General features: G+C 42.5%; 1 protein-coding gene across 2 annotated transcripts; it reads left to right on the forward strand.

Annotated features, from left to right (window-relative positions):
* Positions 1–3,596: 3,596 nt before the first annotated feature.
* Positions 3,597–101,145, forward strand: LOC134347831 (calcipressin-1-like). 2 transcript variants are annotated; one of them, XM_063050298.1, is made up of 4 exons: positions 3,597–3,904; positions 95,474–95,647; positions 97,887–98,058; positions 99,471–101,145. In XM_063050298.1, exons 1-4 carry the CDS (start codon positions 3,677–3,679, stop codon positions 99,644–99,646), a joined length of 750 nt encoding a protein of 249 aa, XP_062906368.1. In that variant the 5' UTR covers positions 3,597–3,676; the 3' UTR covers positions 99,647–101,145. The 2 variants fall into 2 exon arrangements, with proteins under 2 accessions (XP_062906368.1, XP_062906369.1); XM_063050299.1 differs by lacking the exon at positions 3,597–3,904 and adding an exon at positions 78,512–78,751.
* The last annotated feature ends 19,574 nt before the right edge of the window (positions 101,146–120,719 follow it).

A 120,719-nucleotide genomic window follows, 5' to 3' on the forward strand; every position in this document is an offset into this window, starting at 1 on the left:
GCATGCCTTTTTCTCACTGTTACCATCAGGTAGGAGTTACAGAAGCCTGAAGACACACACTCAACGATTCAGGAACAGCTTCTTCCCCTCTGTCATCCAATTCCTAAATGGACATTGAACCTGTGAACACTACCTCACTTTTTTAATATATATTATCTCTGTTTTTTGTATGATTTTTAACCTATTTGACATACATATAATGTAATTGATTTATTTATTATTATTATTTTATTTTTTTTCTTCTATATTATGTATTGCATTGAACTGCTGCTGCTAAGTTAACAAACTTCAGGACACGTGCTGGTGATAATAAACCTGATTCTGATTATTCTCTTGTGTGGATGCAGTCTTGCTCATTAGACTGGAATGTTGGCAATTATTGCAAGGATAATGAAGTTCAGGAATAAGGAAGTCCTGCTACAAGTGCATGGGGTTCTTGTGAGGCTGCACATTAAGTACTCCAGTGTATGCTGCCGTGTTCTTTTGATTGAATATAAATGAACAAAATCAGTGCAAACACCTAAACTGCCCTTCTAAAATGCTTTCAACGATTGCATCCTCTAAATCTTCATTTTCGTTGTAATGTTCAAGATGATTGTCGATACCTGCAAATTCTTCATAGTTTCTAACTTGTTGAAGTAGTGAAATCATTTCATCTTCTCTCCCAGCCATTTTTGGCAGCCAAGCCTGAGTGCTTGAAATCAATATACAGTTTTGGTGGGTGCCCCACATAGGTTTCCTTTAGTTGCTTCAGTTTCTTCCCGCATTCCAAAGACATACTGTTTAGTAAGTTAATTGGTCAATGTAAATTGACCTGTGATTAGGCTGATGTTAAATAGGTGGGTTGCTAGGTGGCACATCTCAAAGGACCAGAAGGATCTGTTCTGTGCTATATCGCCAAATAAGTATAAATAAATAAAGTATCCATCAAGTCCTAACCTACAGTAAATCCATCCTACCCCAAGCATTATTTTGGTATGGTTTACTCTTTAAAGATTCCTGCCCTAGTCACGCCCTATGTATTCTGATGGGTGTTCAAATCCTGGGGAAAAAAAAACTAGGACTCGGGGAAGCCAGGAGTATAAATACATGGTTCCCTAAAAGTAGTGTCTCAAGTAGATAGGCTGATGAATAAGTCTTTGGAATGCTGGCCTTCATTGGTCTGAGCTCTGAATATAGATATTGGTATGTTATGCTGCAGTTGTACAAGATGTTGGCGGGGATTGTGCTTCATTTTGATCACCCTGCTTTTGGAACAATGGCATTAAGATGGAAAGAGTGCAGAGGAGATTTATGAGGATGTTGCTGGGAGATGAGGGACTGAGTAATGTACAGGTTGCTTTTTCACTGGAGCACAGGAGAATGAGGGGTGATCTTAACAAACATGTAAAAATTATAAAGGTGTCATAGATAGGGACAAAGGATATATTTTTTCCTGGATTTGGAAATCAAGAGCTAGAAGTCATGAGTTTGAGATGAGAGAAGAGGTTTAATAGGAACCTGAGGGGCAACTTTTCCACTCAGAGAGTGGTCAGTGTATGGAATGAGCTGCCAGAGAAAGTGAGTGAAGAAGATATATTAACAACATTTAAAAGGGGCTGGAACAGGAATATGGATAGGAAAGTTTTAAATGGAATATGGGTCTGATGCGAGCAAATGGGAGTAGTTTCCCAGCCAAATCAGCATGGTGGTTGTTGTCAGATCTGGGCCTGGACGAAAGGAGCAAAAAACAAGCAGCTCGTAGGATGGGGGAAGAGGCAGAACGAGCCTCTTGTTGGATTTGGAGTAGGCGAGAGGAGGGAAGCTGGAAGCCAGGAGCAGATGGGCAGTGATTTGGCCATGACTGCCGGCCCACCAACTGGAGAGTGTTGTGATTAAGAGTTGAAACACTCAGTGAAGGTTGGGAGTCACCTGACGACATCTGCTCCTGGTTGAAGGCTACGGTTACCTTATAAGGTAACTGGAGAATGCACCCTAACAGGAATCATGACTGGCATGGGCCGATTGGGACAAATCCAGTTTTCGTAAGAATGTATGCACCATCACAAAGAAGGCACTGCAGGGCCTCTACTTTCTTAGAAACCTGTGTAGATATGGCATATCATCAAAAACTTTGACAAACTTCTATAGATGCACAGTGGAGAGTATCCTAACTTTACATCACAGCCTGGTGTGGAAGCACCAATGCCCAGGAATGGAAAAGTCTACTGAAGTTGGTGGATACAGCCCAGTCCGTCACAGGCAAAACCCTCCGCACCATCGAGTTCATTTATGTGGAAAGCAACATCTATCGTCAAGGACCCCCACCATCCAGGGCATGGTCTTTTGTCTGTATTATCATCTGGCGGAAGGTACAGAAGCATTAGGTCCCATTCCGCCAGAAACAGTTATTACCCTTCAACCAGCAGGCTTCTGAACTGTTATGGATAACTTCAATCACCATTACTCTGAACTAATTCCACTACCTACAAACTCACTTCCAAGGACTCTGCAACTCTTATTCTGATTTTTTTTTTGTATTTTCAAAATTTATCTTCTTTTGCACATGGTTATTTGTCAGACTTTGTTTATGTACATTTTTTCATAAATTTTATTTCATAACTTTATTTTCCTGTAAATATCTGCAAGTAAATGAATCTCAAGGTAGTATATGGTAACATAGTCAAAGATTAAAAGGACATTTATTGTCAAAGTGTGTATACAGATCACAGCTCTGAGATGTGTCCTCCCACAAGCCCCCATGAAACAAAGAAAACCATGGAACCTGTTAAGGAAAACATTAAACATCCAAAGCGCAAAAAAAAACAAACTGCACAAACAGCAAAGAGCGAATGAACAACACGTAGAATATCAAAGATCAAACAAGGAGTCCAGAAGTGTTCAGGTTAGTTTAATTTAGCATTGCGCTATACTGATATACAGTATGTACTTTGATAATCCTTTCCACTTTGACTTTGGACTCTCAGAAAGAACGGTGGTGGTGAGATCTAGAATGATTTGCAGGGTAAGGGGTCAGCAAGTCTGAGTCCTGGACAAGTGGGAATTTTGTTTTCCCTTTGGGCTTGTCCCAGAGAGCTGCAGATGCTGAATCATTAGGTCTGTGAGCTTCTTAAACACAAAAGATGCTGGAGACTAGAGGAACACACACAAAATACTGGAGGAACTCAGCAGGTCAGGCAGCAGCTATGGAGGGGAATAAACAGTCAACGTTCTAGGCCAAGGCCCTGGTGTCCTGATGAAGTGTCTCGGCCGGAAGCTTCGACTGTTTACTCCCCTCCATAGATGCTGCCTGACCTCCAGTACTTTGTGTGTTCTATTATAGGATCTTCTGGTACTGCAGTGGAATCAGAGGCTGTAAGCAGCAGGATAAGGGTGAGGGAGTTGAGACTCTACGCAGAGGAGCTTTGATCTTAATGAATGGTGGAAGAACTGAATTGCCAGCACCTCCGCCTGACGAATGATTGGCTTACGGCGGGTTAAAAATGGCAACATGTTTGTATCGTGTTGCCAGCGCTGACGTCAGAGGTGGTAGCGAGGTGCGTCGTGCCCTGGCAACAAAGTATCGGGCGGGCGGCGAGCGAGTGGCTGCGAGCACTGGGGGAAGTGTGGCAAAAAACCGTCCGCAGAGCCCGTCCTTCTGCTCGGGGAGGGTGGGGTGTAGCGGGGAGGAAAAATAATGACGGTGGCGAACAACGGCGAGAGCGAGAAGAGAAGCCCGGTGAATGCGGACGACATGGAGAGGGAGAGCGATGTGTATCCGGCGGCGGACGGTGAATGCAGCGGCGGGCTGCAGGCGGACGGGCAGCGCCGGCAGGGGCAGCTGGGCTCGCAGCTCGACGACTTGCCCACCTCCACCATCGCTTGCAACGTGGACGAGCGGGTGTTTGTGGACGCCCTGTACCGGGTAAAGCTCCTTCTCGTTAGGGGCGGGTGTTTGGAGGGTGTCTCGGTGCGGCTGTGGTACCAGGCCCCTGGAGGGTGCGGGAGGCCCGGCCCCATCTCCACACTCGATGCTGTCACCGTTTTGTGTCCAACCTCTACCGAAAATTAAGCCGTTTAATATTTTAGAAATAAATTAAGTTGGACTGGTGCATTGAGAGCTTGGAATGCATCGTTTGTCTTTGAGGAGTGACGTTTGGATTGGTCTTATTTGACAAACAGTAATAATGTGTTTTGTGCCCCTTTCATTATTGTTTGAGTGCAAATGCCCAACTGTCCAGGGATAATGTATCTTAGATTATTTGTTGCATTGTACTGTAAAAAAGCAAACGGCTATCTGGTACTGTTTTTTGAATAAATGTGGTCAATATTGTCATGTAGTCTAAAGCCTGTGCAATCAAAATGATATGCAGAAGAAGGTACACATTGATTGGTAATAAGATATTTACTTTCCCTGTCTGGATTCCTTTGGTGTAGATTACAGTTTTCTGTTTAGGAGTTCTTTCAGAATCTGCGTTTTTGTATGGCATTTCGAATGTTACTGTTGTAGGTGTTTTTGGGAGTTTTCCATCCAAGTAGTTTAAGTCCGGGAACTGCGGAACTGAAGTGTGTTTAAGCGTTCAGTGGTTTCTTATTGCACAGGTCACTTTGCCCAAAATATTTCATTAGTGACCATGTTAGCTAAAAATAACTGAGTTCCTAATTATTAAGTTCCAAGTAAATTTATTACCAAAGTACCTATATGTCCCAATAAACTCCTGAGATTAATTTTCTTGCAGGCATTCATGGTAGAATAAAGAAGTACGATAGACTTAATGAAAAGCTATACACAGGCTGACAACCAATGTGCAAAAGAAGACACTGCAAATACAAAAAAACTTATAATAAATAATATTGAGAGCATGAGTTGAGGAGTCATTGATATATGGGTTATTGAGGCAGTCACAGTAGAATAAAGAAATGAAACATTACGTGCAAGGACTGACAAGCAACCAATATGTGAAAGAAGATGAACTGTGCAAAAACAAAGAATGATGAAAATCCCTTACTCTTCCTTCAGTTCGTTCTGACGAAGGGTCTCAGCCTGAAACGTCGACTGCACCTCTTCCTAGAGATGCTGCCTGGCCTGCTGCGTTCACTAGCAACTTTTATGTGTAATGCTGAGTATTATGGGTACCTAATCGTTTTCATGCTAGGGACCAAATACCATTAGGCAAGGGGTCCGTAGACCCCAGGTTTGAAACTCCTGACTGAGAACGTGAATTGTTGAGTTCTTGACAGTGAGTCTATAGGTTGTGGAGTCAGTTCAGTGTTGAGGTGAATGAAGTTGGTTCAGGAGCCAGACGATGGAAGGGTAAATTTAGTGCATATACCTACATCCGTGACCTGAACATCTACTTTAGCAGTTTGCCTATCCACGGAATCAGATACTGTACATTTTCTATAAACTGTATCTGTTCGAGCATGTTTTACAGTTAAATGCCTAAAGCTTAATTATGATCCCATCATAAAAGCCACCGATGGCTTATATCTATCGGCGCTAAATCTGGAAATGCAGAATCTGCAATTGTTCCTTGGGTTGAATTTTACAACTTGATTAACATACCTTTACATTTTATTGGAAATTCTTTGATAAACATCATTGAAGCATATTTAAATGCAGTTGCAAGATAGGGTGAGTTTCAGCTCTTCTGTTCATTCACTGATATAACAACCACAATGCTGTTACCACAGTTGACTTCCTTTGAAAAACCTTGACAATTTTGCTCCATCATGGGCACCAGCCTCCCCACCATTGCAGCAATCTTCAAAAAAGTGCTGCCTCTAAAAGGTGACATCCATCATTAAGGATCCCCACCACCCAAGGCATGACCTCCTCTCGTTACTACCATCAGGGAGGAAGTGCAAGAGCCTGAGGAGGCATTGCTTCTTCGCCTCCACCACCAGATTTCTGAACAGAAAATGAACCCACAAACATTACCTATTTTTGTTCTTTTTTTAAAAAGAAGACTTTGTATCTTTTCTTCCAATCCTGAAGAAGGATATCGACCTGAAATGTCAACTGTCGTCTGGCCTGCTGAGTTCCTCCAGCAGTTTGTGTTGCTCACCATTTTTGCTTTTTTTATTATTTATTTTAGTTTATTTTTAATTTTTTCTTATAGTGTATTTTATATAATGCATTTTACTGCTACTGCAAAACAACACATTTCACAACAGATGCCAGTGATAATCCTAATTCTGAAGTTGCTCAACCGATTTATTTAAATTCTACAAGTTTCAGACTTGCATTTACTTGAAGGGGGGGGGGGGAAGCGTGGATGCCAGGCGTACTTTGTCAGTAAGGCCCCTTCAATCTGTCTTTCGAGACCAAATCTATAAACCAGAAATAAAACCAGGAATTTGTAAAGCTCAGCTCACCAAAGTCTGAGTGCTAGTTAAATTTTAATGATGGAAAGTTTATAGGCAATATGCTGTTTGTCATCTTAAAAAAGGTTATTGATGAGCCTATTAAAGTTTATTTGTAATGCTTACATTGGCTATGTGTAGTTGCAAAGCAAGTTTCCCCCTTAGATCTTGCTTCACTCTTAGAGAAAAATTGGACGCTGCTAGGTTCTCCCTACCTCGCCTTTTTTTAAAATTTATTGACTGCTTCACATTTTCCGTTTTTGCAATCTTGCATTGCTGGCCTAAGAAAGGTCAAGACTAAAGGCAGAACGTGATGAAAACAGTCAGCAAGTGTGGAGGAAACAGCTTATTGTTTCAGGTTCAACATCCTATGGGAAATGTTAGCTGTTCTGCGACTATTTTGCCCATTTCCTTCTGTTTTGCATGAGTTAAAATTCGGTGTATGTGTGAAATTTCCTTTGCTGTATTAAAGTTCAGTACATTTGTAGATAGTCATAGAGCACTACAGAACAGAAACAAGCCCTTCGGTCGATCCAGTATGTGGTGAACTGTTATTCCGCTCAACTCATACCGGGACCTTAGCCCTCTCTATGCCTCGCATCATCCATGTGAAAGGAAAGGTATGTCGCATCCGGAGTTTCTCTGGTGAGCAGATGATTTCACTCCACTCCTCTCTGACGTAGTGGGAGGCGAGTTACAGCAGTGGTTTGCCATTGCCTTCTGCCGGGTGAGTTTCCAAAGAGGTCACCTACTCATAGCCCAGCATGGGTGGAAAGCATGCTGGGGAGCTGGCTGGATTCGAACTTGGGACCTTTCATCCCGAAGTCCGGCACTGATGCCACAATTTTTCTCTTAAATGGTGAAATTGAAACTACAGCCACCACTTCTGGCTCCTCATTCCACACTCTCACCCACCCATTGAGTGAAGAAATTCCCCCTCATGCTCTCCTTGTGTATTTCACCTTCCACCCTTAACCTACGACCTCTAGTTCCCAAACTCGGGGAAGGTCTAATTTAAGTGGACACTGAGTGTATGTTTGCGTTCTTCTGCTTTGACATGAGTGTTCAGAGATGTCCTGTGCACCACTGTTTTAATATGTGATTATCTGAGTTACTGTCACCTTCCTTTCAGCTGTAACTAGTCTGGCCATTCTCCTCTGACCTCCCCCGCACCCCAAGGCATTGTCGCCCACAGAACTGCCGTGCTCACTGGATGTTTTTCCTTCTTGCACCATTCTCTGTAAACTTTAGAGACTATTGTTTGTGAAAATCCTAGGGGATCAGCAGTTTCTGAGATACTCAAAAACCACAGTCTGGTACCAACCATCATTCCATGCTCAAAGTCACTTAGATCACATTTCTTCATCATTCTGATGTTTGATCTGAAGAACCACTAAACATCTTGACCGTGTCTGCATGCTTCTATGCATTGAGTTGCTGCCACATGATTGGTTGAATAGATATTTGCATTAATGAGCAGTGTACTCAATAAAGTGGCCACTGAGTATATATTAATGAACTGAAGTAAGAAAGTCAATTCCCATTTGATAAAGATTAGATTAGCTTTATTTGTCACGCGTACATTAAAACTTACATGTTAATGTAGGATTGTACTGAGGACAAACCCCAAGTGTCACCATGCTTCTAGTGCCAATAAAGGATTAGTGAGCTGTGGGAATGCTCGCTACATCAGTAGATTGTGGTAGGAAACCCAGACGGTCATGGGGTAATCTTAAAGTTGGCACAGTAAAGCTTTGTGCTAGCCGCTATGCTACGGTACTGCCCACGGGCAGTATGAGGAAAGCTAAATTAATTCTGCTTGGGAACAAAACTACGTAAAGATGAAAGCCAATTACCTTTTTAATCTGGAAATGTACTGCACACACAATTATTTACACTTGGCTCACTGATCTTTCAAAGTTTAATGGCTGCAAAACTGAACATAAGTTTGTTTATTTTACCATCCTTGCTCCATATGCTCGATAGATGGTTGTATTTGTGAAAGGGCAACCATCCCAATCTTGAGGTATTACAGCAGAAGTTCCTCAGGTTAGTGTCCCAGGCTCAATCATCATTTACTTGTTTTCAACACAGAAGCAATGCTGGAGGAACTCTTAATAAGTTGGGCAGCATGTATGGAATCAGTGTTTTGGGCCGAGACCCTTCAGCACTGATTTCCATCCTGACTGAGTTCCTCCAGCATTTTGCTGGCTTTCCATCAATGGCCTTCCCTGTGTCCTAAGGAGGCAAGTTCACTGATTACTGCTCAAGTGTCCAATTCTATTGCAATGCCATAACAAATGAAGCTCCCTAAAATCAAGATGACATTCAGGCGTGGACTGATGACTGGCAAGTGACACTCTTGCTGTAAGAGTGACCGGAGGTGACCGTGTTCAACAAAGCAGAGTTTAATCGCATGCCATTAATGTTCATTGACAGGCTCATCGCTGTTGACAGGTTCCTCTCCGTTAATATCCTGATGGTCACCTTTGACCAGAAACACAAACTGGGCCAGTCATGTTAATCCCATGACTCCAAGAACAGGTCAAAGGCTGGGTGTTCAATGGACTCACCTGATCTCCAGGTCCTTTGCACAAGTAAGGAGCACGATGGAATGTTGTCTAATTGCCTAGACGAGTGCAATGCCATCAGTGCTTCCAAACCAGGTTGTCTATCACCAAGAAGGACATCAAACACAGATGCATGGGAGCACCACAGTTTGCATGTTCCTGTATAATGTGTATACTTCCCTGCCTTGGAAATGGACCACTGGCCCTTGACCACTGAAACTACCTCCAACAACACTGTGGGAGCATCTTCACAAGAAGCAATGTAACGGTTCAAGAAGGCAGTTCACCTCTACCTTCGCAAAGGCAATTAGAGTTGTGAAATACATGTTAGTTTTGCAGGATGCCCAGAATCCAAGAATGAATTTTCTGAAACCTGTTCATGATCTAACAATCCTTTTGTCCTCAAGCCTCAGTCAGATTAATTGAATGACCTTTAATAGACTTTTGGAGAAGTGACGTGCAGATTTTTCAGTGCCCAAGGTGTGTAAGCATGCTTACTGGTTCAACTCTTAAGCAGCCTTGCTCTGATTTTAAGAGCGGAAAGCGAGTTTGTAAATCTGGAGACAAGCAAAGGATGTTGTGGCAAGAGTGTAGTGCCATGTGTGGGGTGTGGCATAGTTGGCAAAGGAGTGTCAAGGATGGGGAGCGGTGTGGGTGCAGACCCACCCAGCCCTGGGACATCAGGCAAGGTCATTTGATTCCAAACTATTAGTTTATTGATCACCACAGAATGTCTCTGGTGCTTCCCACTCCCTCCCCCTCCCTTCCCCTTTTCCCAACCATGATTCCCCTCTCCCTGCCCCCTTCCCACACTTAGCTCACAATAGAGGCCCAGATCAGAATTGGGTTTATCATCACTCACATGTCATAATTTTTTTTGTGGCAGCAGTACAATGCAATACATAAAGTTACTATCAGAAGTCTTAGGCACCCTAGCTACATTTACGTCTTAAGATTTTTGCACAGTACTGTACCTTAAAATCTTAACTCGATTGTATTATTCCTCCACTATTTAAGCTTAAAGAATGTATGCCAGTATGATGCAGCCTGACCTTGGTTTTTAACCCTATTAAGCTCATGACTCTGATTAAAATCATGATTGGCTGAAGAATTTGTCCCTCATCCGTATTGAAATCAAGACTTGCATTTATCCATTTTATGTTGTAATGCATTTTGAAGACCATTAATATTTTACTTTATTCCAGCCCATTTCAGTAACATTCATGAAGTTGGGAAGAGAATTGGGGAGCTTTGATAGACTTGGTGGTCAGTAGGTTAAATCATTGTGGTTTAACAGTCACTAAATCAAGCGTTGACCTTGCAAGCCCAACTCGTAAAGAAGTGTTGAGCTGATGGCAGAATCTGAGCGACATGTTCCCAAGTTCCTTAAAAGAAATTCTTGGTTGTCATTTAAAGATAATGGTAGTTTGATAATTACTTCAAAGTAACTTTATTTCAAATATCTAAAGTATTCACTTTCTTGCTGATAATAAAATAATTATAACTAGTTAATCCCACCAAAATGTCTTTACTTTGAGGCCAAATTCAGTTTGGAGAAGTATCTCGCAGTCTGCCTGGGGAGCCTCCATCCTGATGCTATGAATATCAATTCTCTCCTCCTCCCTCCCCCGTCCCCCTCCACAGCACACCTCCCACTTCTCCCTTTTTCCATTCTTTGTCCTGGTTATCCTCTCACCCCATCTCTTCTCTCCTGCCCATCACCTCCATAGGTTCCCCCCTCTTTCCCTTTCTTCCGTGGCCCACTGTTCTCTTCTATTAGATTCCTTCAGCCCTTTACTTCTTTTACCTATCCCCTCCAACTTTTTACTTCATTCTTCCCCTGCCCCATTTACTCATACTCCTCCTTGCCTGCCAGCTTGTTCTCCTTCCCCTGCCCCCACCACCTTCTGTCCCCTTTTCCAGTCCTGATGAAGGGTCTCAGCCCGAACTGTTGACGATTTATTCCCCTCTGTAGACACTGTCTGAGCTGCTGAGATCCTCCAGTGTTTTGTAGGTGTTGTCTTAAATAGTCTGTAATAGATTGTAGCGTGTTCTCTAGATTCCCAAAACTCTTGCTGTACCTCGATGCCAGTTCATCCAAACTGTGTGGCAAGTGTGTATAGATTCTGTAATGTGTTCCAAAGTGGTTTGCACATGAAGTTCAAAATTGGTGAGTTCTTCAGGAAATTTTAATTGTCCCAGCAAACATTTGCCCATGTTTGATGAGCAGAAGCAGTACCAGGAGAACCAACATCCAGCTTGTGTCTGGAGAACAGCGGAGTATTAGCAATTCCAATACAGGCTAATAAATGTTTGTTTTTAGAACAGTGCTCCAAGCTAAGTGGAGTCACAGAGACTGGTTTAGAAAAGAAGAATTTAGGATTGAAGCCAAGAGGTTCTGCTGGCACCTGGAATGGAATTGTACAGGAATGGAGAGCATCCCTGGAATCACTAAAGCTGTGCTGTGCAATGTAGAGTGACATCTTGCACTCGCTGTCCCCACATCCCCCAAAGGACCCGTGTGTCATCCACATTGCTGCAACCTCTACTGCAGTGCAGACCTGTGTTGTGACCCTTTGATTAAAGCACCAAGCTAGATCCAGGAGGGCACGGCTGCCAGATTAGGTTTTCGAATTTCAGAATTTCTTCATCCAGAGAGGGTGGTGAATCTGGAGCAACCAGAAAAGGAGCAACCGGAAACACGTCGTTATGTGAACCATAGAGTCCACTCCACAAACCGTACTGATGAAACCTTGCCCAAGACCCAGTACTCTGGTACCATCCGACAGAATCGAGAGAGAGAGAGAGATCATTGAATATTGGAATCTTCCATCGGGAGCAGTGAGTGAGTGGGGGGGTGCGGTGTGAGGGTGGAGAGAGAGATCATCTGTATGCAGGGACCTTGGAAACACAGAAAGCCTACAGCACAATACAGGCTCTTAGGCCCACAATGCTGTGTTGAACATTACTTATTTTAGAAATTACCTCAGGTTACCTATAGCCCTCTATTTTTCTAAGCTCCTTGTACCTATCCAGTAGTCTCTTAAAAGACGCTGTTGTATCCGAGCACCACTGTTCCTGGCAGCCCATTCCACGCACTCACCATTCTGCATTTATACAAAAAAACTTACCCCTGACATCTCTGTACCTACTTCCAAGCACCTTAAAACTGTACCCGCTCGTGTTAGTCATTTCAGCCTGGGGGGGGGGGGGGGGAGCCTCTGACTGTTCACACAATCAGTGCCTCTCATCTTGTACACCTCTATCAGGTCACCTCTCATCCTCCATTGCTCCAAGGAGAAAAGGCTGAGTTTACTCAGCCTATTCTCATAAGGCATGCTCCCCAATCCAGGCACCATCCTTGTAAATCTCCTCTGCACCCTTTCTATAGTTTCCACATCCTTCCTGTAGTGAGGCGACCAGAACTGATCATAGTACTCCAAGTGGGGTCTGACCAGCATCCTATATAGCTGCAACATTACCTCCCTGCTCCTAAACTCAGTCCAACGATTGATGAAGGCCAATGCACCATATGCCTTCTAAACCAGAGTCAACCTGCACAGCAGCTTTGAGTGTCCTATGGACTTGGACTCCAAGATCCCTCTGATCCTCCACACTGCCAAGAGTCTTACCATTAACACTATATTCTGCCATCATATTTGACTTGCCAAAATGAACCACCTCACACTTATCTGGGTTGAACTCCATCTGCCACTTTTCAGCCCAGTGATAGGATGAAAAAATGTCCCGCTGTAACCTCTGACAGCCCTCCACACTATCCACAACACCCCCGACCTTTGTGTCATCCGCAGATTTACTAACCCATCCCTCCACTTCTTCATCCAGGTCATTTATAAAAGTCATAAAGAGAAGGGGTCCCACAACAGATCACCGAGGCACACCACTGTTCAGCGACCTCCAAGCAGAATATGACCCATCTACAACCACTCTTTGCCTTCTGTGGGCAAGCCAGTTCTGGATCCACAAAGCAATGTCCCCTTGGATCCCATGCCTCCTTTCTCAATAAGCCTTGCATGGGGTACCTTATCAAATGCCTTGCTGAAATCCATATATACTACATCTATTGCTGTTCCCTCATCAATGAGTTTAGCCACATCCTCAAAAAATTCAATCAGGCTAATAAGGCATGACGTGCTTCTGACAAAGCCATGCTGACTATTCCTAATCATATTATGCCTCTCCAAATGTTCATAAATCCTGCCTCTCAGGATCTTTTCCATCAACTTATCAACCACTGAAGTAAGACTCACTGGTCTATTATTTCCTGGACTACCTCTACTCCCTTTCTTGAATAAGGGAACAACATCTGCAACCCTCCAATCCTCCGGAACCTCTCCCGTCCCCATTGATGATGCAAAGATCATTGCCAGAGGCTCAGCAATCTCCTCCCTCGCCTCTCACAATAGCCTGGGGTACATCTCGTCCGGTCCCAGAGACTTATCCAACTTGATGCTTTTCAAAAGCTCCAGCATATCCTCTTTCTTAATGTCTGTTTGTTCAGGCTTTTCAATCTGGTGTAAATCATCCCTACAATTGCCAAGATCCTTTTCCTTAGTGAATACAGAAGCAAAGTATTCATTAAGTACCTCTGCTATCTCTTCCGGTTCCATACACACTTTTCCGCTGTCACACTTGATTGGTCCTATTCTCTCATGTCTTATCCTCTTGCTCTTCATATACTTGTAGAATGCCTTGAGGTTTTCTTTAATCCTGCTTGCCAAGGCCTTCTCATGGCCCCTTCTGGCTCTCCTAATTTCATTCTTAAACTCCTTCCTGCTAGCCTTGTAATCTCCTAGATCTCTAATTATGACCTAGTTTTATGAACCTTTTGTAAGCTTTTCTTTTCTTGACTGGATTTTCAGCAGCCTTTGTATACCACAGTTCCTGTACCCTTCCGTCCTTTCCCTGTCTTATTGGAACATCACACAAATATCCCCTCAACATTTGCCCCATTTCTGCCATACATTTCCCTGAGAACATCTGTTCCCAATTTATGCTTCCAAGTTCCTGCCCGATAGCTTCATATTTCCCTTACTCCAATTAAACGCTTTCCTAACTTGTCTGTTCCTAACCCTCTATGGTAAAGGAAATAGAATTGTGATCACAATCTCCAAAATGCTCTCCCACTGAGAGACCTGACACCTGACCAGGTTCATTTCCCGGTATGAGATAAAAGTACAGCCTCTCCTCTTGTAGGCTTATTTACATATTGTCAGGAAACCTTCCTGAACACACCTAACAAACTCCGCCCCATCTAAACCCCTTGCTCTAGGGAGATGCCAATCGATATTTTGGAAATTGTTACACCTTTCCAGAATCTGTCTGCCTATCTGCTTCTTGATGTCCCTGATGCTAGTGGGTTGTCTATAAAAACACCCAGTAGAGTTATTGACCCCTTCCTGTTTCTAACTTCCACCCACAGAGACTCTGTAGACCAGCGGTCCCCAACCACCGGGCCGCAAAGCATGTGCTACCAGGCCGCGAGAAAACAATATGATTTGGCGATATGAAACGATACGAGTCAGCTGCAGCTTTCCTCATTCCCTGTCACACACTGTTGAATTTGAACATAGGGTTGCCAACTGTCCCGTATTTGCCAGGACATCTCGTATATTGGGCTAAATTAGTTTGTCCCTTGTCCAGTATTTCCCCCGCTAAGGTAGAGCATTCCAATGAAATCTTTTGTGCCGAAATGGCAAAGCAAAGAAGCAATTACCATTAATTTATATGGGAAAAATTTTTGAGTGTTCCCAGACCCAAAAAATAACCTACTAAATCATAACAAATAACACATAAAGCCTAAAATAACACTAACATATAGTAAAAGGAGGAATGATAGTAAAATCAGGAATGATATGATAAGTACACAGCCTATATAAAGTAGAAATAATGTATGTACAGTATACAATAGTCAGGAAGATTAAAGGCTGAGTTATACTGGTGCGTCAACTCAATGCAGTAACCTACGCAAGTGGCCTACGCGCGTTGTGAGCATTTATACTTGTGCGTTAGTGTGTCTGCGTCACTCTGCAATACAGGCACATCGTGCATGCGCACACACCTGCCTGCGCAAGACTTCATGGTCATGATAGTCTTTCTCGGGGTAAACAAGTTTAAAGCGAGCGTCTTTTTTCGTAAAAGCGAAATGTGTCCTCCATAATTTCGGAGGTCTGTAAAGCTTTATGGAAAGCACTGCAGCCAGAGTTCCTTCCCTGCCCTTCAGTCGCCCAATGAGAAGCTATTGCAGCGTAGGAGGAAATGCGATGCTACCAGGCGGACCAATCACAGTTGTTGCGGTCTGCGTTGCTGCGATGTGTAGTTACATTTTGAGAGAGGTGCGCGTCAGGCTACGGCGTAGGGATCTGCGTAGGCTCAGCGTAGGGTTCGCGGTTACGCCGTACCTATGGCGTCGAGTTGACATAAATCAGCCTTAAGTCAAAACCGATTTGTGGGGGGGAAAGATCGGCACGTACGCACATGCGCACGTCACGCATTCGCGTACAGGTGCCCGTGCAAGGCTTCATGGTAATGGTAGTCTTTCCTGGGGTAAACACAAGTGTCCCGGAATTTGACTGCTAATTTTGTCCCTTATTTGGAAGTGAGAAAGTTGGCAACTCGAACTGTAAAAGACATGTTGAGGTGAGTTTAACCCTACTTGAACACCCCTCTCTCCTCCCCCCCCCCCCCCCCACAGTCGGCCGTTCTGCAAGAATATTATCAATATTAAACCGGTCCGTGGGGTAAAAAAGGTTGGGGACCCCTGCCGTAGGCAATCCCTCCATGACTTCATCCTTTTCTGCAGCTGTGACACTATCTCTGATCAGCAGTGCCACGCCCCCACCTCTTTTGCCTCCCTCCCTGTCCTTTCTGAAATATCTAAAGCCTGACACTCGAAGTAACCATTCCTGCTTCTGAACCATCCAAGTCTCTGTAATGGCTACAACACCATGCCTCCAAGTACTGATCCATGCTCTAAGCTCATCCGCTTTGTTCATGATGCTTCTTGCATTAAAATAGACACATCTCAAACCATCGGTCTGAACACATCCCTTCTCTATCACCGGCCTGTCCTCTCTCACAAGCTTATTTATTTGTGAACCAACCACCCCTTCCTCTGTCTCTTCAGTTCAGTTCCCATCCCCCAGCAATTCTAGTTTAAAATCTCCCCAATAGCCTTGGCAAAACTCCCCGCCAGGATATTGGTTCCTCTTGGATTCAAATGCAACTTGTCTTTTTTTGTACAGGTCACACCTGCCCCAAAAGAGGTCCCGGTGATACAGAAATATGAATCCCTGCCCCCTGCTCCAATCCCTCAGCCACGCATTTATCCTCCACCTCATTCTATTCCTATACTCACTGTCACGTGGCACAGGCAGCAATCCCGAGATTACTACCTTTGCGGTCCTGCTTCTCAACTTCCTTCCTAACTCCCTGTACTCTTTTTTCAGGACCTCTTCCCTTTTCCTACCTATGTCATTGGTACCAATATGTACCACGACCTCTGGCTGTTCTCCCTCCCACTGCAGGATATCTTGGAAGCAATCAGAAACATCCCGGACCCTGGCACCAAGGAGGCAAATTGCCATCCGTGTTTCTTTCCTGCGTGTGCTAAATCACCTGTCTGATCCACTAACTATAGTGTCCCCTATCACTACTGCTTTCCCCTTCCTTTCCCTACCCTTCTGAGCCACAGGGCCAGACTCTGTGCCAGAGGCACGGCCACTGTTATTTCCCCCAGGTAGGTCCCCCCCCCCCCCGCCAACAGTACTCAAACAGGAGTATTTATTGTAACGGGGGCAGGGGGGGGGACAGCCACATTAGTACTCTCTAGTATCTGACTCTTGCCCTTCCCTCTCCTGACTGTTACCCACTTATGTCTCCCTAGTCCCCGGTGTGACTACCTGCCTATAGCTCCTCTCTATCACCTCCTCACTCTCCCTGACCAGATGAAGGTCATCGAGCTGCGTCTCCAGTTCCCTAACCACCTTCGGGAGCAGCGAGTAATGGTGGGGGGGGAAGAGAGAGAGATCATTTGAAAGCAGGAATCTTCCATTGGGAGTAGTGAGTGACGGGGGTTGGGGGGGGGGAAGCGGAGGGACAATCCGAACACAGGGATCTTCCTTCGGGATCAGCAAGCGAGAGAGAGACCATCACAGGCAGCAGGCCATCCTTCCTCCGGCAGCAACAAGCGAGAGGCTGGTAGATGGCACTAAACACCCCTTGCCTTCCACTCTCACCTCGATGATTTCACTCTTCCTCGGCACACTAATCAGCACGAAATGGAGTCTATCACGGCTCCAGACTTCTTGGCCTTAAGGCTGCATGGTGTGCTTGAAGCTTCCTTTGAGACAGCAATGCGCCAGTTCACTCATTTGGCCAGAAAACAGACTCCTCCAAAATGTCGATCACAGGCTGCAACATTTGGGAAAAAAAAGTGGAAGTAGCTTTGTGAACCATCTATAGGATGCCAGTCATAATCATTGTTTGCTGATGTCATCTTCAGCTGCTTAATTCCTTTTCCATAGAATGTGGATGAGCTGTTCTGGGAATTGCTGCAGAATTCCAAGGGTCATCCACGTGCTTTGTAGTCTATTGACTTCTGAGAGGAGAGTGCATAGCCCTGGCTGGTACCTCACTGAAGTACTGCAAGTTGAGGTGCATTTGGGGGTTGCATTGAAGGTCCTGTACAGGCACGGGATCCTTAACAGAAGAGTTGGGATGTTGTCCAAAGGCTCTAGTTAGCAAATAGCTGTCAAACATGATCAAAACTATTTTTTTAGATTATGAGAACACTCAGTCCTCTTTTATTATCATTTAGAAATGCATACATGCATTAAGAAATGACACAATGTTCCTCCAGAGTGATATCACAGAAAATGGGACAAATCAAAGACTACCACTGACAGAACCACATAATTATAACATATAATTTCAGCAGTGCAAAACAATACCATAATTTGATAAAGAACAGACCATGGGCACGGTAAAAAAAAAGTCTCAAGTCCCGATCGACTCCCGAGTCCTCGATAGCAGGCGGCAAAAGGGAGAAACTCCCTGCCATAAACCTCCAAGGCACTGACAACTGCCAATGCCTTGGAAGCAGCCGACACCGAGTCCGTCCATCCGAAAACTTCGAGCCACCAAACAGCCCCTCTAATACAGCCTCCCGAGCGCCATCTTCTGCCGAGCACCTTCGACCTAGCCCTGGCGGCCGAAACAAGCAAAGCCGAGGATTCGGGACCTTCTGCTCCGGAGATTCCGGTTACCACACAGTAACAGCGGCAGCGAAGCAGGCATTTCAGAAGTTTCTCCAGATGTTCCTCCATACTCTCACGTCTGTCTCCATCAGATCAGAATTGTGCACGGTCCCCTACTTGACAGATTACAGATATCATTCACCGGAGAGGCCGCGCACCACCATCTTCTCCTCCTCCTCCTTATCTTGTTATCTTGTCTTTTGCCACCTTGCTGGTGGTGGGATTTTCTTGAGTACTGCTGTAATACGTGAAGGCATTTATGTAATGGAAAAAGTACTCGTTTAGTTGTGAAACATTTTGGAATGGATTGAGGGCTTGAAATCTGATTCCCCCAGTCCTCTCTGAGCTAAGGCACATTTCATCCCTTCTTGTGTGCCTATCTCAGCAGGCAGTGTTACTGAAGTGTCCTCTTGGGGGGAGGATTTACTTGAAATGGGACTCTGTATCAATGTGGACTTTTCGTTTCCTTCAGGCCCTGGGGTGGGAACTCGTGTAGCTCCAGTCTATGTTTATGAAAGTAGAATTTTTTTGTACATACAGTCAAATACTTGTTTTCTTTCTTTCCTCTTCTCCACCCCCCCCCCACACCATTTGGGAGGTAACACAAATGGCCATTGGTTTGTGAATGTCAAATTAATTGCTCCAAGCAGACCTGCCTTTTTACAGCTAAAATATTGGTATTTCAGGGAAAACACTGTCATATTTTTCATCCACAGGAAAATGTTGGAGATGCTGGTTTGTTACAATTTTAAATGACCTAATGCAACACTGCTTCATTAAAACCACGACAACTACATTAGAATTGCACTGTACTCCTGAGGAAGCAACAAATAATCCTAGTACTTGCCTGTGGAATGTTTTTGTACCGAAGTTGAAAATAAATTTTTATCACCAAGTACATGTATTTTACCATATACAATCGTGATGTTCATTTTTTGCAGACATACTCAATAAATCCATAATAGAATCGTAATCATAATAGTATCAGGGTAAGACTGTACCAGCTGAGTGTTCAACCAGTATGCCAAAGACAATAAATTGTGCAAATACAAAAAAGAAGTAATTAAGTAAATGAGCAATAAATATTGGGAATGTGAATGGTGAGTCCTGGAAAGTGAGTCCATAGGTTGTGGAAACATGTCAGTGATGGGGTGAGTGAAGTAGTCCCCTTCGGTTCAAAAGCCCGATTGACGTTTGGTTGAGGGGGATAACTGCTCTTGAACCTGGTGGTGTGAGTCCTGAGGCTCCTGTGCGTACTGCCTGATGGCAGTAGTGAGTAGAGAGCGTGTCCTGGGTGGTGGGGTCTTTGATGGATGCTGCTTTCCTGCTTGCTGTGCTGGCCTTTTCCTGACCATGTGTGCAGATCATTACACTGAAATAAGTACATAAAAGGGATTCTGTAGAAGCTGAAGATCCAGAGCAACACGCACAAAATGCTGGAAGAATTCAGCAGGTTAGGCAGTATTTATGGAGAGGAATAAACAGTCAGTGATATTTCTGACCAATACCCTTCTCAGCCTGAAATGCCGAGAGTTTCAATTCAAAAGGTTGATTCTTTACTTCAGGCCAGGAAGGGTATTTGCTCACAACATTGACAGTTCATTCCCCTCAATAGATGCTGCCTGACCTGCTGAGTTCTTCTAGCATTTTGTGTTTGTTACACAGAAGCAAGTGCCAGTGTCATAAGTGTCATAAAGAGAAAGATTGCCATCCTATCCATGACCCCTTCAAAGATATATTTTGGCAGGGAAATGCCTTTTTCCACAGAATTTGCTCCTTCAAGCCTAACAAGAACATGCCCTGCAGATACACCCGTGTGACCAATAACCTACTAACCCATGTCTTTGGAATGTTGGAGAAAGCCTGGTGGAACCTCACCCAGTCATGGGGAAAATATACAGACTCCTTGTAGACAGCAGCAGGAATTGAACCTAGTTCGCTGGTGTTGTAATGGAATTATGCTAACAGTTACGCTACCATGCCATGCTTGTGGTTTATTCAATATGACAACTCTGCATAGAACATTGTTTTCCACAAATACTATTTTAAAAGGGTGATTTAACTGGAATTTTTAAGATGAGTGCTATTTCATTGAGGAAGATGGAGAACTATTTCTTCTTGAGGATGCCTAGAACAAGGAGTCAGAAAACTTGGAGCAAGGGTGTTATAAAGATTAGCTTTGTTTATCACAGGTACATTGAAATAGACAGTGAAATGCGCCATTTGTATCAAATCATTGAGGCTAGGACAGCCTGCAAGTGCGTTTATACTTCTGGCACCGATATTGCATGCCCATAACTGTCTAACCCTAACCGTATCTGTGGAAGGGAACCAGGGAAAACCCACATGGTCGCAGGAAGTACGTACAAACTCAAAGACGGGCAGGAATTGAGCTCTGATCGGTGAGTGGTGCTGTCGAATGATTGCACTAACTGCTCTGCTACAGTACCACTCCCTAGTAGCCCTGAAATAAGTGTATATCTCAAATTCTTCTCTACCCCCTCCTTTTCCCACCCTCCAAACCAACCCACCCCCACCCCAAAAGGAAAGTTTGTCAAATTGCAGTTTTTCGTAAACCATCAATTGATACGGGACCCACGCTGGGAGATGTGCATTGCAATACTGCTCGGCTTTTACACTTGAAGACAGGCTCAAGGGGCGATTTACTCTGTTTTTCTTTTACTTATTGCCCATTACACCGTTGGCATTTAAGGCAGCAAACAAGGTCCTCCATCTGTCTATCCTTGACCATCTCTATTGTGTCCCAGGTGTGGTTCAGTGTCTTTATTTCTGCCTCCATAGTACAGCACCGAGTTGGCTTTGGTCTCCCATATTTCCTCCGCCCTTCAGCAGTCCAGTGAGGTGCTGTCTTGATGGAGTAGGCCTCTCTTAGCACATACCCAGTCCATCTCCAACAATTCCTCATGATGATTGTGGCCATGTCTCTAGTGTTATATTTATTGGGTTACCTCTATGCTATTGATGCTGCAACTGTTTATCAGGAGGAATATTGTGCAATGAAGGTGTATTGACCTGTTTCTGATAGATAAACATAACCTCTAGACAACTAGATTTAAAAGAAAACCTCTCACTCTTTAATGCTTTAAATTTAAGAGTTCTGTTTCAGTTTTAGGACTTGAGTAGATTTGGTTTTATCCTTGACACTGAACCATGCTCCATGTGTTTCAGGATTAAATCCTGTTGCGGGCCGAAACTCCTGAAGACAAGTGGCAGATCAACTGATGATCCCACTGGTGATAGCACAGGACAGTTAACATCTTAGTCCACGTGTATTTTGTAACTGTTGACTTTCAGAACCAAAGTCTTTCAAGGTTAGTTTTTGCTGACGTCTCTCCAACAATCTCAGTACTGAGAGAAGCAAGCTTAAAAACAAATATTGTCAGCACATGATGTTTGGTCATCTTCGTGGTGTAGCAAATTCAAAATTAACACAACTTTGAGGCCCTGCAAATCAGTACACTTCCACACACCACTGTCTACAGTAGAAGCAACATCACTATAGGACAATACACTTAGCTTGTTTTTCTGCAAGTTTTCATTTATGTCAACAAAAAAAAAGAAACCTGCATCCCTGTGCATGACCAACAAAGATTGGACACTTAGTCATAGCGTATGTGTTGAATTGTTATTCTATCTATTTCCATCGACCCTCACTTGGACCAAAGCCATCGTACTCCTTCCATTCTACTTACCCAAACATCTCTCAAATATTGCAATCAAACCCGTACCCACCACTTCCACTGGCAGCTTGTTTGACACTCACACCACCCTCTGAGTAGAAAAACTTCCCCTTCAGGTTTCACCCTTAAAGTGGGGGGGGGGGGGCACTTTGATTTAAATGAAAGAATTTTACATTTGGTTTACATGAGGTAATTTTCATGAAGATTTAAGATTGTGCCTAGAATGCTGCCTTTAATCATAGATCCTAGAGACAAAAACGGACTTTTTGAAGTGAAGTGATTTGGTTTCGAATGTGGTGGATAATTCTAGATACAGTGATATTTGAAAATGTGCAGTGTTCCACTACAGCCATGTCCATTGTTTAGGGGTAGTTAGTGGTGGGGGAGGAGGGAGTTGATATTTTTGGCTTGTGTTTTACTGGATGATTTCTTGATGTCCTAATATCAGGAATGTTAGCACACCAAATGGCAGACTACCTCTATCTGGGTTGGGAGGTGGGGTGCACGGGGCTTGAGTTGCCTTTCTAAGGCCATTGGTGCATAGGAGCAGAATTAGGCAATTCAGCCCATTGAGTCTGTTCTGCCATTTCATTGTGGCTAATTTATCTCCCCCCCCCCCGCCCCTTACTGGTGTCTATTAGCCTCTTAAATTTGAAACTAGATTAACTATATTTATCGTGTGTACTTTGGAACACAAAGAGAAATGCGTTGTTTGCATCAATAATCAACACAGTCCAAGGATATACTAAGGGTAGTCCACAAGAATCCAGCACCCACATAGCATGCCTGCAACTTACTATCCTAAATCTGTACGTCTTTTCGGAATGTGGGAGGAAACCAGAGCACCCGGAGGAAGTCGGCATTCCACAGGGAGTACGTACAGACTGCTTACAGTGGATGCCAGAATTGAACTCTGAACTCTTCCCCGAGCTGTAATAGCATAGCGCTAACTGCTCCACTGCTCTGGCGCCCACCTAGTTGATAACTCCATCAACTTCATCTGGTTGTTAATGAGAAGAGTTTTGTAAGGAGGAATTCTTGGCAGTTGCAGATATCATACTGATCTCCTGCTCTGGCAGTGAGAAGTGAATGCCTCTGGTGATGATCTGTCGCTGGCAGTGCCTGCAATATGAAATGAATTAAGGATATTATGTAAGAAGCATGGAGCTCAACAGCCTGTTGACTTAAAACTTTTATTTAAAAGCTAATATACTAAATAAACCTAATGACAGCACTGTGTTGAAATGTCCTGCTACAGTTGTCTTTCCCTCGAAGGTCAGAGAAAGTCAGTTCAGGTCTGTACTGACCTGAAGTAGTTCATCAGCTCATGTTATAAGGAAAAATAAGTTTAAATTTAATGCTGGGCAAGTTGTCTTTTTGTATTTTTTTTTGGTGTGATGACAGATTACTTGTTCTGACTGCCTTTCAGATATGTGCATGAAGGTACCTATTTCCAAATAGCATGTTTTTTGGAGGTTTAGTAAACAATAGAATTGACGTGGTTGCTATTATGTCACTAATAGTAATCAAACTTCCATGGGCCAGTTGCCTTAGTCATGGAATGTTACAGCACAGAAATGGGTTCTTTGATCCACCTTGTCCATGTTGGACTGTTATTTTGCCTAGTCTCATCGACCCGCATCCATACCATCCATGTACTTATCCAATCATCTCTTAAATGTTGCGGTGGAACACGCATTCACCACTTCTGGCAGCTCGTTCCACACTCACACCACCCTCTGAGTGAAGAAGTTCCCCCTCGTCAGTCCTGAGGGGTTTCAACTGGTACTGATGCTGGACAATCAGAAGTAACCCAGAGGTCCAAATTCCGGTCTATATTGAATCTGACTGAAGACAATGGGCTTTGAGCTGGATTGGATTTTGACTGCCTTCTGTGGTCTTAATTAGATATTTTGCATCTGTATTTACACAGTCTATAAGAAGTCAGGCAAAACAGCAGTAGTGAGGTCATGGATCCTGTACAGATTACAGATGAGCTGGTGCTTGCTGTCTTGAGGAAAATTAGGGTGGATAAGTCTCCAGCATGTGACAAGGTGTTCTCTTAGACCCTGTGGGAGGCTAGTGCAGAAATTGCAGAGATGCCAGCAGAGATATTTAAAATGTCCTTGGGCTCAGATGAGATTTCAGAAGATTGGAGGATTGCTAATATTGTTTGATTGAAAGGCTCTAAGAATAAACTGGGAAGTTATAGACCAGCGGTCTCCAACCACCGGGCCGCAAAGTATGTGCTACCGGACTCTGAGGAAACGATACGAGTCAGCTGCACCTTTCCTGTCACACACTGTTGAACTTGAACATAGGGTTGCCAACTGTCCGGTATTTGCTGGAACATCCCGTATATTGGGCTAAACTGGTTTGTCCCATACGGGACCGCCCTTGTCCCGTATTTCCCCCCGCTAAGGTAGAGCGTTCCTATGAAACCTTTCGTGCCGAAATGGCGTGAAGTGAAGAAGCAATTACCATTCATTTATATGGGGAAAATTTTTGAGCGTTCCCAGACCTAGCGAGGAAGGCTATCATAGCTTGCAAAGGGATCTGGATCAGCTGGGAAAAATGGCTGATGGAATTTAATGCGGACAATTGTGAGGTGATGCTCTTTGGGTGGACTAACTAGGTAAGGACCTGCCCGATGAGCAGCAGGGCACTGTGGAGTGTGGTAAAACACAGGAATCTGGGAATACAGATCCACAATTCCTTGAAAGTAGCATGATCGGTTATTTTAAAGTCATAGTCATACTTTATTGATCCCGGGGGAAATTGGTTTTCGTTTCAGTTGCACCATAAAATAATAAATAGTAATAGAACCATAATAGTTAAATAGTAATATGTAAATTATGCCAGTAAATTATGAAATAAATCCAGGACCAGCCTATTGGCTCAGGGTGTCTGACCCTCCAAGGGAGGAGTTGTAAAGAAAAAGGCTTTTGGTACATTGGCCTTCATAAATCTGTGTTTTGAGTACAGGAGTTGGGAAGTTATGTTGAAGTTGTACGAGATGTTCGTGAGGCCTAATTTAGAGTATTGTGTGCAGCTCTGCTTGGCTGTCTAAAGGAAAGATGTCAGTAAGATTGAAGAGTGCAGAGAAAGTTAGCAACAATGGTGCCAGGACATGAGGATCCGAGTTGTAGGGAGAAGTCAAATATGTTGGGACTTCTCCCTGGAGCATCGAAGAATGAGAGAAGATTTGATAGTTATACAAAATTGAAGGGTATTGTTGGGGTACATGCAAGCGAGCTTTTTCCACCTGAGATTGAGTGAGACTACATCCAGAGGTCATGGGTTAAGGGTAAAAGGTGAAATGTTAAAGAGAAGCTGAGGAGGAACTTCTCAGGCTGTGGTCAGAGTATGAAACAAGCTGCCAACAGAAGTGGTCAATGCAGGTTTGAGATGCTTGGATAGATACATGGATGGGAGAGGTATGGAGGGCTATGATCTGAGTGCAGGTTGGTGGATTAATAGCTTGGTACAGTCTAGATGGGCTGAAGGGCCTGTTCCTGCGCTGCAGTGTTCTGTGACTCTGATTCTAAATGTTTTCCTGCCAGGCTGGAGAGAACAGACTGGCACATCCAGTAGAGTCATAGCCTCATGGGCACTGCCAACACTGTTCAGTCCTGAACTCTGCTTACAGTGGGAACTTTACACATTCCCCCTGTTTGGCTGCTCGGGTATCTGTTCACAGACTGAAGATGTGCAGGTTGGAAAGTTAACTCTCCGCATATAATTGTCCCTGGTGTGCAAGTGAATGGTAGACTGCTGGAGAGTTGGTGGAAATGCAAGAAGAATGCAGTAGGTTTAGTATGGGTTATTGTAATTGAGTATCTAATGGTTAATGTGGACATTGATTAATCCTGATTCTGATTTTTATTTTGATCATGAGAAGTTTTGAACTCTGAAATTTGGCACTAATTTCTGTTGCAATGTTAAACAAAAATCTGTTCTGTTTGCATACGGTATAGCTTTTCTTCTAGTTTGGCTTCGCTGGGTGGGGGTGGGGTGAGGTCATATTCTCATATTTCTTAAAAGGTGTTAAAAATCGGAAAGAAAACCTTGTCTCTATAAAGGAATGGCAATTTAACCATTGGTACTAGAAATAAAATTTATTTGTGCTTAGAAAAGTTTACAGCTATCATTGGAAATGGTTTAATGGAAACAAGTAGCCTCTTAATGAAACTTCTGAACATGACAGCATGATGGGCTGTATCTAAGTAATGAATGGGTTCTGTTTTTACAGACATCCAGAAGTTACGTTTTGTTCATTGCCACAGATGGCTGTGAATGCCAACTCATTAGATATATTTGAAGTGGTGTTCGACAGGTTCTTGATTTGTAAGGGTGTCAATGATTGCAGTGAGAAGGCAAAAGAATGGAGTTGAGAGAGACTACAATAGACATGGATTTGTGGAGCAGACTTGAAGGCCGAATAGCCTAATTCTGCTCTACGTCGGAAAATGTACGAAAATGACAGTATAGTGGCTTCTCTTCCACAATACTGTAATGAACGGCATCAAACACAAGACTGAGTGTGAGATTGGAGAGGAAGAGAATGGAAATTACACTCAGTGGGCACTTTATTAGGTACAGCAACTGTAGATGCAAATATCTAATCCACCAATCAGGTTGCAACAACTCAATGTATAAAAGCACGCAGGCATAGTCAAGAGGTTCATTTTTTTTTTTGTCTGGCCAAACATCAGAATGGGGAAGAAATATGATCTAAATACTTTGACCTGTGAATGATTGTTGCCAAATGGGGTGGTTTGTGTATCTCAAACTGCTTATCTGCTGGGATTTTCATGCACAACAGTCTCCAGGGCTTACAGAGAATGGTGCAAAAACCAAAAGAAACATCCGGAGAGCAGCACTTCTGGGACTGAAAACTCTTGTTAATGAGAGAGATCGGAGGAGAACGGCCAGACTGGTTCAAGCTGACAGGAAGGTGACGGTAACTCAAATAATTGTGTGTTACAACAGTGGTGTTCAGAAGTACATCTCTGAACACACATGTTGAACCTTGAAGTGGAAGGGTTAGAGCAGCAGAAGACCACACTTGGCTCCACTCCTGCAGCTAATTAAGTGATTGTTGAGTGTAGTTCTATTCATAGAAGCAGGCGTATGTACATTTTTTCAGACCTTTGAATTTATTGTTACTGAAACACGAGGAAATCTGCAGATGCTGGAAATTCAAGCAACACACATCAAAGTTGCTGGTGAACGCAGCAGGCCAGGCAGCATCTCTAGGAAGAGGTACATTCGACGTTTCGGGCCGAGACCCTTCGTCAGGACTAACTGAAGGAAGAGCTAGTAAGAGATTTGAAAGTGGGAGGGGGAAGGGGGAGATTCGGAATGACAGGAGAAGACAGGAGGGAGGGGGATGGAGCCAAGAGCTGGACATGTGATTGGCAAAAGGGATACGAGAGGATCATGGGACAGGAGGCCTAGGGAGAAAGAAAAGGCGGGGGGGGGGAGAAACCCAGAGGATGGGCAAGGGGTATAGTCAGAGGGACAGAGGGAGAAAAAGGAGAGAGAGAAATAGAATGTGTCTATATAAATAAATAACGGATGGGGTGAGAGTCAATGTTGACTTCTCAAACTTCCGCTAATGCCCCATCTCCCCCTCGTACCCCATCTGTTATTTATTTATATACACACATTCTATTTCTCTCTCTCCTTTTTCTCCCTCTGTCCCTCTCACTATACCCCTTGCCCATCTTCTGGGTTTTTCCCCCCAACCCCCTTTTCTTTCTCCCTGGGGCTCCTGTCCCATGATCCTCTCGTATCCCTTTTGCCAATCACCTGTTCAGCTCTTGGCTCCATCTCTCCCCCTCCTGTCTTCTCCTATCATTTCGGATCTCCCCCTCCCCCTCCCACTTTCAAATCTCTTACTAACTCTTCCTTCAGTTAGTCCTGACGAAGAGTCTCGGCCCGAAACGTCTACTGTATCTCTTCCTAGAGATGCTGCCTGGCCTGCTGCGTTCACCAGCAACTTTGATGTGTGTAATTTAATGTTACTGTTGGTTATGTGGAGGTATACATAATCTGGGTGTAAAAGTAAAGTGAGAAGGCTATTTTCTTCTTTACTTTCTCCACAATCACCTCTCATCCCCTCCCTACCCATTCCCTACCCTATCCACCAACCCTTCCCTTCACTCTCTTCAGCTACCACCCTCCCACCCTTGCATTCCAGCCTCTTTCTTCCTCCCTCACAGCCCAGAAGAAGGGTCACTACTCAAAATGCAGGCCCTCCAATCCCCTGCACATATGCTGCCCAAACTGCTCAGCTCCCCATCACCCCATGTGTGCCACTAAATATTCTATAGAACTTCTACCCAGCTGCATGGTTGATGGGGTTGGTTGAAATGATTGACTTTGTGGTGTATGTTAAAATGAAAATGAGCCAGTCAGCGAACCTCAAATAAACCCAGCAGTTTATACAGTTTTGTAAGTCAGGTGTGGGCAAACCGCACAGTTATTTAACTGGAGCACTTTATAAAAAAAATCTTTGGATACCATCCTCTTGGGAAAACAACTATGCCTTTTTTCCCCCCACAATAAGTTCCTGGCAAGATGCATGTCACAGTTGCGTAGCAGTTAGTGTTAGGCTATTGCATCTCGGGGTGTCGGAGTTCAGAGTTCGATTCCAGTGTCCTCTAAGCAACTTTGTACTTTCAGTCCTGTGTGCACATGGGTTTCCTCTGAGTGCTCTGGCTTCCTCCCACAATCCAAAGACCTCCCGATTAGTAGGTTAATTGGTCATTATAAATTGTCCCACGATTAGGCTCGTGCTTGCTGAACAGTGCAGCTTAAAAGCCTAGAAGGGCCTACACTGCGCTGTCTCTAAATGAAATAAAAATGCCAGCAACCTTAAGCCAAGTATTGCCCCAATAATACGATGTGTTCTACTTTTTGACCAAAGGTGACTCAGAATCTGCAATACTGTACCTATGGCAACCTCTTCTCAACTTGCAACTATTAATGCCGGGTCCAAGACTGAAATTGTGATTTATTGGGAATCAGGTCTTTTATTTTAAATTCTTATCAATGTCGTCTTGGGATATAAAGCCATCAGTTTTCCCCTGGAGTGCTGCTGTAGCTTAGCGGTTCGTGCAGTGCTTTAGTGTCAACCTTAAGCTTGGGGTTCGATTCCTGCTGCTGCTTGTAACGAGTTTGTACGTTCTCCATGCGACTGCGTGCATTTCCTCCGGGTGCTCCGGTTTCCTCCCACATTCCAAGGGTGTATGGTTAGGGCTAAGTGAGTTGTGGGCATGCTGTGTTGGCACCGAAAGTGTGGTGTTGCTTGTGGGCTGTCCCCGCATGATCGTCTGACTGTGCGGGTCAGCGCAAAATGATGCATTTCTATCTTTCAGTGGTTTAATGTGCATGTGACAAATAAAGCTCATGTTTATAATCTTGTGTCTCTTTCATCTCTTGTGCCCCACATTCCAAAAAAAATGTTTGAGCTAAGGTTAGCAAGTTGTGGACATGCTATGTTGTCCTCGGATGTGTGGCGACTCTACGTGGCCTACTCCAACACATCCCCAACGCAAGCGACACATTTCACTGTATGTTTCGACGTACGTAACAAATAAAGCTAATCATTATTTAGCCACCAGATGTCGTCCTTTATTCAGGACTGGTACTGGTGCTGCTTAATGAATCATGTTCAGAATCAGAATTTGGTTTAATATCACTGGCATGTATTGTGAAATATCTTGTTTTGTGGCAGCAGTACAGTGCAATACATAATAAAACTAGATTACGGTAAGAAATTTTTTTTAAAAATTAAGTAGTGCAAAATGAGAAGCACTGTGGATATCAGCTGTAATCGTAAATGGGAATATTTGATTCCCTTCGGAGCTAAACACAAAGAGCCACCTTTTGTGGTTGATGATGAGCTGTTGCTGCAACAAGTTAGCAACTTCACAAAAGTGGAAAGAGAAAATTAACAGGGGAAGGGAGAAATATGGCATATTTAAACTTGCAGTAGATCAGATTCTTTGTCATAATTATAGTGAACCAAGCACAAGTTAAGCTTATAGTTGTTTTTTTAAACAATGTTTGGTTAAAAATGGTACGAGTTATTCAATGTTGTCAGCAATTCTGCAATACTGCAGCTAAATTTTCAGCAACAGCATCAGATATCAGAGGAAATGTAGTGTAGGGAAGTGTACAGTCATTCACTTTGGTAGAAGGAGAAAGGCATGGACTATTTTCTAAACAGGGAGAAGATTTAGAAATTGGGTGCAAAGGGTCTTGGGAACTGTTGTGCAGGATTTCCTAAAGGTTAATTTACAGGTTGAGTCGGTGGTAAGGAGGGCAAATATAATGTTAGCATTCAGTTTAAGAGGACTAGAATATAATCGCAAGGATACAGTGCTGAGGTTTTTATAGGCACTGGTCAGACCGCACATGGAGTACTAGTAGTTTTTGGCCCCTTCTCAACGAAAAGATGGGCTGGCATTGGAGAAGGTCCAGAGGAGTTTCATGGGAATAAATACGGAAGTGAAATGGTTAATGTTTGAGAAGTGTTTGATGGCTCTAGGCCTGTTTTCACAGGAATTTAGAAGAATGAAGGGGATTTCGTTGAAACCTGTAGAATATTGAAAGCCCCAGATAGTGGATATTGAGAGGATGTTTTGTGTAGTGGGGGAGTCTGGGACCGGAGGACACTGCTCAGCGTAGAGGGACACCTACTTGGAACAGAGATGAGGAATTTCTTTAGCCAGCGGGTTGTGGGTCTTTGGAATTCATTGCAGCAGACAACTTTGTACTTTCAGTCCAGTGTGCACATGGGTTTCCTCTGAGTGCTCTGGCTTCCTCCCACAATCCAAAGACCTCCCGATTAGTAGGTTAATTGGTCATTATAAATTGTCCCACGATTAGGCTCGTGCTTGCTGAACAGTGTGGCTTGAAAGCCTAGAAGGGCCTACACTGCGCTGTCTCCAAATGAAATAAAAATGCCAGCAACCTTAAGCCAAGTATTGCCCCAATAATACGATGTGTTCTACTTTTTGACCAAAGGTGACTCAGAATCTGCAATACTGTACCTATGGCAACCTCTTCTCAACTTGCAACTATTAATGCCGGGTCCAAGACTGAAACTGTGATTTGTTGGGAATTGGATCTTTTATTTTAAATTCTTATCAATGTCGTCTTGGGATATAAAGCCATCAGTTTTCCCCTGGAGTGCTGCTGTAGCTTAGTGGTTCGTGCAGTGCTTTAGTGTCAGCCTTAAGCTTGGGGTTCGATTCCTGCTGCTGCTTGTAACGAGTTTGTACGTTCTCCCATGCGACTGCGTGCATTTCCTCCGGGTGCTCCGGTTTCCTCCCACATTCCAAAGGTGTATGGTTAGGGCTAGTGAGTTGTGTGATGTCACTTGTGGGCTGTCCCTGCATGATCGTCTGACTGTGCTGGTCAGCGCAAAATGATGCATTTCTATCTTTCAGTGGTTTAATGTGCATGTGACAAATAAAGCTCATGTTTATAATCTTGTGTTCCTTTCATCTCTTGTGCCCCACATTCCAAAAAAAATGTTTGAGCTAAGGTTAGCAAGTTGTAGACATGCTGTGTTGTCCTCGGATGTGTGGCGACTCCATGTGGCCTACTCCAGCACATCCCCAACACGAGCGACACATTTCACTGTATGTTTCTTTAGTTTTCTCAGGAAGTAAAGGTACTGGTGGGCCTTCTTGGCAGTGAACTCTGCTTGGTTGGACCAAGTCAGGTCATTTGTGATATTGACCCTGAGGAACTTAAAGCTTTTGACCTGTTCTACTTGCGCACCACCAATGTAAATTGGGTCGTGCGGTCCGCTACTCCTGAAGTCAACAACCAATTCCTTTGTCTTGCTGATGTTGACGGATAGGTTATTGTCTTCGCACCATGCCACCAGGTTCTTAATCTCCTCTCTGTACTCAAACTCATCATTACCCGAGATACGGCCTACGATTGTGTCATCAACAAACTTGTATATTGAGTTTGATGGAAACTTGGCTACACAATCATGGGTGTACAGTGAGTACAGCAGAGGGCTGAGTACACAGCCTTGTGGGGCACCGGTGCTCAGAGTAATTGTAGAGGAGAGCTTGTCCCCTATTTTTCCAGCCTGGGTCCTGTCTGTGAGGAAGTTGAAGATCCAGCTGCAGATTTGAGTGCTAAGGCCCAGGTTCCGGAGCTTAGGAATCAGTTTATTTGGAATGATGGTATTAAAGGCAGAGCTGTAGTCAATGAAACGGAGCCTTACGTATGCGTCTTTATTCTCCAGGTGTTCTAAGGAGGAATGTAGGGCCAGAGAGATGGCATCTGCCGTTGACCTGTTGCTCCGGTAGGCGAATTGCAAAGCGTCGAGGTTGACCGGTAGGCTGTGGTTAATGTGTGCCATAACCAGTCTCTCGAAGCACTTCATAGCAATTGATGTCAGAGCCACAGGTTGATAGTCATTCAGGCATGCCACCTTGCTCTTCTTCAGCACTGGGATTGTCGTTGCCTACTTAAAACACAAGGGGATCTTAGACTGAAGCAAGGAGCAGTTGAAGATGTCAGCAAACACTCCAGCTAGCTGGCTTGCACAGGCCCGGAGAACCTGTCCTGGGACGCCGTCTGGGCCCATCACCTTCCTTGGATTTATCTTCAGGAAGGCCCTTCTAACGTCCTCCTCGGTGACGATGAATCTCGATGCCACCAGGTCCGGTTCATCCGGAGGGAGCGGGATGCTCCTCTTCTGTTTGAATCTTGCGTAGAATACAGAGAAGTGCTACAGTTATTGATATCTCCAGCCTTTTCTTTGCGCCCAGTGATCTCATTTAGTCCCTGCCATAGTCTACTGGCATCCCTCTGGTTAGCCTGGGCTTCCAACTTGGTTCGATATTGCCTCTTGGCACCCTTAATGGCTTTCCAGAGTTCACGCTTAGATTCTGTGTAGTGATTGGTATCCCCAGACCTAAAAGTCGCAGCTCTAGCCTTTAAAAGGGACTTGACCTCATAATTCATCCAAGGTTTCTGGTTAGGGAATACCCGGATCGTCTTGCGAGACACACAGTCCTCCGTGCATTTCCAAATAAAGTCTGTGACAGCTGAGGTATACTCATCGAGGTTAGCTGCCGAGTCCTTGAATACTAACCAGTCCACCAATTCAAAGCAGTCACGTTTCAGGCCGTGACCCTTCAGCCTTGGAAAGGAAATGGGAAGAAGCCAGAATAAAAAGGTGGGGGAAGGGGGAATACAAGCTAGAATATGATTGGTGAAAACGGGTGAGGTGGGAGGTAAGTGGGTGGGGGGGGGTGAAGTGAGAAGCCAGGTGGTGGGTGAAGGGCTGAAGGAGGAATCTGATAGGAAATGAGAGTTGAAGAAATAAAAACGCAAACTGGCGAAGGGTCTCGGCCTGAAACGTCAACTGTACCTCTTCCTAGAGATGCTCCCTGGCCTGCTGCGTTCACCAGCAACTTTGATGTGTGTTGGTTGAAGAAATAAAAACCCCATTTATAAATGCAAAGGAAGGATTTACCTACCTTGGTGTGAAAATTACCCCTGAAATTAAAACGATCGTCCCAACAAATTATGATCCACTAGTTGGCGAAGTGAAGGAGACGTTGGATTGAGGGATAACAATGCCCATATCAATGATTGGCTGTATAAACATGATCAAAATGAATATATTACCAAAATTTCTATACCTTTTTCAATCACTTCCTGCCCTGTTTTTTGATAGGCTTCATAGTATTTTTAGTAAATTCATTTGGAATAATGAAAAATCTAGACTGAGACTTGGGCTGCTATACCTACCCTATGAAAGGGGAGGGCTACGGCTCCCGAACCTGAAATGGTATTATTGGTCTGCTCAGTTACGTTCTGCAATGTTTTATTTCTCAATGAGGCCCTTCCAGCCTGGATGAATATTGAACAGGCATCAGTATCAAACCTCCCGTTAAAGCTCTATCTATACTCTGCAGACCCAAGGAATCTGAAAAGAACAACCAAGAACTCTTTCCTCAAAAATACTATTGAAATCTGGTATAAAGCACATCAGCATATTAAAGATATTCCTCCCATTTCTCGCTTTTCCCCAATATAGGGCAATACATACTTCAGGGTAGGAAGAGCAGATGGTGGTTTCAGACAAAGGTGTGCAGAAAATAGAGGACCTTTATATGAACGGTAATCTTATTACATTTGATCAATTGTGTCAGACATACCATATTCCTAAAAAAAACACTTTTAAAAATATTTGCAACTGAACATTTCATACTATCAAAATATAAGCATTTAATATCTGAACCACCACAATCACATCTTGAAAATCTCACACTTCTAAACCTAAAGGGGAGGAGTCAAATTTCTTTATTCTATACAACTTTGATGTCATATGATAAGGAGTCCACCATTGACAGGCTAGAGGCATGGAGATTGGATGTTCAAGAGAACATACAAGAAACTGAGTGGGAAATGGCATGCTTAAAAGCCCCAAAACAGTCAATTAACATGAGAATGAAGCTATTACAATACAAATGGTTAATGAGAACTTTTATTACCCTAGTCAAACTGAACCATTGGTCCCCTGACATCCCGGACACTTGTGTTAAATGTTTAGAAGGAAAAGGTACTCTATTTCACTGTGTATGGGACTGTCCAAAATTTTAAAAATACTGGAAAATAGTTGTTCAGACTGTATCTGAGATTGTTGGACTAAAGGTGCCTCACCAAGCAAAGATGTGTGTACTAGGTCAATATCCAAAGAACTTTACCATTAGTTCAAAACGGTCAATTTTAATTGACTTTGGATTCCCGCAGGCCAGGAGGATGATAGCTTTATCTTGGAGAAAAATGGATATACCTTCGATACATGTATGGGTGAAGGAGATGGCATCTTGTATTGTATTGGAGAGACTGACTTACATAACTAGGGGAAGGGCAGGAGAATTTGAAAATGTGTGGAAACCTTTATTGGAGTTTCTTGGACGTCAAGGTGCACAGTCATTTTGAAATAGCTGTGTGTTGTTGAGTTACAGATCCCTGTAAACAATGAATTAAGTACTGACTATGTCTGTGACTGCAGTGTGTTTGAATAATGTCTCTCAGCTGCCGCCTTTGGAGCAAGATGATTAAAGTTTGCCCAGATCCACATAAATGTCTCTGGGCTTTTCACACCTTTTGATTTTGACAAAAAGCAGTACCTGATGGAAATTAGACAGAACATTCCTTTCTTAATTAAAGCATAAATTTGACGGATGTTCTTATCTTTGTCATTAAGTTGTGGCTCCAGAAAACCAGGTAGGACATTCCTTTTTTTAATTAAGGTGGCTGGAGTGTCTATCAAATTGATTGTACTTTTGTATCAATAGTCCATTGACTTGGTAGGAATGGTTATCAAACTGATTGTTCTTTTGTATCGGTGGCTTTATAACTTCTGACAATTCTGATATTGGCAGTGAACTTGTAGAACCGCTGGGGAGATGAGAGATTCTCTCCCTGATGTCGGGTCCAAGTTCACTCGCCGGCTGAGCTCGAAGAAATAAACAGGTGAAAAGATAAGTAACGATCTTTTTGTGCTGTCGTTATTTGATCTAGCAAAGTTACGTTTACATGTTTACAGTTTTTTTTCTGATGTGTTTTTATTTTATTTCTTTGTTAAATATGTGAAATGTTATATTTCTTTTCCTTTGTGAAAAACATGACATGTTTCACTCTTTAGTTTTATTATTATTTGTATTTGTGAAATATATGTAAAATTCAATAAAAATATTGTTTTAAAAAAAGAGGAAAAACTTCCAGTTACTGGTTTTTAGCAGAATAACAGCATATTGCACTTGATATAAAATGAAGGTCATTTATGTTCTTATTTTTAATTCACATTAATGCTTGAAAGTTCAGCAGACCATAAGTAATTAAATATATTGCTGCATAAATAGTTATGGAGCAGAATTGAGATTGACATATTAGCAAGAATGTTAGATTTTGGAGAAATCTTTTTATAATGGAATCAAACTTTTAATAACATTTGTATCACATTTATAACAATTATTAAGAATGCTGTACAGAGTGGTCACAGAATTATGTTTGTGTAAAGAATAGATCATTTAAAATACCAGCAACATTAATTTGTGACGTTGTATTAATCTTGCAATTCTTTCTTAAAGAAAGACGGTTATCTTACAAATGTAATGCTCGTAGTGCTGGAGGAACTCGGCAGGTCAGGGATCTACAGAGGGAAATGGACAACAAGTTTGGACCCAAATGAAGGGTTTCGATCTGAAATGTCAGCTCCTGATCTCCCTCTGTATGTGCTGCCTGACCCGTGTGAGTTCCTCCAGCACTTTGCATGTTGCTCCATATTGCAGCATTAGCAATTATTGTTTTATAAACGCCATCCCCGTCTCACAATTCCTCCGTCTCCGCCGCATCTGCTCTAGGATGAGCCTTTTCATTCTAGGACAAGGGAGATGTCTTCCTTTTTTAAAGAAAGGGGCTTCCCTTCCTCCACTATCAACTCTGCTCTTAAACGCATCTCCCCCATTTCACGCACATCTGCTCTCACTCCATCCTCCCGCCACCCCACTAGGAATAGGGTTCCCCTGGTCCTCACCTACCATCCCACCAGCCTCCGGGTCCAACATATTATTCTCCGTAACTTCCGCCACCTCCAACGGGATCCCACCACTAAGCACATCTTTCCCTCCCCCCCCCCCCCTGCATTCCGCAGGGATCACTCCCTACACAACTCCCTTGTCCATTCGTCCCCCCCATCCCTCCCCACTGATCTCCCTCCTGGCACTTATCCGTGTAAGCGGAACAAGTGCTACACATGCCCTTACACTTCCTCCCTTACCACCATTCAGGGCCCCAAACAGTCCTTCCAGGTGAGGCGACACTTCACCTGTGAGTCGACTGGGGTGATATACTGCATCCGGTGCTCCCGATGTGGCCTTTTATATATTGGCGAGACCCGATGCAGACTGGGAGACTGCTTTGCTGAACATCTACGCTCTGTCTGCCAGAGAAAGCAGTATCTCCCAGTGGCCACACATTTTAATTCCACATCCCATTCCCATTCTGACATGTCTATCCACGGCCTCTTCTACTGTAAAGATGAAGCCACACTCAGATTGGAGGAACAACACCTTATATTCTGTCTGGGTAGCCTCCAACCTGATGGCATGAACATCGACTTCTCCAACTTCCGCTAGGCCCCACCTCCCCCTCGTACCCCATCTGTTACTTATTTTTATGCACACATTCTTTCTCTCACTCTCCTTTTTCTCCCTCTGTCCCTCTGAATATACCTCTTGCCCATCCTCTGGGTCCCCCCCCCTTGTCTTTCTTCCCGGACCTCCTGTCCCATGATCCTCTCATATCCCCTTTGCCAATCACTTGTCTAGCTCTTGGCTCCATCCCTCCCCCTCCTGTCTTCTCCTATCATTTTGAATCTCCCCCTCCCCCTCCCACTTTCAAATCCCTTACTCACTCTTCCTTCAGTTAGTCCTGACGAAGGGTCTCGGCCTGAAACGTCGACTGCACCTCTTCCTACAGATGCTGCCCGGCCTGCTGCGTTCACCAGCAACTTCGATGTGTGTTGATTGTTTTATAGTTTTTTGGTCATGTGCATAACTGCAAGAAAGCCTGCTATTCATATGTGTCATCACCTTGGGCACAGGAAAAGATTTCCATTACGCATCTGTAACTTGAATGGTCAGATTGTTTCCATACCTGATTGTCCTAGGAGCAGCTCAGTAACATAATGCCATTACCACACCAGTGACCTGGGTTCAATTCCCACTGCTGTCTGTAAGGAGTTTGTATGTTCTCCCCATCACTGTGTGGGTTTCCTAATTGTTTTTGGTTTCCTCTCACATTCCAAAGATGTAGGTTAATTGGTCACATGGGTGTAGTTGGGTTGGAAGAGCTGGTTACAGTGCAGTATCTCTTTTAAAATAAGCAAATGGTGGTTGTTCATCATGTCCGACGATGATAGGAAACCTGTGTGGGAGAGTGTTTAAAGTGGAGAAGACATTGCACTGGGGCAGTTCTACTCTCTTGAACTCAGAAGACTGAGACTACTTGTACGAGCAGTTGTCACAAACTAGGGTCTTCCTTGGTTGGGGTGGATGACCATGATGGTCTCTGTGCCTTTGCTGTCCACAGAGTATTGCAGTACCACTTTCCTGGCCATTGGATCTCACTGTAGATCTCGTCCACCCAATCCACTGGAGCTGACTTCTCATGCTAGGACAGGTATGTTGCTGAAAATAAGAAATAATAAAATAGAATAATAAATGAGAAATACCTACCTAAGTAACAAGATGGGGTAGGCTGCTGTGAATTGCCACAGTCCTTCTGGTGGAGTGGCTATCAGACAGCTATTGGTCAAGTAGTTACGAGATTTAGTCTGCGTGATATTTCCCAGTCAGGGTGTTGTGTGACCTGGAATGGACCACATGGGTGGTCATGTTTAGAATGATGGATGGGATGCCTACCACATGGGCTGCCTCGAGGTTAGAGTGCAGAGCTTCCTGAGTGTCAATGAAGCTGTACTCGTACAGCAATTATTTTATAACACATCTGTAGATCAGGAGTTCCCAACCATTATGCCGTGGACCAATACCATTAAGCAAGGGTCTGTGGACCCCAGGTTGGGAACTCCTGCTCTAGATGGCAGAAACTGTTTGTGGTATCAAAAAAGAGTCACTCACAGTCAGATATCCACCTGTGGCTTGCTCAGAGTTATACGGCACAGTCTCTGATGATGACAAATGTCATACTGTGGTTAGCATAACACTATTGCAGCACTAGCAACCTGGGTTCAATTCCTGCTGCTGTCTGTAAGGAGTTTGTATGTTCTCTCCATTACTGTGTAGGTTTCCTCTGTGTGGTCTGGTTCCCTCCCATATTCCAAAGACGTATGGGTTAGTAGGTTAGGTAGTGCAGGCTCACTTGGCTGGGAGGGTTTGTTACTGTGCTGTTTCTCTACTTTTTAAAAATTAAAGCAAATTCTTTGTCGCTTCTTGTCTGTGCTGATAAGCCGGGGTGCAGTGCTAGCTGGAGCGCATCCGGCACCTCTTTAAGAAAAAAGCAGAAATAAACAAGCTAATTAATTAGGTGCCGTCCAGGGTGATTTTGGTATCTCAGAAACTGCTGACCTCCTGGGATTTTTACACACAGCAGACTCTGGAGTTTACAAAGAACAAAAAAAAATCCAATGAGTGGCTGTTCTGTGAGTGAAAACATCTTGTTAAATCCACTCGCTGGATGTTTTTTTGTTTTTGGCACCATTCTTTGTAAACTCTAGAGTCTGTTGTGTGTATTTTAAAAAAAAAAAAAAAATCCCAGGAGATCAGCAGTTTCTGAGATACCCTGGGCGGCACCTAATTAATTTGTTTATTTCGGCTTTTTTCTTAGAGGTGCCGGACACGCTCCAGCTAGCACTGCACCCCGGCTGATAAAGAACTAACTAAATCAGGAAAAACGGTTCTGTAGAAGAGAGCAAATGTAGGCCAAATTGCCCTAATTCTGTCAGTGTGATGACATTGCCTGCAATCAATCATTTGAATAGAAAATCCCGGTGCTGACAACTCAACATTTATCTCTTAAATATCGTTTAACAAAATGTCTGGTTATATTGTACTGCTGTTTGAGATGTTATTGTGCACAACCCTGCTTCATATACCCTCTCCTGCAGTATCTACACCGCCAAATATACACTGGTCATTGCATTAGGTACATCTATACACACAAGTAATGGAAATATCTTATTAGCCAATCGAGGCAGCAATTCAATGCATGAAAGCATGCAGGCATGGTCAAGAGATTCAGTTATTCAGATCAAACATTAGAATGAAGAAGAAATGTGATTTTTTTAAGTACCTTTCACTGTGGAATGATTGTTGGTGCCAGATGGGGTGGTTTGAGTATCTGCTGATCTCCTATGATATTCACACAACAGACTCCACAGAGTTTACAGAGAGTGTACCATATAACAAAAAACTTCCAGTGAGCAGCAGTTCTGGTGGCAAAAACCTTGTTAATGAGAAAGGCACACAAAATGTTGGAGGAATTCAGCAGGCCAGGCAGCATCTATGACCTAAACATGACCTTTGAGTCTCAGCCCAAAATGTCAACTATACTCTTTTCCTTAGATATTGCCTGGCCTGCTGAGTTCCTCCAGCATTTTGTGTGTTTTTGTGTGTGTGTGTTGCTTAGATATCTAGCATCTAGTCATAGTCATACTTTATTGATCCTGGGGGAAATTGGTTTTTGTTACAGTTGCACCATAAATAGTAATAAAACCATAAATAATTAAATAGTAATATGTAAATTATGCCAGGAAATAAGTCCAGGACCAGCCTATTGGCTCAGGTTGTCTGATCCCCCCCAAGGGAGGAGTTGTAAAGTTTGATGGCCACAGGCAGGAATGACTTCCTATGACGCTCTGTGTTGCATCTCGGTGGAATGAGTCTCTGGCTGAATGTACTCCTGTGCCCAACCAGTACATTATGTAGTGGATGGGAGACATTGACCAAGATGGTATGCAACTTGGACAGCATCCTCTTTTCAGACACCACCGTTAGAGAGTCCGGTTCCATCCCCACAACATCACTGGCCTTACGAATAAGTTTGTTGATTCTGTTGGTGTCTGCTACTCTCAGCCTGCTGCCTCAGCACACAACAGCAAACTTGATCGCACTGGCCATCACAGACTCATAGAACATCCTCAGCATCTACGAGTCTGTGGTGGCCAGTGCAGATTTGCAAAAATCTGCAGATTTTTTTTTTTGTTTGTTAATGCGAGAGATCAAAGGAGAATGGCCTGACTGCATCAAGATGCCAGGAAGGTGACAGTAACTCAAATAACTACGGTGTAACAACAGTAGTGTGCAGAAGTTTATCTCTGAACACACAGCATTTTGAACCTTGAAATAGGTGGGCTCCAGCAGCAGAAAACTGCACTGGGTTCCACTCGTGTACCTTATAGAGGCCACTGAGTGTATATTGGCATCAAAACGACTTGTGATGTCCTAATACAGGTTTTGTTTTTGATATTAAAAATGCAGTTGTGATTATTGCATTCACTCGCTCATCGAATCCACTTTTGCAACCTACTGTAACCTACTTATTGAGTTAGGGCTGGAAAGCCCTGTTCTGCACTCTGAGCCATGTTACCCAGTGATCCCCTGATTTAATCATTGGCTGATTTATAATCACCATTTAACCTACCAACTAGTATGTCTTTGGATGTGGGAGGAAACCAGAGCACCCTGAAGAAACCCACAGGGTCACGGGGAGAACGTACAAACTCCTTACAGGCAGTAGCGGGAATTGAACCCGGGTCCCCTGTACTGTGAAGCATTGTGCTAACCACTACGCTACCGTGCCGCCCCTCAGATAACTGAGATTCACAACCTCGCACAGACACCAAGAGTTACAAATCAGCCTGGCAATTTAATCCAATTTTTTTGTTACTTGCACCTCCAAAATGTTCTGTAGGCAAAACCTATTGTGAGAATAAGTATGTGTCCTGTGCATTTATAGCACAAAAATAGTGATTCCCTAAGTTTAAATTTAAAAGTGAGATATTACAATATGCATAGGACGCCATGATGACAGCAGTTAGTATAACATTACAGTACCAGCAATCAGGGTTCAATTACTGATGCTTCCTGTGAAGGGGTTTATACATTCTCCTGTACCTGCATGTTTCCTCCAGCCATTTTGATTTCATCTCATGTTCCAATGACATACGGGTTAGGGTTTGTAATTTGTGTGCATGATAAGTTGGCACAGAGATCATGGCAATGCTTATGACCTGCCCCCAGCTCATATTGAAACTGTTGATGCAAATGGTGCATTTCACTCTTTTGATGTACATGTGACAAATAAAGCTAATCCTTTCAACTTTATGCAGTGAAGTGGCTGCAAGTAGTAATGTTTACAATTATTGGAATTATTGGTGACAAATTTGGTTTGTAACCTTTTCCCCTAGTACATGATTAAAACACCCTTTACAGTAATGAAAGGCACACCCTTTTTCCACTGGCCTATGTGCAAATACTGTATATATACTTTCCCAAACTCTTTACTTAATGACTCTTTTGTGGTTTGAATTTTTGTTGTGTAATTCAACCAGGAAAGTTTCCATCAGCTTTTTAAATAATTTCCTTGGTTCAAACGTGTACGAGTTTATGAAATCTATGAACCCTAATAACATCTTTTTGCTTGCCTTTTCTAATCTGCAAGAGAAAGTTTTATTAGTCAAAATTGACTATTGTCATATGCACAAGTGCATTGGAAAAACTAACTTGCCAACAACTTTGCAAAGCTCATAGATTCAGATAAGTAGCATTTGCAAGAAAAACATAAATTATACGCAATTTTACAAGACTCAATTAGAACAGTCAATTTTAATGTAAAGTAATATGAGTAGTCATAATGTTGCTAAACTGTAGTGATTTAGAATTGTTCAAGAACTGAATGGGTGAAGGGCAATGCAACTGTTCTTGCTTTATTATTAAATTCCAATTTATTAAAAGTGTAATTCCACTGTCCCTCTAGTGAAATTTGAACTCCCTATCTTGGGTTTATTAGTCAAAACTTGTCTTTTGACTTGAGCGTCAAACCTGCTTGTTACATCTGGTATGTGACAAGTCTCCGAAATTTGCTGTCATAGATGTCAACCTACATTAGCTTGGGCAGGCTTTCCTCAGATGTGACGGACATTTCACTGTCAGAGTGTGGATCTGCATTATGGTTTTGTTCCATAGCTTTTCTCTTCTCAATGAAACTAGAAATGATCTTACAGATTTTCAGTGCTTGGGTATAGACGCAGCATGCAGTGTTCACTTGTTCTAACTTTTTTTTCTCATCCTCCTGTGATAGAGTTAACTGAGGAACTGTGGCTAGACTGCTGAGTGTTCTTCTTTTACAAGTCAAGTCTTATTTGGCTTCATTTGATTCAGGCAGAGCCATCAGGGACACAAAGATTATAGTCATAGTCATACTTTATTGATCCCGGGGGAAATTGGTTTTCATTACAGTTGCACCATAAATAATAAATAGTAATAGAACCATAAATAGTTAAATAGTAATATGTAAATTATGCCAGTAAATTATGAAATAAGTCCAGGACCAGCCTATCGACTCCGGGTGTCTGACCCTCCAAGGGAGGAGTTGTAAAGTTTGATGGCCACAAGCAGGAATGACTTCCTGTGACGCTCTGTGTTGCATCTCGGTGGAATGAGTCTCTGGCTGAATGTACTCCTGTGCCCAACCAGTACATTATGTTGTGGATGGGAGACATTGTCCAAGATGGCATGCAACTTAGACAGCATCCTCTTTTCAGACACCACAGTGAGAGAGTCCAGTTCCATCCCCACAACATCACTGGCCTTACGAATGAGTTTGTTGATTCTGTTGGTGTCTGCTACCCTCAACCTGCTGCCCCAGCACACAACAGCAAACATGATAGCACTGGCCACCACAGACTCATAGAACATCCTCAGCATCGTCCAGCAGATGTTAAAGGACCTCAGTCTCCTCAGGAAATAGAGATGGCTCTGACCCTTCTTGTAGACAGCCTCAGTGTTCTTTGACCAGTCCAGTTTATTGTCAATTCATATCCCCAGGTATCTGTAATCCTCCACCATGTCCACACTGACCCCCTGGATGGAAACAGGGGTCACTGGTGCCTTAGCTCTCCTCAGGTCTACCACCAGCTCCTTAGTCTTTTTCACATTAAGCTGCAGATAATTCTGCTCACACCATGTGACGAAGTTTTCTACCGTAGCCCTGTACTCGACCTCATCTCCCTTGCTGATGCATCAAACTACTGTGGGAAGTGATCCCCACCACCCAGGATATGTCCTCTTCTCACTACCATCAGGGACGAGGTACAGCAGCTTGAGGCGAACCTCTCAATGTTTTAGGAATGGCTTCTTCCCCTCTGCCATGAGAATTCTGAATGGTCCATGAACACTTCCTTGCTATTTTGTTCTTTTTGCCCAATTTATTTTTTCATATTTCTTATTGTAACTTTTTTGTATCACACTATACAGCTACTGCAAAACAACTAATTTCATGACATATCAGTGCTGTTAAACCTAATTGTGATTCTGACCCTGCAGTATGACAGGGAGTCTGGTGCTAAAAGTTCAGAATACAAGTCTTCCCCACAGTCTCAACACCTAACTTATGACTGAGTTTGTGAGAGACCAGAGGGATGGATGTGGATGGACTTACAGTCTGCTGTAGAGATTGCAAGCATCTTCTGGGTGGGAATGGCACATTTCCATGTGCCTTCTATTTATCCATGTTCCCCCAGATGCTGCATTGATGAAGCAGAGCAGGGAGCACAGAGTGGACGCCCTCAGTCACCAAGTAAGGCTGGCTGGTGGCCCTGTCCACTCCCTTCTATCCTCCCTCCACACCCATCCACCCTTTGCCTGCCCTTCCACTTGTTTTCCTGTCACAGCTGCCCCTGTAGATCGCTGACTAGCGAACATTTTTCAGGAACAGAAGCGTATTGTAACCTGGGAACTTTAAGCATTTCTACTCTCGCTTTGTATTGAATGTCAAGCACTTTTTTTAAAAAAAAGTAGATAGCTTGTTTGGTTCCAACAAAATAAGCAATGATTTAATTGCTATCTGGTTGAATAAGTTTTAATTTTGTTTTGATGATTCTATATATAATGGGTGGCGCTGTATCGTAGCAGTTTGCATCATGTTATAACAGCAGCACAACCTGGTTTCAATTCCGCCACTGTCTGTAAGGAATGTTCTCCTAGTGACTGTGTGGCTTCCCTCTCTGTGCTCTGGTTTCATACCGCATCCCAGTGACTTGCAGGTTAGTAGGTAAATTGGTCACGTTGGTATAATTGCGTGGGCTCATTAGGACAGAAGGGCCAGGTTACTTCGAGTACAGGAGCAGGGAGGTACTACTGCAGTTGTACAAGGCCTTGGTGAGACCACACCTGGAGTATTGTGACAACACACATAAAAGTTGCTGGTGAACGCAGCAGGCCAGGCAGCATCTCTAGGAAGGGTCTCGGCCTGAAACGTCGACTGCACCTCTTCCTAGAGATGCTGCCTGGCCTGCTGCGTTCACCAGCAACTTTTGTGTGTGTTGCTTGAATTCCAGCATCTGCAGAATTCCTGTTGTCTGGAGTATTGTGTGCAGTTTTGGTCCCCTAATCTGAGGAAAGACATTCTTGCCATAGAGGGAGTACAAAGAAGGTTCAGCAGATTGATTCCTGGGATGGCAGGACTTTCGTATGATGAAAGAGTGGATTGACTAGGCTTATACTCTCTGGAATTCAGAAGATTGAGGGGGTATCTTATTGAAACGTATAAAATTCTAAAGGGATTGGATAGGCTAGATGTAGGAAGATTGTTCCCAATGTTGGGGAAGTCCAGAACGAGGGGTCACAGTTTGAGGATAGAGGGGAAGCCTTTTAGGACCGAGATGAGGAAAAACCTCTTCACACAGAGAGTGGTGAATCTGTGGAATTCTCTGCCACAGGAAACAGTTGAGGCCAGTTCTTTGGCTATATTTAAGAGGGAGTTAGATATGGCCCTTGTGGCTAAAGGGATCAGGGGGTATGGAGAGAAGGCAGGTACAAGGTTCTGAGTTGGATGATCAGCCATGATCATACTGAATGGTGGTGCAGGCTCGAAGGGCCGAATGGCCTACTCCACCTATTTTCTGTGTTTCTATGTTACCATGCCTCTTGAGCCAGAATGGGGCCACCGTCGGGGTGGAGGAGCAATGCCTTGTATTCCATCTGGGTAGCCTCCAACCTGCTGGTATGAATATAGATTTCTCCTTCCGGTGAACAGAGTTTACCCTTCCCGACTCTGACCTTTTTAATTTCATTGAGGTGCCCTTCAAGTTGTACTGCCCAGCAGTCCCCCAATTATTCCTAGCCTAATCACGGGACAGTTTACAATGACCATTTAACCTACCAACAGCTATGTCTTTGGCCTGGGGAAGGAAACCAGAGCACCCAGAGGAAACCACAAGGTCACCAGGGGAATGTACACTCATTTCAGGCAGCAGCGGGCTGCTTCTCACCTGCCTATTACTTCCCCTTGGGCCTCCTCCTGCCCTTTTGCCTGTTGCCCACTCTCCTCTATCAGAATTTTATTCTTCTCCAGCCCTCAACCTTTCCCAATTATCTGGCTTCACCTATCACCTTTCTTCCCCACACCTTTTAATTTGCGCATCTTTCCCCCTTCCCCCTCAGTCCTGAAGAATGGTCGCAGCCCAAAACATCAACCGATTACTCTTCTCCACAGATGCTCCTTGACCTGCTGAGGTCCTCCAGCATTCTGTGTTTGATATATTGTGTAATGTCCCCTTACAGAGCTGATTCAGTTAGCATTCCTGTTCCTTGGAGCACATCCTGGCTACTGAAGCCTCTGCTGTACATTTTGCTGCACCTATTGATGTACTTGGCCAAGAATTGTACTTGGAAGGTCCCACAAAGCAACCTAGAAAGAGAAGTGGGCTGTATTTCTATTTGCTGTACAAAAATTCCATGTTTCATAACCATAAATTGGTAGGTGGTGGTGGGGAGACATGAGATCATATGGAATATTTTGATTGTGTTACAGTTCTTTGGCATGGTCACAGTCATTTTGTTTTATGGCCTTTGTAATGGGGATTATGAAATAACAGAGCATCCCAGTCAATGAGGTGTTGATGTTAGGGATCTGGGGAGCATGCCACACATTTTATTTATATAAAAAAAAGTGTACACTTCTGGTCACCTACTTACAGGAAAGATGTCAATAAGATTGAAAGAGTACAGAGGAAATTTCCAAGGATGTTACCAGAAAACTTGAGGACCTTTCCCTATAAGTTGGTTTGAATAGGTTGTGACTTTATTCCTGAGAGCATAGAAAATGAGGGGGAGATTTGATAGAGCTATACAAAATCGAGGGGTATAGATAGGGTAAATGCAAGCACCTCCACTGAGGTTGGGTGAGACTAGGACATGGGCTCAGAGTGAAAGCTGAAATGTTTGAGAAGAACATGAGGGCAAACTTCACTCAGAGTGGTGAGACTGGAATGAGCTGCCAAAGCAACTGTTGGATATGGGTCCAATTTGAACATATTTTAAAAATTTGATCAGTACATACATGGGAGTGGAATGGAGGGCTGTGGTCCAGGTACAGATTAGGACTAGACATATTAATAGTTTGACACTGACACAGACTTGATGTGCCGAGGAGCCAATTTCTGTGCTCTAGTACTCTGACTCTTAAAGAGAAACCAAATAGTTTTCCTTTTGTCTAGCTGTCTTTTGTCTCTGTGTGGCAGAGCAAGAAATCAGTTTCAAATTTGACGATGTTTAATAGTCATAGTCATACTTTATTGATCCTGGGGGAAATTGTTTTTTGTTACAGTTGCACCATAAATAATAAATAGTAATAGAACCATAAATAGTTAAATAGTAATATGTAAATTATGCCAGTAAATTATGAAATAAGTCCAGGACCAGTCTATTGGCACTGGGTGTCTGACCCTCCAAGGGAGGAGTTGTAAAGTTTGATGGCCACAAGCAGGATTGACTTCCTGTGACGCTCTGTGTTGCATCTCGGTGGAATGAGTCTCTGGCTGAATGTACTCCTGTGCCCACCCAGTACATTATGTAGTGGATGGGAGACATTGTCCAAGATGGCATGCAACTTGGACCTCATCCTCTTTTCAGACACCACCGTCAGAGAGTCCAGTTCCATCTCCACAACATCACTGGCCTTACGAATGAGTTTGTTGATTCTGTTGGAGTCTGCTACCCTCAGCCTGCTGCCCCAGCACACAACAGCAAACAAACATGATCGCACTGGCCACCACAGACTCATTGAACATCCTCAGCATCGTCCGGCAGATGTTAAAGGACCTCAGTCTCCTCAGGAAATAGAGATGGCTCTGACCCTTCTTGTAGACCGCCTCAGTGTTCTTTGACCAGTCCAGTTTATTGTCAATTCGTATCCCCAGGTATTTGTAATCCTCCACCATGTCCACCCTGACCCCCTGGATGGAAACAGGGGTCACCGTTATCTTAGCTCTCTCAGGTCTACCACCAGCTCCTTAGTCTTTTTCACATTAAGCTGCAGATGATTCTGCTCACACCATGTGACAAAGTTTCCTACCGTAGCCCTGTACTCAGCCTCATCTCCCTTGCTGATGCATCCTACTATGGCAGAGTCATCAGAAAATTTCTGAAGATGACAAGACTCTGTGCAGTAGTTGAAGTCCGAGGTGTAAATGGTGAAGAGAAAGGGAGACAAGACAGTCCCCTGTGGAGCCCCGGTGCTGCTGATCACTCTGTCGGACACACAGTTTTGCAAGCACACGTACTGTGGTCTGCCAGTCAGGTAATCAAGAATCCATGACACCAGGAAAGCATCCACCTGCACTGCTGTCAGCTTCTCCCCCAGCAGAGCAGGGCAGATGGTGTTGATCGCACTGGAGAAGTCAAAAAATATGACCTTCACAGTGCTCCATGCAATGTTGTTCCTTCCATCTTTCAGGAAATCTAGGCACAACCAGGAAATGGGAAAAGTTGTGGTATTCCAGGCACTGCCCATACCCGAAGTGCTGGCCATACTTTGAGGTTACTTTTAGGAGGGGAATGCCAGAAAGTTGAGATTAAATCTATTCTGTTTGTCACCATCCAAGCCATGCTCTCTTCTCACTGGTACCATAGGGAAGGAGATACAGGAGCCTTGTGTCCCACACCACCAGGTTCAGGAACAGTTATTACCCCTCAACCATCCAGCTCCTGAGCAAGAGTGCATAATTTCACTCACCCAATACTAAACTAATCCTGCAACCTATGGCCTCACTTTCAAGGACTACAACTCGTATTCTCAGTATTTATTTTAAATGATCTATTATTGTTTTGTTTCTCTTTTTCTATTTGCCCAATTTGTTGTCTTTTGGGTATTGGTTGGTTGTTTGTCTTTGTGTGTAGCTTTTCATTGAATCTATTGTTTATTTGTATTTATTGTGAAATGCCCACAAGAAAATGAATCTCAGGGTAGTAGTACTTCAATAATAAATCTACTTCGAACTTTTGTTGGAACTTGTAGGTGAACCTTATTGCCTTTTGCCTCGTTCCCTGAACCCATATTTGCTGTTTTATTCCCTTGGGAGATTTTCTGCTGTGTAATCAGACTGCACTCATTTGGGCCTGTGCTTTTTTTTTTTGGGGAGAGTAACTTGCCCTGTGCCTGCACTCTGAACAATCAATTGCTCTTATCTAAACTCTCCCCCACTCTCAGGTCAAAGTTTCCACAGCTTGTACAGCAGCTGTTTGAAGCTGTCATTCAGAATCCTTGGCTATTGTTGTCTTGGGTATATAATGGTCTTTACATGGACTGGTCCCAAAAGCAACCTGATTATCCTGCCAATAGTGTTGTGTCACACGATTTCAGTGTAGGAGCATCCCGGGTTATGGAGGACACAAGACCATATAAGACCAGACAAATGAGCAGAATTTGGTTATTCAGCGTATCAAGTCTGCTCCACCATTCCATCATGGCTGATCCTGGATCCTACTCAACCCTATTGACCTGCCTTCTCGCCATATCCTTTGATGCCCTGACCGAGCTGGAAACAATCAACTTCTGCTTTAAATATACCCACGGACTTGGCCCCCACCACAGGCAGAGCATTCCACAGGTTCATTACACTCTGGCGAAAAAGCTAGTCCTCCTTACCTCTGTTCTAAAACAGTAGTTCCCAACCTCCGGGCCGCGGACCAATACTGGACCGTGAAGAATGCAGCAATGCAGGAGTGCAGCAGTAGCCGGGACGCACCCAGCACACCTTTAAGAAAAAAGCCGAAATAAACAAGCTAATTAATTAGGTGCCGTCTGGCACGTAATTAATTAGCTTGTTTATTACTTTTTTCTTGAAGATGAGCTGGGTGCGTCCCGGCTACTGCTGCACTCCTGCATGCTTCGCGGCCCGGAGCTTGGGGACCACTGTTCTAAAAGGTCACCCCTCAATTTTGAGGCTGTTCCCTCTAGTTCTAGTTAACTCCTTCATTCATGGAGTCTTTGTGGACCTCCTCCAGACTTTCGCCAATAACAACACATCCTTTCTGAGATATTGGGCCCAAAACTGTTGACGGTACTCCAAGTGTGGCCTGACTAGTGTCTTCTAAAGCCTCAGCATTATTTCCTTGCTTTTATATTCTAAAATGACTTGGACTTTGTGCAACTTCTCCCATAAATTTGCATAAGTTGTTTCAAGATGGTAGTAATGTTTTATAGTATCCATTAATAACTAGATAGAGTATGTTTCATCAGTTTAATTACAGGTGTTTAATGAGTTGAAAGAATTGTCAGAAATGTAGGCATAGCGATATGAAATGGGCTTCATTACAGCTGGGATCCCCAACCTGGGATCCTTGCTTAATGGTATTGGTCCATGACAAAAAAAAAGGTTGGGAGCCCCTGCTTTGGAAAGTGGAGGTTTTTGACTTGGAGAAAAGTCAATTTATGAGTAGCTGTCAGGAACGGCACCTTGTATAACCTGCAGACCACATCCATTTACTTTTTTAAAATTCAGTGGATTTCTGAGGGCTGAAGGCCCAGTCTTGTCTTTCAGAAAAAATATTTCAAGCCCTTGTAAGGTAACTTTTATCAACATTTTCACCATAGGAAAACATGTACAGGTGATTCTTTCAGTTCATCACTGACTATTGAGGGGAGAAAAGCTTTTTTTTTCTCCCCCATAAAGTCTTCATTTTTGATACATCTCTGCAAAGGAAATTATTCACTTACTGAAAAGATTTTTTTAATGTAGCAGTTGTGCCTCATCCCATAAATGTTTTTAAATGATAGTATATTAATCAATGATCACTGCAATATCTCACATTTCCAGTAAGCGTATCCTTTGCGGTATGCAGGTGATGCTAAAGTACCTGGTGTATAAAAGGTGTATTCTTCATGTTCTCGGCCAGCATGCTCAGGATCCAATCATAGATAAAGGCAATGATCAATGCAAAAGATGTTGGAGAAACTCAACGTGTCAAGTGCCAGCTGTGGATGGAAATGGACGGTCAGAATTTCAGGTCAAGACTTCATACAAGTCCAGACTTCAGACTATCTTTTTCACTCCATAGATGTTACCTGACCCACAGAGTTCCTCCGGAGCCTTTTGTGATACTCCAAGAGTCCAGCGTCTGTAGTCTAGTAGAGTAAATCGTTAGCGCCTCACTTTACATAGCCAGCAATCACCGATCAAGTTTCACTTCACACCGTTGTCTGTAAGGAATTTGTACATCCTCCCTTCCAAGTGCCTCAGTTTCGTCCTGCATTCCAAAGACGTCCAGTTAGGGTTAGCAAGTTGCAGGCATGGAATTTTGGCACCAGGAGCATGGCGACGCGCAGGCTGTCCCCAGCATGGTCCTCGGACTGTGTTGGTCGCTGATGCAAAATGACATGTTTCACTAAATTTGTCACGTGTACGTTGAAACATAAAGCCAATCTTGTTAATCTCTTGTGCCTCCATTTAATTGGAATGATTAACTGTCCTGCTCAGGATACTTTCTTACTCTAAATGTAAATGGAGAGCATCAAGGTTTGTTTGGGAATTAGAACAAGCAGTTACTGTTCTTCCTGTACTCCTTAATCCAGTACATTACTCACCCGTAGTTTCAATGTGCACACAGGCACTGTTGTGAGTTGAAACTTGCACATGTACTCTCAGCCTTGACTGCTGATACTGCCCTTGTTATAACTAACCTTGTACTGTGGGAGACTGTGTTTGGACAACTGCAGTCTCCTTCAGTTTGTGGAAAAATAAGACTGTGGACAAGTAAAAATTGTAAATTTGCAACATTCAGAACTGGAAATGTAACAAAATCTGAAGGTGTGAAGATCTGGAATGAAAGCAGAAAATACTTAAACACTCAGCAGGTCAGACAGGAACCTATGAAAATAGAAACTGTTAATATTTTCAGCTGACACAGCATTTACCAAACTGAGAAAAATGAGCAAACAAATTTTAAATTGCAAGGGTGGGGGTGAAGTTGGATGGTACTTAAAGAATAGTGTGGCCCGGTAGTGTGGTTAACAGTGCCACTTATCAACAATCAGGATTCAATACTTGTCGAAGGAACTTGTACGTTCTACCCACGACTGCATGGGTTTCCAAGCAACACACCCAAATGCTGGAGGAACTCAGCAAGTCAGGCCACATCTATGGAAAAGAGTAAACATTTGGCGGTTCGGACTGAGACCCTTCTTCAGGACTGGAAAAGAAGGGGGAAGAAACCAGAAGTAGAAGGTAGGGGAAGGGGTACTAGCTGGAAGGTGAGGTGAAGCTAGGTGGGTGGGGGAGGGTAGATGAAGTAAGAAGCTGAGAGGTAATGGGTGAAAAGTTAAAGGGCTAGAGAAGAAAGGATCTGATAGGAGAGGAGAGTGGACCATGTGAGGAAAGAAGGAGGACGTGCACCAGGGGAAGGTGATAGGTAGGTGAGGAGAAGGGATAAGAAGGGAGCCCGAGTGGTGCAACTGTTTTCTTCAATCTTTTATACATTTTCAATGTGCAATTAAGGTTTCTATTTGAAAGGTTGATTAGATTAGATTCAACTTTATTGTCATTGTGCCGAGCCAATGAAATGCAGTTAGCATCTGACCAGAAATGCAAAGAATTTATTTACAAAATAACTGCGAATAAAAAGTAAGTGCTAAAGCCAGCAGTGATAAATTTCCAGTGCATAAACTGACGAGATATTTTCAGAAATTGTTGTGTTAGATTATTTCGTGTTTAGAAATGGACACTGGTTCCTAATTTTTTCCTATGCTTATCTGTGGTACAATCGCAGTTATTTTAAACAGGCCTGTCATGGGTCTACTTCCAGCGGATCTTACGATTGACAGCCACCATAGAACAAAGTGGTTGACATATTTCCTTTTTTTTCCCTCGGGGTATGATATTTTTGGCAAAAGTATTATTTATTGCTCATCAGCAGTTGCCCTGAAACTGATTTTGGTTTACTCAACCACATCAGATGCCAGTTAAGGTCAATTACACATTGTTATGGAATTGTGTGTGCTTATGCTTTGCTAATCGAGCATTTCAGCCATATTGTCTTATCAAAATTCAAAGCTATCACATTGGCATTGGACACTGAGTATCAGATCCTGGATTTGTAATAGGGAGCTACGGTACTTCAGCTGATGGAGCCAATGTCTCACTACCCTGAACAACTGGGTTTGATCCTGACCTCGAATGCTGTAATTACGGAGTTTGCATGATCTTCCTGTGTAGATCATTTACCCCTAGTGTTTGGGTGACTGAATGAATCTAGGGATAATTGATTAGTGTAGCGGTTGATCATTGATAATTGTCAATTATTAACCGCTACACTGTCGAGGCAATGTAGTGGTCAGTGCAAAGCTTTTGTAGCATGGAGCTACAGAGTTCAAGCTTGGCATTCTCTGTAAGAAGTTTCTGTGCATCCTCCCCTTGGATGGGTGGGTTTTCTCTGGGTATTCCGGATTCCTCCAACAGTTCAAAGACATACGGGGTAGGTTAATTGGTCATTGCAAGTTGCCTTGTGATTAGGTTAGACTATAAGACATAGGAGGAGAATTAGGCCATTTAGCTCATCAAGTCCATTCAATCATAGTTGATCCTTTTCCCCCTCCTCAACCCCATTTCCCAGCCTTCTCCCTGTAACCTTTGATGCTGTGTCTAATCAAGAACCTATTAAGCTCTGCCTTAAATACCCCCACTGACCTGGCCTCCACAGCTGCCTGTGGTAACAAATTCACCACCCTCTTGCTAGAGAAATTTCTCCACAACTATGTTAAATGGACGCCCCTCTATCCTTCTTGTCCTAGACTCCCCCCACCATGGGAAACATCCTTTCCACATCTACCATGTTTAGGGTTCAACATTCAAACGGCTTCAATGAGATGCAGTTAAAATCGGGGTTGTCGGGGGTCACTGGGTGTTGCAGATCAAAGGGCCTGTTCCACACTGTGTCTAAATGAATAATGAGACAATTAAAAAAGATTAATATAGGATTAATAAAAATGAGTGGTTAATAGTTGCATAAACTCAACGGGCTGAAGGGCCTATTTCCATGCTGTACTTCCACGTGGCTCCAGCAAGAATAAAATGCTTTTGTTGGATTAGGTGGTTTAATTAGTAATTTCTTTGCAGTTTAACAATTACAGTAATTGCTTGTATTTTATAAGACCATAAGATATAGGAGCAGAATTAGGCTATTTGGCCCATCAAATCTGATCATGGCTGATCCAATTTTCCCCTCAGCCCCAATCTCCTGCCTTCCCCTGTATCCCTTCATGTCCTGACCAAACAAGAATCTATCAAGCTCTTCCTTAAATATGCATAAGATTTGGCCTGCACATCTGCCTCTGGCAAAGAATTCCAGAAATTTTCCATCCTTTAGCTAAAGAATTCCTCTTCATCTTTGTTCTAAAAAGGACACCCCTCTATTCTGAGGCTGTGTCCTCTGGTCTTAGGACCCCCTCCCACCATAGAAACATCCACTCTATTGAGGCCTTTCACCACTCGTAGGTTTCAATGAGGTCACCCCTCATTTTTCTGAATTCCAGTGAATACAGGTACAGAGCTGTCAAATGCTCTTCAGATGACAAACCATTCAATGCTGGAATCATTTTCATGAACCTCCTTTGAATGCTGTGCAGTTTCAGTATGTCCTTTCTAAGATGAGGGGCCCAAGCCTGCTCACAATACTCCAATTACAAACAAGAGAAAATCTACAGATGCTGGAAATCCAAGCAACACACACACACAGTGCTGGAGGAACTCAGCAGGCCAGGCAGCGTCTATGGAAAGGAATACAGTTGATGTTTCAGGCTGAGACCCTTGGTGTCCTGCAGAAAGGTCTTGGCCCAAAATGTCGACTGTACTCTTTTTCATAGATGCTGCCTGGCCTGTTGAGTTCTTCCGGAACTTTGTGTGTCTTCCGCAATACTCCAAGTGAGGCCCTAGTGCTTCATAAAGTTTCAAGTTTTGTGTAACTACTTAGAAACTTGTCTGTTTTGCATGCTTCCTAGTGGCCACAGTATGTACAGGCAGTTGTTCAGTGTGTCTCCTAGTGGTTACATTTGTATGATTCTGGAAAACTCTGGGAAGTTTCTCTGGTGCTGCATTATTTCACTAGGGCCTTTCTGATTGACTCTTATCTGAAAATTTGAGTGACTTTTTTTTAATCAATGTAGTATAAAGAGCTGACTATGAGGCTGTGCCATCTTTATTTTGCCTCTCCACTTACTAGCCCTCAATCACTGTTCATTTTTGATTTTTCTTTGTTCTATTAACACTTAAAACAATCGTGAAGCAACAAGTCTTGTGCCCCTTTCCTGACTTCTGAAAGAACCTTGGATTAAAAACATCAGAATCCAACACCTTCATAGAAGTTATTGTTCTTTTTCCAGCATGCAAGTATTTTGGGGCATATTGGGTCACATACTTCCATTGTTGAGCATGAGCTAAACTGTTCGCAGTATTTCTGGTCATAGTTATGCCCTGATTTTCCTATGGAAGTGAACTCTCTTACCGAGAAGCAGGGGAAAAAGTGCTTGTCGAGCTGAACAGTTTTCCAGCCCCAGCACTATTAGTCAGATCCTTGTTTTGTGAATGGAAAACACTGTTAACATCATAAAACCACTTTAAATCCTGCATTTCATGTTTGCATTACAGAGAACATTATCATTTTTCCCCATAATAGATCACTTATGATGCCGATGGCTCAAAATATTCAAAGAATGAAATTTGTTTAGTGGGATTGTAAGGTACCATGTGCAGCTGAAAGCAGTACTGTTAGAAGTTAATATTTAAAGGAACATTAACTCATCCATAAGATTTTCATCTGACTATCCTTAAAATAGCCCTGTGGCAAAAAAAAATGCAGCTTTATTCACACTTTGAAAGTAAATGTCATTATGCACAGTATTTTATTTTCTAGAGCTTTTTGTTTGGAGCTTACCTTTCAAACACTTCCTTTTACTTTGAAAATTGATGGTTTATTTTTGTTAGATTTAGTTCATTCATGCTGTCTAATGGAGCTCAGTAGTGCCTCTGTTATGGATCTGGCCAGTATTTTTAATTCCCATTTCATAAAACTATCCCACATAGTGCTGTGTGAAGTAGACGTAATCGTTATTGTAAGTGAACTACAGCTTTGTTGCACTGAAAGTTCAAAGTAAATCTATTATTGAAGTACACATGTCACCATATACTACCTTGAGATTCATTTTTGCAGGCATTTGCAATAGAACAGAAAAATATAATAGAATCAGTGAAAAACTACACAAAGACTGACAACCAATGTGCAAAAGACGTACTGCAAAAAATAATACTGAGAACATGAGTTGTTGAATCCTAGAAAGTGTGTCCATAAATTGTGGAATTAGTTCAGAGTTGAGGTAAATAAAGATGTTCACGTTGGTTTAGTAGCTTGATGGTCGTATTCCTGAACCTGGTGTTGTTGGACCTAAAGCTCTTGTATCTTCTTCCTGGTGGTAGCAGTGAGAAGAGAATATAGCACGGATTGTGAGGGTCCTTGGTGATGGCAGCTGCTGCCTTATGACACTGCCCCTTGTAGATGTGCTCAGTGGTGGCGAGAGCTTTGCTTGTGATAGCCTACTCTTTATAGGCGTTACTGTTCTTGGACACTGGTGTTTCCGTACCAGGCCGTGACGCAACCAGTCAGGATACTCAACACCATTATTCCTTTGCACACCTTGTTGCCCATCGGGCAGCAATTTTGCCATTTCCATAGCGTTTACTTTTTTTTAACAAGGCCAAGTTGCTAGCATGACGCTCAACCAAGCACTGATGGAAAGCGTGCATGGAACTGGCCGGATTTAAACTTGGGACCGTTTGCCTCTAAATCCAGTGCGGTTGCCACTACACCACTAGCTGGCTGTACACTCACTACTATGCATCTAAAGAAGTTCATCAAAGTTTCGATTACATACCAAATGTATGCAAACATCTAAGAAAGTAGAGGCACTGTTGTGCTGCCGTTTGACGGCACTTCCGTGCTGATCCCTAGACAGATCCTCTGATATGATAATGCCAAGGTACTGATGCAAAGTAATATGTTACTGGATGGGGTTCAGACTTCAATAACTAGGAGGCAAACTTCTCTCTCACTCAGTGGAAGAAATCTAAACTGGCTATCTGTGGTACAGTTCTTGTCACTGTCTTTGGCTTTAAGAAGTCTCAATAATCACAGTACCAAAATATCGTTATGATTTGCTTGATGAAAATAAAGGTTGGTTAGTGTGAAATTCCTGGAATAGTCATTATTTTTGTTCATTAATCTTTGTCAATAAATGTATTTGCATTTGATTTTCTATTATCAGCAGGACTGAAATTGGAGTATAAATTTTGGACTTCTGTAAAATGTTACAGAACATTTGCTGAACATTATCCACTGTGCCATTGGTACAGATCTTCTAAGAGAGTGGATGGAGAAAATTTCATATTCTTACCCACTGGTTTCAGACCATTAGTTCCATTTAAAAAAAGCAAAGTGGATACTGCGAGGATGTTTCCTATGGTATGGACCAGTGGCCACAGCCTCATATAGAGGGACATCCATTTGGAATAGAGATGCAGAATTCCTTTCGTCAGATGGTATGAATCTGTTCAATTCACTGCCACAAATGGCTGTGGAGGCCAAGTCATTGATTATATTTAAAGCAGTGTTTGATATGTTCTTGTTTAGACGGCATCAAAAGTTATGGGGGAGCAGGCATAAGAATGGGGCTTAGAGGGATAATAAATCAGCCATCATACATTGGGCTGAAATTTATCAGATTATATAGCTGGTGTAATCGATGCCTTGTAACGTTTATAGTCCTGGGTAGAGTTCTTCTCTGGAACTACCTATGTACCAATGTATTTAGATTTAGATGACCAGAGTTGCGCACACGATTCTAAATATAACTTCACCAATGAGTTATATTAAACTTTCTATCTAAACTAAATGGCTGCCAGGTTCCTTGAATTGAGTTGATAGGCTTGTTGATTTGGTTGCATTGCTTCATTGTGATACGTTTCCTTTGTTTTTATCCCCAGAAATTCTACTGGAGTCAATTTTTTAATGAAAAGGTCCTTTTTTTTAACAAATCCTTTTCAGTATTTTCTGTGGGTTTCTAGAATCAAAATTTCACAGCTGTAATAAAACTCATCAATGTTTTGCAAATATGAATGGTGCTGTAATGGGTGTAAGAAGCATTAGTCATTTACCAGCCTTGGGGACTCTCTCTCCAAACTAATTTCTGTTTGGTTTCTTATCCACTCTGCTTGGTTCCTTGCCTGCCATTGTCAAATACAACCCTCTCCACAACTGGTGTGAATTTGGACAAAGTAGAAGAGCAAGGATCTTGTGCCTTTTTAATGACATGGACCATCAATATCTTATCAAACTGTGTACACAGTGAGTTGGAAATTGTGTCCTGTCTATGCACATAGAGAGGCTAATGGATAGTTGATGACTTAATTTCACCAGACTTTGCTGTTTGGCTTTAATCTGTCATTTTTTTAATCATTACTCCAGCCGTGTGCTGGTGAATGTATTGTACAGCTTAGTATTTTCTGTAAATATGAGGCAAGACAAGTAAACATGAATGGTTGAACTGAGAAAGTGCACTTGCATTTATCGCTACAGTGTCCCAAGCTTCATAGCCAACAAACAAGCTTTGTAATGTAAACGCAAGAGATTCTGCAGATGCTGGAAATCTTGAGGAACACAAAATGCTGGAAAACTCAGTCGGTCAGGCAGCATCTATAGAAAAGAATATACAGTTGACATTTTGGGCTGAGATGCTTCCACCAGGACTGGAAATGAAGGGGGTAGTAGTCACAATAAGAAGGTGTGAGGAGGGGAAAGAGTGCAAGCTGGCCAGTGATAGGTGAGACCAAATGAGAGGAAAGGGGTGTAGGAGGTGAGTAAGTAAGAAGCTGGGAAATGATTTGATGTTGAAGAGGTAAAGAGTGAAAGAAGGAGGAATCTAATGGGAGGGGACAGTGGACATCTAATAGGAAAGGAACATTGATTTCTCCAACTTCTGTTTCTTCCCACCCCCCCCCCCCACCTTTCCATTCCCCATTCTGGTTACCCCCTTGCCCCTTTTTTTTAAACCCTTCTTCTATGGTCCACTGTTTTCTTTGTACAGCACAGAAGCAGGGCAACCACTGACACCAAGCATTCTTTGAAGAGTATTGATAATGGCTGGGGTTACCAGTTTTGTAAAGACTTCTGTAGAAAAATTTGCTGAGAACAACCTTGGTCAAAGACCATGTTCGCCTACATCATACAACATGGCATATGATGATAGGAAGATCGCACCTGTCTCTTGAGATGGACATGGAGAATTCCAGGAGAGAGTAAACGAGAGATGGGACAAGTGAAAGTGATATCTCCATGAATTTCTTTAATTTCAATAGCTGTATCTTGGGACTTCAGTAAATCCAGAACTTAGTTGTGAGGTGTCCATCTCTATTTCACAGGCCATTAAATTTCCAGACCTGTTTCAATATATCTGAGGTTCTAAACAAGAAATGTATTTGAACAATACTAGTTTCCATTGTCACTTCCATCTGAAGTTGGTCTTTCCAAAGTCTTCCCTTTGTGCAGAGATAGTAGTCATTAAAATCATAGGGATTTCAGCAAGTTACCATTGTGATTTGAGAATTGCATTCCTTTGATTCCAGTTGTCTCTTCTGATCTTTGGTACATTTTTGATACTTTTCAATATACAGTGGCATGCAAAAGTTTGGGCACCTCAGTCAAAATTTCTGTTACTGTGAATAGCTAAGCGAGTAAAAGATGACCTGATTTCCAAAAGGCATAAAGTTAAAGATGACACATTTCTTTAATATCTTAAGCAAAATTACTTTTTTATTTCTATCTTTTATAGTTTCAAAATAACAAAAAAGTAAAAGGGCCCAAAGCAAAAGTTTGGGCACCCTGCATGGTCAGTGCTTAGTAACACCCCCTTTGGCAAGTATCACAGCTTGTAAATCCTTTTTTAGACAGCTAAGGGTCTTTCAATTCTTGTTTGGGGGATTTTCACCCATTCTTCCTTGCAAAAGGCTTCTAGTTCTGTGAGATTCTTGGGCCGACTTGCATGCACTGCTCTTTTGAGGTCTTTCCACAGATTCTCGATGATGTTTGGGTCGGGGGACTGTAAGGGCCTTGGTAAAACCTTCAGCTTGCGCCTCTTGAGGTAGTCCATTGTGGATTTTGAGGTGTGTTTAGGATCATTATCCTGTTGTAGAAGTCATCCTCTTTTCATCTTCGGCTTTTTTACAGACGGTGTGATGTTTGCTTCCAGAATTTGCTGGTATTTAATTGAATTCATTCTTCCCTCGACCAGTAAATGTTCCCCGTAGCACTGACTGCAACACAAGCCCAAAGCATGATCGATCTACCCCTGTGCTTAACAGTTGGAGAGGTGTTCTTTTCATGAAATTCTGCACCCTTTTTTCTCCAAGCATACCTTTGCTCATTGCGGCTAAAAAGTTCTATTTTAACTTCATCAGTTAAGATCTAAACAAGCCTGATGCATTTTGGAAACAAGTCCTGTGGACTGATGAAGTAATCTTGCTTAAAATATTAAAGAAATGTGTCATCTTCAACTTTATGCCTTTTGGAAATCAGTCCATCTTTTACTCGCTTAGCTATTCACAGTAACAGAAATTTTGACGGGGTGCCCAAACTTTTGCATGCCACTGTATATTGTCTCTATTGAATTTTCTTTTTGGAAAAGCTGAGATTAATTTTGCTCCTGACGTTGTCTCCTTACCTGGCAATGAAAGGTAGCGTATAGAGCAACATGGACAACTGGGTCAGTGCCCTGTGGTCCAGCGTATGTCATAAATGTCAGTGTACAATTAATTTAACAGGAGGAGGAGGCATCAGAAATACCTTTATCATCTCACTTCTTAGTTTTCCTCACTAGGCAGCCAACATTATCAAGGACTCCTCCCACCCTGGTCATTCCACCACCCCCACTGGCCTTCAGAGCACATCCAAAATCCCAGGCTTAAGGACAGCTTCTATTTCTTATAATACTCTTGAATGGACCTTTTGTATCCTAAACTTCATCATGGCCCCTGCACTTTGTAATTGTGACCCTATATTCTATTCAGTTTTCTTTTCTACCTTTTCACTTGGAATGGTTTGCCTGGATGTCACTTAAGCTAAAGCTTTTCACTGTATCTTGATACTTAGGGCAATGATAGACTAATTACCAATTCTGTAACCTCTGCCATCTAGAAGGACAAGGGCAACAAGTGCATGGGAGTGTCAAAATCATCTCCCAAATTGCTGACCATTTAGATTTGAAGGTATAGCTTTTTCTTCATTTCCAGTGGCTTCAGGTAATGAGTCAGCACTATGGAAATATCACCACCACAGGAATTTGCAAAGGTTTAGGGAAAAAGTCTTGTTGCTGTCATTTTGAAGGCAATTAGTGTTGAGCAGTTACCATAAATGATGGCTCTGGCTTCTTGTGTGTAAACACTTAAAAGTTCATTTAGCCAGAAGAGCTGAGTGGATGATCCATCTGGGCCTTGTCCTAGAGTCCCAATGTTACAGAAACCTATCATCAGCCAATTGGGTTTTCACATGTTTCATCACGAAACTGTTTTTGCTTTGTTGAGCAATGTAATGTAATCCTAGCTTTGGTGTTGAGACTTCTGCTTTAGTGCTAACATTGGCTTAATCTATCAGTACATCAAATAGACAACAGAATGGGGAATTTCCTCGATTAGATTTGTTCACAAGAAATGAAGCGAACCCATTCAATCAATCAAATTACCTTTTATATCAGAAAAGTCATGGGAGGGTGAGGTTGTCCCATTGCCATTGGGCAGCACTTTCTTGTCCATTATCTGCTTTTGTTAATGTTTATTTTGGGTCTGCCGTGGTGGTCCAGGCCACAACCTATCCTTGGTCTAAATATGATTGTGACTGCAATTTCAGAAGGAAAGAATGGCTGCTCTTGTCATCAAGACAACATTTATTTATTGAGATACAGCACAGAATTAGCCCTTTGGGCCATGCCACCAGTAAACTCCCGATTTTTAACCCTAGCCTAATTACAGAACAATTTACAATGTCTAATTAACCTACGAACTGGTACATCTTTGGACTGTGTGAAGGAAACAGGAGCACATGGAGAAAACCGCGGGGAGACCTCATACAGATAACATCGGAATTGAACTCCAGACTCCGATCCCCTGGGTTGTAATAGCATCGCACTAACCGCTCTACTACAAGAGTGCCCAACTACCTGAGTGTGGTGTTAGGAAATCCTGGGGAAGTTCGAGTTTAAGTATAACAAGCAAGAACATTGTACTTGTTAGGAATCCTCCCAACCTCAGAACAAGGTTGTATGAGTCCCATAAGATAAATGCCGACCGAAATCCAGGAATTGATTTGGACTGAAGGTAATCAACTGGATTACCAATGAACTTCCATCCTTAAGACATGGGGCAGAATTAGGCCATTCAGTGGAGGCCAAGTCTTCATGTATTTTCAGTGGTTGATAGATTCTTCATTGTTCAGGGCATGAAGGGATCCGGGGGAAAATTGAGGCTGAGGAAAAATTGATTAGCCATGATGAAATGGTGGAGCAGGCTAGATGGGCCAAATGGCCTAATTCTGGTCTTGTATCTTGTGGTCTAACAATAAGGTCATGTGAGTATATTTGTGCAACATCCAATTGTATTCATAGCTCAGATAAAACAGTCTTGTGTCTACATTAAAACCTCGCTGCAACAATTCTTCGGTAATCAGTGGTGAATAACCTTCTCACAATACATTGACTCATTCCTTATTGGAAATGGTCAATCTCTCGCATCAAAGCCAGGACTGCCAGATGGTAATAGTTTCTTCGCTCAGGCTGTGAGACTAATGAATACCCTGCCACTATTCATTAGTCTCATCACTGAGACAGTGATCTGTTTACTGTTTATTTGTGCTGCGCACTACATACATTTGAGGTATATTTTATTAACTTATTTATGGTACTATTTTAGGTGCTCTGTGTTTTGTGGGTGCACTATGGTTCGACAGATCATTGTTTCATTTGGTATTATATATGTATAGTCAAACGATGATAAATAAACTTGATCTTAGTCACCAAATGCACTATTGATATGGAGGGTCACCAATAATCAGAAATGTATTTGGACCAACCGTAAATACTGTGATTTACAAGAGCAGGTAACCTGTGTAACCTAGGTCAATAATCTACCATCTTGCTTTCCTTAAGCTTTTCCACTGGCTGCAAGGCACAAGTTCAAAGTGTAACAAAATACTGTTTTCCTATATTAGTGCAGTTCCACAGCGCTCTGAGGTCTACATGATCAAGCACAACCTGAGAGATTTGTTCCTATTTGTGAACATCACTAAAAGCCTGTCCTGCTCCGTCCATATTGATGTCAAGGCCAAGAAAGCTCATCAGTGCCTTGACTTAATCAGAAAGCTAAGGAAATTTGGCCGTCAACCCTTACTAGTTCTTATCAATGCACTATAGAAGACGTCCTGTCTCAATGGATTGTGGCTTGGTATGACAACTGTGCATGACTAAGAAACTGCAGAAGGTTATGGGCACAGCTTAGCACATCACAGAAACCAGCCTTCTCTCCCCCCCCACCCCCACAGACTATCAACTTCATTCACCTCTATACCTTACTTTGCCTCAATAAAGTAGCCAGCATAATCAAAGACCTCGCTCACTCCAGAAATACTCTTCTTCCCTCTCCCATTGAGATGCATAATGCTGAAAGCATGTACCACCAGTTTCAAGGACAACTTCTATCCCACTCTTATCAGAGTCTTGAATGGACTACTTGAATGATACAAAGAACACTTAGCTTTACAATCTTCCTTGTTATGACCTTGCACTTTCTAGTTTATCTGCGCTGAAGTTATTTGGTAGCTTTTACACTGTGTAATGATCCGAACTGTATGAACAATATGCATGACAAGCTTTTCATTGTATCTTGGTACATGTGACAACAATAAACCAATTCCAATACATTCACACTTTTGGTCCACCCTCCTGTGGGAATTTTCCACTGTTCCTTTATCAATCCCCTTTGTGCAGTAGTTCCCACTCATTGCCATTTTCTCCAGGGCAATGGCGGACGCTGCCCTTTAAATATTTTATTAATGGTGTCATTCCCTAAATTAATGAGTCTAGAAATAAAATTAGAAAATGGGTCTTGAAAGTAAAACACAAAATAAGCCTGGAAAGGAAAAGAAATACAGTGGATTCGCGTTTATTGGATCGTTGATTAATTGGGGCAGCTGCTTATTTGGGACAACTCAACGAACAAAAACTAATCAAGAAAATGGTCATGATTCCCTTCATTTATTTGGGACATTATGTCACATAATTGGGACAGGAGATTGTTGCCAAACAGTTTCTAACTAACACCACTGGTGTGCATTTGTGTGGATGTTAGACTACCCTGTGCTCGGAGTAAACAGATTTCAGATGGCGTCATTTGCATGTGTTTATGTTCAGTGAACAATTATTTCTGTCACTGGTGAGAAATAATCAGTAAGACAATTCAAAACTGTCTTGCCCACTGGTTTCAAGATTCTGGCTTTGATGTTCCAGAAGCAACCTGGAGTGAAAATGAAACTACTCAATTTAGGAACTATGAAGATTTTGAAGGTATCAAAAAACATTTTGAATGTTACAACAAAAATGAGGATTTGGAGGATGTATTTCTTGAAAGCACTTTGAAGGGAGTCCATTATCTGCATTAGATATCTGCACTCATTTTGTTTACAGTCAGTCATAAGAACATGGATGAATTGGATGAATTCCTTTCCTGATTATTAGGAACTAATACAGTTTTATAGTACTTTAGTATTGCTAGTGTTGTAATTCATTCTATATTTTAAAACACAATTTGTTACTCAGTTTGCCTTTTTTATATCTTTAACTATTTCCATGAAACTTTGACTAACTAGGGCAGCCACTTAATTGGGCTAAAAAGTACTGGTCGCAATGTATCCCAATCAATCGGAATCCACTGTATTGGAAATGCTAATGTCAGTCAGTTTCTGCAAGGAGAGAAACAGTGTTTCATCAGAATATTTTTGAAAAAAGAGTGAGTTATCATCAGTGTTTAACTTGTACCTTTACTAGGTTTGCTGGGATTTCTCTTGTGCTTTTGTTTCCATTTGATATGGGAAATTGGAAAGTAACCTGCATTTACCGTTGTCTGTAAGATAACTTGCAACATTAACAAAGTAATTCTCATTAGTTTAAAATTTGAATGTTTTGGTAGTTCTCATCAGTCAACTCCTTTTTGTTCTGTGTCTTGTGAAACTTTTTCCATTTTCTCAATTGTGCATTACTATCAGTGGATGTAATCTTAACACCCAGGTCAATATTGTGATTCCAGTCTTTCCACAAGTCACCCAGATACATGTTTCTTTGTGAAAAATTATTTTTGGAAAGGATATTTGATACTATAAATGTAGCATTACTTGTGCATTAGACTTTTATTTGGAAATTACCCTTTCATCATTTAACAGCAGAAGTGACTCTTTCCAAATGCAGTTTCCCTACCACCATTAGCTTAACATGATTTTATGTTTGATTTTATTTTTTTAATGGCCTTCACTGGGTTAATATAAACCCATTTACAGTAGTAGCTAAGACGAGGAGTGGAAAATGGTATTGTATCAGTCTGGTAGAAAGCCAATTATTAATAGACTGGTCTTTGTACCATCTCTTGACAGATTTGCATTGATCAGTGGGAGTGACAAAGTACAAATCACAGATCAGTTTAGTTCTGTGTCATCACACCAGAACTCCCCTCCCTCTGTCCTACACACCACTTAAATCACATCTGAAGTTAACCACCTTTATCAGTTAGCAATCTTTCTAAAGAGTTGACAATTGAACAAAGAAGATCTAAAACTTGGCTGTGTAGATATCTGTAAACAGATTGGATTTTTCCATAATATATAATGTTTCTGGTGATAATCCTGTAGGAAAACTGTGCTTATAGATGAAGGGCAGAAATGTAGGAGCTGATCTTTCATTTTCATAGTAGCTTCTCTCACTCACGCACCAGCATTTAGCATGGAAAGTGGCAGTAATTGTTTGTTTCAGTTTTGTACCCCTATTTTTCTTCTTTTGATAGTGGGACAATGTGTGCAAATTCAGAATCAGAATGTGAACGTGACATCCGTTTCATTCAACAAATGGAATTTCCAAAGATGAGATGTTTTTTAATGGATTGTGAACCTCGTTTCCAGGGTCGGATATACTGCACAGAAACAGGCATGTCAGTCTGACTCAGTCATGACATCCAAGGTGTCTATCTGAGCAGATCCCATTTGCCTGTATTCAATCTGTATTCCTCTAACCAGGCGTTCCCAACCCCTCAGTTAATGGTAGGAACTCTCTGACGGTGGTGTCTGAAAAGAGGATGCTGTCCAAGTTGCATGCCGTCGTGGATAGTGTATGTCTCCCATCCACTACATAATGGACTGGTCGGGCACAGGAGTACATTCAGCCAGAGACTCATTCCACCGAGATGCAGCACAGAGCGTCATAGGAAGTCATTCCTGCCTGTGGCCATCAAACTTTACAACTCCTCCCTTGGAGGGTCAGACACCCTGAGCCAATAGGCTGGTCCTGGACTTATTTCCTGGCATAATTTACATATTACTATTTAATTATTTTTGGTTTTATTACTATTTAATTATTTATGGTGCAACTGTAACAAAAACCAATTTCCCCCGGGATCAATAAAGTATGACTATGAATCCATAAAAAAAAGGTTGGGAACCCCTATTCTAAACTATTTTCTATCCATGCACCCATTAAACATTGTAATTCTACCTACCTCCATAGCTTCTGCCAGTTTTATTGCACGCACACATCCACGATCCACTGTAGTAAAACTTCCACCCCCCCCACCCCCCGTCTGATCGCTTTTTAAATCTTTCCCGTCTCACCTTAAATGTATGCACCCAGTTTTAGACTTTTATCCTAGGCAAAAGGCAATGCTAAATCCACCTTATCTATGACCTTAACAACAGGAATTCTGCAGATGCTGGAAATTCAAGCAACACACATAAAAGTTGCTGGTGAACACAGCAGGCCAGGCAGCATCTCTAGGAAGAGGTGCAGTCGACGTTTCAGGCTGAGACCCTTCGTCAGGACGAAGGGTCTCGGCCTGAAACGTCGACTGCACCTCTTCCTAGAGATGCTGCCTGGCCTGCTGCGTTCACCTGCAACTTTATGTGTGTTGCTTATCTATGACCTTCATGCTTTTAATCCCCTCCTATAAGATTACAGAAAAATTCCTGTCCCTGTCTATATAATGTTTTTCCTTAACTATCCAGTGGTTAAGGAAGAGAGCACACACGTTGTAAGGTATATTTCATGGCCCTGGATCTCCCAAATTAATTCACAACTGCTGAACAACCTTGGCAGTGTAGACATGGTTGTAATACAGAAAGGAGACCTTTCCCATGTCTGTGCTAGAGTTGCTTTCTGGGTTGGTCAACCAGTTTTGACTTGTTTGAAACATAAGTCAAGTGTGTTGGATGTCCAAGTTTACAGACCAAATGCTGCCTGGTTAACCCTGTTTGTTCAAATATCCCTTCAACATATCCACTTATTTCCTTCCCATTCTCTCTACTATGGAGCAACTGTTAGAACATAAAACATTGTTACAGTACAAACCCTTTGGTCCATGATGTTGTGCCAACCTTTAACTTTAAGATCAATCTAACCCTTCCCTTTTTGATAGACCTCCATTTCTCTACCATTCTTGTGCCTGTCTAAAAGTTTCTTAAATGTCCTTAATGTATCTGCCTCTCTGGCAAAATGCTTCAGACATCCACCACTCTGTTTTAAAAAAAAAACTTGCCTCTGACATCCTCCCCCATACTTTCCTCCAGTCACTGTAAAATTATGCTCTTGTATTAGCTACTTCTGCTCTGGGGGGTGGGGGAGTCGGTGACTGTCTATTCAATCTATGCTCTTGTCTTGTGCACCTTTGATAATGACCTCTCATCATCCTCTGCTCCAAAGAGAAAAGCGTGCCTCATTCAACCTATTCTAATACGACATGTTTTTTAATCCAGGCAGCATCCTGGTTAATCTCCTCTGTACCTTTTCTAAAGCTTCCATATCTTTCCTATAATGAGGCGAACAGAACTGAACAAAAAATTCCAACTGTGGTCCAACCAGATTTATAGAATTGTAACATTACTTCGCAGCTCTGAACTCAGTCTCCTGACTAATGAAGGAAACACACCTCAAGCCCTTCTTAACAATGTTGTCAACTTGCATGGCAACTTGTAGACCTCAAGATCCCTCTTTTCCTAAAAGTCTGGCATCAACCCCATATTTCACCTTCAAATTGAATCCTCCAAAGTGAATCACTGCACACTTTTTTTCAGGTTGAATATTAGAATAAACATGCTGGGTAGATGTACCTAGAGAAGTTCTACATTACCAGGGTATTGAGCTTCTTGAACAGGTTCTGTCATTTAGCTTATGGAGTTAGGTCATGGTTGATTTGTATATCCATTCCATTTATCCAGCATTGATCCAGGTCCTTCGATGCTGTTTCCAGATACATTGGACTTAAGTTTACTGGAACAGATCAGGACTGGTACATTTTGGCCTAATTAAGCAGCTACCCCTATTTGTTTTCCTTGGAAATAGTTGAGGCATAAAGACAAACGGTAATAAATTATGTATTTACAAATGTTTGTAAATGAAATGCAGAACAAATTGTAACACTACCAATACTGATACAGTACTATAAAACTGTTTTAGTTCCTAATACTTGTAGATGGAAGGATTCATCTACGTTGCATTCTTTTGACTGTAAAGTGAACAAAATCAGCGCAAACATGTAGAGTAGATAATTTTCTGTCTTCATGCAATGCTATCGGCAATTAGATCCTCCATATCTTTTTAACTGTAACAGTTACAATGATTGTCAATACCTTCAGATTCTTCGTAGTGCTTAACATGAAGTAGGGAAATCATTCCCAACCATTTCTGGTATCTACAAGCTGGAATGCTTGAAATCACAGTGAGCAAAACAGTTTGGAATTGTCATCAGAATCGGATTTAGTATCACCAGCATATGTCATGAAATTTATTTCTCAGCAACTATCAGCAACAAAAATTGCTACTTTCTGAAGACAAACACTCAACTGACACTATTTAGAAAACTGTTCACTCAACCATCTAAATGTCACCAACAAGACGAAGATGAGGTTTGCCCTGATCTATGAACTAGCAAGCCCAAGTTGGGATTTATTTGACTGGAGCAGGTGTTACCATGGTGACAAGAGACTGCAGATGATGGAATCTGGAGCATTATGTACATCCCGATACAGGGTCTTGACCTGAACCAGCAACTTCCTTTGCCTCCACAGAGTTACCTGACCCACTGAATTTCTCCAGTGTTTTTTTTTAAAAGCCATAACCATCTTGCCATTGCCCAGCTCAATGCTGAATGATAACTCAAAGCATTCATGTTTAAGGGGAACATGAGGGGGAACTTCTTCACTCAATGTGTGGAATCAGCTGCCAGTGGAAGTGGTAGATGCGGGTTTGATTTCAACGTTTAAGAGAAGATTGGATAGGTACATGGATGGAAGGGGTATGGAGGGCTCTTGCAGAATACCAACGAGACTAGGCAGAATAACAGCCCATATGGACTAGATAGGCCAAAGATATCAATAAGATTGAAAGTAGAAGATTGAAGGAAGATTTGATAGAGCTATTCAAAATTATGAGGAATAGATAGGGCAGGATTTTTTCCACTGAAGTTGGGTGAGACAAGAAGTAAAGGTCATGGGTTAAGAGTGGAAGATGAAATATTTAAGGAAAACACGAGGGGGGTAACTTCTTCCCTCACAGAACAGTGAGAGTGTGGAATAAGCTGCCAGTGGAAATGGTGGATTGGGGTGTGATTTCTGGACAGAATAGTAATCTTACTGCTCTATCTGGGCTGCCTGCGATGGCAAAATCATTCTCCTATCCATTTAACATAACACCATAATCCTTCACAAAATCAGTAAACAGTAGGGGGAGAAATGAACACATCTCGCTTCACGTGGCCTCACCAGTTCCGCTGCCAGATCTCGAAGTCACCAAATCCTTCTGGTTTCACTCACATCATGCATTTTCAGCCCTTTTGAAGCTGAATGAAACCTGCAGATAGTCTTGCAGCTTGTCAAATAGGGAATTAAATTAATAATGGGTATTGAATGTTCCTCTAAAAATGTGGCAGTGATAATCAGGAATTTACCACAAAGCAGGCAACAACACAGCACTGAATTGGTAAATATTGAAAGATGTCATCAAGCCAGCTGGTCTGGAAGTCATATTATTTGACCTCATCATCCAAAGTGCTAAGTTTTGGTGCTTTGTAGCTACCAGACCAGCTATATGCTGAAGAATGGAAAGAGCTCCAGGTAGCATGGGTCCATCTAAGCAAAATCCATTTTTTGTTCCGTAAAATCATGTTTCAATCAACACTAAACTGACAAATGCTGACAATCCAGAGTAACCCAGACAGAATGCTGGTGGAACTCAACATGTCAGGCAGCATCTGTGGCAGGGAGGGGTTCCCAACTTTTATCATGCCATGGACCCCAGGTTGGGAGCCCCTGATCTATGGAGAGGAAAGAACAGTCGATGCTTCAGGCTGGGACCCATCATCAGGACCCCCCCCCCCCTTACATGTTGCCTAACCTGCTGAGTTCCACCAGCATTTTGTGTATGTTACTCTTGATGTATAATATTCATTGTTCTGAGGAACAAACAACAGCACTGAGGCACATGGGAACAGAGTTCCTCTGAAGGGCACGGAACAGGCCCGGCTGGCCCTTCGAGCCACCCTACCCAGCAAACCCCCAATTTAATCCCAGGACAATTTACAATGACTAGTTAACCCACCAACTGGTACATCTTTGGTCTGTGTGAGGAAACCCATGAGGGGTCACGGGGAGAACACACAAATGTCTTGTAGAGATTCTGGGAACAAAGCCACTGGTTTTTCTACAAAAAGTGGCATTCAAAGCAAATTTATTATCAAAGTACATGTCACCATACACAACCCTGAGGTTTGTTTTCTGGCGAGGATGCCCATTAATTCCATAATAGGATAATAACCACAATAGGATCAATGAAAGACCACACCAACTTGGCATTGATGTGTCAGTGATCAGAGGATTTCAAGATTTTATGGGAAAGCATTACTGGATACTCTTTTCCAAAAATTTCAAAGCCGTCTGCCACAAAAGTCAGTGATATCTTTAGAACAGCGTTTGTTACTTGAAGTGTCATATTTGGGAAATTATTACCACCAGGAAGCATGACTAACATACAGCTCCATATTTTTATTGAAGTCAGTCAAATAAGAAGCTTGTCTACTGGCAAAGTCTTGCATATTTTGGAGTTTGTTCCTCTGTGCATTTACATTTCCTTCCCTATTTGTGAAGCATGATTAAGACCAATTTCATGTTTTTTCTCTCCCCGCAAGTATGTGTATACATATGCCCTGCATACCAATGTAATTGCTGTATTTAATTCCATCAAATCTTGCCAGCGTTTATATTGATGATGATGCCTTTATTAAAGTGGCAGGCCCTCCTATTCCATGGAGAGCACTCCGACTGATTTGCCTCACCATCTGGTATGGAGACACCGCTGTGAAGGGTTAGAAAGAGCTGCAGAAGGTTGTAAACTCAGCCAGCTCTGTCGTGGACACCAGCCTCCCCAGCGTAGAGGAAACCTTTAAAAGGTGATTGCCTCAGATAGGTGGCATCTATCATTAAGGACCCCCACCACCCAAGACAAGCCATCTTCTCATTGCTACCGTCAGGGAGGCAGTAGTGCTTGTCCGTCATGTCTAACGATGACAGGAAACCTGTGTGGGCGAGTTTTTAAAGTGGAAAGGCCATTGCACTGCGGCAGTTCCACTCTCTCGACTTCAGAAATCCAGGTCCAGTGGTATAAACAAGCATCACAAACTGGGGATCCCACTGGATTCCATTCGCTCAGTCTGCTAGAGCTCTCTTCACATGCTAGGGTTCATGGTCATCTTCCCCTTCCTTTCTACCCCCCCCCAACTCCCCATCCAACCTTCTTATTTTGTTTTTTATCTCTTCCTTTCCAGTCATGATAAAGGGTCTCAGCCCTAAATGCCAATGTTTATTTGTTTCCATTAATGCCGCCTGTCTGTTCAGAAATCTGATGGTGGAAGAGAAGAAGCTGTGTCTCTCGTACCGGGGTATGAGGCCGCCAGCAGCCCTCACCTGGTTTAGCCTTCCTTTTGAAGCTGTGTACCCGGTGTGGCCATTATCCCATGCAATCGGCGAGAGGTACAAGTCCCTAAAGACACAAGTTTTAGGAACACCTCCTCCTCCACCATCAGATTTCTGAATGGACAATGAAGCAAAAACACAAGATTCTGCAGTTACTAGAAATCCAGAGCAGTGTACTCAGAATGAAGGAGGATCTCAACAGGTCAGGAGGCATTAATGGAAATGAATAAGTGTTTGAATTTAGGGCCAAGACCCTTTCTCAAGACTGGAAAGGAAGGGGCAGGGAAAAGCCAAAATAAGGTGGGGAAGAAGACGGTGAACATTGAACTCTACCTCAATGTTTTTGCTCTTGTTTTGCAATACTTAGATATATTCTTAATATATTGTAATTTATAGTTTGTGTATTGCACGGTACTGCTGCCTCAAATCAACAAATTGCATGGCACGTCTCTGAACTTTGTTTATTTAGCATGACAAATCTAATTTGGTACTTGTATTAAGTTAAACTTACATCCCTGTTGTGCTAATGAGGTTTAGGGCAGTAATGAGGGTCCTCCATCAGTCTTGGTGGTGTTCATTGTACCAGTAACTTCCTTTCAGTTTTCACAACTGTCAGCCGTGCAAGTCTCTGGTGGAGACTCAGGAATACCATCGCACTCAGATGTAGAAGGATTCTTTATTGTTGTTTCCGTAACAATTTTGTTTCACCAATCAGGATTTTTGGCCCTAAACTGAAGAGTCGAACCTGTAGGACTGGTGGACCACTCTTGGTCTGTCCTCTACCCTTTGACCTGTTTGACATGGTGACCGTACCAAGAGCCAAAGCAAAAAGCCCTTACTCCAGTCAGCATAGCTCTTTTGGTCATTAAGGCACGCACAACTCCAAACCACGACAAGGTTGTGGTCATCTTGGAGGATGTTAAGTCAAAGAGGAGACCTTTATTCTTCCTAATCACAATCTTATTGGGTTTCCTTTCTGATTTTTCAACAACCACAATGGTTCACTTTTGAGAGGAATCAAACAGCTATCTATTATGTAAATGAAGAGCTATTGCAGATAATAAAGTACAGAGACACCTACGTGTTCTTGTACATGAATTGCAAAATGTTAGCTGGCAGACAAGTACAGCAATTGGTTTGGAAGGCACATGGCATATTGGAAGTAATCCAAAATGGCTTTGGTGGGCTAATTCCAGGATGAGAGGTCTGTCTTGTCACAAGTAGTTAAATGAACTAGAAGCACTTTCTTTAGTGTTTATAGGAGTGAGGAGCGTTCTTATTAATACATATAAAGTCCTTTCTAGGGACATGATGGTGTCAATGGAGATGAGAAGACTGCAGATACCGGACTCAGGCAACAAACCTGCTGGAGGAATTTGTCAGGTCGAGCAGCATCTGTTGATGGGGGGAAGGGGCGGAGAATACTTGTTAACTTGGGTGACAATATTGTGGTTATTCTGTTAGTACGGTTATAGGCACTACTCATGTAAGGTGGTGAGTATCTGGTATTCTCAGTTCCATAGGGCCCTTACCTAGTTGTCTTCTGCAAATGAAGATTGGATTGCCATTTTACTGAACGCTTCTGCCCAGCTCGCAAGAGTTGGCCCTTCCGACTCCCCAAAGTTTGTTTTGTATCCCTCTCTCATTCCCGCGCTGACTTGTCTTTGGGCTGATTCTGGGTCTCCAACTAATCCACACTGACCCAACAAAGCTTCATAGTAACTGTAAGGGACAACACCTAGTGGGCACATTGTAGCTTTACAGACAACATCGATTTGTGTGAAGTTGTTGAAGTCAGCCCTCCCCCCTCCTCCCTCCTCCACTAGTAATTCCATCTTTCATTCGTCATTTCTTCTTTCCAGATTCCTCATCCTTTATCACCTTCCATTGGGCAGAAAATGCAAAAGCCTGAAAACGAGTACCGTCGTGCACAAGGACAGCTTCGACCCCACCCCAATAAGACTATTAAATGGTCCCCTAGTGTGATCAGGTGTCAGGTGGACCCTTGACATCACTATCTACCTCACTGTGATTTTGCATCTTATTGTTTACGTGCACTGCACTTTCTTTGTAGCTGTTAAATTTTATTCTGCATTGTTGTTTTACTTTGATCTACCTCGATCCACTGTGTGATGATCAGATCTATATGAACAGTATGCAGTATAAACTTTTCATTGTAGATGTGACAATAATATACCTACTCCAATTCCATTTTGCTAACACCAACTAGATTTGTTAACCTCACCCACCTACTCATCCACCTGGGTTGCTTCTTCCTTGTCCTACCCTTCTTTTCCACTCTCCCAAATGCAAATCATCTCTTTTCTATCGGTCTCCACTTGCTACCTTACAGTCTCAGTTCTGTCACACACCCCCACCTCCTTTCCTCTTCCCACCTGGCAACATCTGCCCCATATTTTCCCTTGTTTGTTTTCTCCTCTCACCCATCAACCTCAATCAATAAATGCGCTCACCATCCACCCCCTCCATTCCTGATTCCACCTGTCACCAATGCCAGTCTCTGCCTCACCACCCCCCCCCCACTCCGTCTCATCACTTTATACTGGCGGCTTGATGATCTTCCAGCACATGGAGATGTCCGTGGCAGAATGTTGCCGACTGGCACATTCTCGGCTGCAGGAGTACGTGCTGAGGGACGCACTGAAACTTGGTGCAGCCACCGCAAGGGCCCGGTGGGGAAGGACCGCTGTATAGGTTTCTTCACCCGCGGGAGAGGGAGGGGTCAGGTGGCGGGGAGTATACCCTTCAACAATGATGTGGTACGGTGAACAACTGGAGTGCCACGTGGGTGGCCATAAATATGGATATGTACTAACTTTAATGGAAACGTATGTAAAGGATGGAAAGTTATTGAATGGTTTATTGTATATATTTATTTTTGAATAAAGTATATTTTGAAATATAAAAAAAAATCACTTTATACTGGCCATCTTCCCTCCACACTTCGTCCTCAACCTGGAATGTCATCCATTCCTTTGTCTCCACTGACACCTCTTGACCCACAGAGCTCCAATGGTTTGTGACTTTGCCCCAGATTTCATGATTTGTCTTCACTTCTGTCTGTGTCAGTAACTTTGCTTAGTTCCGGTTGTAATTCTCCCTCAACACCTCCCCCTTCCCACATGCCCTTTGCTTGTTTTGTGCTTGGAGACTTTGAAATAAGGTTCAAGATTGTTTTAGGTCGTTTCCAGTACGCAAGTGTAAAGGAGAACAAAATAATTATTACTTTGGATGCAATGTACCACAAAAAAAACAGATAAAGAACACAATAATAAAAAACAATAAATAATAAATATGTAAGATAGCTTGTATGCATTGATTGTATATCCATAACGTGATGCCAGGCACAGGAATGTCTGTACATAGGTGACTGACAGGAAATTATAAAGTATTGGTGCTGGGGTATATGGAGGGGTGCGCTAGTATGTGAAGGTGCTGATCAGCCATACTGCTTGGAGAAAGCAACGTTTTTTTAATTTCATTGCGATAGCATAGAATAGGCCCTTCCAGCTCTTCGAGCTCTCACCCTCCCCCCCCCCCCACCTTCTTTATAGGGCCTCTGCCCCTTCCCTCTTCAGTCCTGATGAAGGGTTCCGGCCCGAAACGTTGACTGATCGTTTCCACGGATGCTGCCCGACCTGGCTGAGTTCTCCAGCGTGTTGTGAGTGTTGCTTTGACCCCAGCAATCCCCCAAGTTCATCCTAGCCTAGCTCGGGGACAGCTTACAATAACAAATTAATCTACCAGCCGGTATGTCTTTGGACTGTGGGAGGAAACCCACACAGTCATGGAGAAAAGGTACAAACTCCTTAGAGGCAACGGCGAGAATTGAGCCCAGGCCCCTGTAAAATGTAGTGCTAACCACAATGCTACCGTGCTGCTTCTCCCCTCCCCCAGTGTTGGAGGAGCTCAGGCGGTCAAGAAGCATCAGTGGAGTAAAAGGAACAGTTAACATTTCCGGTTGAGTCTAGTGGTCCTGGTGTGGATGCTACCTGGGCTGTCCTCCCCGCTGGAAGTGGGACAAGCACATGATGAGCAGGGTGGGTGGGGGGGGGGGCGGTTCTTAGACCATAAGACAAAGGAGCAGAAGTAGGCCATTCAGCCCATCGAGTCTGCTCCGCCATTTTATCATGAGCTGATCCATTTTATCCTATTTAGTCCCACTGCCCCGCCTTCTCACCATAACATTTGATGCCCTGGCTATTCAGATACATATCGATCTCTGCCTTAAATACACCCAATGACTTGGCCTCCACTGCTACCCGTGGCAACAAATTCCATAGATTCACCATCCTCTGACTAAAAAAATTTTTTCGCATTTCTGTTCTGAAAGGGCGCCCTTCAATCCTGAAGTCATGCCCTCTCGTACTAGACTCCCCCATCATGGGAAACAACTTTGCCACATCCACTCTGTCCATGCCTTTTAACATTCGAAATGTTTCTATGAGGTCTCCCCTCATTCTTCTAAACTCCAAGGAATACAGTCCAAGAGCGGACAAACGTTCCTCATATGTTAACCCTCTCATTCCCGGAATCATTCTAGTGAATCTTCTCTGTACCCTCTCCAACGTCAGCACATCCTTTCTTAAATAAGGAGACCAAAACTGCCCACAGTACTCCAAGTGAGGTCTCACCAGCGCCTTATAGAGCCTCAACATCACATCCCTGCTTCTATACTCTATTCCTCTAGAAATGAATGCCAACATTGCATTCGCCTTCTTCACTACCGACTCAACCTGGAGGTTAACTTTAAGGGAATCCTGTATGAGGACCCCCAAGTCCCGGTGCATCTCAGAACTTTGAATTCTTTCCCCATTTAAATAATAGTCTGCCTGTTTATTTTTTCTGCCAAAGTGCATAACCATACACTTTCCAACATTGTACTTCATTTGCCACTTCTCTGCCCATTCTTCCAATCTATCCAAGTCTCTCTGCAGACTCTCCGTTTCCTCAGCACTACCGGCCCCTCCACCTATCTTCGTATCATCAGCAAACTTAGCCACAAAGCCATCAAGTCCATAATCCAAATCGTTGTTGTACAATGTAAAAAGAAGCGGCCCCAACACTGATCCCTGCAGAACACCACTGGTAACCGGCAGCCAACCAGAATAGGATCCCTTTATTCCCACTCTCTGTTTCCTGCCAATCAGCCAACGCTCTATCCACGTATGTAACTTTCCTGTAATTCCATGGGCTCTTATCTTGTTAAGCAGCCTCATGTGTGGCACCTTGTCAAAGGCCTTCTGAAAATCCAAATATACAACATCCACTGCATCTCCCTTGTCTAGCCTGCTGGTAATTTCCTCAAAAAATTGTAATAGGTTTGTCAGGCAGGATTTTCCTTTAAGGAATCCATGCTGAGTTCTGCCTATCTTGTCATATGCCTCCAGGTACTCTGTAACCTCATCCTTGACAATCGACTCCAACAACTTCCCAACCACCGACGTCAAGCTAACAGGTCTATAATTTCCTTTTTGCTTCCTTGCCCCCTTAAATAGCGGAGTGACATTTGCAGTTTTGCAGTTTTCCAGTCTTCCAGAACCATGCCAGAATCTATCGACTTTTGAAAGATCATCGCTAATGCCTCCGCAATCTCCACATGATGTTACTGGCCTCCAAAAGAAGTTTAATATTCCTTGGCTGAAACGTGATTTGGAGCTGGCAGAATAGTTAAGATCTGACACCCTTCACATACAGCAGATCGCCAGTCGCTATCCGCTAACAGTAACATAATAGTGCCTTTGCGTGATTTTTTTTTGGCCAATCAATTCTGTGAAATTTATAAATGGAACAGGCAATGTTGGTAACGGCTTATTTTCGGTTTTGGTAAAGGTGGCTAAGTTCAGGTGGTGGTGTGAATGGGAAGGGAGAGCAGAGGAGATCAAAGGGTTCCTTTTTACCTTCTCTATCACTCCCTCCTAATATCTTCTCACAGTTTAATGAGTCAGTTCTGTTACTATTTAACCGTTCCTTTCACAGTGTAAAATTTTCCATCTCAGGCAAGCCATTGAAATCAAGTGGGTGTTAAATGGAATTACTGCTGATGGAAACTATGTGCAGAACCAATGATAACACAGCTGCCGGGCAGCATCAGCTGTTTTTTCCATCTTCCCGTGCAAAGCCAAGCTGATTAGCATAGATATCTGACCGAGTGCTGATGTCACTACTTTCCATTCGAAGTTCATTTTGTCCCAGTTGGAACTTGCTGGTTTTGTTCAAGAATTTGCTGTCTCACACTGGAAATCTCCTGAGGGTAATCACTCAAGTCTATATAAGCCAGAGTAGTGCACGGCAGCTTGTAAGTCATAACCACCACATTGGATCAACAGCCTTGAAACTCCTTTGCAGTTATTCAAGCTGTGACCAGCGAAACCATGCATCTGCAAAGCCTTAAGTGCAACAGGATTCTGATTGCTTGTTTGCCTGACAATGAAGTTTTCACAGATGGTGATTTACGGGTAAGGAGTGGGCTTAACTATATTTCAAGAAAACAGCTCGATGTTGGCAGTCTAGTTTCAATTTATTGTGCTGATCCGGAATTGGTTTAATGGACCTGATAGATACAAGTGGCAGTGAGAATGTTTGGAATTTAACTTGTACGCCACGCGCTAATTCAGTGTGCACTCCTGTTGGAAACTGATGTTAGGGATATCTTGCATTGACTTCTTAACACTCTGCCCATCACCGATGTGGGATGAAGGGCTAACTGCAGAGTTTGATCCTCTGTTGCAAAGTTCTTTTCTTGTGCTCCTATGAGTTTAGTACATTTTAGGGAAAAGATGGAATTGTGCACGAAGATAGCGAATTTTGTCTTGATGCTGCTGGAGAGGTTATTATGTGAAAACAAAGTAATGTCTTTTTGTGAAATTGAGGCGCAAGGTTGCAATGGATTGTGAACTGCCCATTGGTTTCAGGTCATGTACTGATCATGGAAAAGAGGCTACGCTACAAGTGCAGAATAGTGATTGTTGGAATATTAAGTATTTGCGAGGAGATGACAAGAAAATAGGAATATCCTGTTAAAATTGTCCCCCAGGAAGAAGCTTGCTTCATTAAATGAGCCATTCAAAATAAAACCATCAGTACTTAAATTGTTAATGTAGCTGAAGATGTTTGCCAGTAAAAAAAAATTATGAATAGGTTCCCTGAGTAAATCTAAAATTAGCTTAAAGATTTGTGTACGTTGGCTTAAAAATTATTTTACATTGAAAATATCCTGAGGGGTATAAACGTAATGCTGGTTTAACCTCGTTACAGTTTGACTTTTAATTTCATGTGTTGCATCTTTTTTGTAGTGTGTATTGATGTTGATTTTGATACATCAGAAATGTGAACAAATTTTATTATTTTGTGCTTGTGAAAGGAATTTTTTCCATTTGAAAGTGAAGCTAGAAGTTGCCATGACTAAATCTGACAATTGGAACTTAACACTGGTGTACATGAAGCCAAAATGTCCATTAGGAAATAACCAACTTTTTTTTTCTTGTGTACATGCTGGGTGAATCGTTCAGGGAACATAGAATACAGTACAGGAACAGGTCCTTCAGCCCACTGTTATGCCAAACCAATTAATTAGTAATTGAAAGACAATGAATCCCTTGTGCCAACACGTTTCCATATTCTTCCATTTCACTCATTCATGTGCCTATCTGATCATCTCTTTAAAGTCCATTTCTGCCTCTGCTACTACCCCCAGTGCTCCTCACTGTCTCCTTTGAAGTTACCCCCTCTCACCTTAAATAAATGTAGTCTGGTGTTTGGCATTTCAATCCTATAAACTGCTATTAGATCGCCCCTCAGCCTCCACCCCTCCAGAGAAAGCAACCCAAGTTTGTCCAAACTGTTATTAAACATGCCTTCTAATCCAGGCAACATCCTGGTAAGCCTTGTCTGCACCCTCTCCAAAGCTTTGACGTCCTTCCTGTAATGGGATAACCAAAACTGTGTGCAGTACTCCTGATATGGCCTAACCAGAGTTTTATAAAGCTGCAACTTATCATCCTGACTTTTGATCTCAGATACTCAACTAATAAAGGCCAGCATGCCATATGCCGTCTTAACCGCCTTATCAAATACCTGTGGAACCACTTTCAGGGAGCTGTGAACTTGGACCCCAAGTTCAGTCTGTTGATCAACACTGATAATGATCTTGCCCGTAGTAGTGTATTGCCTCTTTGCATTTGACCCACCAAGGTACAACCCTTCTCAATTGGCCGAGCTAAACTCCATCTGCCATTTCTCCGTCCAGGGCGGTCTGCAGATAACAAATGATGAAGGTAGATTGAATTGAATTGAATATGCCTGGATTCTTTTAATTTGTTTTATATATTCTGTTTCTTTAAATGCATTCCAGGATTTTCTCTATATCTTGCCTGTCTGTGGGAAGACAAATCACAGGGTTGTATTCTGCATACATATTTTGATAATAAATGTACTTTAAATCCTTGAATCATATCTGCAATGGATCTGTATCCTGATGTATTCTTAGTCAGTCTACGCCATCCACAACACCACCAATCTAAGTAATATTTATTTAATAGTGATGGGCGAAATAACACTAGAATATTAAAACAAGATCAAGTCATACAGGCCCTGTGCCTACATCAGTAAGACCGTGGCTAATCTTTTATTTCAATGTGCTTTGTTATACTAACCAATTCCCTTAATATCCAGTAACACCCCCCCCCCCGATAACTGTCTAGTCACGGTTGAGTTTAGTGTCATGTGCACAACATGTATGTATAGGTACAATGGAAAGCTTATTTGCAGCCACATCATATACTTAATAGTATTCAAAAGGCAAAGTAAATTAAGCAAAAATTATACTGTTTTTATAAGAAAGGACATTTATACACAGTGACTAAACCTCCACAGCACTCATGGGTAGCTAATTCCAAGGATTCATTATCTTTTTGGATACAGCCAATTTTTTTCCCCCCAACTTCGTCAAGAAAAAAGCTTAGAAAAATAGAGGGCTACGGGTAACCCTAGGTGATTTCTAAAGTAAGTACATGTTCATCACAGCATTGTGGGCTGAAGGGCCTGTATTGTGCTGTAGGTTTTCTATGTTTCTAAAAGCTGATCCAGTGTTCTGAGACTGTGACTCCTGGTTCAAAATCACCAGCTGGAGGAAAAGCCATCATTTCATCTACTCGTTTCGAGTTCTCCAAAAAAAAATTGGGAGTGTTTCTGTGCAATGACCTCTAATTCTGCTGAACCTGAGAGTGTGGGCCCATTGTTCCTCATGGGATGAACCTTCCTCCTCGTCCCCCGCTTGCAACCAAAAACTGAATCAATCTAATGGAGCTTTTGTCGTATGCCCTCGATCACAAATGTCCTTCAGAGAGGGAGAGAGCTGTATTTACACACACAGCGTGTATTTGTTGAGCATCCAGGCCATGCTCTCTTCTCACTGCTTCCACTGGGAAGGAATTATAGGAGTCCTGGGCCCCACGCCATCAGGTTCAGGAACAATCATTACCCTACAACCATCAGGCTCCCAAACCAGCCTGGATAACTTCATTCACCTCCACTCTGTACTGATTCCACAACCTACAGACTCACTTTCAAGGCCCGATAACTCATGTTCTCAGTACTTTTTTTGCACAATTTGTCTTTTGCACATTGTTAGTCAGTCTTTGTTTATGTATAGTTTTAAATAAATTTTATTGTATTTTTATTCATGTGAATGCAAAAAGGAGGCTTATGGTGACATATGTTCTTTGATACTAAATTTACTTTGAACTTTGAGTAAAGACATTCCGTGAGACGGGGGCAACAAGCTGACTAGATATCTAACGAGCTCAGGTGTTGGGGGAGGCAGGTGAGATATTTCAGCTGCAGTAACTGGGAGCCGATGGAAATTATTATAATTCATGTGCTTACAATTGCAAGGAGTACCTACAACTCGAGTAACTCAGCTCAGTTAGAAACTTGGATGCCATAATGCACAAGAGAGGGAGGAAGCAGTCAGAGCACTTTGTTCCAAGAGACTGGTCAACCCCTTGGATGAAGTGCTGTAAGACTGGGTGGTCAGGAAGGATAGAAGAGATTTGACTAAGTGAATGGTATGGAGATACAAAAGATGAGAACCCTGTTGCACTTGTCCAGTGGATACAGGGTTCTTATAGCATAAGTAGACAGGCAGAGATTGCAAGAGGGGTGAGTGAACGACGACCTCACCAAGATATGGTAGACGATTTGACTTGGGAATGACAAGGAATCGTGTGATGATAGGGAACTAGATAGCCTGAAGACTGTGTTTCTCCAGTGCCAGGACATCTCTGGGCTGGCCAACACCAGAGCAGTAGATGATATATATATTTGTGTGTGCTGTAGGGAAACCACAGTCATGGGGTAAAGTCCTGCTGAAGGAAAATGAGCAACTAGTCAATTTTTTTTAGAAAGGAGAAATTACCAAGGTAATTATCATGGGATCACTGCTTAAGCCACTTGCAAATTAGCGTATCGTCAGAGTTTTAATGCTCAGTTCAAAGATTGATAGGAAACTGGGTTTCGTTTTTTTGGGGTCAGTGCTAGGGGGAAAGAGGTGGCTTTTGTGTTGCAGAGGTTTTACTGGAATCTGGGTAGGTGTAGTGGTGGAAAAGGAGTGGGGGGGTGTTCTCTTCAGGGGAATTTTAAAATGTTAACGGGAAATTATAGTGCAGTGTAGGGACATTGACAATAATAACCAGAGTTCATCAGAAACAAACAAACATAGTGTAACTCCTGTTGGAGGGAGCAGAGAAAAAAAAAATAAATACCATTTTTAAATGAAAGTATATTTGTAACAACATACATGGGCAAAAAGTACCAATAGATGTCTGTTAACCATTTCAGAAAGTGGCCAGTGTCAGGATGTCATTAATTAGAGCATTGAACAGAACAGCACAGGAACAGGATTTCGGCCCATAATGTTATGCTGAACCAGCTAAAACGAAAATTTAGAAATCCCCAAAAACTAATCCCTCCTACATGTATGATGTCCACATCCCTCCATCTTCCTCATTTATGTGCCTATCTAAACGTCTCTTACCATGCCAGGCAATGCATTCCAGACATTCACCACTCTGTGGGAGAGAGAGGAGAAACAACTTGCCCCTCACATCCCTTTTGAACCTACCCCCCTCGCCTTCAATGCATGCCCTCCTGTATTAGACATATCTACCTTTGGGATAAAGATGCTTCCTGTCTACTCTATCTATGCCTCTCATTATCTCATAAACCTCTATCAGATTTGCCCTCAACCTCCTCCACTCCAAAGAAAAGTTTAGTCCTGCCTCACATGATGGCACATTTAAGGCACAATGGTACAGATCATTCAGTATCTGTTTCATGTCTCCATTGACCCAGGTTCGGTCCACATCTCCAGTGATACTTGTGTGAAATTGGCACATTCTGTCTGTGACTGAGTAGGTTTCCTCTCAGTTTTCGTCCATATTCCGAGCACGTGGGTTGGTGAATTAATTTAATCCAATCAGATACTAGTTTCTTACTATTTGGGTGGCACAATACGTTACAGTGCCACAATCGTTGATCGGTGTTCAGTTCCCGCTGTTGACTGTAAGGAGTTTCTACATTCTCCCCGTGGCTGCACCCGTTTCCTCCAAGTGCTCAGGATTCCTCCCACATTCCAAAGACCTACAAGCTGTTCTGGCACCAGAAGCGTAGCAACGCCTGTGGGCCGCCCAGCATGTCCTCGCTGATTTGATTTGATGCAAACAATGCATCTCACTGTATGTTCTGATAAATCAAGCTGATCTTTGAAACTAACCAAATTATGAAGGTATGAGATAAGAGTTGCCTAAGTAGACTGAGCAGCAACTTCAAAAGATATTAAGCAAACAATGAGTAATTTGTGGGGGGAAGAAAACTTAAAACACCATTTATGACAGCACTTTTTGTCCTTTGAGGGAATATTTACTAACATGGGCTCATTGATTCCAGTTTGGAGGAATAGAAGGTGACCTCTTTGAAACACATTAAATTCTTGTGAATCTTGACAGGGTAGATGTAGGTGGTATTTCTCTGGCAGGAATATCTGGAAGCAAGTCCTGTAGGATCAAAATAAGGGGCCATCTGAAATCAGATCTGAAATGAGCAAAAATGTTTTCGCCCAAAAGAATGGGAAATCTTTGAAATTTTCTAAGTTGGTGGGCAGTTGAAACTCAGTTACTGAGTAAGCTAGAGAAAGAGGAGGGATACAGGGCAAAAGTTATGGGGGGGAGGCAAGGACAGAAAGATGCAAGGGGTAGAGAAAGATGCAAAGAGATATTTAAGGGAATGGAATGATCTGGTGTGAATGCAGCAAAGTGTCACTGAGATGAGGACTTGGCCATGATATTAAATGGCAGAGAAGGCGTGAAAAACTGAATGAATGGCCTTATCCTGCTGTTTCTTATGAGACCAGACCTGTTCACTATATATTAGGCACAGTCTCACCTCTGCTTCATACAACTTTGATAAGATGTCTGGACTTAGGAAAATAGAGGGCTATGGGTAAGCCTAGTAATTTCTAAGGTAGGGACATGTTTGGCACAACTTTGCAGGCTGAAGGGCCTGTATTATTCTGTAGGTTTTCTATGTTTCTGTTTCAAAAATTTGGGTTATAGATGCAAGTTAGCTTTTGATGATTTGTATAGGAAGGTAATTAGTTCATGCTGAACATCACCTATTTATTGCTCAAAATTTTAAAAACTAGTTTCAGAATCAGAATCGAGTTTATTATCACATTATGTGATGTGAAATTTGTTGACTTAGCAGTAGCAGCAGTTCAATGCAATACATAATCTAGAAGAAAACGAAACAAACTAAAATAATAAATCAATTACAGTATACAGATATTGAATAGATTAAAAATCATGAAAAAAATAGAAATAACTATTTTTTTAAAACAGTGAGGTAGTGTCCAAGGGTTCAATGTCCATTTAGGAATCAGATGTCAGAGGGGAAGAAGCTGCTTCTGAATGGCTGAGTGTGTGCCTTCAGGCTTCTGTACCTCCTACCTGATGGTAACAGTGAGAAAAGGGCATGCCCTGGGTGCTGGAAGTCCTTAATAACGGATGCTGCCTTTCTGAGACACTGCTTCTTGAAGATGTCCTGAGTATTTGTAGGCTCGTACACAAGATGGAGCTGACTAGATTTACAATCTTCTGCAGCTTCTTTCGGTCCTGTGCAGTAACCCATGCCCCCATACCAGACAGTGATGCAGCCTGTCAGAATGCTCTCCACGGTACATCTAAAGAAGTTTTTGAGTGTACTTGTTGACATACCAAATCTCTTCAAACTCCTAATGAAGTACAGCCACTGTCTTGCCTTCTTTATATCTGCATGTTGGGACCAGGTTAGATCCTCCGATCTTGAAACTGCTCACTCTCTCCACTTCTGATCCCTCTGAGGATTGATATGTGTTCCTTCATCGTGCCCTTCCTGAAGTCCACAATCAGTTCTTTCATCTTACTGACGTTGAGTGCCAGGTTGTTGCTGCGACTCCACTCCACTAGTTGGCATATCTCACTCGGTATGCCCTCTTGTCATCATCAGCGATTCTACCAACAACGGTTGTATCGTCAGCAAATTTATAGATGGTATTTGAACTATACCTAGCTGCACAGTCGTGTGTGTAGAACGAGTAGAGCAGTGGGTTAAGCACACACCCCTGAGGTGCACAAGTGTTGATTGGTGCACAACACAAGGTGTGTAACTTTCTTTGTTCATTGAAGTAAATAACTTTCCGTGATTCCATATTAAATTGTCAATCAGATCAGTCTACATATTGTCTTTCTATAAAAATAATGGTCTAGATATATAACATAGTCTTAGTGGTAGGGAGAGATTATATGTATTCACTAAATACCCTCTGACCTGGTTATTGTGAGAATAATTCTTTATTATTGTGTTTCCGTATGAGCAGTACAATAGCATAGCGGCTAGCCTATCACTTTAGAGCACTAATTTCGCCAATTTGGGTTCAATTCCCACCGCGGACTGTAAGGATTTACACATTCTTCCTGCATCAGTTTCCTCCGGATGTTCAGGTCTCCTCCCACATTCCAAAGACGTAGAGATTAGAGGTAGTTCAAGTTTACTGTCTTTCAACTATGCATGATACCACCAGACGAAACAGTGATGTCCTAAACCAAGGTGCGCAACGCAAGGTATATAATTCACACACAACACAAAGTAATATTACCACAAATAACTTAACAAATAATAATGTACATTCTGGAAGATTAACATTTAACTGAAGGTGCATTTATGATACAAGTTTAAAAGTAAGCAGTGTAACACTACTGGTGCTCCATAAATGATGAGACCCCGATGGTGGCAGTGAGTTCAGTAGTCTCTTGCCCTGAGGGAAGAAGCTGTTTCCCATCCTAACAGTTCTTGTCCTAATGCTACGGTACCTCCTGCCTGTTTGTTGCGGTCAAAGAGATTGTGGAATGGGTGAGAGGGATCCTTGACAATGCTGTGGGCCCTGCATATGCAGTGCTCCTGATAAATATCTCAAATGGGTGGAAGAGAATCCCTGATAATCCTCTCAGCAGTTCTCACAATCCTTTTTAGCATCTTGCAGATTGATGCCTTGCAGTTTCCATACCAGACATTGATGCAGCTGGTCAGAACACTCCCAGTGCTACTCCTTTAAAAAGTGGTTATAATGGGGGCAAAGAAGCTCGTTCATTTCAACCTCCTTGCAGTGGAGACGCGTCTCTGCTTTCTTGACTAAAAAGGTGCTGTTGAGGGACCAGATGAGATGGTCCATTTTTGTGCACTCCCAGAAACTTGGTGCTTCTAGCTGTGTATGCGCTGTGAGGAGTGGTCAAGCTACACCACCTTAAAGTCCACAGTCGTGTCTTTGGTTTTGTCCACGTTGAGCCTCGAGTTGTGGTCGCACTATTCTACAAGCCGCTGCTCCATCTCCTGATACAGTGTTGTTGATGAGGTCAACCACTGTTGTGCCATCAGCGAACTTGATTCAATTTGATTTGGATCTAGCAATGTAATCTTGCACCAGCAGCGTGCATGGCAGTGATCTTAGCACATAACCCTGGGGTGCTCAGTGTGATGGAGCTAGACATGCTTCTGCCAACACAGACTGACGATGGTTTTTCTGTCAAGAAATCCAGGATCCAGTTACACAGAGACGTATTGAGACCCAATCAGGACAGTTTACTCGCCAGCTTCAGAGGGATGATTGTACTAAACACTGAGCTGAAGTCTATGAACAGCATCCTGGTGTATGAGGTTCTATCTGCCAGGGTGGGACAGGATGGAACGGAAGCCAGAGGTTATAACGTTGTCAATGGACCAACTTAAGCAATAAGTGAACTGGAAAGGGTCCAAGGTAGCAGCTATATGAGAGTTAATGTGATCCATTGCTGGCTGCTCAAAGCACTTCATTATTGTTGAGGTCAGTGTCACAGGTCATTTGTCATTGAAGGCAGATTACTGTTACACCCTCTTGGGTAGCAGGATGATGGTGGCTGCTTTGAGGCCTTGCGGGATAGCGGACTGTTCCAGAGATGTTGAAGATGTCTGTCAGAACCTCAGTTGACTACCCCTCAGCACCTGGCCAGTTATGTTTCCAGACTTTACGCGGGTTGACCCTGGCTAGGGTCTTCCTCACATCAGCTGAGTGCCTGCTCCTCCTTGTGAATTTTGGGCATGCTATGTTGACATTGAAAGCATGGTGATACTTGTGGGCTGTCCTTGCTGGTTTAATTTGAAGAAACTGAAGCATTTCACTTAGTTCCGATGAACATGTAAGAAATAAAGCTAATCCCTTGATACTATTTACCATCACATGGTTTCACACTTGGTTTGACATCCATTTTATATATAAAAATAACTCTGGGCATTGCCCCAAGCATACAGAGTAACATCAAGAAGCTTTATATGCATTTGTATTGAGGAGGTGATTAAACCTCTATTAGCCGGGATGAATGACAGATGTAATCACCTGTGTGTTTGGGTCTTATTGCCATCCTAATACCCAGTGTCAGCAGCAGGGGAAAGAGGTTGCGACATATCTCTGCTGAAACTTATCCCTGAGGTGTGCTGGTTTTCTGACAGCTTGGACTTGTGATGACCTCCTGAGTCAGCCAGTTTTATTTGCACAAGCTGTTTACCTTCACATGACTTTTTTCTGACAGACTTTGTTCAAAAGTTAGTGCAGACACAAAGGGAAATCTTCTGCCTTTTTTCTGTTTGACTTGCTGCAAAGTACAGTAGAGAAAGGTCAGACCAACTCCCCAGTGCACTGGCTAATATTTCTATGGCCCTCTGTTAATCAGATTCGACTATAGGTGTTGTACCCTGGCTATCTACCTGATGCCCAAGCCAAGGCCCTATGATACGGAGAAGATACTGTTGCCTGTGCAGATGATGAATCCAAAGGAATGGCAGAGACTGATACAGTTTAGAGGAGTTGCCAGTCAGTGTTGAATTCAACGTAGGACTGCCTTAGGGACTCCAGCTCCAGATTTTTCCTCGTGGTGTTCTCCCAAAGCGTTCCCCTTCCCCTTCCCGCAAGGAAGCAGAGGTTTGAGACCAGCATTTTCTTTCTTCAAGATGAGCTGCCAACCACAGCTGATAAGCCCCATCAGCCCAAAGCTTCTAGTTTTAAGGCATCAGTAGCCCACCTTTGCTCCTTTTCCTGTGAGTAGAAATGCTTCTGCTGGGCTTGGTAGCTAAGTCACATGTGAGAAGGCCTGGAGCTGGACCTAGTTCTCAGAGGAAATTTGAGATGCACGCTATTAGGTAGTGGGAGCTTATCCCCACTACCTCCCCTCCGCCTATAACAACCTTGAGGAACGTCGCTGATATTTACCTCTGATGTTATACCAGATTAACTTAGTATCATCAGGTTGAAGAATGTCTGTCAGCTCTTGGGCTGTATTCCCTGGAGTTCAGGAGAATGAAAGTTATTTCCATGGTAGGGGATTCTAGGACAAGAGGGCATGACATCAGGATTGAAGGACGTCCATTTAGAACAGAGATGCGGAGAAATTACTTTAGTCAGGGTGGTAAATCTGTGGAATTTGTTGCCAGGAGCAGCTGTGGAGGCCAAGTCATTGGGTGTGTTTAAGGCAGAGATAGATAGGTTCTTGATTAGCCAGGGCATCAAAGGGTATGGGGAGAAGGCAGGGAGTGGGGATGACTGGAAGAATTGGATCAGCCCATGATTGAATGGTGGAGCAGACTTGATGGACCAAATAGCCTACTTCTGCTCCTGTATCTTATGGTCTTAATCTCTTTGTGTAGCCTCATTGTGATGAAAGTACTTTCTGTATTTCTGACAGTCCAGCAGCAATTCAACTTCAGAACAATACTTTGGCTACAGACTACTGAGGATGTTTTGAGTTCCCAAAATGCTCTGGTATTTTTGTACTACATTGTAAGACCATAAGACAGGAGCAGAATTAGGCCATTCAAACCACTGAGTCTGTTCCACTAATTATATTGCCCTCTTTACAAGCTTTTAGGTCACCTGCCATTACAGGAATATCATTCACTAGGTTTCTGGTAATCACAAATACCAATCAATACACCAAAACTGAATTTAAACCGATTCCACGTTGAAACCAGGAGAAAGCATGGGATTGTCCTTTACAGGGATAATGGAAATCAAATTTTAATACCAAACTAAAGGAATTGATATCAGAAATACATGAGATTCTGCAGATTCTGTAACACAAAATGCTGGAAGAATTCAGCAGGCCAGGCAGCATCTAGGGAAAGGGATAAAGATGGATATTTCGGTCCAAGACCTTTCATCCGATATCAGGAGAGCTGAGCTAAAGCTTAGTCAAATAGAGTATGTTTTAAACTGCAAAGCTAAGTTGCTGGGCTTCCATCTTCATGACACACCCACAACTCACTAGCCTTAACCCGCATGCCTGTAGAATGTGACAGGAAACCAAGGGTCCTGGAGGAAATCCACTCATGCAAATTTCTTGCAGACGGTGACAGCAATCAAGCCCTAGTCTTCCAGCTAATGCTGTAAAGCATTGTGCTGACCGCTACACTCCAGTCTCGTGGCACTCTATATGAGGGGTGATTGATAAGTTCGTGGCCTAAGGTAGAAGGCGTCAATTTTAGAAAACCTAGCACATTTATTTTTCCTACATTTACACACTTAGTCCAGCAGTCGTGGATCATACGAATCCCTTCTTTGTAGAAGTGGGCGTCTTGGACCTCCAGAAAGTGGTCCACAGCAGGGGTGATTGATAAGTTCGTGACCTAAGGTAGAATGAGGAGAAACCAAACTTTCTGCATTTTCACTGAATTGAACTGCATGTGCATGGAGCGAGAGCTGTATAACTCGTCTCCTTCTACCTTGGGCCACAAACTTATCAATCACCCCTGCTGCAGACCACCTGGAGGTCCAAAACGCTCTCGTTCATGCACGTGCAGTTCAACTCTTTGAGTGATTATGCAGAAAGTTTGAAGTTAATAACTCATCGCTGTCTATTTTAGGCCACAAACTTACCAACCACCCCTCCTGTGGACCACTTCTAAAAAGAAGGGATCTGTCTGCTCCACGACTGCTGGACTAAGTGTGTACATGTCGGAGGGGACTATGTTGAAAAATAAATGTACTAGGTTTTCTAAAATTGACTCCTACCTTAGGTCACAAACTTATCAATCACCCCTCGTATGAAGATGGAGCACAGGTGTGTTTTCTCCCCCACCCCACCCCACCCCACCCCACCCCACCCCGTATTGCTCCTAGGTGCTTTATTAGATACACCTATATACCTGCTTGTTAATGCAAATATCTAATCAGCCAATCGTGTGGCAGCAATTCAAACATAGTTAAGAATTTAGTTGTCCACACCAAATATCAGAATGGGGAAGAAATGTGATCTAAGTGACTTTGACTGTGGAATGATTGTTGGTGGTAGGTGGAGTGGTTTGAGATCTCAGAAGCTGCTGATCTCCTAGGATTTTTCACACACAGCATGCTCTAGAGTTTACAGAGAATGGGTGGAAAACAAAAAAAACATCCAGAAAGTGGCAGTTCTGTGGGTGAAAATGCCTTGTTAATGAGAGAGTTCAGAGGAGAATGGCCAGACTGGTTTAAGCTGACAGGAAGGTGACAGTAACTCAGATAGTCACATGTTATAATGTTGGTGTGGAGAAGACCATCTCTGACCACACAATGTGTTAAACCCTGAAGTGGATGGGCTGCAGGTGCAGAAGACCACACCAGGTCCCACTCTTGTACCTATTAAAGTGACAACTGATTGTATTAGTTTAGTGGAATCCATTCCAGTTTCTGGTGCAAACCAATGTTGGCAGCAAGACTACTCAGTGCAATTTGATGACTAACTTCCAGTGTTCTGATCTCTAATGAGATGAGAGATCTGAAGTGATGGCAAAAGCTTGTGTGCGTGCACATTTCCTGAAGTTGTTTTGTTATTTGCCTTTGAATCTGTCCCACAGTGGACATGGGATGAATTGGAACAGGAACATTAAGACCATAATACATACAAGTGGGAAGAGAATTAGGCCATTCAGCCATTGAGTCTGCTCCGCCATTCCATCATAGTTGATTTATTATCCCTCTCAACCCCATTCTCCTGCTATCCTGTAAATTTTGATGCCCGGATTAATTCAGAACTTATCAACCACTGCTTTAAATATACCCAATGACTTTGCCTCCGCAACCTTCTGCGGCAGTGAATTCCACAGATTCCCAACCCTCTGGCTAATGAAATTCCTCCTCATCTCTGTTTTAGTGAACGTCCCTTTGTTCTGAGACTGTGCCCTCTAGTACTAGAATCTCCCACTATAGGAAACATCCTCTGCACATCCACTGTATCTAGGCCTTTCAATTTGACAGGTTTCATTGAGATCTCACCTTATACTTCTAAACTCCAACCAGTACAAGCCCATAAAACACTCCTCATACGTTAACCCTTCCATTTCCGGAATCATTCTAGTAAGCCTTCTCTGGACCCCCTCCCAGTGCCAGTACATCCTTTAGATAAGGTTCCCAAATAGGATCTGATGACATTAACAGCTAACACTGTCAGATATTATGCTGTATTAACTGAGCTGCAGTACATGTGCATTAACTGAGCTGCAATTTTGCTAATGGCATACCAGTTACAAGGAAGTGTGTGGTTTGAATTTTTTTTGGCACAATGCTGCTGCTTGTTTCCAACCAAGCTTTTAACAAACTACATATTTTTAGGGAAAAAACAGTACTTAAAGGAGGTAGTCTAAATTTAGATTCTGAGCCAAAGCGGAAAGTTCCATTCACCGTTTTGCCTGGGAGTGGATTTGCAATCTGGATACACAAATGATTTTTTGTTTTGTCTTCTCTTCAAACCATTGACCCAGCCATATATTCCTGCAGATCCCAGTTGGTAATGTAAGAAGAGGAGGGCACCACAGTAATGTAATAGTTAGCACAATGCTGTTACAACTCTGGGTGTTCAACTCTAGCGCTGTCTGTAAGGTATGTGGGTTTCCTCCCACATTCCAAAGATATACCTGTTGGTAGGTTAATTGGTCATTGTAAACTGTCCTGTGATTAGGCCAGTGTTAAGTAGGTGGGTTACTGAGCATCGTGGCTTGTTGGACTGGAAGGGCCTGTCCCATGCTATATCTCTAAATTTAAAAAAAACAAGTGTTATTTTTTCCCTGTAGGATGTGTTCTATAGTGGGGGAGTCTTTGACCACAGGGCACAGCCTCAGAACAAAGGAGTGGCCTTTTAGAATAGAGATGAGGAATTTCCTTATCCAGAATTCGTTGTCATAGGTGGCTGTGGAGCCCAAGTATTTGCATATATTTAAGGCAGAGGTTGATAGATTCCTGATTAGTCAGAGCATGAAGGGATATGCGGGGAGGGCAGGAGATGGGAGCCGAGAGGGAAAACGGATCAGCAATGATGAAATGGTGGAGCAGACTCAGTGGGCCAAATGGCCGATTTTTGCTCCTATATCTTATGGTCTTGTGTTTGTCATAGTAGGGAGGCATCTGGTCAGTGTGTTGATGTAATGCAGGATACAGGGTCAGAAGTGTGGCTTAATTGTTGCCAGTGAAGGCTAGGATTGGTTAAGTGAAGAAGTATTTAACTCCGTGAGTCTTGGATGTTGAGTTTTGAGACCTCCGTGATTGCTTATAAAATGAATGGGCAGAATAGACTGAATTGCAACTTGTATTTCTGTTACATTTTATATCTCTAAATAAAAAAAGCTTGCTAAATCAGTACTTCACTTTCAAGGTACAGCGTATTAATTTTTATTTATTAGAGATACAGTACTACCCTTCCAGTCCAGTGAGCTGCACTGCCCAGCAACCTACCTATTTAACACAGGACAACTTGCAATGACCAATTAACCTACCTAACTGGTAGGTCTTTGGGATGTGGGAGGAAACCTACTTGGTCGCAGGGAGAACATACGAACTCCTTATGGTCAGTCATTGGCACTGTGCTAACCACTACGCTACCAAGTGTAATGGCAGCAAACAAAGGTTTAATTTGAGTTGAGTTGGCCCCAATTATGGCATTCACACACTAGTTAATATCCCTTGCGAAAAGAAATGATCTAGAATTGACATGAATCTCTGATATTTACTGAAAATGTTCTGGCCATGAACTTCTTTTTTAAAAAAAAATATAGTGAGCATCAGAATATTGGGCCACTCTGACTCTGGCTACTTTTGTGTTGTATTTGTGCACCCCCTTTCCCAGTTAATCCACTACCTTCCTTGCGGTCCTTCCGCAGACTACCCAGAGCTCTTGCCCAGATCATAGCTTATGTTAACCCAGATATTTAACAAAATGCATTGTCTCCTTTCTCAACATTTCCCTTTTCAATAAAATTATCAACCTTGTGTTTGAATCCCATCGCATTCACTCCCCTTTAACTCTATAAACTTCTTGAGAGCTTTGTTCCTGCAATGCCACATCCCCATTAGGCTTACCCAAGCAACAATGCCTCGGGTCTCTTGACCTCTCGGGTTTAATATTCCCTCTAAAAGTTTTTTAAAACATTCTTTGAGACCTACTGCTTTGATCAAGATCTTAGTCATGAATCCCAATACAATTGATGTCAACTTTTGCCTGATAATGTAGTAGGTAGAATTACTTGTTTTAATAAACTTTATTGACACTTTTTGATTATTATCCTTAATAGTGTTTAAGTTAGATGAATTTAATTTTTTCCCCCTCCTGGAGATGTAGTACGCCATAATCCAGGAAGGAAACAGCACTTGTGTATGCGTCACATTGTTCTACTTTTGCCTTCGAGGTACTAAGACTTGATGCTGAGTATTGATACAAGATGCTAAATATTTTACCCTGAAAATACTTGAGTCATTGCCTTTTTAATGAACTTCTTTGACGTCACAGTCAGTGTTTTGGCCTCCGGCCTCACTTCCTCAATTTTCACCTTCGTCATGGTGCCGCTTTCATCAAAAGCCAAAGCCACCAGTTGAGCTTGGTAGTTGTTCCTATACGTTGGGTGTCGCTAGAGTCCCTGGCCGTGGGCCAGTCTCTCCACCCCCACAGAGGGGAATGCCAGCTAAATCTGCGCAAATGGAGTTCTGTCCTAGCCAAATCTTGAAGTATCTCTGATTTCTGTGTACTTCTGTATCAGACACATTTAGAACAATGGCACAGAATGATATTAAATGTATCTATCAATGCGAGCTTGGTCTCCCCTTTTCCCTATGAGATTTACATGGTCTTTTTGGAAGCCACCAGCAAAAACTGCGCGAAACATAGGCGGGAACAGGCAGGGCAGTAAGAAGGTTTAATCTCTATTTGAATAAGTCAGAGTAACACGCACACAATTGAGTCCTAATGAAGGATCTTGGCACAAAATGTCAATCTGTTTATTCTTCTCCGTGGATGCTGCCTGACCTGTTGAGTTCCTCTAACACTGTGTGTGTGTGTGTGTGTGTGTGTGTGTGTGTGTGTGACTGTCTCTCTCTCTTTCTCTCTCTCTTGCTCGCTCTCGCTCTCGCTCTCTTGATTTCCAGCATCTGCAGAATGATTGAGTCAGTCTTGCAATTGTGCCACACCTACTTAAGAACCTACTTCACCTTCAGATTTCTGTGAGGGGAATGGACCCCGTAATTTTAAAAGTAAAATTCAAGTTGCACAGTTTGCCACTAAGTACTTGCAGACTGACAGATCTTTGATTATCTCTTTCTGCAGGATGACTTTGAGACGTTATTCAGGGTCTATGACAAGAATGTGACTTTCCAGTTTTTTAAGAGCTTCAGGCGAGTTCGAATCAACTTCAGCAATCCTATTGCTGCAACAGAGGCCAGAATTCAACTTCATGAAACTGAATTTAATGGGAAGAAAATGAAACTGTACTTTGCACAGGTACTTGTTTCTGCAGTCATGATTTTTTAACAATGTAATTGATAAAATGCATCGGACGAACCTCCATTCTCTTGTGCTTTATTGAGGGCACTGTTCTAAATTAGAGGTGGAAAATGTATTTAGTTTGCGATTAAATTTCATTTGGGGGATAACTGAAATGGAGGTGCAGTTTTTGGATGCATTTGTTTTCCTGGTTGGGTGGTGGGGTAGAGATGTGTCTCTATCAAAGGGGGGTATAAGGCACTCTTTCCCTCCGCTAGCCTGCAGGTCACCCTTGGGCAAAATGAAGCACCCCGATCAGGGTCACATGAAGCCGTGGGAGCAGGTGGTAGATGGCTGTATAAGCAGCTGATGCCTATCACAAGTGCTGGTTATGCAACTGACACCAGGCAATCTCTGAAGAGTATTGATAATGACTAGGGTCACCCGTCTTGTAAAGACACTGCCCAGAAGGCGGCAATGGCAAATCACTTCTGTAGAAAACTTGCCAAGAGCAATCATGGTCAAAGATCATGATTGCCATGTCATATGACACAGCACTTAATGATGATAATGAGTTTTCCTAGAGTTGGTAGAGTTTAGAAGGATTTCTGAGACTCTTACAATGAATTTTAGACTTGCTAGAGTGGCTAACTGTTAATTACTGTCAAGTCAACACTAAAGCATGCTTATTGCAAACTATTTTCTGCACCATTACTCTTTGGTACATGTGTATCTTTAGCCTTGGGGAGTCATTTTGGGTGCAGAGCCAAGGAAGTTGTGGAATTAAAGAGAAATACAGTGAACCTCTTTGGACAAGTTATGAGGCACTTCAAGCAGAACTGCAGTGAAAGAGTAGTGAGGAAGATGGGTCAGAGTGAAGTGAATGGTAAATAGACATGAAAGGCATGGAGCCTGCAAGTAAATGGATAGATTTCCTGCCTAGTGATTGAACGTAATGACATTTGAAGCAGTAATGGATTATTCAGTATCAATGAATGTGCTACTTGGTTTTCTTTATTTTCATTCAAGGGATCTGGCCTTTGCAGGCTGAACCAGCATTTAATTGCCCATCACAAATTGCCCTAGAGAAAGTAGTTGGTGAGCTGCCTTCTTGAACTCTTTAATGCAGTCTCTGAGATGTGGGTAGACCCATATTGCTATCAGGGAGGTGGACCCAGTGACTGGTGAAGGATTGACAATGCACCGTGGACCCTGGTTATTTGGGCCATCGGTTAATCAGGACAGCCGGTTATTTGGTACAGCTCTTAACAAAAACGAATCACAAAAATAGCGAGGATTCCTTTTGTATATTTGGGACACTATGTTGCTTAATTAGGACAGGAGACTTTTGCCAAGCAGTTTCTAGTTGGCGTCAGTCATGTGCATTTGTGTGTTTGTGTTCAGAAAGCAGTGATTTTGTCACTGATAGATAGGAAGAAATGAGCAGTAAGACAATTCAGAAACTTGCTCATTGCTGTTTCAAGCATTCAGGCTCAGAGATGCCAGAAATGGCCAGGAGTGAAAATGAAACCACTTCAAGTCGGGAACTGCAAATAATTGAGGATTTGGAGGACGCAATCGTCAAAAGCATTGTGGTCCATTATCCATTACCTGTGCTGACTTTACACATTTATAGTCAATCAAAAGAACACAGCAGCATACACTGAATGAATTCCTCCATCAATAACTATTAGGAATTAATACAGTTTTATAGTACTATAGTAGTATTGGTTGTGTTATAATTTATGTATTTAAATGAAATACAGAACAATTTGTTACTCAGATAATAGGTTTTTTTAAATACCTTTTTAGCTATTTCCATGAAACATCAGCTAATAGGGCAGCTGTTTAGTTGGACCTAAATGCACTGGTTCCAATGTGTCCCAGTTAACCAGAATCCACTGTGTTTCTATTTTGACTTGGCAAACATTTCCATCTGAGGAAATGCCAGTATTATGGTTAACAGGGTCTTTTATACATCACATAAATGCCATCAAATCAATGTTACTGCTGTTTGCATCTTATTATGCAGACCAGACTGTCTGACAACCAACATGGCGATGGATAGAAATTTCAACCTAAACCTCTGTAATTAATAAACACCCACTTTACTTCACAGTTTATTTCTGGCATAGATATATCACTTTGATCCCTTGGGTACATTTTTCAATATATTAAGTTGGAGCTCTACACAATACTGTATAATTTCTTTTTATATATAAAGGCTGAATTTTTAAACAGGTAGTTTGTTTTTCAGATCCAGAACAAAGCTTTCAGTAAAGGTAGCCCACACCTAGCTCCACCTCATCCAGAAAAGCAGTTCCTCATTTCCCCACCAGCGTCCCCACCCGTTGGATGGAAGCAAGCAGAGGATGCCACTCCAGTTATAAACTATGACTTGTTATATGCAATTTCCAAACTGGGACCAGGTAATTCCAATGTAACCTTGTAGCGATTGTCAAAAATGAAGCTTCCTTCTCTCATTAAGTATTTTCTATTGTGATGTTCCAATTTAAAGATTTTCTACAATCGTGATGGTGTTTTAAATTGACTTGTAATAAGTTGGTGTACTGTATATATCAAATATTTCTATTTATAGTCTGAATTTGTTTACAAGTATTCACTTTGTGTAAAATGCAAATACAGGGCTTTTTCAATAGAGCCAGTTTCCTGTGTTTGTGCAAAGGGAAATTCTTTGTCACAGAGGAACATTCTTACAAAGTGAGATGGCTGGGCTAGATCATTAGTAATATTTGAGGGGCTAATTGATCCAGACAGGATACAGATGGTTCTGGTCTGGAAACAGTCAAGGGGAAATGGAGAGAGATTTATGAGTACCTTATAAGTAGAAAGGAGGTGAGTCGAGACTGATGGAATAAAAATTCATACTGCTGCTTGGATTATCTGATTTCACCCCCACCAACGGCAAACTCTGGAGCCCTCATCAGACCTGTCCCAAGTCTCTTCATAGTCATAGTCATACTTTATTGATCCTGAGGGAAATTGGAAATAGGGAAACTCTTCCCCTGTTTATTCACAGGAAGCATGATGTCCATTAGTGGCGGATGGAATCCAGCGTAGGGAAGTGTATGGTCATCCACTTTTGTAGAAGGAATAAAGGTGTAGACTATTTTCCAAACAGGGAGGAAATACAGAAATGAGGTGCAAAGGGAATTGAGAGTCTTGCACAGGGTTCCCTAAGGATTAACTTGCCGGTTGAGCCAGTGGCAAGGAAAGCAAGTGCAATGTTAACATTCCATTTCTGCAAGACTGAAATGTAAAAGCAAAGATATAAGGCATTGGTCAGGCTGCACTTGGGAGTATTGTGAGCCATTAGGCATTATTAAAACAGAAGTTGAAAGATTCTTGTTTAGTAAGGGTGCAAATGAGGTTGAGAGAGAGAGAGAATAAATTGGGCATGATCAAATGGTAGGGCAGACTTGAAGGGCTGAACAGCCTAATTTTGCTCCTTTGTCTTCTGGTCTTAATTTCCCAGGTGTAGATTAGAATACAAATGTATAAAGAATACTCAAAACTGCTGGACAAAGCTGAAATTACTTAGTACTATAACACAAGATGTGTAAAGACTGAAAAGGAGAGGAGGCAAGATCAGTTTAAGTTTAAAAATAGTTGATGACCACCAAACATTTTCAATTTTGGAACCTAAGTTTTACAAAGGGCAGGAGAGCAAAGTTCCAAGTTTTTTAATTCAAGCAGAATTTAATTCAAGTTAGACCTGTTACAACACATTGGGATATACTATATATATAATCTAAAATCAAGTTGAAAAGAAATAAGGCACTTTGTCTTTTAAGATGCACTCTTTTTGTGTTCCTTACAGGGGAGAAATATGAATTGCATGCCGGCACTGATACCACGCCAAGTGTTGTTGTTCATGTCTGTGAAAGCGACCCTGAGCTGGAGCAAGAACAGGAGGAGGAAGATGGGAAGAATCGACCCAAACCAAAAATCATTCAAACTAGACGGCCAGATTATACTGCCAGCCACTCGAAGTGAAATGTTGAACTTTATCCATTTCTTTGCATTTGGATTCCTCATACAGAGAATGACCACACTACTGAGTTATAATGGGGATACTGGACTGCAGTATAACTTGTGGAAAAGATAAAATTCCCAAATGCATAACTGTATGTGTGTTGATAGGCAGAAATATGGGAAATTTGTACTGTATCAATGCTTTTGCATTATTTTCTGCTGTAACCGTGTACTTTAAACTGCAAAGGTATTGAATGAGGACAGGTAGATCAGCTGAGTAAGCAGCAGTGGTAATGGCACACACGACAATGTAGCGCCAGCAGTTGGCACGGATCTTTTCTCGTTGTCTATCTTGTCATCTTGGTGTCTACCATGTTTTTGCTGTTATACTTTATTTGCATATTGTTGCAAAATTGTAGTTATTTGTGGTGTTTAGATTGGCCTGCTACAATATTTAAAATAGTCCCTTCTAGCAGAGCCCAGCGTGTGAATTGTGACATATTCAAGACTTAAGCAGGGAAACTGAATTGCAAACAGTAGCTGTTTCATAAGTTAATTCAACCACTTACCAGGATCAGTTGTTTTTTTTACTTTGAAACTTTTATCTGCTTCGTGACATACTGTAAGCATTCTCTTAAGCTGCATCACAATGATTATAAAGATAATTGGCAACAGTCTTGCTTGCACTTTATCTTTCTGCATATCTTCTGCAACGTAGCTACCTATACCCGTGGACTAATCATATGTCGTAAAACACATAATATTGTATGGCAATTTTTAGAAGTGCATTTATGTTTTCTAAATTAACTGACTCACCGTTTATTTCATTATTAATCAGGCATGACCAACTCCACTTCAGTTTATCCTTCTAATGTCAGAGTTAGATTTGGATACCAGTGGTATGTTCCTCTTTCTGGCTAGTTTACTTGTGCAGTGAGGGAGTGCACTGCAAAGTGTCATCACATCATGAAGAGCTGTTGATTATGAGAATAGTTATTGCACTTCATAATCCAGAATGAAGATCAACTCTCAGAGACAATTATTAGATAGAATGGTATGAAAATCAAGTCTGAATATAGTTTTGTTTGTGTCCAAATACTCCTGCTTATCAATTTGACTTTTGGAGTGGACATTTGTTTGTGAATAAAAGACACGTGGCTATATTGTCAAATCAATAATTGTGTATTCAGAAGTATAAGACGGTCATTTTGTTGATTGCAGGAGTAAAACGTAAGTTACAGTCTGATTCCATATAACTTTGCTTCCTGGCCTGAAATACTGGTTACTTGAGCTAAACGTAGATTATTTATGTTGATGTGAAAGTAACAAATTTCTGATTTATGATGTCTCGTCAGAGCGCAATCATCCTATGTAATATTAGAATATTTTGAGCTGTTTCTCTAGAAATGTAATATCAGTAAAATTAAATTATTATCTGTCTGCTGTACATATTGTTCATATTTGTACAGATTGGAATAATTGGGCAGATGGGATGTTTACAAATAAATACATTTGCTTTAAGTACAAAGTGTTTGTTTTGTTTTTATAAAATAGATTGAACTGTGTCAAACCGATTGCGAGTCCTCATCAGCATGCTAGTTAAGAAAGTATCCCACCTTTTTTTTTAAAACTTTGTGGAAGCAAAGTGGTGATATTTTAGGCCTGGGCTCTTCAAGTCCTGATAAATTATCTCAGCTTAAAACTATTCTTTATTCCTCTCCATGGACGCTGCCTGACCTGCTGCGTTCCTCCAGCATTTTGTGCATGTTGCTGTGGATTTCCGACATCTGCAGAATCTCTTGTTTTTTTTTTAACCTTTCCTTGCCCTGTTGTCAGTCAGCCAACAGAATGAAGGTACCCACAATGGTTGCATAAGTGTGTTAAATCTCTACATAGTCACAACTGAATTGTATTACTTTCCCTAACACCTGGATAGGTACATGGAGCTTAGTAAAATAGAGGGCTATGGGTAACCCTAGATAAATTCTAAAGTAAGGACATGTTTGGCACAACTTTGTGGGCCGAGCGACCTGTATTGTGCTGTAGGTTTTCTATGTTTTACCTTTTGTGCCACGTTTTTGTAAGATTTTAAACCGAAGTTGTATTTGACAACTGGCTGAGTTTTTGTTTTGCCTACAGGAAGCTCATCAATCTGAAAGCGTGCTTCGTAGTAGAGAGAGATAGGAAAGTGCTCTGCATAGTTATTGTAGCATCCGGTTTAAGATGGTGTGCTGAAGCCCAACAACTACTTATCAGCAGCAAACAAGACAAACAATATAGCTAAATACTTTATTAATAAACACTTTTTTACTGGTACCATTTATGGTAAACAATCACCGCAAACAACGGAGAGGCGAGTTTGAGTCGAGGGTCAAAGTGAGTGGGTGGGAGGCAGAATAGAGGTCAGTCCACCTCAACCAAGGTTTGATCAATTTAAGCACCAGGACCAGAGGCAAGGGTCAGGTCAGTTCTGCTCGCTGCTCCATGAAGTTTACTTGGCTCTGCATTGAACTACAGCCGAGGCTATGGCTATATTTCTATGGACTCGTTTTTGTTCTGAATGCTATCTGCTTACTTTTATTGTTTGCACAAATTTTTTCTCTCTCTGCATGTTGGGTGTTTGAAGGTCTTTTTTTTAAAGTGGGTCTTGGGTTTCTTCGTTTTGTGGCTGCCTGTAAGGAGACTACTCTCTAGATCGTATAATGTATACATACTTTGTACTTTGAACTTTGAAACACTTCACTGGCCAGTGAATCATCATCCATTTGTGCAATGGAATAAAGAGTTGACATTTTGGGCCAGTGCCCTTCATCAGGACTGGAAAGAAAGGGGGGAAGAAGCCAGAATAAGAAGTGGGGGGGGGCGGGGAGAAGAAAACCTTGAAGGTGATGGTAGTAAGTCTGGGTGAGAACACAGTCAAAGAATATTTTGTGAATTACTCTGCCAGACACTAACCTAGTTCACAAGTTTCAGATAATTTAACTGAGTGGGCTGTGAAATCTGAAGAAGTCAAACATTTCGGCTATGAATTGGATTAATCTGCACCTGTAACTGGGTTTGCCCAAGGAAATCTCTCTGCTTCCCTAAAGCAGCCGGTACACAGAATGTGGAGTTCTACCACAAAGCTGTGGGTGCCACAACAAAACCAATAGCAGAGCTGCTGCCTCACATCTCCAGCAACTTTGCTTCAATCCTGACCTCCTTTTCTTTTTCAATTTTTTATTAGTTTCATAATGATAAGCATAACATGGTCATGGTACAAAGTTATTGGGAATACATTGTTATAATTAGCATAAGTAATTATAAAGCCAGTTGACACTTAAATGATAAAACTCCCAATCATATAGGATACAGATGAACAATATAAACCAAAGAAAAATAAATTTAAAAATCATGAAAAAGGAAAAAGATTATAACCGCCCCCCCAAAAAAAACTCATCTTAACAGAATTAATTAACTAAAACAAAAAAAGACATGGGCTGTTATGAAACATCATAAAAAAAAGAGGAAACCTTCGTGTCAATGACTCTGTTCCTCTCAACCAATATTACAAAGAAATAAAATAAGTTTGGAAAAGGTCAAATTACATCATATGAAAATATTGAATAAATATAGGCCTCCAGGTCTTTTCAAATTTAATAGAGGGATCATAAACAACATTTCTAATTTTTTTCCAAATTTAAACACAGCATAGTTTGAGAGAACCAATGAAATGTGGTAGGAGGATTAATCTCTTTCCAATTCAGCAAAATAGATCTTCCAGCCATTAATGTAAGAAATGCAATCATCCGACGAGCTGAAGAGGTTAAATGATTTGATTCTATCATTGGTAACCCAAAAATAGCAGTAATTGGGTGAGGTTGTAAGTCAATATTCAAAACAGTTGAGATAATATCAAAAATATCTTTCCAATATTTTATCAACAAAGGACGTGACCAAAACATATGAGTTAAAGAAGCTATCTCAGAATGACATATATCACATATAGGATTTATATAAGAGTAATAATGAGATAATTTATCTTTGGACATATGAGCCCTGTGCACTACTATAAACTGTATCAACGCATGTTTAGCACATATAGAGGATGAATTTTTTCCCATTCTTCAATCGGTACAGTGATCTTAAGTTCTCTTTCCCAATCAGTCTTAATTTTATTAGATACATCGGGACATAAATTCATAATTGTATTATAAATAATTGCTATAACACCTTTCTGAAAAAGATTTAAATCTAAATTTTTTTTCCAGATCCTGACCTCCAGTGTTCCTTGTATGAAGTTTGCACCTTCTCACTGTGTCTGCACAGTCGTCTTCCCAAATCCCAAAAGACAAAAGGGATGATGAGATATTTGACCACCTGTAAATTGCCCATGTGTGAGTGAGTGACAGAATATTGGGGAGTTGATGGGAATGATCAGGGAATAAAGTGAGATGAGTGTAGACTGAGAAATGGATTGTGGATGTCATGAAGGGGAAATTCTGATCCTGGGATTTGCAATGAGAACGTGTAGGCAGCTTCAAGTCCCTGGGTGCCATCATATCTAAGGATCTATCTTGGGCCCAACATATTGATGCAATTGCAAAGAAGGCACACAGTGGCTATTTTTCATTACATTTGAGTTTGAGGAGATCTTGTACATCACTGAAGATGCCAGCAAAGTTATATAGATGGACCATGAAGAGCTTTCTGCCTGGTTTTATCACAGACATGGAGGGGTCACTCCAGAGGGTTGTAAACTCAGCCAGCTCCATGATGGCATTAGCCTTTCAACCAGAAAGGACATCTTCAAAGGGCAAAGCCTCAAGAAGGCTGCATCCATTATTAAAGACCCTCTCCACTCAGGGCATGCCCTCTTTTCATGTCTAGCCATCAGAGAGGAGGTAGAGGAGCCAGAAAGTGCACACTCAATGTTTCAGAAACAGCTTTTTCCCCCTCCTCTATCAGGTCTCTGAATGGTTCATGAAGCCTACCTCACTATTTCCTTCTCTATATGCACTATTCATTCATTCCTTCATTTATTTAAATACATTGTCTTATTGTAGTTTAGTCATGTATTGCACTGTACTGCTGTTGCAAAACAAGAAATTTCACTACCTATATCAGTGAGAATAAACCTGATTCTGGAAATTCTAACGTTACTTTTTCTCAGCGTCAGGGTGTCACGGGAGGGTAATGGTTAGCACAATGCTTTACAGTACAGGCGGCCCGGGATCAATTCCCGCCGCTGCCTGTAAAGACTTTGTACATTCTCCCCATGACTGCGTGGGTTTCCTCCGGGTGCTCCAATTTCTTCCCATATTCTAAAGACAAAGAGGTTGGTAGGTTAATTGGTCATTGTAAATTGTTCCGTGATTAGGCTAGGATTAAGTTGGGGTTTTATTGGACAGCATGGGTCAAGTGGCCAGAAGGGCTTATTCTGCACTGTATCACAATAAACAAATAAATATACTCAAATTTCTTATGCTGGTACGAGTGAAGTCAAGCATACCATATGAAAGTGACTTCAGCAAAGTACTAATGGTAAGAGCCCCTTCTGAGATGAAGTACTGCCATGAATTTTGTAGCACATCTAGCAATAAATTGTTGAGAATCCCTTTACTGTTTCATATCATTTGAATCAGCAAGGTCTTACAAGAAAAAGAACGCTCTGTGATTTCACCGCAATGGTAACATGACCTTTAGAACGGTTTCAAAACCAACCATGCATCTTCTACAATGTTAGCATTACAAAACAGAAATTAACCCTCCAAATGCAAAGCAAATGCATGGGTAAAATTGAGACAAGTTTTTCTTGTCTCATTGTCCTTGAGTGCCCTGTTCTGACAAAGTTTTTGTTTCTGCCTCCGCACAGATACTGCCTGGCCTGCTGAGTGTTTACGTTTGCTGTTTTTGTTTCAGATTTCCAACATCTGCAGTACTTTTTTATTGAGATCTTCTTTTCCCTGCTGACTATACTGAATGTGCTAATTTCTCCTTGAGATGCAGGCTTCAGGTGGGTTATAGATGTAAAAGGTGCCAGTATGTACTCACAATCTTGCCCAAATCAGCGTCTTTTGTATTCTAGATTTCACCCCAAGACTGTCAGCATACTGTTCAAGAAAAACTGGGTCCTTAAATTCCAGGATACTCTTCTGAAAAATATAATGTAGACACTGGACAGGAATCAGAAGCAGATAAGCAGACTTATTATTTATTTAGTAGACTACTAACTATAGACTCATGTGAGAGCAGATCCCTACAAAGCAGCAGCTGAATCTGGAGCTTTTCTGCAGGATATGAAAGATAGGAGGACAGTGCACATGCTCAATATGTCTATGTCAAAATTGTTGAGGTTGAAAGCTCCAAGGTCCTAAGAGTGAACCTCGCCAATTAGCCTGTCCTGGTCCAAGCACATAGATGCCACGACCAAGAAAACTCACCAAAGCCTCAACTTCCTCAGGATGCTAAAGATTTTTAACATGTCCCTGTGGATAATGCACCATAGAAAGCAACACAGCTTGGTATAGCAACTGCTCTACATGTGACTGCAAGAAACTGCAGCAAATTCTGGACACATTTCAGCAGATTACAGACATTAGCCTCCCATCTATGAACCCTGCTGACACTGCCCACTGCCTCAGTGGTGCGGGCAGCATAATCAAAGACCCCACCCACCCTTGACATGCTCCTTCTCCGCCTTCCATTAGGCAGACGATACAAAAGTCTGAAAGCACATACCATCAGGCTCAAGGACAGCGTCTACACCAGTGTAATTTATGTACTAAGTGGTTGCCTAATACTATTAGATGGAGACATGAGCTCACAATCTACCTCATTATGATCTTGCACTTTATTACTTACCTGCACTATGCTTCCTCGGTGGTTTTTTTCTATCTCATAGATGTAGACAGATTCTTCACTGCTGTTTCCATAACAATTCTTTTGACCAGTCAGAGTTGTTAGCCCCGAGCCGAACCCCCAAACCTGGAGGACCAGCGGGCAACTCTTAGTCTGGCCTCTACCCTTTGACCATTTGGCATGGGTGACCCTACCAAGAATCAGAGCACAAGGCCCTGACTCTAGCCAACATAGCTCTCCAGGTCACTGAGGCACAAAAGCCTCCAAACCCAACAACAAGGTTGTGGTCCTCTTGGAAGACACTTCCTCTGCAGTTCTTAGATTCTATTCTGCATTGTTATTGTTTTACCCTGTTCAAGCTCAAAATACTATGTAGTGATTTGCAGTGACTAGTGGGGTACCGCAAGGCTCAGTGCTGGGACCCCAGTTGTTTACAATATATATTAATGACTTAGATGAGGGAATTAAATGCAGCATCTCCAAGTTTGCGGATGACATGAAGCTGGGCGGCAGTGTTAGCTGTGAAGAGGATGCAGGGTGACTTGGATGGGTTGGGTGAGTGGGCAAATTCATGGCAGATGCAATTTAATGTGGATAAATGTGAGGTTATCCACTTTGGTGGCAAAAACAGGAAAACAGATTGTTATCTGAATGGTGGCTGATTAGGAAAAGGGGAGATGCAACGAGACCTGGGTGTCATTATACACCAGTCATTGAAAGTGGGCATGCAGGTACAGCAGACGGTGAAAAAGGCAAATGGTATGCTGGCATTCATAGCAAGAGGATTCGAGTACAGGAACAGGGTACTACTGCAATTGTACAAGGCCTTGGTGACACCACACCTGGAGTATTGTGTGCAGTTTTGGTCCCCTAATCTGAGGAAAGACATTCTTGCCATAGATGGAGTACAAAGAAAGTTCACCAGATTGATTCCTGGGATGGCAGGACTTTCATATGATGAAAGACTGGATCGACTAGGCTTATACTTGTTGGAATTTAGAAGATTGAGGGGGGATCTTATTGAAACGTATAAAATCCTAAAGGGATTGGACAGGCTAGATGCAGAAAGATTGTTCCCGATGTTGGGGAAGTCCAAAACGAGGGGTCACAGTTTCAGGATAAAGGGGAAGCCTTTTAGGACTGAGATGAGGAAAACCTTCTTCACACAGAGAGTGGTGAATCTGTGGAATTCTCTGCCACAGGAAACAGTTGAGGCCAGTTCATTGGCTATATTTAAGAGGGAGTTAGATATGGCCCTTGTGGCTAAAGGGATCAGGGGGTATGGAGAGAAGGCAGGTACAGGGTTCTGAGTTGGATGATCAGCTATGATCATACTGAATGGTGGTGCAGGCTCAAAGGGCCGAATGGCCTACTCCTGCACCTATTTTCTATGTTTCTATGATTTGTATGAACAATATGCAACACAGGCTTTATACTGTACATGTGACAAAGCAACAAGTCCCTACTATCATTGAGGAATGTTTATTATTCTCATGTACTGAGATACAATGAAAAACTTTGCATGCCATCCATACAGATAATTTCAAACCACAAGTATTGCAATAGGAAAGGCAATAGCAAAGTGCAGGAGATAGTGTTACAGTTACAGAATGTTTGATGATTTTCAGAATTATATCCAAATCTGAAGTTTTGTTTTGTGCAACACTCCTGGGGTGATGATATGTTGTCAAATGGGATTTGCCCCAAATGTCACTTCCCAGAACAAACAACTTTTTTTTTCACTAGACCTAGATAAAATAGCTTGGTATGGGTTCAATTACAACTGGGAGATACTATTGTAACACAATCATTCCGAGTTCCATTGTTGTAGCTAGTCCGTGCAAAAATCTTGTAAAGGGCAAAATTTAAAACATATACGTTACAAAGTATTCTTTTTAACATACTGAACTGTTTGTACATTCAGAAATAGTGTTGACAATATTGTCTTGAAAGGAGTGGAGTGTTCTGGTGCCTGACACACTTGCACTGATGATGAAGAGTCCTTACATAATTAAATTCATGCCACCGTTGATGTAGTGCTGGTGATTAATAAAAAGAGCGTGAACTGAGATAGAAAATAAAAAGCTGTTGAAAGCCATGCCCTGATCCGTTTAGATGACTTTGATTATGAGTCATGCACCGAGCCAAACTGAACTTTGTGATTTGCTTCAACACAATGGCCTTCATTCACATCGCCTTTCAGACTCGTATCACCACAAGCTGAGATTCTGACGATACTCTTATTTATTTTCCAATGTGAAAAAAGAGGACAGTGGACAGATTTCTTTGATTAGCACTGAGTGATCTTGTTGTCAGGTCTAATAAAAAATCCAAGTCACATTCGATCGATGTACAAGACCAATGCCAATAAATCCAGAGATAAACGAACATCAAAATAATATTTTATCATGTACTTTGCCATATAGCATCCACAAATACGCTGTCCTTGATCCGCTTACCAATTGCATAAGGTTTTCCCTGTCTCATTCCTGGGATAAGGTGTCGCATGCCCTACCCTTGGAACTTACTCCCAGACTGTACACCTCTTGTTGACCTACTTCCTTCATTCCTGTCACTGTCTGGATGCCCTCTGCTAGGCGGAGAGCTGGATGCAGCTGCTGTGAGCAGTCTTTGTCTGTCCAGCAGCAAAGGGGAACAGGGGGATCCATAGATCCGTCAAAGTTGCCACGCAAATTGCCAGGATAGTTAAGAAGGCACATGGTAAGTTCACCTTCATTAGTCAGAGGACTGTGTTATTTAGTTATTGATTGATTGATTGACGTGCAGTATGGAGTAGGCCCTTCTGGCCCTTCGAGTCGCGCCGCACAGCAATCCCCAGATCTACCTGATCACAGGACAATTTACAATGACCAGTTAACCTACCACTGTATTGCACTGAACAACAAACATCACGACATACAGTCTGGTGGGTACACTTGCACATCTACTCTTTAATGCAAGTATCTAATCAGCCAAGCATGTGTCAGAAACTCAATGCATAAGAACATGCAGACATGGTCAAGAGGATCAGTTGCTGTTCAGACTAAATATCAGCATGGGAAAGAAATGTGATCTAGGTGACTTTGACCGTGGAACAATTGTTGGTACCAGAGAGAGTGGTTTGAGTATCTCAGAAACTGCTGATCTTCTATGATTTTCATGCACAAATGTCTCTAGAGTTTACAGAGAATGGTGCAAAAAGCTAAAACCATTCAGTGAGCAGCTGCTCTATTGGAAAATAAAGCCTTGTTAATGAGAGAAGTCAGAGGAGAATGGCCAGACTGGTTCAAGCTGACAGAAAGGTGACAGTAACTCAAATAACAACACATTACAACAGTAGTGTGCAAAGCAGCATCTCTGAATGCACAACATGTTGAATCTTGAAGTGGATGGGCTACAACAGCAGAAGACCATGAACATATACTCAGTGGTTGCTGTTACATACTTCATGGATATCTTGTGATTGTCTTATGAGGATGATGTAATGGTCTTGAGGAGGTCACATGATGTAATTTTCCCGCTGATGTGAGGTCACATGACAACATGTTCACCATGGGTATAAAAGGAGACCCCTGGGGTGACGCAGTTTAGTTTTTAGTTAGATCGTCAGTCAAATAGTTTGCTATGCTGCTTATTAATCTCATGACGCAGTACAGTTTTAAAACGGAGTTTTACCTTCTATTGTAAGGTACAGAAGTGTTGGGCCGGCAGTTTCACCAATAGCTGCCAGATTTATTGATGTACCTTTTCAGTAACATTGGAGAGTGAAGACAGGAACCTGAAGGAGTCGTTCGACGGTTTTGGAGAAAATCGACCACTATTGAATTTGTTCAAGTAAGATTGATCTGCATGAGGTAACCTCTGCTAAAAGCAGCAGAAAAAGTTGTGCAGTATCTAGTCTACGAAGGAAAAAGGTCAATGCCTTTAAACTGTTTTAGTTCCGTCGTCGTGAATCCTGCGGATAAGGCAGTTTCTGGCTGGGATAGACAGTAATGTCGAGTCTTCGAGGAATTCTTTACTTCAGGAAAGTCTCTCCTAATTGACTGTGTAGACCTCTTGGACTTTCAAATTTACCATTCTAAGAACTGTGTTTGAAATTACCACTTTAAGACTGTTTTCGCATTTACCGCTTTAAGAACTAGTACTGAGTGGTGGTTTGTTAAATGGCCGCATAGCAGTTTACTTCCGGTTAAGATTTTCATTTGTTTCTTTTTCCTAATTTTGAGCAGAGTTGAATAAATGTTTATTTGTTTATAAAACCTGACTCATTTCTATATTCATTGTTGCCGGTCACATGACATAGCTTTATTAGGTACTTCCTGTACCCAATGATGTGGACACTGGGTGATAATAAACCTGATTCTGATCTTGAGAAATGATGAGAAAGGCTCATAATTTTGAGCAACCTATTGCAGGAAGAGTAATGCTTTAAATCCACATTCTGCAATATAACCCACAGGTGACCTTAACCTTCCCCTGGAATGAACGGATTGTCAGTGTGAAAAAGTAACAGGAAAATATTGAAATCTGCATGCTTGATAACCATCTGAATCAGGATCTCAGAATGACAAGGACAAGGTCAACCTTGATGGCAGTGAAGTGGACTGGGTTAGTACAAGTCAAGATAGTGTTTGACAGACTGCTGCCAGTCATCCCAATGACAGAACTATTTCTGATTATTCTGCAGATGTTCATCAGAACTGACAACTGCTTCAGTTCAGAATTTCTTGTGACTCACAGACTCACAGACGTTTCAGGAGTATAGATATTCCACACTAATATTCCCAGCTGAACATTCAGATAAGAATGTATCCTATCCGGAGAGAGAGTTATGGACACAGCTCAGCACATCACGGAAACCAGCCTCCCCTCCATGGATTCTGTCAACACTTCTTGCTGTCTCATAAAAGCAGCCAGCATAATCAAAGACCCCACCAACCCAAACATTCTCTCTTCTCACCTCTCCAGTTGGGCAGAAGATACAAAAGGCTGAAAGCCTGTTTCACCAGACTCAAGGACAACTTCTACTCTACTGTTACAAAACTATTGAATTATTCCATAGAACAGATAAGATGCACTGTTGACCTCGTCTTGATCTTGCACTTTATTGTTCACCTGCACTGCACTTTCTCTGAAGGTTTTACACTTTATTCTGCATTATTATTGTTTTACCTTGTTCTGCCTCAGTGCACTGTATAATGATCTGATCTGTATGAACAAAGTCAAAGTCAAAATAAGTTTGGTATGTATATGTCACCATATACTACATTGAGATTCATTTACTTGCAGGGATTCACAGAAGTAAAAAGAAATACAGCAGAATTTATGAAAAACTATATAAAACCAAAGACTGACTAACAACCAATGTGCAAAAGACAAATCGTGCAAATAAAATATAATACTGAGAACGTCAGTTATAGAGCCTTGAAAGTGAGTCCATCGGTCGTGAAATCAGTTCCGTTTTGAGGTGAGTGAAGTTATCCACACTGGTGAAGAAGCTGCAGAAAGTTGTAAAATTGGTTGCTACATCATGTGTACCAGCCTCCATGGTATCCAAGACATCTTCGAGGAGCAGTGCCTCAGAAAGGCGGTATCCATTATTAAGGGCCTGAGTCACCCAAGACATGCCCTCTTCTCATTGCTGTCATCAGGAAGGAGGTACAGAAGCCTGAAGGCACACACTCAGTGATTCAGGAACAGCTTCTTCCCCTCTGCCATCCAATTTCTAAATGGACATTGAGCCCATGAACACTACCTCATTTTTGTTTTGGTTTTTATATTATTTCTGTTTTTGCACTATATTTAATTTAACTTGTCGTGGCTATCCCTCGAGGTCGAGGATGATGGTCTAATTTAACTATTTAATATACAGATATATACTTACTGTAATTGACTCATATTTTTTCTGTATTATCATGTATTGCATTGTACTGCTGTCACAAAACAACAAGTTTCACAACATATGCCGGTGATATTAAACCTCATCCTCATTCTGGTTCAGGAGCCTGATACAGAGTAGTAACTGTTCCTGAACCTGGTGGTGTGGGACCTCAGGTTCCTGTCCCTCCTGCTTGATGGCCCCAGTGAGAAGAGAGCACGGCCAAGATGGTGCGCGGTCCCTGATGATGGGTGCTGCTTTCTCGTGGCAGCGCACCTTGTAAATGTGCTCATTGGAGGGGAGGGCTTTGTCTGCAATGCATTAAGGTGTATCTACCACCCTTTGTAGACTTCTCTGTTCCTGAGCATTGGTGTTTCCATGCCAGGCCATGGGGCAACCAGTTAGGATATTCTCAACCGTGTATCTACAGAGGTTTGTCAACGTTTCAGATGACATGCCAAATCAACACAAACATCGAAGAAAGTAGAGACTCTGCCAAGCCTTCTTTGTGTTCAACGGTCTGAAAGACAAATGTTTTGCTCTACTCAGTACATGTGACAATAATAAACATTCAAAGTGTGAGTGAGGAGTCAGGCCTCCGTCGGTCAGAGCTGACAATGGATATTCTATCCTAGCTGTCTAGATACGCAAGCCTGGGCAGTACGATATGGAGAGCAAGCTGTTGCCCATGTAGCAAGCTCCCCCTCTCCACACATCTGATGAACCCAAAGGAACAGCGTAGACCGAAACAGTTTGGCACCGGCAGCGTTGCAGGAGTTGCCAGTCAGCATTGAACTCAATATAGGACTGCCTTAGGGACTCCAGCTCAGGATTTTCCCTCGGGGTTTTCTCCTGACACCTTCAGCATGAGTGGGTATAGCAGAAAGGCAGTGGAGGTTTGAGATCAGAATTTTCCTTCTACTAGATGAGCTGCCAACCACAGCTGATGAGCCCCATCTGCCCGAGGTGACTGGTTTTCAGGTGCCAGTAACGCCCCTCTGCCCCTTCTCCTGCCAGTAGAAACAGTTCCGCCAGGCTTTGTAGCTAAGCCACACACGAAGACCAGGAGCTGGGCCTAGCTGTCAGAGGCTATTTGAGGCACACACCATTGGGAGCATTTAAGAGGTAGTGGGAGCTTGTCCTCATTATCACCCATGGCTATAACAACCTTAAGGAAAAGTACTGGCATACCCTCCTCTCATTTACCCTAACTAAAGTAGGTTAGGTTAATTGAGAGGAGTGTATGCCAATACACCTGGGTGAAAGTCAGAAAAAGGCCAACAACATCATGAAGGATCCCACCCACCCCACACATGGACTGTTGGTCCCACTCCCATCAGGGAGGAGGCTACATAGCATCCACACCAGGGCCACCAGATGCAAAACACAGTTACTTTCACCAAACAGTAATGCTAATCAACACCTCCACTCGCTAACCCATCTCACAATACCCCTCCCCACCACTACTTTATCATTTCAAAGTCAAGGTCAAAGTACATTTACTACCAAACTATGGATACATTACACAGCCTTGAGATTTGTCTCATTATAGGCAGCCACAAACAAATAAACCCATTAAAGAAAGACCGTTAAACACCCAATGTGCAGGGAAAAAAAACGAAATGTGCAAACAATCAAGGTCCACAAAAGTGAGTCTAGAGTCACAAAACCAGTCATCACTGCAAATGATCCAGGAGCCTGTTAGTTGCAGGCCACAACCTCAGTTCAGCGCAGAGACGAGTAAACCTCCTGGAGCAGTGAGCTGAACTGGCCCGACCCTCAGCTCTGGCCTCGAATCCCTGACCTTTTCAATCTGGCCCAGCGCTTAAATCGTCCAAACCTCAGGCCATTCCTTGCTAGTGGACCTGAGACTTGTCACTTCACTACGCTCTTCGGCCCAGGCCGGGCTGCCTCGATTCAGCCTGCACACAACCTTTCTAGTCTGGTCCTGTCAGAGTCACCTTATGTACAAACTCTCCTGTACCTAGCATCAATTTATGCATGAATAATCGATCTATGTATACTGTATAGGCTATCTTATATATTTATGGTTATTATGTTCCTTATCATAGTATGTTCTTTTCTATGCTGCATTGGATCCGGAATTATAATTATTTTGTTCTCCTTTACTCATGTGTACTGGAAGTGACAGTAAATATCTTGAATCTTGAAGAAAGTTTGGAGGGCAAGTCTTGCAGAACATCAATACCAGCATTGACCAGTTAGGATGAATTCTATCATCTACAATGCTGGTGTTTTTTCAGAGTTACTGAAATGTTTCTGTGCCTCAAACCTTGATTCTATGTCCCCTAGTTTTTTGTCCCTCTGACAATGTGAATTATTTCTATCTACTCAGTTTCATTCATTCATTTATCACACTGTTGTAATACCATCTCGAGTTCACCACTCCTCCCTCCAATTCCACCTCTCTCCTTCCAAACGCTCTGCTCTCCAATCCCTCTGCACCAGTCCTAGCTTCACCATCAAAGTCACAGTGAAGAGGGGTGCTGTAGTAGTCTTGTGTACTGACCTCTACCTTGCTGTGGCCCAGCAGCAACTCTCAGACACGTTCTCTTACTTAACCCTCAAACAGGACCCCACTAAGGAGCACCAGGCCATTGTCTCCCACACTATCACCAACCTTATTAACTCTGAGGATCTTCCATCCACTGCCACTACCCTCATAGTTCTCGCACCCGGCATCTCTGTTTCCACCTCCTACCCAAGATCCACAACCCACTTGTCCAGGTAGACCCATTATTTCAGCTTGTTGCTGCCCCACTGAACTCATATCTGCATACCTCGACTCTGTCTTATCTCCCCTGGTTCAGTCCCTTCCTACCTACATCCACGACGCTTCACACGCTCTGGATCTTTTCAATAATTTCTAGTTCCCTGGCCCCAATCATCTGATTTTCACTATTGATGTTCAGTCCCTATACACCTTCATCCCTCACCAGGAAGGCCTCAAAGCTCTCTGTTTCTTTCTGGACACCAGCCCCAACCAGTTCCCCTCACCACCACTCTCCTCCGTTTAGCGGAACTTGTCCTTAATCTTAATAATTTCTCCTTTGGCTCCTTTCACTTCCTTCTAACAAAAGGTGTAGCCCTTGTATGGGTCCCAACTATGCCTGCCTGTTTGTCGGCTATGTGGAACAGTCTATGTTGCAAGCCTACACTGATGTCCATCCCCACTTTTCCTACGTTACATCCACGACTGCATTGGCGCTTCTTCTTGCACCCATGTGGAACTCGTCGACTTCATCCACTTTGCCTCTAACTTCCACCCTGCCCTCAAATTTGCCTGCTCCATTTCCGACACCTCCCTCCCCTTTCTTGATCTTTCTGTCTCCTTCTCTGGAGACAGCTTATCTACCAATGTCTAATACAAATCCACGGATTCTCACAGCTATGTGGACTATACCTCCTCCCACCCTGTTACTTGTAAAAATGCCACCCCCTTCCCTCAATTCCTCCGTCTCCACCGCATCTGCTCTCAGGATGATGCTTTTCATTCCAGGATGAAGGAGATGTCCTACTTCTTTAAAGAAAGAGGCTTCCCTTCCTCCACCGTTAATGCAGCTCTCAACTGCATCCTTTCCATTTCACACACGTTTGCTCTCACCCCATCTTCCCACCACCCTACCAGGGTAGGGTTCCTCTTGTCCTCACCTACCACCCCACAAGCCTCTGCGTCCAGCACAAAATTCTCCGAAACTTCCACCACCTCCAACGGGATCCCACTACCAAACACATCAGGGCCCCAAACAATCCTTCCAGGTGAGGCGATGCTTCACCTGTGCGTCTTTTGGGGTCATATACTGTGTCCGGTGCTCCCAGTGTGGCCTAGTTTATATGGTGAGACCTGAAGTAGATTAGGAGACCAATTCACCAAGCACCTACGCTCCATCCGCCGGAAAAAGCGGGATCTCCCAGTGTCCACCCATTTTAATTCCACTTCCCATTCCCACTCTGATTTGTCTATTAATGGCCTCCTCCACTGTCATGATGAGGCCACACTCCGGTTGCAAGAACAACGACTTATATTTCTTCTGGGTAGCCTCTAGCCCGATGGCACGAACATCAATTTCTCAAACTTCCAGTAATACACCTCCTCCCTCTCCTTCACCATTCCCTATCCCCTTTTCCCTCTCTCGCCTTATCTCCTTACCTACCCATCACTTCCCTCTCCTGCTGTCCCTCCCCCCCTTTTCTTTCTTCTCTGGCCTTCTGTCCTCTCTTGTCAGGCTCTCCCTTCTCCAGTCCTGTATCTCTTTCACCATTCAACATCCCAGCACTTTACTTCATCATCCCCCTCCCGGTTTCACCTGTCACCTTGTGTTTCTCCCTCCCCTACCCTACCCCTACCTTTTAACTCCACCCCTCATCTTTTTTTCTCCAGTCCTGTTGAAGGGTCTCAGCCTGAAACATCGACTGTACTCTTTTCCATAGACACTGCCTGACCTGCTGAGTTCCTCCAGCATTTTGTGTGTGTTGCTCGGATTTCCTACTGAACATTGAAAGGCCTAGATAGAGTGGAAATGGAATACAAGGATGTCCCTTTAGAAAAGAGATGAGGAGGAATTTATTTAGCCAAAGTTTGCTGAATCTGTGGAATTCATTGCCACAAATGGCTGTGGATGACAAGTCATTGAGTTTATTTAAAGCGGAATTTGATAGGTTCTTGATTAGGAAGAGTGTCAAAGAAACGGAGAAGGCAGGAGAATGGGATTGAGGCAGATTATAAATCAACTAGGATAGAATAGTGGAGCAGACTCAATGGCCCGAATGGTCTAATTCTGCTCCAATGTCTTATAACTACGTATTTCACTCCATATTTTTAGTACTGAAATCTAAATTCATGGTCATTTTGTGTGAAAAGCACATTTTTTAAGATATAAAGCAAGAGTCCAGGCAAATACTAAGGACATTGAGGATCAGGTAGAGTAAAGGCTGAAAGTAAACACCACAGTTTGCTCCCATGGCGATGGGTGGAGCTGAATAACAGAAATGTTTCTGTGTGACTGACACAATAGAAGAAGTTTAGAATGGCGTTAATGTCGACCCAGTTCTCATCACCACATTTTTCTACACGAACAACTTACAGAAGCAGTTTCACAACATTATCTTTTCACAGAGTTTCCACTCGGTTTCCTGCACACCTACCTGCTGGTGTCATGCTATTAGGAGAGTACTGGTTTATTATTGTCACTTATACTAAGATACAGTGAAGAGTTTGTCTTGCATACTGTTCATACAGGTCAAATCATTACACAATGCAATGACAAACTTCTGTAACTGTGTAGCAAAGAGTGCATTGACTGGCTGCATCACGACCTGGAACGGAAACACCAATGCTTTTGAACAGAAGATCCTACAAAAGCTAGAGGATTCCACCTAAAACATCATTGATTAAGCCTTCTCAACTATTGAGCACATCAACATGAAAAGCAGCATCCATCATCAGAAATTGCCACCACCCAGGCCATGCTCTTTTGCTGCTTCCATCAGGTAGAAAGTACAAGAGCCTCAGGATTCAAACCACCAGGGTCAAGAACGGTTAATACCCCTCGACCATCAGGCTCTTGAACAAAAGCTCACTTGCCCATCCATAGAGATGTTCCTTCTTGAACCTTTGATTATCTCAGGGTGTCATTATTTAGTGCTATTTATTTATATTTGCATTTGCACAATTTGTTGATTTCTGCACTCTGGTTGATCTTTCATTGATCCTGTTATAGTTACTATTCTATAGATTTGCTGAGTATGCCCACAAGAAAATGAATCTCAGAGTTGTATATGGTGACATCGATGTACTTTACTTTAATTTTTGAGGTAGAACAAGGTTAAAACCATAACAGAAAGCAGAACAAGGAGTAAGTGCAGAATCACATGGAGGTAGAGTGTAGATTGTGAAACCAATAGTCTTTCGTGTCATACAAGAGGTCTGTTCAAGCCACTGATGACAGTGGCTTAGAAGTTGTTCTTGAGTCTGGTTATGTGCTTTCAAGCAATTGTATTTTCTGCCTGATAGGAGAGGGGAGAAGAGCGAATATCCAGGGTGGCTGCTTTACTGAAGCGGTGACAAATACAGACAGGGACGATAGAGGGGAGGCTGGTTCCTGTGGTGTGCTGAGCTACGTCCACAATTCTGCAATTTCTTGTGGTCATGGGTAGGGCTGTTACCATATCAAGCAGTTATGTACCCACACAAAATAATTTCTATGTTGCAGCGATAAAAATCTTCAGCCTCCTGAAGATGGGGCAACTGTGAGCATTCCAAGCGTGGTCGGGCCAGGACAGGCTAGCGATGATGTTTACACCTAGGAACTTGAAGCTCTCAAGCTCCTCAGCATCGACACCATTGTTGATGTCGACGATGAAAAGGGTCTCATTGAAACTGAATAGAGGAAAGGTGTTGCTCTGGCTGAGGGGGCTCTGGAATCAGGATATTTACAAATGAGCTGAGGGGAAATTTCACCACTCAGAGTGATGAACCTTCTCAACTACAGAAGATGGTGGAGACAAGGTTATTAGATATAATTAACAAGGAGATTTCTAGGAACACAAGTCATCAGCAGGGACGGGGAGATAGCATAAACAGGGCAATTACTCATGAAGGCCAAATAGCCAACTTCTGCAGTTATTTTCTATTGTAAAATTCCATAAGACCATAAGAAATAGGTTTCAATGATATCCCCCTCGTTCTAAATTCCAGTGAGTACAGCCCCAGAACAATCAAGTGCTTGCCATACGGTAACCCTGTCATTCCCAGAAGTATCCTCATGAACCTCCTTTGAAACCTCTCTAATATCAGCTTGTCGTTTCTTAGATAAGGGGTCCGAAACTGCTCACAGTTCTCCAAGTGAGGCCTCACCAGTGCTTTATAAAGCCTCAGAATTACATCCTTGCTTTTATATTCTAGTCCTCGTGAAGTGAAAGCTAACATTGCATTTGCCTTCCTCATCACCAACTCAACCTGTAAATTGACCTTCAGGGAATCCTGCATCCTTTGCATTGGATTTTTGAATTTTCTGCCTGTTTAGGAAATAGGCTATGTTTTTGTTCTGTCTATGAAAGTGTATGACTATACACTTTCCATCACTGTATTCCATCTACTATTTCTTTGCCCATTCTCCTAATCTGTCTATGTCCTTCTGCTGCCTCCCTACTTCCTCAACACTTCCTGTCCCTCCACATATCTTTGTATTGTCTGCAAACTCAGCCAGAAAGTCATGAATTGAGAAGAATTTTTTCCACAATCTATTCAGAAGTTGTGGACATGATTGACAAACACTGATTTCAGGTCTGGAGGGACACATATTTCAGATGAGATACGGCTGGCAGATTTCCTTCTCTCTGAAGGAAAGCAGTGAATTGCGAGTCATAGAGCCATGGAGCATTGCAACATAAAAACATGCCCTTCGGCCCATCTGGTCCATGCCAACCTGGTCTTCTGCCTGGTTGTTACAATTGAACCTGCATCTAACAATGCCACTGGCAGCTTATTCCACACTCACACTACCCTCTGAGTAAAGAAGTTTCCCCACAGATTCCCCTTAAATCTTTTCACCCTAAACCTATGACCTCTAGTTCTACTATCACGCAACCACAGTTGAAAAAGCCAGCATGCATTCACTTTTGTATAAATTTGTATACCTCTGTAAGATCTCCCCCGGTGATGGTGCCAAGGATAGAAGCCAGAGGTTCAAATCAGAAGTCCAGATGTCAAAGCCGTTGGCCAGAACCCCTAGTCTGCAAATCACTACGTGTCCACTGGGGCAGTGGACAATGTCTGTGTGTCTGCATCTAAATCCAAGTCCTCTGGAGGCTGGGCACCAGATAATACAGACTGTCTTAAAGTTAAAGGACTGTGTATGTGTGTGTGTGGGTGGGAGGAATGGGGCTTATTTTGTTGATGTTTTATTGCTGGTTATGTTCTGTGTCGTTTTGCTAAGAATTGTGGGCATTCTATGTTGCTGCAAGAATGTGTGGCGCCACTTGCAGGCTGCCCTCAGCACGTTCTTAGGTTGTGTTGGCTGTTAACACAAACAACGTTTTTCACTGTATGTTTGGATGTAGATGTGTTAAATAAATTAGAATCTTGAATCTTGACTGTCATTCTCCTGCACTCCAGGGAGTAAAATCCTAAAGTATTCAACTTTTCCCTATATCTCAGGTCCTCAAAATCCCAGCAAGATCTTTGACCGTTTTCTCTCCACTCTTTCAATATTATTGACATCTTTCCTGTAGGAAGGTGACCAGAACTATGCACGCTACTCCAAAAACCCTGATGCATTTTCACAGCTCCAGTCACCATCGTTTGATCGTAACATTAGATTTATTTACTCAGTTTAAATTTAATTCCTTGGTTTG

Source organism: Mobula hypostoma, chromosome 6, assembly GCF_963921235.1.
Source record: "Mobula hypostoma chromosome 6, sMobHyp1.1, whole genome shotgun sequence".
In the NCBI taxonomy this organism is placed as follows: Eukaryota; Metazoa; Chordata; class Chondrichthyes; order Myliobatiformes; family Myliobatidae; genus Mobula; species Mobula hypostoma.

Coding starts and splice junctions, on each gene's coding strand:
- LOC134347831 (XM_063050298.1), top strand. CDS start 3,677: ATGACGGTGGCGAACAACGGCGAGAGCGAGAAGAGAAGCCCGGTGAAT. Junction 3,905..95,473: donor TTGTGGACGCCCTGTACCGG/GTAAAGCTCCTT, acceptor CTCTTTCTGCAG/GATGACTTTGAGACGTTATT. Junction 95,648..97,886: donor TGAAACTGTACTTTGCACAG/GTACTTGTTTCT, acceptor TTTGTTTTTCAG/ATCCAGAACAAAGCTTTCAG.